The sequence below is a fragment of the Dipteris shenzhenensis genome, chromosome 19 (assembly GCF_047967505.1).
Source record: "Dipteris shenzhenensis isolate YYH24624 ecotype China chromosome 19, Dip_SZ_1.0, whole genome shotgun sequence".
Classification (NCBI taxonomy): Eukaryota; Viridiplantae; Streptophyta; class Polypodiopsida; order Gleicheniales; family Dipteridaceae; genus Dipteris; species Dipteris shenzhenensis.
Window position 1 is genome coordinate 47,530,006 of NC_141614.1, and position 144,179 is coordinate 47,674,184.

At 42.7% G+C, this 144,179-nt stretch overlaps 2 protein-coding genes across 9 annotated transcripts; one reads left to right on the top strand and one right to left on the bottom strand.

Annotated features, from left to right (window-relative positions):
- Positions 1-26,269: 26,269 nt before the first annotated feature.
- Positions 26,270-28,823, top strand: LOC147890556 (2-methylene-furan-3-one reductase-like). Its single transcript, XM_087390749.1, has 4 exons — positions 26,270-26,687; positions 26,861-27,181; positions 27,408-27,567; positions 28,488-28,823. Exons 1-4 carry the CDS (start codon positions 26,499-26,501, stop codon positions 28,760-28,762), a joined length of 945 nt encoding a protein of 314 aa, XP_087246875.1. The 5' UTR covers positions 26,270-26,498; the 3' UTR covers positions 28,763-28,823.
- A 31,883-nt stretch (positions 28,824-60,706) lies between these two features.
- On the bottom strand, positions 60,707-108,298 carry LOC147890557 (uncharacterized). Of its 8 annotated transcripts, none has more exons than XM_087390403.1 (8): positions 108,217-108,298; positions 107,963-108,076; positions 107,784-107,873; positions 65,202-65,549; positions 62,838-65,040; positions 62,579-62,680; positions 62,355-62,434; positions 60,707-61,349 (listed from the first exon to the last, which is right to left on the bottom strand). In XM_087390403.1, coding segments are annotated over exons 3-5 (2,463 nt in total). In that variant the 5' UTR covers positions 107,786-107,873; positions 107,963-108,076; positions 108,217-108,298; the 3' UTR covers positions 60,707-61,349; positions 62,355-62,434; positions 62,579-62,680; positions 62,838-62,927. The 8 variants fall into 8 exon arrangements, with proteins under 8 accessions (XP_087246529.1, XP_087246530.1, XP_087246527.1 ...); XM_087390404.1 differs by having other exon boundaries at positions 62,355-62,437; XM_087390401.1 differs by having other exon boundaries at positions 60,707-60,960; positions 62,579-65,040.
- Between the last annotated feature and the right edge of the window lie 35,881 nt (positions 108,299-144,179).

Here is a 144,179-nt window from a genome sequence, read left to right on the forward strand (position 1 = left end):
TTGCAAAGGCATTTAGAGCATAATTCCAACTAAATTACAAGTGATCCATGCATGTTAATGTCTACTACCACAAATTTGTTGTCATGTCCCTCATGTTCAAGCTTTGAGTTGAAAAAACTACCTTCTTGCATAATCCACCTCTCCCACTGAGCATTTTGAGTAAATGATAGGGGTGGAACTAATGTTATTACCAATCTTAATTATTGGAGAGAGATAACATCTAATCTAGTCTTTTGAATCATTCTCTAGCATGCTATCCTCCTCTAATTGAAACCAAATCCTCTCACATCAAAGCATCCAAACATCCCCTGTGCTTGTCTCATTTGTGCTAGCCACTTCAAGAGGAGACTAGGTCAATGCAAAGTCTCAGAATTAGCCACCACTACAAAACCAATAGCAAAATCCCTATCGCCATCCATGTAGTTTTCCAAGTTGACTTAGTGGCTCCATAGCTACATTATGAGAAGGTTCATCATGGAAATATGTACAACCTTCAAATCTGGTGTTAATATTAGAAGAGGTGGTGGACCATTTCATGTGTTGAATTTCATAAAAATGCACATGATATGACATGAGAACTCTAGACCTCATTGCTTACATACTAGAGAACCATAGTCAAAATGTAGAGCTCTAATTTCCAAAGCCTCCCCCATGAGAAGGAAACAAAGGAAAACTTAAAAAACCATGATCATCGAAGTGTTAGGATAGATACATTACATCCCTAATAGAATAATTTCTATGCAAAAATAAACCAACATGGACTAGTCATTGGTGAGTAGGAGTATCCTACTCTAAAATTAAAGGGTTACAAGCATACATACACAACTAGATTGCATATTTGATTCAATAAAATGCCTTGAATAATTGCCCTAAATTATTTTTTCTCTTACGAACAGACATCTAGAAGGACTCAGAATACAAAATCGACTAAGTGACATTTGTAGCCCTGTCGTGGCTACGGTGCCACGGTAGTCAAAAGTGACCTAGTCCCGACTAGAGCATGATGTTAAAAATGGTGCTGAAGGGTGGAGACACAATTAGGAAGGCTTCCTAGGTGCAAGAAACCAAGTTGGAATTTTGTGCCACCGTAGACCTTCATGCCACCATGGATAGTTGTGCCCCCATCATCTGTGCCCCCGTAGTAGTGTGTAGCCATGTCATGGCCACATAGAGTATTCCAGACAGAGAATTCCATAGCCCATTTTCACACCACCAAACCAAGGGATACTCACATCCAAAGAGTCTAAAAAGCCAAGGAAATACAAGGAAAGAGAATCAAAAATTCTAAAGACCATTCATTAAGGTACATGTACATTAGGTCAAGAAGAACCCTAGGAGTTGATTTGAACCAAAAGGCAATCTGTCCCACACAAATTATGAGTCATCACACTTTAGTGTGCCTAGTTTTAGACAGAACAATTATGACAGTTCAAGATCTCACTACAATTCAGCCTCGGTCCAAGGGCCCAAACGATCTGAGGAGACTAGCTTCAAGGACACCTTAAGTTAACCAGATAATATGGATCGTCAAGATAAGGCTAGAGTGAACATTGTTCCTAACTCTACAATGGTAGAGGAGCAAACTCACTCTCCCTTGTCATCAACAGCGGCCAGGCTATGCCAAGGATTCACTAACATGATAGGAACATTTGGTTTCCAAGAATTAGAATATGTAGGGAGACCAATCGAACAAGACGGCCTCCCACCAATAGCCACCCAACCTCCTACTTTGGGACCCATGAGTAGGGAACCCATCACAATGGAAGAAAGGGGTGAGTACACCCTAGGAGGTTTGAACCTTAGAAGGCGCTCAGTGAGATTTGAAGAGTATCAAGTCTCCAACACCTACTGCTGCATCAGTTGGATGGCAGTCAGCATGTTGAACTGAGGATGCAGTTGTTGTTGTTGATTTTGAGGGTGGGGTTGAGGTTGAGGTTGGGGAGGTGGTAGGTGGATGGGAGAGTGGGAGGGGGAAGCAATGGGAGATGGTTGTGCACTAGGTTCTTGTGTGGACTAGGCATCTCCTTGGTCTTGAGGAATAGAGTCAGATTGAGTTCGGGAGGAGCTAGGTTGGGGTTGTTGAGGTTGTGGCTCTGGGCTGTGGTGGGGTATTGCCTCCATTTCAGAGTTTATCAACTCCTGGATGCTCGGACTTGTTTCCCTGGTGAACCTAGGGTTGCTTGGTCTATGGAACCGTCTCTTTCGCCTCTGTGTCCGTGTTCTCCTCCATTGTTCTTCTGTTGCTTGCTGTACTTGTTCTCATTGTTGACTGGCGATTTCTTCTCTTCTTCTTTGCTATTGCTGCCGCTTCTCTTCTGCTTCCTCTAGCTTCTTTCTTTGTGCTTCTTCCCTTCTGCCTTTGGTTGCCTCCATATCTTGCGCTTCTTGTTGGGCTTGTAGGGCTTGCTCCTCATTGGTTAGTCCTTGATGGAGGGTGGCCGGTATGGGTCGGTCTCTTTGGAGGGGATTTTGGCTAGAGCTAGTTGGTTGTTGCCTTTGGATGGCTGTTGCTCTTGCCACCAGTTCAAAATCTGCATCCACTAGCACTTCTCATCACGCCAATCGATAAGCTACAATCATGATAATATATGGATTACATACCTTGCTTCCATTTTTGGTTTACCCCACTTTTCCTAGCATTGGCATGTCATAATACTAACTTCTGCCCCTCCATATAAGATGGCAGTTATAGCTTGCCCTTGGTAGGAGACTGGAATTACTGTGTTAGTATCATCGTTCTCTAAGTACTAATCCAATTTATTAATTGGAGCTGATAGTGCCTCTTGTGATCCTTGTATGGATGCTTCTCTTGGTTCATTAGGTATTCTGGCCATGGAATCAAGATGACCATTCATCCAGTCACACAGGTCATACCATAGGGTTGTGTTGCTTCGTAAAAGTGTGGCAATTGGCATTTCTACCTTCATGGATAGGAATGCAACTAACCAACTAACGTCCCTTGGCCCATCTGGTCTTGTGACTGCATCCGAATATCTCTCTCGGAGATTGAATATTCCCCTTGGTCCTTCCTCTTCCAATCGTTGCATTCCTAGGTCCTCAGCACACATTCTTTCTATCAAGAATGAGCACTTGTTAGACATTCCCTCCTTTTCTCATATAAACGAAGGTATCTTTAGTGGAGTTTTCGACGGAGGATATGCCACGTGTGGCAAAAATGCAGTTTCTCTGATAAATTGAGGTCAGTCTGGTCTTTTGCATGTTTCTTGTATTCGGCGATCAGGGCCTTGGCCAGTTTTAGTCTTTCTATTTCCACTGTTGGGTTTGGATATTCATCCAATCCCTTGGGCATGCTTGGTTGTGGGTTTCTAGCTATCTGGTCTCCTGATCCTTTTCCTTGTTTGGAAGTGGATTCCTTGCTCACCATGCTATGGGTTGTCTTTGTTTCTACCCAGGTGGTAGTATCCTCTTCAAAGCCACTTTGCACAATCACTTGGTCCTGTCCCTTGCCAACCTTCATTGTGTGTTTTTGTGATGTCTCTGGCTTAGGTGGCGGTCTATTGGTTGTGCTAGCCTATTTTATCTTCTCCTTCTCATGTTTCTTCAATTCCCATCTCATAGCTCTAGCTTGCAGTCGAGTTATTGCATTTAAGGGAATATGAGCTATTCTTCCTCTTTCTACCCCTAAGAGGTTGAGACTTGTTATCTTTGGATAAATCGCCGGTGTGGTCGGTCTTCTCATAGAGCAATCCTTGTACAAGTGATCTATTCCACATCCACTACATAGAGGTCTGTTCTTTGCTAGGAGAGTTTGTGGTTGTGCTGCCATTGTGGATGGTGTAGTATTAACTCTATAAGGACAATCCTTATAGAAGTCATTTCCTTGGCCCCATAGCAATGTATCGGCTGTCTTGGTTGGCTTCGGTAGGGACACTCATTTGCCTTGTGTGGACCGCTACATTTGTAACATTGTATTGGTGGTCTTGTGCTTGTGGTATTCATATCTCGTGCCCTTGGGTTTACTGGTACCGTTTGGTACACTGGAATGTGCTGCTCTCTGTGTAGCACGTAATGGCCGATGACATTGATCATTTCCATTTCTTCTTCTATTTTTGCTTGGGAGTTGTTGGGTTTTTCTATCGACAATTCTTGCTCCACCCATTCTAGTACTCTTGCTTCCGCCACTACTTGATTCATGGGAGTGATTCATGGTGGTGGCAGTTGCAGACCTAGTACTAGGGGAGGTAGTGGTATGTGTTGAGGGCGATATGGGTTTTGGATGGTGTGTATGGGGTTTGGTTGTTGAACTATATGTCTTGTAGGAGGTGGTAAGGATAATGGATTTCTTCGTTCGTATAATTGCGGTTGCGACGCTATCCTGGGGTATCAACATTGATGTGTCTCATGGTTTCTTCATCGATTGCAATGTGTGCACCATGATGCTAGTTGTGTAGCATGTAGCCTAGGACATTCGTTCGAGGGATGATTACCATTGCATACCTTGCACCATACCATATCCCTTTGTGGATATAAGTGTGGATTACCTTGTGTTGGTTGTTGGTTGGATGCGTTCATTTTTTGTAATAATTTTTTGGCCACTCATCTATATCCATGTCTTTGGGATTCCGAGCCATTCCCTTAGACTCCTTTCTTGTTGAGGTCCTAGAGTCCTGCGATCCTGAGAGAGATGGCGTTGGTGATGATGCTCTATCAGACTCAGTTTCCATCATGTTGTCTCCTAGTTTAATTGCTATCTTGCTGCATAATTCAAAGGAAGTCGGATCCATAGTGAATAATAGATCATGCAGCTTTTTGTTCCTTAGTCCAAGCAAGAATCTTGGAAGGAGTTGCTCATCACTGAGCCTCTCATGAGTTTCACATCGGGTATTCAAGTGTTTGATCTTCGCAATATAATCCCGAAGCAGCAATTTTTCTTATTTAACCTGCTAGAGTTGGTTAATTGGACTCCATCTTGGCCCACTTGGTGAGAGTCCCACAATCAAGGATTTCTTGAGGTGAGTCCAATTTACCTTCTCCTTTGGCTCCATGTGCTGCTTTTCCTTCAAGGCTTAACCCAAAGGCATTCACCTTGTCAAAGTCGCCGACTTCTTCATATGTGTCACATATCTATTCAAATCGCTCAATATGTGAGACTGGGTTTCTTTCACCAAGAAACTTGGTGAGCAATTTGGATATGGTGATTAAACAGTTCCTTGACGAGTTTTGGTCTTGCCCGACATTTGGATTGTGGGGTGGATTGCCCGCCTCCTTCCTGGTGCTTGTACTAGGGTTCTCATGGCATCATCTGAAAGTATCATTTGGTTGATTGGAGGTGGTGTAGGTTAAGGCATGTAATATCCCCCCTTCCATATGGTGGTATGTGTGTCCGGTTTTGGAATTCTGGATGAATATTTTATCTTGCAGCCCTTCATAGGCAAGCACAGACAATGATGGACGTTCAAAGAGGGTTCTTCGATTTACAAGAAGGATTCACATCAACCACCAAAAAGGTGTACCACCGCATGGAGCAGCTCATCCAACAACAGGCAGCCCATGTGCAAGAACATCTCCAAATCATACAACAACAATAGGGCATGATTCAACAGCTGACCTAGAGAGTGGAAGTAGCAGAAGGCCAACTAAGGCAAGAACAAAGGGACAAGGAAGAGCTCCAAGCCCAAATGGCTAATTTACAAATTAACTAGCTGGTAGTGGAAGTGACCAATCAATTGGCTCAGCAGCAATTGGATGAGTTGCAAAGCAGCCATCAAACAAAGCGAGCCCAAAAGGACGAGTTATACGCCTCAGCCTTGGAGATCAAAAACCAAGAATGTCAAAGCTTGCGACTAGCAGCACAACAGAATACTCAAAGAAACAAGGTCGTCAAAAAGCTCAAGAAAAAGATTAAGGCTTTAATTAAAGAGCACAAGCACCAACAAGCCAACCTAATGGTAGATTACGAAAGCATGCGAACTGACATTGCCAAAGCAAGGGATGAGCTGAAAGAGAAAAACGAAGCCTTGGAAGTCCTTACCCATGCATTCACAAGCAAAGCAGCCCTGGTAGCAGAAATGCAAAACAAGAGGCTAGAAATGGACACCACATTACTCAAGGCCAACCATTGAGCTGAGTCACAAGCTACCTTCAACAAGGAGCTCTTGATGGCAGATGTAGCCTAGAAAAAGCAAATAGCAGACCTCCAACAACAGCTCAAAGACAAGGGCAAATGCAAGCAAGTAGAAACACCAATCCCAGAGTCATATCAACAAGAGCAGGCAAGAATAGAAGGGCAGTTGGAGAAGATGGAGGATGCGGGATCGAAGTTGCTATTAGCCCTAGTCCCAATTTGATCACCACTCACCACCTATCAACAAGCACTGCACTTAAAGGCCCTCGCACTAGACATTCCACTAGATGACACACCTTCACCACACCACTTCATCACACTCATCCACAAACTCTCATTTCATGTCCATTCGGTGTTGGCAATGCTCTTTTTTCAAGGGGAACTCACTCTAGAAAACCCCTCTAATATATACCAGTTGAGCCTTCACCCCATTTTGCTTAATCTCAAGTCATGGTGTATCATGCTACTTGAAAGCCATGACTTAAAGAAAGATAATATTATAGAGCTTAGCGTACCTGTCAACCTAACCAGATATCCCATAAATCACAATGAAATCATCACTGGGATATGATTGTTAGAAGATATGGCTCGGCCTCTAGTCTGACAAACATATAAATTTCTTACAAACTAAGGAGCCTTCCTATATCCCCCAAAGGGCATCATCATTCTTTTTGATAGAATAATCAATCTTTTCCAAAGGCATCTAGATGCCACTGATAACATCATGCATTTTTATGACAATTTTGTCGCCTATCCCCTCAATTTTGCCGATGAACCCACCTCCTTCCACCCTCCTCTGACTCACCAAGATATAGAACTCCCAGATGTTAACACCGAAATGGACATGGGACCAAGACCCTCACAGCCACCTCCAAAACCATCCACTTCCACCACTCCATCACCACACACACAAGCGACAACACCACCCCACAACATCGCCCCACCACAACCCTGCAATCATCACCCCCACCACTCACCCTCACTGCACAAGCCACCCACAGTGCACCTCTCAAACCATCTTCACAATGGCCACCACCACCCACATCACTTCCATCGGGGCTAGGGTTAGGGCTGATGGCAACATATTCGGATGATGATCGCTTCCCAATAGAACTTCCTTATAATGATTCACATATGGAGATCAATCTGCCGCTGCTATTCTTCTTCACACAAAAACCATCTGCCATGCAAGACCCTCATTGACACATTAAGCACAATCAGGAGATCAAACTCTGGGAAGGACAAAGGGTGCCAGCCAAAGAAGCTGACACACCAATGAGCACATTGCTCATGGTGCTTGGGCAAAATTCTCGCTTCCATGAATTTCAAAGGTAGCATCCAAGACACACGAGAGAAGTAGGGCCACTAACATATGACATGCAACCAACTCTCAAGAGCTTCAGCATCCAACCAGAGTGGAGAATCAAGTAGCTCAGGAAAAGATCTTTTTGGCTACAGTACATACATGCACCCCCCTCCATAAGGGTAGATCCTCAATATATGCCCTATAGGAGAAGGTACTCATGGCAGGTGTTCCACCAATTGTGACAATAGGATTCGACATATTTATACAATTTTCCACAACTTCCCCATTGGGAAGTAGCTACTACCCTCGGATTTTGCACCAAAATTGAAGAGTGGATGCAGCGCTACCAAGACGTACTAGATCCAGCCTTTATTGCCACGATTGATTATCTACAACTTATTCTTTTATTATTAAAAGAATGCCCTAGGTCGCATGAGGAGGATTGGTAGAAGGTGCAATCTGAGCTCGTTTTTGACCTTAATAAAGGACCAAATCTCAAGGAATTAATACGGCTATATTACAAGGTCAGGAATCTGCATGAGTACCACATCGCAATTTTTGAAGGCATGCACAATACCAATTTTTGGAAGCCCTATTATACCTTTTGCAGCAAGGAACATCAACTTTTGTCTCGCTTCAACCTAATCGACTGGGTGTAGTGAGAACATCTTTTGCAAGGAAGCTAAAGGATTCCAACGACGGAATCTACCTCAAGAAGGGGGCTATGTTAACAAATGTTAACAATACTCTTTGTTTGTTAACAAAGGTTAACATTACTCCGACATATGTTGTATATTAGAAGAGCCAATAAGTTGTTTCCAACACTAGGAATAGAATAGGGATCAACCACAAAGGCAATTCCCTCTGAACTATGTAATGAAAAGGACTTTAGTCTCTAAAAAGAGGGCTAAGTGTACTTAGGGTTAGGGCTGAACCCTAAAAAGCCTATGTATAAAGGCCAACTTTTGGCCATTTGGAGGGGACTCACTTGTGGAATGAAAAGAGCAACAAGCTTCCCTTACATTGTCTCCCATTCTTGTTTGTGTTGTCATTGTTGTTGTTCTCCTTCCCTTCTTGCATTCACGATTATGTATTCACCCTTCACCATGCTCATGCATCAATTCTCCTCTCTCTCTTCTTCTTCTCCTCTTGTTTAGATGCATGAATGAGTGAGACCGAGAGCAAGATTGACACTCTTGCCAGTTGGAAGGCTTAGTAGCTTTCAAATGAAGGTTCATGTGAAGGATGAGCTCTTCACAAGCTCATGCCAAGTTCTCCATGACACGTTAAGAAGGAAACCTTAATAGTAGTTAACACATAAGGGTGCCATCAAAAGTGGAGGAAGTGGATCCAAATTGCCTTTATTGTCTCTTAAAACACTTCCAAGTCTTCCCTTTATTGAGGGGCTTTTTGTTCATGTTGTTTTGGCATTATATTTGTGACAGCTCTTACTTCTTGGAATATGAAGATGTTGATCATGTTGTTAGTCTCCTTTCAAACCTATTTATAAGTCTCCTTTCATGTGTGTTCCTTGGGAATCCCTTTTCACAAAGTCTACTTTGAGTTGGAAATAGTTAATGCAAGAGAGTGCACAGTGCCTCTTAATGGCATGATAGAAAGTGTCTTATCACAACAAACATTTATGGAATCAAACTACTGGTTGAGTTCAAGGGAGGGATAGCGATAGTTTTAGTTTGGGGTGATGTATAGCTATCCACTAGATATAATTTTTGGGTTAAAAACTCCCAAAGTGCCAAGGCCCACTGATATTCAACTTAAGCATTATACCATTTTTGTTACCTTTAGCAACCAAGAGGCACAAATCTTACATATCCTCAACAAAGAATCCATGAGGATTAAATCCACTTTGAAAATCCCATTCCACCATTTGTCCAACTAAACCTATTTATTTATGATGTAAGAAACATGAAGTACATCTACAAGGTATTTCATTCTATCATCCTACATGGGCAATGGCATTTTTCAAACATATGCAAGAGGATGTGCACTATTATGATGTTTTTCAACATAAACTAATATAGCCAAATTTGTAGCATCTCTAAACCACTCACCATGAATAGTCATGTGGTTAGATACACCTTAGTCAACATATCAAACATATCTACAATTGTTTTCATATCATGCCATGGAGCTACCATTGTAAAGAGTTTCTCACTTTTGTCATCATTATACTTGCTTGATGACCCATAGTTTCCTTGTAACTTACCCTTCCCCCTCTTACTCTCATTTTACTTTTGTATGTCGTAACTCCATTTGCCATTTGCTACACTAATGGTAGCCATTGTTGCTAAATATTTGCTGGTTCCTCTACCATGAACCACATCCTCTTTGACTCCCCTGGCCTCTAGAGTTAATTGATCCTTATACATAGGACCAAATTTTATATTGGTACTCAAGATTTCAATTTCCTATATGACCTCCAAAATATCCTATACTTCTACATCTATTTGACTATAAGATAGTTTTTTGAAACCTTTGAGTGGATGAGCCACTCCCATTTCTCATCTCTTCACTAAAGAGTAATGGAATTCATTTTTAAGATTTTACTAAATATTAATTTCATGGACTTGAATGGAGTCCAAAATGAGTTTAGCATTGACTATATTCCTTTCCAAGGCCACAAAAACCAAGTCCTCATCATCAATTCACACTCCAATTGAGCCAAGAGACTATGCAAGGTCTTTATTATTCATGGAATATTCACTTATTTTTATCATCTTTCTCTAGATGTTAAGGAATTCTTGCTTGAGTTGATATTCCATTCTTTGTTATTCGTGATGTACATATTCACCAATGTATCCCACACCTCCTAGGTCATTTGTGCATCATGTATGTACATAATCATCACACCACTAACGTGAATTTCCAAGATCCTTTTCCAATAAGAAAATTATTATTCTAGACAATGTTGAACAACTTAGGCTTCTAGAAAAAAAAACATCACCTTTAGCATGGATATGAATAGGTGTAAACTATGGGCTAGTTGTAGTGGAGGTTGTGATTGTCTATGCTAAGTACTAAGCTAGAAACCACACAAGAAAAGCCTATAGAACTCGATGCAAGAAAAACATATAGTCATTGTCTCTATGGCAAGTACTCAAAAACTAAATAATATTTTTTTTAACAGGCACCACCAACAAAAGTGGAAGAAACTTGTGGAGGAGCAATTGATAAAGTTGAATACATTGTTTAGAAAGAAATAAGGTGGACATGTTCATACACATTACTATAAGAAATTAAGAATGTTTTTCTCACAAAGAAGTGAAAAATAAAAGGTTTAAGAAGCTCTATGGATGAATTTTGGGGAGATGTATACAAGGAATTTGAGAGGCAGTTGTAGGAATTTGTAGTCTATGGAAACAAAGTAGTGCTACGTTGAAGAGGGAAGATTTGGAGGAGATGAAATTGGTAACCATTTGCAAGATTGTGCAAGAAAGTACACAAAACAATAAGTGGGTGACGAACATCAAAGGCAAGTGATATGAAGAACAACATGATTATCAAAACAGCACCATGGTATAAGTAAATAGATAACAATGAAATAGAGAAGCATACTAATGGCAAGCTTTGGTGCTAGTTAAAAGCTATGGAGAATTAAAATAAAACAACATGACAAGGAGAGAAGGCAACATGAGCAAGTGAATTCATTCTTGCATTAGTTGAAGCCTTCGTTTATAGGCAAAGATACCATCCACAAAGGTACACATGTCATCATCTCAATCCTTCAATATTATCAATCATCACTTAATCTTGTTAGACTCATCCAATCACATGTTTCCATCTTGGTCCTGGTTTGGACACCAAATGGGGGCCATGTGTGGCCTGATGGCTAGACGGCTTCAGATAGAGTTGGCACACTGCCAACTAGGCTACATGAAAGTGTGGGAAGGCATCCCATGACTGACCGCACTTAGGGTAGATGGAGCATTTCTCAGGGCAGCCCACTCTCATGTTGCAGGGCCCGTTTGGAGCCCCAGATGATCCCGAATGGCTATGGGCCGAACGCCGTCGGTTAGTTGCTCTATTCTATGCCACGGTTCTATCGTGTGGTTGGTGGCCTGGTTTGAGCGAACTGGGTCGGTCCCAATTGAGCCTAATCAACTACGACTGGTGGCTATATAAGAGCAAGCCCATGAAGCCCATTATTATCACTGGCTACAGCAACCCTGATTCCTTAGCATCCAGCCTCCATCCTCTACTGTTTCCAGCATGCCATCAAAGCTTCTCTCATAAGAGCACACGGTTGGGAGGTAGCGCCATCTATTGTATCAGTTTTACAGTAATCAAAATCTTTGATTCTCCACACTATCCACTTTTCTGTCTTGCATACGAGATCCTGTTATTTGTTGAGCATAGACGTTTATTGTTTTCTTACAGGGTGGTGGTGGTGAAGATGGAAGGAGGGAGGGGGTGGTGGTGGTGAAGATGGAGGGGGGGAGGGGGTGGTGGAGATGGAGGGGGGAGGGGGGAGGGGGAGGGAAATGGTAGGGGGAGGGGGGGAGGGGGTGGTGGAGATGGAGGGGGAAAAGGGGGAGGGGGTGGTGGGGATGGAGGGGGGACGGGGGAGGGGGAGGAAAAGAGAGAGAGAGAGAAAGGGGGAGGGAAAGAGGGAGGGGATGGTGGTGGTGAAGATGGAAGGGGGGAGGAGGTGGTGGTGTGAGGGAAAGAGGGTGGGGGTGGTGAAGATGGAGGGGGGGAGGGGGTGGTGGAGATGGAGGGGGGAGGGGGTGGTGATGGTGGAGATAGAGGGGGGAGGGGGTGGTGATGGTGGAGATGGAGGGGGAGGGAAAGAGGGAGAGAGAGAAAGGGGGAGGGAAAGAGGGAGGGGGTGGTGGAGATGGAGGGGGGAGGGGGGAGGGGGGGAGGGGGTGGTGGAAATGGAGGAGGGAGGGGGAGAAGAAGGTGGAGATGGAGGGGGGAAGGGGAAGGGGGGGGGGGGGGGGATGGTGGTGAAGATGGAGGGGGGAAGGGGGGAGGGGGTGGAGGAGGGGATGGTGGAGATGGAGGGGGGGGGGAGGGGGTGGAGGAGGGGATGGTGGTGGAGATGGAGGGGGGAGGGGGAGGGGTTGGTGGAGATGGAGGGTGGCATTAACTATGAGGAAACCTTCAAACCAATTGTAAGGATGGAAATTGTGATAGTTTTAATTGCTATGGTTACTACAAAAGGATGGTCTTTGCATAATCAAACAAATGTAAAGAATTCCTTCTTGCATGGTGATTTGTAGGAAGAGATTTATATGATGCACCCAAATGGTTATTAGGATGATGCACCCCCAATTTTTTATGCAGGTTAAGGAAAGCCTTGGATGGCTTGAAGCAGGCACCTAGGGCATGGTCAGACAAGATAGGCTAGTATCTTGTCACTCTTGGCTTTCAAATTTCCAATGCAAAATTTTTACTTTAATATGTGAAAAGAACAGATAGTGGGATTGTGATGGTAGTCATCTATGTGAATGACCTAATTGTTACCAAGTGACAATGACACATATATTAATGAATTGAAGCTACGTTTGAAGTAGATATTTGAAATGAAGGATTCAAGAGAGTTGCATTACTCCTAAGGCATTGAGGTGATTAGATCACTAAGTGGCATATGGCTATTGCAAAGGTGGTATGGATTTAACATGCTATCCAAATATGGGACGACAAGTTGTAATCCCATTTTTCTCTTCCATTGGAGCAAAATTTGCAACTTTGTTAACCCCTAGGCCACTGGCAGTAGCAAAAGTGAAGAGGATGACCTTCCAGCATCAACAACGTGTATAAAAATGTATCATAATCATTCATTGTAATATATTTAAGAAGCAATGTAAATATTTAAAAAGGGAAACTCAACCTTATATCATGTTCCTTAGCCAAGAGAAAGAGACAACAACTCTCAGAACTCAATTTGGACCTATTTTAGGACATTTGAGTAGGATTAGGGTGTGTTGAAACCCTAAAACTATTGTTGTATATAAGGCTGGTCAATTGACCAAGTCTTCACTTTGTCAATTGTAAGCAAGGAATATAGGTGAGCTTTCCCTCCATCCTTTGTGTTTATGTGTTTTCTCTCTTGCACCTTAGTGCATGCCTCTTGTCATGGTGTTTTGTTGCATTCTCTTTCTCTTGCATCCCCTTTCACCCACCATGAACATGAGTGATGGGATGGAGGCTTGAATGCGTGACACATTTAAGTTGGATCATGACTAGAAGCTAAAAGAATAGCTTTAGGCGAGGGAGTGAAGCTCCTTCAGTTAACATCCATCCCACGACATCGTTGAGGATCCATGGAAACCTTAACATCTTTTGGCAACACTGCTGAGGATGGATGAAGAACTTTTCTTATTCTTCTCTCTCTCTTTCCTTTATTATTACCCACTTCATCGCTTGCAAAGGCTTGAGTGTAGTTGTTGAGCTGGTAGGAGGTCAGATTTGTTATTTTCTTAGTTCCATCCACAAGGAGGTTGCTCTCTTGAGGCTGAGGTAGGAGAAGAAGGTGTAGGGAAGTGGTAAAAGGAAGGTTTGGACATGGTTTTTGCATTCTGGTTTTTATTGCATGTAGAAAGAATAAAAAAATTTTAAAAACCTAAAACTCCTTGTGTTTTTTTAGTTTTTTCTTTGATAGCTAGTTAGCTTAGTTTCCCCCCTTGCGTGTGAGCACATCACCTTCAAAATCACAGTAAAAAGAATCACCCAAATAGCAAACACAGTTGCGCACCTCACAAATTGTTATGTTCAATCTGGAGATTCTAACAACTTTATGCATAAAGTTGTTAGAATTATGCATAAACTTGTCAAGTTTACATGTAAAGTTGTCAAAATTACATGTTAACTTGTTGAGATTACACGTAAAGTTGTGGTCCAAGCTCAAAATTCAAGGCCATAAGTTCCAAAAATCCATACACTCACCCTATTAGAAAAAGTATCAGATCTCACGAACTTTCAGAATTATGCTTCAACTTGTTGGAGTTACACGAAAAGTGCATGTAAGGTTGGAAGTAGAATTACAAAAAAGGTTACCAGAATTATACAAAAAGTTGTTGAAATTTGCATGCAAATAAAATTATTGAGATCTAATGGAGGGGGAGAGTATTTCTCAGATGAGTTGATTATTTAAAAGAGTAGGGAATTCAAAGAAAGTACTCATGCAGATCTCCCCCCTAAAAGAAAGAATAGGCACATTGTGTAAGTCACAAGGGCTATGCTAAATGAACAAAAGATGCCTGATTAATTTTGAGCTAAAGCAGTAGCAATTGCTATGTATATTATGAACAAAACCCCTATCATAATTGTCCATGGCATGACACTTGAGGAAAAGTATATAAGCAGAAAACCAGATATTTCACACTTGAAAGTGTTTAGTAGTATAGATAATGTTCATATTCATGATGAGAGGAGAAGAAAGTTGGATCCAAAGGGGAAAAAAATGCATCTTCATTAGGTATTCTCTATAGTAGAAATTATCATTTTTATAACCCTTCAACTTGGAAAATGCTAGTGAGCAGAGATGTAGTTTTTGATAAAGTGAGTTGTTGGTATGGACCAACACAAGTGAAAGAAGATGCAGATGCAGAAAATGGTAATCTTGTTGTAAATATAGAGCAGCAATCACAAAGTTCAAGTGAAAATGGTGAGTCTACAGTGGATCCAATGCATGGATAGGGAGACTCCAATCTAGTGGATCTTCTCATGCCATTCTAGATATGGTACATAGGTATCATGTAAAGAGAAGGAGAACATGATTGGCTGCAAGTGTGTTTATAAGGTGAATCACAATGCCAATGGGTCTGTGAGCAGGTCTAAGGCAAGTTTAGTTGCCAAAGATTATGCACATACATATGGCATTGACTATGATGAAAACTTTAGTCTAGTTGCGAAGATGGAAGCTACGAGAGCACTAATTTCTATGGATGCTATAAAAGGATGGTCTTTGCATCAAATGGATATAAAGAATGCCTTCTTGCATGGTGATTTGCAAGAAGAGGTTTATATGATGCATCCAGAAGGTTACTAAGATGATGCATATCCCCATTTTGTTTGCAGGTTGCACAAAGACTTGTATGGATTAAAGTAGGCACCCATGGCATGGTTAGATATCATAGGCCGATATCTTGTCATGATTGGATTTTAGATTTCCAATGCAGACTTTTCACTTTATGTGAAAAGAATAGACATAGGAATTGTGTTGGTAGTCATCTATGCGGATGAATTAATTGTTACAGGTGGCCGTGATACAGACATTGATGAAGTGAAGCTACTTTTGAAGCAAAAATTTAAAATGAAGGATTTAGAAGAACTGCGTTACTTTTTGGGCATTGAGGTGATTGGATCACCATGTGGCATATGGCTATTATAGAGACAATATGGACTAGATGTGATGTCCAAATATGGGGGATGACATGATGCCAACCCATCTCTATTCCATTAGAGCATAATGTGAAGCTCAGTGTAGAAGGAGAGCTTCTTAAAGATGTCATTGTGTATAGATGCATTGTTGGTAGTCTGACCTATATGACTATCACCAGAACAAATTTGAGCTATGTTGTGGGATGAGAGTCAGTTTATGCAGGAGGCCAAGAAGCCACATTTGGATGCGGCTAGGTGCATGTTGAGACATATGAAGTCCCCTTTCTAGTATGAACTTTTTTATGAGGTTGGGTGCTCAATGCAGGTATATGGGTGCAGAGATGCTGATTGGGTTGGTAGTATCTCTGATAGGAGATCTACTAGCGGGTTTATGTTTTCCCTTGGGAGTGCTGCCATCAGTTGGAGTAGCAAGAAGCAGTTGACAATTGCCTTATTTAGCACAAAGGCTGAGTACAGGGGTGTAGCTATGGCTATAAGTGAGGTAGCTTGGCTACAAAAGCTACTTGCAGATTTTGGCTAGTCAATACATGGTGCAGTTGGCATTTATTATGATGACATTGGCAACATTATGCTTGCTAATAACCCAGTCTATTGTGCTAGAATGAAGCACATTGAGGTGCATTATCACTTTATGAGAGAGAAGGCTCTAGCTAGAGAATTTGATCTTGTTTATGTCAGCACCACCGAGGAGTAGGTGGCTGACATCTTCATGAAGGCCTTTGGTACAGAGAAGCAATGTAGATTCAGGAGCTTGCTTGGTATACTTGAGATGGACTTGAGCTTGAGAGGGAGTGTTGAGATATCAAGCTCTACCCCTAATGTCACCACCTTTTGTTAGATGTACTTGTTGCATAGTTAGATAGCCATGTATGTTTGGATTGGGTTCAAATATGCATCATGTATCCTAGGGTTACACATGTAGTGTATACCCATCTCTCATTGTACTATTGTTCTTTGCTAAGTGCAGATAGGCTTCAACCTCCAACCATGTGTCCTCTATTTTTTGTGAGTTTTAAAGTAAGTTTCAATCCAATCTCATCCCTCTCTCCCTACTTCTTTACAAGAGGTAGAGAAAGAGGCCATTTTGGTGGTCATTTAAGAAATTGGAATCAACAAAAATAATAAGAAAACCAGTCCTATGGGGGAGGACATGGTAACTCTAGAGGTAGGGGGAGCCAAAGAGGACATGGCCCTCATGGCAAAGGAACTAGCAAGTAGATAGCAACACATAGGACTATTATTGTGGGAAGCCTAGACAATAAGAGAAAATTCGCTATAAAAAGTAGAGTGACATAAAGTATAGGAAGCTATAGTAACAAACCAACTATGCATCATTCAACAAGTAGGGTGATGACATAAATGAGCACTTTTTGTGATGTAGCATATGGTTAACTCTATGGTAGGAGATGATGAAGATTGTAGTAATGTATGGTTTATTAATTCACGTGCTTCTCACGACATGAACAATCATAGTGAGTGGTTTAGTGATGTGAACATTTTGAAAAAGCCAGGTTATGTTGACACATGTGATGATACTATGCATCTAATTCCACATGTTGGTAAAGTGCCAGTGGCTATGCAAGATGGCAGAATGAAGTACTTGTGAAATGTACTTCATATTCCAAATATCACCAAGAATTTGGTTTCTATTTGTCAAATGGTTTAGGGTTTTTAGGTTGGATTTAACCATCATGGATGCTTTGTTGAGGATCTAAAACATTAGTGCCACTTGGTTGTAAAAGGCAATAGAAATAGCAAAATGTTTGTGTTGTATGCTGATATCCTAGAAGTTGAAGCTACTATGTTTGTGCATGTAAGAGGTGTCATTACATATATTGAAACATGGCACAAGCACATTGAGCATATGAATATACGAAGGTTCAAATCTATGCAAACATAGAGAATTGTTGTAGGTTTGCCTAAATTCAAAGTGGATGGAATTCAAAAGGTATTTGGAGCATGACAAATTGACAAGTAGACAATGCATGCATTTCCACAGAATGCTAAAGTAAGCAACATAGCTTTGGAAGTAATTCACTTAGATGTGTAGACAACGAAAGCTGCTTCTATTGATGGATGCTACTATTATGTGAGCTTTATTGATGATCACACTAGGATGGTGTGGGTCTTTTTAATAAAGCAAAAAAGTGAAGTGTTTAGCCACTTCAAAGCCTTTAATGCTATGGATGAGAAGGAAAAGGGAATGCACATAAAAATGCTGAGATCTAATGGAGGGGGAGTGTATTTCTGAGGAATTCCTTGATTATCTAAAAGAGAAAGGAATTCAAAGAAAGTACTCATGCAGATCTACCCCTCAGCAAAATGGAGTCATAGAAATAAAGAAAAGGCATATTGTAGAAGTTGCAAGGGCTATGCCAAATGAGACAAAGATGCCTCCTTATTTTTTACTAAAGCAATAGTAGCTATTGTGTATATTATGAACAAAACTCCCACTACAATTGTCCATGGTGATATATTTTGCATTTGAAAGTATTTGGTTGCATAGCTTATATTCATATTCAAGATGAGAGGAGAACTAAGCTCAATCCAAAGGTAAAAAAATGCATCTTCATTAGTTATTGACTCTGCAGTAAAAATTGTATTGCTATTATAACCCTTCCACTTGCAGGGCGTAAGTGAGCAAATATGTTGTCCTTTATGAAATGATTTGTTGGTGTGGATCAACAAAATCAATAGAAGATGTAGATCTAGGAAATGGAAATGCTACTACAATTGTAGAGCAACAATCAAAAAGTTTGAGTGGACTTGGTGAGTCCTTTAATAATGGATCCAATGCATGGATAGGGAGACTATGATTTAATAGATTGTCTCATGGCAACTTAGATAGTGATACGGAGGTTTAATGTAAAGGAAAGGAGAAGGTGGACCATGATCATGTATTTGATGTTTCATGTCATCACTCTCATGTTGATGGAGAATCTAGTGGCTCAAAAATGAGTCTTGATGAGGAACTTGGGATTCCTTTTGTTGTTAGTCTAGGTGCAAGGAAAAGCAAGAATCTTGTAAAGATACCTGGAGCTGATACAAGTATACGTAGGTCCATACGTGCAAAGAATTCAGTTGATAGGCTGAGATATGATGGGTTTTTAGCCCATTGCTATGCATATATGGTCAAGGTTCTAGAAGAACTAGAGCAAACTTGTTTTAAGGATGCACTTGGGAAGAAAAATAAATTGGGAGGTAGCCATGAATGCAAACCTACACTTGGGATTTGATTTTTTTGCCTCAAGATAAGAAGGTGTTTGGATGCGTTTATAGTGTGAAGCACAATGTTGATTGGTGTGTGAATTGGTATAAGGTAAGATTAATTGCCAAAAGATATGCATGGCCATATGGCATTGATTATGAGGAAACCTCTAGTCCAGTTGCAAGGATGGAAACCTTGAGAGTAGTAATTGCTATGGCTACTATAAAAGGATGATATTTACATCAAATGGATGTGAAGAATGCTGTCTTGCATGGTGATTTTCAGGAAGAGGTTTATATGGTGTAGTCAGAAGGTTATGTAGATGATGTGTGCACCCCAATTTTGTTTGCAAGTTGCACAAATCCTTGTATGGATTAAAATAGGTGCTTAGGACATGGTTAGATAAGATAGGCCAGTATCTTGTCACTATTGGATTTCAAATTTCCAATGCATACTTTTCACTTCTTGTGAAAAAGAATAGATAGGGGATTGTGCCGATAGTCATTTATGCTCCATTTATGGTGATGAACTGATTGGTGCATGTAATAGTGACATAGATATTAATGAAGTGAAGCTACTTTTGAAGCAAAAATATGAAATGAACGATTTGGGAGAGTTGTGTTACTTCTTAGGCATTAAGGTTATTAGATCTTCTAGCGGGATATGGTTGTTATAGAGGCAATATGGCTTGGACATGTTGTTCAAATATGGGTGACAGGTTGTAAACCCATTTCTATCCATTGGAGCAGAATGTGAAGCTTAGTGGAGAGAAAGGGGAGCTTCTTGAGGATATCACTGTGTTGGACGCATAGTTGGCAATTTGATTTAAATGACTATCACTAGACTACATATGAGCCATTCTATGGGGTTGGGGAGTCAATTTATGAAGGAACTAAGGAAGTCGCATTTGGATGAGGCTAGGCTCATATTGAGATGTGTGTGTTGGAGATAAAGGCACAATGTACTATCCCTTGTATAAGTGGTACTACCATGTCATAGTGCCACATCATCACCTTATCTTCTTCTTTATATAAAAGGCAATAAAGGAAATCATTCTAGACTTTTGCTTCGCACAAAAACTTGTGCTCTCTCTTTGCTCTCTCATCTTTATCCCTTTTCTTCTTGCTTCCACTCGTCGCTCCCATCAATTGGTATTAGAGCCTCCCAACCCACTTACTCCTTCTTGCCCCCTGGCCTCCCCTTTATGACCTTTCCATCGCGAGAAGTCACTTGTTGTTACTGCCCATGTAGTCTAGCCACTCTCCCTTGCTACCCTAGCTATTCCATAGAGTTTCATCACAAGAATCTCTTCTATTCTCTTGCTCCCAATTGGAGACATCTTTTGGGTGAGTGTACTTGCTATTTTTAGTGTTTTTCGATTGATTTTGGGGCTTCAACAAGTGTAAAATAGCAAGAAAGGTCAAGGACACTTTCAAGGGATAGTATCCTGTATTGCTACACCTCTTGCTGCTGGGAAATCTCATTGGAGTAGGATTTCATCGATCTGGAGTTGATTTGTCTTGGTCGATAGATTTTAGCCACATAGGAGGAAAATTTCACTTATCTTTTTGGGGCTTTGTCTCCTATTTCTTGCTACAAATTAGGTTGCCTAACCTTGAAGGGGAAGCTTACCAAGTTTGGTCAGATTCAACTATTGGATTGTTGAGTTATCATCACTTTTAGGGCTTAGCCTTTCAAAAATTGACACGTGGTAGTGGATAAGGCAAATAAAATTTGAGGCTTTTGTAATTTTATGTATTGGAAGGCTTAATCTTGCACATTGGGACACATTGGAAGAAGAAATCTCTGAAAATTTGAAATATTCCAAGAATATTTCTCAAGGATGATGCCAAAGGTTATGCATTTGTGAAGTAGTGCTTCAAGTACTTGAATGCATTGACATTGTTGTAAAAGTGGTGCTGATTTGCTTTATGCTTGGATTGTGCACGTTTATGGTAGTCAAAATTTGACTTTTGACCTAAAAAATTGGGACTTTTGGTGCACAAGTTCTCAACAACTTTTGTTATACTAGAACAATGTCTTGGATGCTTTTGTGTTGAGAAAAGCAGTAATATTATCTGTTGCAGTTACTATGACCTTTGTTACTATCATTTTGGGACAATTTTTTTGAGTTTTAGATGCCTCTACCTCTGTCACAAGTTGGGATAGAATTTTGAGTGAATTACACTCAGTTTTGGAGGCACATTTCACTCCGTTTTGGAGTCTTATTGGTGCAAGAAATTAATTACAGTTTTGGTATTGTTTATGCATTCAAAGTTGGAATATATAAATTAGCTATAAGTTCTCTCAGGTAGAGGATAGATTTTTCAAGCTCTTTTAACGTCCTTTTGCTAATTTTTATTTTGTTGATTCATGGCTTTAAGTGGCAATGAAGGTAGTTCACTCCTGAACATCAACAAGTTGGAAGGAGCACACAACTTTGCCATTTGGCAAAAGCAATGCTATAATGTACTTCTTCAAAAGCACCAAGCCCATCCTATCAAGGAAAAGGAGGTGAAGTCCACAAATATATCAGATGATGATTGGGAATGTGTTGAAGAATTGGCACATTCTACAATCATGCTTTCTATTTCAGATGTGCTTCTATTTAATGTTGAAAATGAGAACACTACATGGGATATGTGGAGAAGGCTAGGAGATTCGTATGCTCAACAAAGTGCAGCAAGCAAGGTTTATTGGCTCAAGAAGCTTATGGATCGTAGGATAGAGGGGGGCACAACTATGAGTGTGCACCTCAATGAGTTCAACTCTATCATCAAGTAGTTGGCAAATCAGAAATTCAACATTGATGATGAGTTTAAAGCAACATTCTTGCTTTGTACTCTTCCTAAGAGTTGGGATATTTTCAAAACAACTTTGAGCAATTCAAATCCTATTCTTATTTATGCAGATGTTGAGAGTTCGCTTCTCATGGAGGAGATGAATAGGAAGAATAATGCTTCAAGTAACTCTTTCATTACCCTCAACACAAGAGGAAGACCTTAGAATAGAGGCAATGATAGCCAAAGGAACAGATCCCATAGTGAGTCATGTCCTAAGAAGGACATTGAATGTTTTCATTGTGGCAAAAAGGGGCACATGAAGAAAGATTGATTTAAGCTTAAAAAGGAGCAAAAAAGTGGTAGCAATAACAACAATTAGCATGCCAAATATGATAAAGGCTAGCAACATGCAGAGAGCAATAACAGTGGTGTGAAGGTTGAAGAGGTAAATGTAGTTACTCATGAGAGTGAGGATGACATTTTATTTGTTTAATCACTTGCTGCACATGCTTTGGTCATAGATGAAGATAGTGACATGATGACTTGGATCATTGATTCAGTTGCTTCCTTTCATGTGACACCACACAGGGAGTGGTTTTGCTCATATAATGTGGTTCACAGGCTATTGTGCCTCTTGGAAACAATTATGCATGCTCTATTGCAAGGATTGGGAGATGTGAAACTTGTATTTTTTTATGGCACACATTTTATGCTTCATTATGTTAGGCATGTACCAAAGCTGAAAAAGAGCTTGGTTAGTACTGGTCAAATGGATGGTCAAGGCTACTACACTGTGTTTGTTGATAGTAGGTGGATGATAACCAAGTGAGCTAGAGTCATTGCAAAGGGGGTACAAGTGTGATACTTTGTATGCTTTGCATCTTTCTGATGTAAAGAATCATGTGGTTGATGTAACTGAGGTGCCAAAAGTTTCATTATGGCATGGCTGGTTAGGACACATGAGTGTTAAAGTAATGCAAGTACTATCTCAATTTGATTATTTTACTAGCTTTTGAAAATTTTAGAAGTTAAGCATTGTGGGCATCGCATTTTTGGTACGCTTTCACAATCACCACATAAAGTGACATTGCAACAAAGATTGAAACCCTTAGATTTGGTACATAGTGATGTATGTCAAATGCCTCAGTTATCTATGGGTGGTCATCGATACTTTGTTACATTTATAGATGATTCCATAAGGAAATTGTGGGTCTATTTCATCAAGAGGAAGGATGAAGTTTTGGTGCATCTCAAAAGTTTGTTGCCTTGGTCGAAAATTATACAGGCAAGAAGTTGAAATGCTTACGCTCTGATAATGGAGGAGAATATGTCTCTAAAATATTTTAGGAATTTTGTGACAAGAAAGGGATAAAGAGGGAACTCACAAGCCCTCATAATCCTCCACAAAATGGAGTTGTAGAGCGAACAAATCGGACTATTCAAGATAGAGTCCATAGTATGGTATCTCATGCTACCTTACCTCATAGTTTTTGGGTAGAGGCTATTCAAACAACCATTCATATCATCATCAAGTCACCAAATATGCAGTTGGATGATGAAGTATCTAAGAAGTTGTGGTAGGGCAAGCCACCCTCACATAAACACTTGAGAGTGTTTGATTGTGATGCGTATGTGCATGTACGAAAAGATCAGTGCAACAAACTCCAACCAAAGTCAAATAGATGCATCTTTATTCGATATGGTATCAGTGGTGAAATGGGGTATAGATTGTGGAATCCCATTGGAAGGAAGATTATACACAACAATGATGTGATTTTTTATGAGGAAATCATGCACAAGCAGCCCACACAAAAATAAAAAAATAAAAGGGCTATCTTTGAAGAAATCATTGTGAATAGATAGCAAAATATGCCCAATAATATGTAGCAAGGTGCTGCTGCAAATGTCCCTAATGCAGAGAGAAAGTGGACACATTGATTCTATAATAAGGATGGAAGAGGAAGAGTTTTGCTACAATTGTACCTCCCTCTCATGTGCTTCAAAAATAAATAAGTTAACTCTAGTTTTTGAAAGTGAAATATGCTTTACTTAAAATATCCATTTAAATTTGTAAGCATATACTTCATTTATTCATGCAAATATGTAAGAATATTCTTTTCTTTAAATGTTCAAGAATATGCTTCATTTATTCATTTAAATATGTAAGGTACAATTATTTATTCATGATACCATAGACAATAAAGACAACATTTTTTTCATGAAAAAAAGAAGATCCATTGTTCGTGAGTGATACATACTAAATATGTGTTCTATATCCGTGACATCATATATAATAAAAGAGAGCACAAGTTCTTTCAAGAAATGAATAAATACACTACATTCTAAGAGTTTGCCTCTATATCCTCACATACTTTAGGCCTCTTCCATGGAGTTATATGCCCTTCAATAGTATTAGCATGAGTCATATATTCTTCCTCTACGTATTTATGCATTTGTGATACCACCAAAATAAAAGGGAGCACATCTTTTAAATAGTAAAAAAGGTAAGAGAGATATTTATTGCAATTGTATTTATGCATTTGTGATACCACCAAAATAAAAGAGAGCACATTACTTACATAGGAAAAAAGTAACAGAGAGATTTGTTGCAATTGTATCTCATCCCATCCACATCACACGTTTCAAAAACAAGTACAAAATTCTACATTATGAAATTGAAACATAAGCTTTGCTTGCAATATTCATTTACATATTCAAGAACATACTTTATTTATATTTTGAAGAGAGTACTTCATGATCATGAAATATTCAATTTGTGAAGTTATGTATTTATGATACCATGGAGAGTAAAAGAGAGTACACATTGTTTCAATAAATAAAAGAATACACTACATTCTAAGAGTCAATATCTATGTCCTCACTACTTTAAGCCTTTTCTATGGAGATAATACGTCCTTCAATAGTATCCACATGAGGTATAGATTCTTCCTCATTCACTTAGACATTTGTTGATGGTACACAAAAGTCCTCCACCAATGAGAAATCCATGGCATTACTTTCATTTCTATCATCACACCTTCCTCTTGCATGATGATGCATGATGATGCAGTACAACATTCCAATTAGGTGTTGTGGGGTCTTAAACATAGAACACCTATTGAACATGCTCAGGCATAACAAATCCCTGATCCTTTATGTGATTTTGTCCAAATGTTTTTGTCACATCTATTGAACAAAATTTGTTGCTATCAATCCTCATGCAATCTTACAAATCCATCCAAAATGGTGAAGATTTGCTAAAATCGGATTACTTACTCTTGCACTGCTTGGACTCCAAGTTGTAAAGCATGCTATGATATCACTATCTTGAGTTGATTTCCTTGAATCTGCATCTCTAGTGCAAAAATGATAGCCATTCACCCATATTCCTATATATGTTCTTGCATAATTCTTTGGCCCTATTGCCAAATAAATCAAGGTAGTATCCAATATCTCACCATTTTCATGATGCTCATTTACCTATCATTTGTCAATAACATATTGATCATTAGTCTTCACAACAAATAAAAAGACATGGAATATCATGTCTTGAAATTATAATGGAAGCATAAAGTACAAAACTTCTCCAATAGCCATGTTGGAAAATCACTTGCATAGTTCAAGTTAATGGCTTCCTTAGTCTTCCTTTTCTTGGATAAACTCAAGTCCTCCTCAAATCTCCTATTAAAACATATAACCATTTGTAACTTCCACAAGTTATAGAAAAATGCGATAAATCAATCACTTTGAGCTGTGCTATCTCTAGCACAAATGTGTCCCATACTTCTTGAGTCGAAATGTCTTTAGAAAAGGAATAGTTCTAAATATTCATATATAAAATATTTATGTCGAATAGCTCATTGACCTCCTACGTTCCTCGACAATTGTTGAATTGTCCAAGATCTACAAGTGAGCTTGATGATGCATCATTGCATCAAGATGGAATATTGTCCCCTTTCCTTCAAGAACAACACTATTCATTCGTGGATCTTCCTCCACATCCCACACTCTACCAGAATTGCCCTCAAAAGCCTAGATGCACTCTGTATAAAATCCAAGTGCTTCTTCAATTGCATATCCCTATGTCATCATGCAGCCCTTTGGCTTTGCTAAATTCTTCATATATTTATTTAAATTGTTCATATTCCTCTCAAATGGATACATCCATCTCAGATTGACATGCTCACAAATCCTAATCTCATCTACTAGATGAACATCAAGATGGGTCATAATATCAAAGAATGAAGGTGGAAAGGATCTTTCTAAGGTACAAAGTGCTACAACTATTTCAAGCTCCAAGAAACCTAGTTTTGATGGGTCAATTGTTTGTTCACATATCATTATAAAAAAATTACAAATTTATATGATTTTGATCCTTCCTGGTTGATATGCGTGTATATATATATATTATGTTCCGAAGGACAGCATCATTTGACAATGTGTAAGAAAACCAAAGGATGCTGGTTTTCTTTCTTAAGTGGTGCAGTGTCAAATTTTGACGAGGATGGAGTATGGATTTCATACGCTTCGTCAAAACTTCTGATGCTCGAGATTTTGACTTCAAAAGTTGGAAAAGCTTATAGAGTTTTAGAGAGAGAATGAGCTGCTTAAGAAAGTCAAAATCAGAGCGGCAATTCCGAAGAACTCCAGTGCCAAGCGTGACTTCTCGGCTAGTTTTATTTAAGGGTAACTCGATTACCTTTGTCTTGTGCCTTATCAGCTCCACTTTTCTGCATACCAAAGGCTATGGCTGCCCTCCAAAAGGCTTGGTTCTACAACGCGTATGGAGCAGTGGATGTGCTCCAATTCGGAGACCTTCCGGTGCCTGAAATTGCTACAGATGAAGTCCTTGTGAAGGTTTTAGCTGCAGCTCTCAATCCCATCGACTACATACGGAGACACGGTTTATTGAAACATGCAGATCCCGGATTTCCTGTAATCGCTTTTGCCCTTGATTGTCCAGCTACAAGTTTTCCTTATACTATGGATCGTGAGTCTTTCTGGTTGAAGCAACTTCGTGGGCAGATTGTTCATGGGTTTTCCTTGAATTTGTGGATTTTGCAAGGGGATGGTTTAGGTGCTGATCATTGAAGCAATTTTGTGGGCAGATTGTTCCTGGGTTTGACGTTGCAGGAATCGTAGTGAAAGTAGGAAGCGATGTGAAGCAATTCAAGGAAGGGGACGAGGTATACGGGATCTTGATAGAGGATATTAGCCAAGCACCCCAGATAGGCTCCTTGACGCAGTATACAGCAGCGGCAGAAAAGCTACTGGCCTTGAAACCCACCAATTTAACGTTTGCAGAGGCGGCCAGTTTACCTCTAGCACTCATCACTGCACGAGAAGGATTCAAAAGGGCTAATTTTGAGGCTGGCCAAACAGTTCTTGTGATTGGAGGTGCAGGGGGAGTAGGCACTTTGGCAATCCAGGTAATGAGAGATGTGTTTTGCTTGTATTCTAACACTACGTTTGTATACAGAAAACTACAAGATCAACGATTAGTTTGTATACAGAAAACTACAACCCACCTCTCAAAAGCGTTAGATGATAATTAGGTGCAGCGACCACAAGAAGTTTAAGACAAGATTACTACATCATAAGCTCATGATGTTTTCCTCATGTGGCAATTTGCTAATGTGTGTGCTTTGAATACAGTTGGCCAAAGAGTTGCATGGTGCATCAATTGTTGCCACCACTACAAGCACAGGAAAGGTGCCCTTTGTGAAGAGCTTAGGTGCAGATGTTGTTATCGACTATACCAAACAGAACTTCTTAGAGCTTCCGGAGCGATACGATTTTGTATTTGATACAGTTGGTAAGCCAAAAGCTTTCCCACCAATTTCATTGTATGCTACACTACTTAGCCACAAAAATTTCACCTCCCATTGCTACACTATTGCTTTGCGGACCTTAAATTTGATGATTTTGAGTTCCTTTACCATAGTATAGTTTGTAGAGTACAAGCATGAATGTGGGTAATGCATCTGCAGATGTGATTGGTGAAAAATTGGTGCCACATCTTTCATTTATTTTTTATCCTTTCCAACATTCACTCTCTACTTTATTCCTATTTATTAGCCTATGTTTTGGTTCACTCTCATTAGTTAACCTATGTTTTCCCATTATTTTAAGCCTAGATTATCCTTTCCAGCATTCACTCTCTCTATTTTATTCCTATTAATTTGCCTATGTTTTGGTTCACTCTCATTATTTAACCTATGTTTTCCCATAGGTTAAGCACACATCAATACTTTTTACCTAGGTTGATTTATTTTAATCCTAGATTATCCACATTATGTACTTGATATACTAATGTACCCACTCTCAAAAGGAAGGATTCGAACCCATTGAATCCAAAATCTCTACGCATTGAAACTTCACTTTTACCATTAGGCTATTTGACCTAATTGTGATGGAATATGTGAGTAAAAATATATATATTCATTTTGCAGCCTATTGTTACCCCACGTGTTCCACTATTTAATCCCCACCCCCTCTTAAACCCTTACACTAATTTGCTCTTAGTTTTCCGGCCTTTTCTTGTAATCCCCTTTGTTTAGGGATTTTTGAACGACATGCATCATCTATTTGCTCACCTGTCCAGTAGAATTGATTGGTGCTTCATTTAAAGTATCATTATTTGCATTGTTGCCATGTCTCGTGTTTTGATCTATCTTGACAATTTGTTGAATACAAAGCTAAATGTCAAGGTGGGATATCAATGCTTGATTGTAGGGGGAGGGGAAGTTGAGAAAGCTCTAAGAGTTGTGAAAGATGGTGGGAAGGTGCTTACCATCGCAGATAATGCACCCCCTCATCCAGCTACATTTTACAGCGCGACATCAAGTGGTTCTTTCCTTCCCGAGTTGGCTTCTCTCATCGAAAGCAAAAAATTGAAGCCTATCATCGATCCCAAAGGAGCCTTTAAATTTTCTGAAGTGAAGGAAGCATTCAAATATTTGGAGACTAGAAGAGCTGTGGGGAAGGTGGTTATAACACCCATTGAGTAAAATGCTACATGAAACTGTTGGAAGTACTTTAGTGAGAATGGAATCTATATGAACTTCACTACATAAAAACTAGTGAGATTGTTTAAAATAAAGTAATACACTTTGCATACTACTAGCCTAATCATGTAGACTTGAAACATTTATAATGGTAATAATTCTAGTGTATATAGAGAGAATGGTGTTAATATTGTTTGGGGTATAGTTTGTGTTTTATCATGATATACATAGTTGTACTTTACGTATGGAATGGTGTTAATTTTGTTCAGTGTTAATAATGTTTGGGGCATAATTTTATTTGATTTGAAAGAGTCATCTTGTTGTTTAGCTTACATTGATGCAGTGCCAATGCCACCTATTTTTCAGCTACATTGGCAGAAGCAGATGTGATAATGAATTTTTATGCTTCTAAATTTGGATGTTACATTGATTGCACATTTAGATACATAAAGTCATTTCTCATTGTGTATTTTCACTAGGGCGCAAACCATTTGTTAGCTTGTAGAATACTTTCTTAGGCACTAGAATCAAATAATGGATTGATTCACTTTTTGTAAAACTTGCAAGATTTACACTTTTTTTGACAAAATAGAATTCTTTATGTCTACAAGAAAAGATGAAGAAAAGACACAATTCTAGGAAACTTAGCTTAGAGCGACTAGTATTACCATAGCTTCTTAAAATGAGACATTTATGCAACCATAGGCCCTAAGGATCGTAAAGTCAATGAGGTCTCTTCCATTTGTGGTTTACCCTACTTTTCCCAGCATTGGTGTGTCATAATACTAACTCCCGCCCCTCCATCTAAGATGGCGGTTACAGCTTGCCCTTGGTAGGAGATTGGAATTACTGTGTTAGTATCATCGCTCTCAAAGTACCGTTCCAATTTATTAATTGGAACTGATGGTGCCTCTTGTGATCCTTGCATGGATGGTTCTCTTGGTTCTATTGGTTCATTAGGTATTCTGGCCATCAAATCAAGATGACCATTCATCTAGTCACACAGGTCATACCATAGGGTTGTGTTGTTTTGTAAAAGTGTGGCGATTGGCATTTCTACCTTCATGGATAGGAATGCAACTAACCCACTAACGTCCCTTGGCCCGTGTGGTCTTGTGACTGCATCTGAATATCTCTCTGAGAGATTGAATATTCCCCTTGGTCCTTCCTCTTCCAATCATTGCATTCCTGGGTCCTCAATGAACATTCTTTCTATCAGGAATGAGCTCTTGCTAAACATTCCCTCCTCTTCCCATATAATTGAAGGTACCTTTAGTGGAGATTTCGGCGGAGGATATGCCAGGTGTGGCAGAAATGCAGTTTCTCTGATAAATTGAGGTCGGGTCTGGTCTTTTGTATGTTTCTCGTATTCAGCGATCAAGGCCTTGGCCTGTTTTAGTCTTTCTATTTCCACTGCTGGGTTTGGATATTCATCCAATCCCTTGGGTGTGCTTGGTTGTGGGTTTCTAGCTATCTGGTCTCCTAATCCTTTTCCTCGTTTGGAAGTGGATTCCTTGCTCACCATGCTCAAGGTTGTCTCTATCTCTACCTAGGTGGCAGTACCCTCTTCGGAGCCACTTTGCACAATCACTTGGTCCTTTCCCTTGCCAACCTTCATTGTGTGTTTTCGTGACGTCTCTGGCTTGGGTGGCAGTCTATTGGCTGTGCTAGCCTATTTTATCTTCTCCTTCTCATGTTTCTTCAATTCCCATCTCATAGCTCTGGCTTGTAGTCGGGTTATTGCGTTTAAGGGTATATGAGCTATTCTTCCTCTTTCTATCCCTAAGAGGTTGAGACTTCTTGTCTTTGGATCTACCACCAGTGTGGTCGTTCTTCTCATAGAGCAATCCTTGTACAAGTGATCTATTCCACATCCACTACATAGAGGTTTGTTCTATGCTAGGAGAGTTTGTGGTTGTGTTGCCATTGTGGATGGTGTAGTATTAACTCTGTAAGGACAATCCTTATAGAAGTGATTTCCTTGGCATCCATAGCACTGTATTGGCTGTCCTGGTTGGCTTCAGTAGGGACACTCATGTGCCTTGTGTGGACTGCTACATTCATAACATTGTATTGGCGGTCTTGTGCTTGTGGTATTCATATCTCGTGCCTTTGGGTTTACTGGTACCATTTGGTACACTGGAATGTGCTGCTCTCCGTGTAGCATGTAATGGCTGATGACATTGATCATTTCCATTTCTTCTTCTAATTTCGCTTGAATGTTGTTGGGTTTCTCTATTGGCAATTCTTGCTCCACCCATTCTAGTGTTCCTGCTTCCGCCGCTACTTGATTCATGGGAGTAATTCGTGGTGGTGGCGGTTGCAGACCTAGTACTGGGGGAGGTAGTGGTATGTGTTGAGGGCAATATGGGTTTTGGATGGTGTGTATGGGGTTTGGGTTTGTTGAACTATATGTCTTGTAGGAGGTGGTAAGGCTAATGGATTTCTTGGTTGGTATGATTGCGATTGCGGCACTATCCTGGGGTATCAACATTGATGTGTCTCATGGTTTTCCCATTGATTGCAATGTGTGCACCATGATGCTAGTTGTCTAGCATGTAGCCTAGGACATTCATTCAAGGGATGATTACCATTGCATACCCCGCACCATACCATATCCCTTTGTGGATATAAGTGTGGATTACCTTGTGTTGGCTGTTGGCTAGATGGGTTCATTTTGATCTTGGCAATATAATCCTAAAGCAATAGTTTTTCTTGCTTAATGTGGTAGAGTTGGTTAATTGGACTCCATCTTGGCCCACTTGGTGAGAATCCCACAATCAAGGATTTCTTGAGGCGAGTCCAATTGGCTCCAATGCTCGGTACCATTGTCTTGCTTTTTCTTCAAGGCTTAATCCAAAGGCGTTCACCTCGTCGAAGTCGCCGACTTCTTCGTATGTGTCACAGATCTGTTCAAATCGCTCAATATGTGAGATTGGGTCTCCTTCACCAAGAAACTTGGTGAGTAATTTGGATATGGCGATTGAACAGTTCCTTGATGAGTTTTGGTCTCGCTCGACATTTGGATTGTGGGGTGGATTGCCCGCCCCCCTTCCTAGTGTTTGTACTAGGGTTCTCATGGCATCGTCTAAAAGTATCGTTTGGTTGATTGGAGGTGGTGCAGGTTGAGGCATGTAATATCCCCCCATTCCATACGGTGGTATGTGTGTCGAGTTTTGGAATTCTGGATGAATTCTATAGGTTGCTCCGATGTGCGTTGATCCTCCTTGCAGAATTATCGTGGGGTGTGTGTATGGAGGTTGTGGAGGCAAGAATTCCTCTAGTGCTCTCCTTGTGTTGATGTTCAGATGTGTTCTAGGTGCATAGGTCAGTGGTATATGGGATTGTGCCGACGTCCACATCATTTGTGGTGGCATCCTGAACTGTTCTGGTATTTGTCTTGAGATTCTAGGCTCATTTATTGGTGACTGCGGGGTGATGGTCTGTCAAGCTATGATGTTCGTTATTTCGTGGCTTGGATATGGTCATTAGATTGGACCCTTCTAGATGATGATGCTGAAGGCATCGATGTGCCTGATGTGGCTAATTCGGCCAATCTGTCTCTTGAGTTTTGAGGTATATTGGAAAACCTTGAAGACGGTTCTGGTTCTTGAATGATACCAGGTATGTTCCTTGGGAACCCTTGTGTTGGTCCAGCTTGATACCCTTCAAATCTCACCAAGGGCCTTCTAAGGTTCGAACCTCCTAGGGTGTACTCACCCCTTTCTTCCATTGTGATGGGTTTCCTACTCATGGGTCCCAAAGTAGGAGGTTGGGTGGCTATTGCTGGGAGGTCGTCTTGTTCGATTGGTCTCCCTGCATATTCTAATTCTTGGAAACCAAATCTTCCTATCATGTTAGTGAATCCTTGGTATAGCCTGGCCGCTGCTGATGATGTGGGAGAGTGAGTTTGCTCCTCTACCGTTGTAGAGTTAGGAACAATGTTCACTCTAGCCTTATCTTGGTGATCCATATTATCTGGTTGACTTAAGGTGTCCTCGAAGCTAGTCTCCTCAGATCGTTCGGGCCCTTGGACCGAGGCTGAACTGTAGTGAGACCTTGAATTGTCATAATTGTTCTATCTAAAATTGGGCACACTAAAATGTGACGACTCGTAATTCGTGTGGGACAGATTGCCTTCTGGTTCAAAATCAACTCCTAGGGTTCTTCCTGACCTAAGGTACATGTACCTTAATGAATGGTCTTTGGAAGTTTTGATTCTCTTTCCTTGTATTTCCTTGGATTTTTAGACTCTTTGGATCTAAGTATCCCTTGGTTTGGTGGTGTAAAAATGGGCTCTGGAATACTCTATGTGGCCACGACGTGGCTGCACACTACTACGGGGGCATGGACGACGGGGGCACAACTGTCCATGGTGGCACAAAATTCCAACTCGGTTTCGTGCACCTAGGAAGCCTTCCTAATTGTGTCTCCGCTCTCAGGAACCGTTTTTGACATCATGCCCTAGTCGAGACTGGGTTACTTTTGACTACCGTGGCACCATAGCCACGACAGGGCTACAAATGTCACTTAGCCGATTTTGTGTTTTGAGTCCTTCTAGATGTCTGTTCTAGTCTTGGTAGTCCCTCTAAAGACTTGGTGTCTTGTCTTTTAGCAGAAAAGTTCAAAGAAATGAAGATGGGGTTACACACCCTTGGTCTTGTATCCTCCTAGTTTTGATGTTCAAAATGAGGGATTCTATTGTTCTGAGACCATTGAACTTGTTTCTACCTTTGGGGGACGATTTTTGTTGTGTTTGGACACTCCAATACTGTGTGGCCACGCCGTGGCTACACCACTACGGTGGCACAACTGTGTCCGGGGGCACCGTAGCCACGGTGGAGCTACACCTCTACCTTAGTCAATTTTCAATAGGCTTCTTTGTTGGAGGTTTGTAGGTGTTCTGCTGCCTGACTTGTGCTTTTCTGGAGTGTTTAAGTTGTTGAGAGTCAAGCTTAGATATCTCATGGATATCCGGATATGGTTATCATTGTTGTGATTGGTTAGTCCGTCCGCAGTTAGATCATGGTTCATACCATGGTTAGTTCTTATCTCATTAGTTAGGGTTTATGTAGGGCTTGAGTTCATTTTTGGTTAGAACAAGAGAGTGAAGTTACGTTTATGTACTTCTTCTTCTTCATGATGGAATAGACTGTGTTGGAGGCTGCTTGCTCTCCTGGTGTTCTTTATCATTCCTGGTTCGCTTCCGTTCTTTTGATATGGTATCAAAGCAAGGTCCAATGCTTATGGATGAGTTATTGTAGTAGAGTGATGTGTTGAGAACCCTGGTCGTTTCTGAGGATAAGAGAAACGTGCTATCTGTATTGAAGAATTCCTAGCCTGTCCTCTCTTCTACAGGCAGTTTTGGTCACGACGTCGAAATTCTGCAAACAAATACTCTACTCAATTTCGCCTCTCTGAGTAATTTTAGGTCCTTTGGACCTGGGTTTGCTGTTTTTTGCCCAAATTCGATCGTTTACATCCCCAAATCGTCGTTTTAAAAGTTCCTGTGAAGAAATTTGGTATATTGAAGCTGTGGAACTTGCATCTGTTCAAGTCCATTGAAGACTATTTGTTAAAGCTTGGAGGCTGAGGGAAGAAGAACTCTTGAAGACTCTCAAGAGATTGGTTCACACTCATAGTTGGAAAAGAAATACAGGTGCTTTGTTTATCTACACTACACTTGTTTTTTCTTATTCTTGTTACTGCAAGGATTGGCATATCCCACCGCTATAGGGGTGGTAGACTTGTGCTTGGGGATTGGTCTTCTTGCAGGTATATACACCTACAGAGACAGTGGTTGAGAGTGGTTGATGCAAATTTGGTAGATGCATTCCGAGGCCTGATATTGTCTGTGATTTATGCATGACATTGCAGTGATTATGGGATACATGTTTTTGGTTCAGATGCATCTGATGTTGCCCTGATATAGTGGTTGGTTTGAGGATTTTCATGCCCACAAGGTTGTTGCATTTTGATGCATGTACAGCTTTATATTGGTTGTTGTTTGCTCATGCTTGAGCTGCCAGTGATTGGCCTTTTGCAGTGACATTGTTGGATATTGTTGGTAGACATATTTGATTGTAGTGGCTTTGCAAAGCCTTGATTATTATTGCATACTCCTGCGATTGGAGGCTGAATTTTTGCCAGCATGGCAAACTCTAGTAGCTCAGATAATGTCACTCAGATTGTTGGTGAAAAGCTAGATAATAACAACTATGCTATATGGAAGTTCCGCATGGAGAATCTTTTGATTGGAAAGGACTATTGGGATCTTGTTACAGGTGATGAGCCAGAGCCAAGAATGCCTGAAAGAAATGCTACTATAGATCAGCAAAAAGCTCATAAGACATGGCTTGAGAGGGCACGGAAGGTGCTCCATTGGCTATCTATATGTATTTCAGATGCTATGGTTATGCAGATAATGAATTGCAAATCCCCCAAGGATCCATGGGCTGTTTTGACTTGCTATTATGGTACTACCACTAGTGCTCGAAAGATTCAGTTGAAGCAGAAGTTCAACAATATGTCAAGAAGGGGGAGGTCCACCATTCAGGAATATGTGACCGAGATTAAAACTATAGCAGATCAACTTGCATCCATTGAAGCTACAGTTTCAGATGATGATTTGGTTGCAATGACATTGAATGGCTTAGGGCTTGAGTATAAGGCTTTTGATACATCCATATCTGTGAGGCAGGACATGCCGGGTTTTAATGAGCTTGTTGCATTACTGATTCATGAGGAAGTCAAACTTGGCTTAAACTCTAGCACTAGTAGCTCACAGAGTAGAGATGCTATGTTCTACTCTAATCAGAGAGGCCATGGTGGATGTGGTAGAGGCTCATTTCATGGTAGAGGTGATGCCAGAGAGGTCTCTCAATCTCCCACTTATTCATCTCAGAGAGGAGGTAATACCTTTAGAGGTAGGGGTAGAGGCACTTCTCATGGTAGAGGTACTTGGCAACAACCACAGCAGACTATGCCTAATTCTAATAACAATAAGACATGTCATTATTGTGGCAAGGTTGGCCACATTGCCAAAGATTGTTACAAGAAGCAAGCTAATCAGAGAGCGAAGGTAAATCAACAAGGACATTATGCTTCTTCCAATCATGCACATGGTTCAACTCCAGATCAGTTGTTTGCTATGACACATGTGCAAGGTGATAAGGCCATTGATGTTAGTCTTGAGGATGTGTGGTATATTGACTCAGGAGCATCTAACCACATGACACCACATGGTGAGTGGTTTGATGAGATGACTCCTGGAATACATGGTTATGTTTGTACTGGGGATGACACCCAACATGATACTACACATACAGGAGTAGTGCCTTTAGTCATGCATGATGGGCAAACAAAGAAGCTGAAAGAGGTATTGCATGTACCTTCCATTACAAAGAATTTGCGATCAGTTGGACAAATGGCTGAGCAGAATCTCCAAGTAAGGTTTAATAAGCATGGATGCTTCATTGAGGAGTTTGGTAATGGCTGCAAATTGATTGCCAAGGGTAAGAGACATGGTCGAATGTTTACCCTTGATGCCGGTATTCCTGAAGTTAAGGCTGCAATGTTCACCCATGGGTCGGGTGTTATCCAGGATATTGAAATGTGGCATAAACGGATCAGCCACATCAACATACAAAAGCTGAAAATGATGCAATATAAGAATCTTGTTTCTGGATTGCCTAAGTTCAGATACACAGCTTTAGAGCATGTATGCTCGGCTTGTCAGTTTGGCAAGCAAACACGATTACATTTACTAGGCATGTGCGGGAGAGTTCTAGACTGCTACAGTTGATACATTCTGATGTATGGGGTCCAGCGCAGACTACATCTATGGGTGGCTCATTTTATTATGTTACTTTTATTGATGATTTCAGCCGGTATACATGGCTGTATTTTTTGAAGCACAAGGATGAAGTCTTGCTTGTGTTCAAGAATTTCAAGAGGCTTATTAAGAAAGAGTTTGCTGCATACATTACATGTCTAAGATCAGATAATGGGGGTGAATATGTCTCTAATGCATTTGATGATTTTCTTGCTTATCATGGGATACGGAGAGAATTGACATGCCCTCATACTCCACAGCAGAATGGAGTAGCAGAAAGGAAAAATAGAGTACATGTTGAGGCTGCAAGAGCCATGTTGAATGAAAAGCTTTTACCTGATGCTTATTGGGTTGAGGCAGTGAGTACTGCTGTCTATGTGGTTGAATAGAACTCCCACTGCTGGCATTCATATGATCACTCCCTATGAGAAGTTATATAAGCAGAGGCCTGATCTTAGTCATTTGAAAGTGTTTGGCAGTATTGCTTATGTGCATATACCTGATGAGAAGAGAAGGAAATTGGATCCCAAGGCTGAAAAATGTGTCTTTATTGGTTATGCACAAGATAGAAAAGGCTACAAATGCTATAATCCCTCAACCAAAAAGACTTGGGTTAGCAGGGATGTTGTCTTTGATGAGTTGGGATCCTGGTATGCCAAAACACAAGTCATTGTTTCTAATGATGGATCTACAGATCATTCGTATGACACAAATAGTCCACAAAGTACTTCTATGGCAAGGCCTACATCTAGTGGTGCTTCCATTGTCAGGCAGGTTGAGATCTTCCACTGACACCTCTATGTCAGTGAGGGGGAGAGATAAAGGAAAGACAAAAGTGAATGAGATTGTTTCTGTGCCTGAGTTTGAGGTTGATATGCCTCCTAGCCCATCTAATTCTAGTTATGATTCTTCTAGCAATGATAGTTTGGATAGTGAATTGGGTATTCCATCCATTTCTACACTTGGTGTGAAGAGTGTCACAGCCAAATGGTTATGTCCATCCTAAATTTCTGCAATATGTTTGCAAATTGAAGAAAGCCTTGTATGGGCTGAAACAAGCTCCACGAGCTTGGAATGAGAGGATTAGTCAATCATGCTTGCACTACTTGTGCCAGGGAAGTACAAGGCCAAAAATATATATGTGTACATGGCACCTTTGGTAGGAGTTATAGATCTTATGGAGAGGAGTGCGGGTCTTTGATATTTCCAGAGCTCCTAGACATACCAATGATATTTTGGTCAAGGGTATCTTGATGTGGACCATGCATGACTACCTAGGATATGGAGAGTGTGCAGGTACATGGTTGTGTCTTTACATGTATAATATAGGATTATGGTTTTATGACCCTCTTTCGCATGCATGTCTTATACTAACACATTCATGCACGCGTGCAGGACTTGTTACAAGTGGGTACCATGCTTGTCCTAGTTGTGGACCGGGTTTGAAATCACTTGCACAATACTCCGAACATATGAGGAAAAATGTTTATAAAGGTCATGCTCGATACCTTCCGCTGGACCATCTCGCACATGGAGGTCAACTTGATCCACCACCACCATATTTGAAGGCAAGTGACTGGATTCAGGCTTGGAGGGTGAATGGAGAGGAACCTCCTCATGGTATGAAGAGGCTATCTATCTTTCACGAGCTTCATTATTGGGGTCAGTTACAAATCAATCATCTCTTTGATCCCATGCATATCTTCAAGAATGTGGGGGCTACTATTTGGGCACACTTGGTTGGTTCCAAAGACTCGAGAGGAGTGCGAGAAGACTTGCATGCTATGAATAGGATGTCTTGTTTGTGGCCCCAAGTGCATGCTTCGGGAAAAGTTGTCCTCCTAAAGGTAACATGGATCCTCTCCACAAGAGAGGAGGCAGCGGTCAAGGCAGACATTGCCTCTTTTCAAACACCCACAAGGTACATGCATTGCTTAAAAGGAGAATTTTCAAAGGACAATAAGCTTAGTGGGCTCAAGTCCCATGATTGGCACAAGGTCTTACAGGTATTCTAAGCTGTAGGATTAGTGTACCAATAAGCGTGATGCGTTAGTGTAATTATGATTATGTTATATTATTGACATGACTTCTTTGTATTGTGAGGTATGCTTACTATCAAATTGCATTGATTACATTTTCTTCAATTTAATCTGAATAATCTGTAGACTGATTATGTGAATATATCTTACATGGGCATGTGAAATAGGTGGATATCTCAAAAAGATATCTCCATATCGAGCATCGAGAAGGCTAGGGTGGAATCCATCGAAGTCGTATGCTTGCTTGAGAAGCACTTTCCCTTGAGCATTATGACAACTCAAGTGCACTTGCTTGTGCACATAGTTGATGAGGTGGCCATTGCAGGTACCGTTCATAGTCGATGGATGTTTTTTCTCGAGTGGTTTATGAAAACTTTGAAGGGATTTTTAAGACAAAGAGCAAGACCAAAAGCAAGCATGGCAGAGGGATGGCTTGTGCAAGAGTCATTAGTATATATCACAAAGTTTCTTGTATCCACAGAGCCCGATATGCTGGAAGCTTGGCATAACAAGGATGATGATCGCATCGTTGGCGAGGTTTCCCAAGGAAAAGGGATTGAAAGAAAGATGAGCACAGAGCAAATGGAGAAATTCAATAAGTTTTGTATCCTCAATAGCAAGGAGATGCAGAAGTGGATTGAGAGATATGAAGTGGCCAAAGCAAAAAGAATAAATGCAAGGACGAGATTCAAAGTAATGTACAGGTGATTGCAACCATATCCATGGGATCTCACCCTTCTCCCCACTCACATATCACTTGATTAGCTACAACTGGCTCTACATAAAGCTGAATGCAATGGAGAGACAATAAACGAGCGCGAGTAATTGTTATCATCTGGCTGTATGATGCATGTAAGTTTCTTACCTCTTTACGTAATTAAGTAATTATTTGTGGCAATATATGCTATAAAATAGATGCATCTTCATTATTTTAATGATGCTCTTTTGCAGTACAAAAAGTATAGTGCATTATGGTCATATGGACGACATTTTTGCATGGAACGCATCGATCAAAGAGAGTCACATATGATTGTGGAGTCATGGCCAACTTCTTACAAGATAGCCGAGCAAGTGCTTCAGATACCAATCTTCTCTCCTCACTGTTGGATTATTGTGGAACCATATGCGAAATCTATGAAATTGATTTCAGACGATTTAGTATTTTCATTTTTTATGTAAAATGGTTTAGAACTATTTACAATGGTCCCCATGCGTTAGTGAGAAAAGACAGTAGCGGTTTCTTTGCAATAGACTCCACCAAACTTTGGACCGATGAAAGTGATACTTTTCTTCTTCCCGAGCATTGTGAGTAGGCGCATACTAATGATTTAATTAATCGAAGCTTTTGTTTTTAAAGATCCATTGATACATGTACTTAAGCATAATTTCATATATGTAATTGATGGCATTTGGCACCCATCTTCAATATAGGTGGTTTTTCATCCGGATCATTCTGATCCAAGATGGTGGTACGTTATCCAAGTTGCACCACGAAGTAAGCAAATTTTTGAAGATAGAGATGTGGATATGGAGGTGCCACTACCAATGCCGGATCCAATTGATCCAGATAAATCTAGCGAAGAAGATGAAGATCACAATATGAGCCAAGAGGAAGATGCACATAATGACATCATACAGGAGGAAGATGGAGATCACGATATTGAGGAAGAAGATGATGATCATCAAGAATCACCACACTTTATTGAAGAAGATGATCAAGTACTCTTAGGTGAATGTACGATGCTAGAGAATGATGATGATATAGGAGATCAACTCGGTATAGAGTTAGAGATAGACTTGTTTAGCACGTTCTTGGCTCAGGATGAATCCATTGACATAAATGCTCTTCATTGACTTTTTTCATCTCAAACTTGGACATGAATATATGAGCTTCAAAAGCTTGATGTACATGCTCTTGTGCTTTTATTCTCTCAAAGGATCAAACATGTATCAAAAGGAAAATAAATTTATCTTTGGGAAAAACTATGTTTTAAGGTCGGTATGATAAAAAATACTCTCTGTAAAACATCGCTATAGGAAACTGTCTCAATGTCGCTATATAGTGACACTGTCACAAGTCTAATAAGTGTCGCTATATAGCGACCATTTACACGTCGAATAAAGGTCACGATCTAGTGACGCTCTTTAAATGTCACTATATAGCAACATTTGCCTAAAGTCGCTATATAGCGACCCTTAACAAATCCCACTTTTGTTACCGACAATTAACGCCCCGTGCGTGCTAATCATCGGTCCTTAAGCATCGGAATAGGACCTGTGTGTAGTAGTGACATAGTGAATTATTAAAAGAACAATCACAAGAATGAGGGTGTATGAGGAAATTTAAAAAAATACCTGTCAAAGTAGTTTGAGCAACTGTCTTTGATAGGTTAACAATGTACTGATTTGAGCTTTGGTAGTGGTCCTTGTGAGGTTTCTAGCTTCTTTGGCAATTAGCCCGAGTTCCCACTCTCCTCACAAAAAAAACAATGCCCCTCTTTTTGAAACCAAATCTATCGAAGGAAGTGCTCTTTGCTGCCTTTAGTTGGTTTTTGATTTCTTTTAGAAAGAGCATCTGAATATTTTACTTCTCTCGTACTAGAAGTGGAATTAAAGAACTTTCTTTTGTTTTTTTCCTACATCTCAAGTGTAGCTAACTTCTTGGTGGAGGCCATGGTATCATTAGATATGCGAACAAAGTGGTTGGCTTCCTTCAGAGTAGAGATTTTATTATTCTTCACCTACAACCTGAATGAATTGGGTAATCCACCCGCGAAGAAACCCAAGAGGGTAACATGATCCATCTTTGTAGCCCGAGTTTGTAGGTCCGTGAATATCTATTGGTATGTCTCGAAAGTCATATTTTACTTTGTCATATCTTGAGCCCTAAACTTGGCCACGATATCATAATCATCTTTCTACTTAAGAAATTCAGCTCTAAAATATTTCTTGAACACTGCCCAAGTGGATGGCTAAGGCCTCAATTCTTCAACCAAAAGAGCCTTTCTTGCTAGGTATCCAACTACCAACTAGATTCTTTTGTCCTGAGAATAGGGATGAAAGTTGAAGTATACTTGCCATTTATGAACCCGTCAATCATTCCATCATTCTTATCATTTCAACTTCAACTTTGCTACTTTTCCTAGTAAGTCTACCCCTTCCCATAGCTTTCTCTACTAGAGTGGTCGAAGCTATTAGTATTGAATATCATATGGCAATGTGGAAAATATAACTATGCATAAATTTCAGCTTCATGACTTTTCTTGCTGCATTTCTGACTATTAAACATTCAAGTAAATAAATCCTATTTCAATGCATGAAGAGAGCATAATGTATTTCTTCCTTCAATGTTTTATGTTTTTGTTTTAAGTACATCATACATAAGTCCAAGATCATTGGACCAACACACAGTAACCAGAGATAATTTGGACACAGCTGGCAATAGCATTGTCGCAACTAATCCGATGGGATTTGCATCCTAGTCTAAACTGATAAAGTCAGATGAAACATCTCAGCAAAGTCCCCAATATTGTACACCTCAAATCTATCCAGGGGTTGATTTTATCTCCCCAAATTTTACTAGCCAAATAGCAATTAAATAGAGTGATGCTAATCCTCCTATTACATAGCTATTACATTAGGAAACACATCCAGGTTCGATGATGTTGCATCTCAGCACAAGGACACAAATGTGTATATCCCAGGTCAACAGGTGCGTTCTAGATGTTTGTTGAGTATCAAGCTCCTTAGGATTTATTTGGAATATTGAGGCTCATATTTTTTATTCTTCTTATCGTATCTTAGCAGATGGAAGGATCTGCCATGTGGCTCTAGTCGATTGTCTAGAGAGATGCCAGGTCTAGGAGTGCAAGGTAGCTCTTATTACACTAGTTACTTTAGTAACCTCAAGTGTTGGGCTCTATTGGTGCTATGGGGACTCAAGTTGGATCCTATTAGAAAGCACAAAGAGCTCAATAGACATGGGACAAGCTATCATGTGCATGGATCATATCTGACATGTGCTTAGGCACACAAGACTAGCTTTAATAGCCTAGAGAGGCTAGGGACTACTAGGTAGACAATTCTCAGGCTAGGTTGCAAGGGCAATGGATGAGTTAGGGTTTCTACTATTTTTAGTAGCACCGAGATTGATCCTATATAAGGAGCCCAAGTGTTCAATTTTCAGTCACGCAAGTCAAAGCCGGCAGTCTATACTCTTAAATGGTCAAGAATGCTAACTAGTTGATCCTCTCGTATCTTCAATTTTAACAAAGCAGCAACAGAAAGTATTTTTGTTCCTCCACATTGTGAAGACGTCCTAGACGATGGTTTTTCCTAAGTTTCTAGCACAAAAAAACTGCATTGTGTCATTGGCTATGAATTCCAATCAATGAGCAACATGCAACAGTTGCTGAAATCGCTAACCTGCTATGAATGTGAAAATTGTAAAAGACGTTCCTTCGATGAAGAGAAACACTATTCCGTCAATGCAGATGCTGACTCGATGACCTCTACAAGACCACGATTCCTTGTTAACCGAACATGATCCTACGGTGGAGTATGCATTAATCTATGCCATCATGGAGCCAATGCCGGATCCACTTACCGTTGCTAAGCATCTACCAACCTATCGAAAGAAACGCTAAATTACAAGAAGGAAATTAAAAGACTTAATCAACGAATATCATCAAGACAACACCAAAGCACCGTGCCGTGTTTAGTTACGCACGATTGTGTTTCGCATAAGGGAAAACCCTCCCAGAAATGATCTAATAAGCTGAACTGAATGCACATTCACCTTACCTCGAAATCTATGAGGGAGGAAGTTCTCTAAAACGTTGTAAAGTTAGTTAAAGGCTTGTCAAATGGTGAGGTTGAAGTCATCGGAATACGTGCTGAGCTTCTCTTCAGGGCAATCGCCACATTTGTGGCAAGGGATTCATTGGTGAATTAGAAGGAGAAATGGGTTGTCGGAATAGATAGCCACTCTTTCTCCTTCTTTCTCTCTCTTTCTATTTGAAGGCAAGCCCACCCCCCCTCTCTCTCTCCCCCTCTTCTCCTTCATCACATTGAAGTCATCTCTCTCTCTCTCTCTCTCTCTCTCTCTCTCTCTCTCTCTCTCTCTCTCTCTCTCTCTCTCTCTCTCTCTCTCTTTTCCAAGCTATGCATTTGAGGCAAGCCTTTTGAATGCTTTATGAGCATTCATCTTGTTTTGGAAGGGAAAGGATGAGAAAAGAGACAAAAAGGATGGCAGCTATATATGACCAAAACTGTAAAGCAATGCACCTTCACGAATTGCAACGAGAGCGAGCATAAGCATAGGACCTAGCTCATAGTCTGTAGAGACTCAAGAGAGCCAAGGAGAGCGAGACCTAGAGCTTTGCTTTTGGGAAGGTCGAACAAATCATACGAATAACAATGTGAAAGAGAGAATCAGATTGGTGAATCAGAAGGAGAAATGGGTTATCGAAATAGATAGCCACTCTTCGACGAGGAAGAGTTGGGATGATCCTTCCCTGGTGGTCCAGTAGGGACCAGCACTCCTTTGGAAGAAACATCAGGCCATTCAGGTGGATACTAGTCTCGAGTCTTCACACTTGAGCTTTAGCCTCTGCACCCTAAAGTTCGTAGAGTAACAACCCTATCAACACCTCAGAAGATACACGCCTAAGAGGCAATGCTCTCTAACTTGAGAAATGGCCTACAAAAAGTGAAAGGGGTGCACAGTTCAGATCAACTAGCTACAAAGAGGGCGACAAAGGGGTATCCCCTGAAACAAAAGAGAAAGTCTTGGGTGCACAATGCTAAAGATGTTGTCAATCAAAAGGACCAATGTGGCTCCTGTGTGCGTGTATGTATTTCATCCCAAAAAAGTGTATGCGTGCGTGTGTGCATGCATGTGCGTGTGTGTGTGTGTGTCCGTTCTGCTTGTTTATACTTGTCCATTCTGTCACTCCGTACTTTGTCATACTTTTTTATGTTCTCTCCATACTCCCTTGGGCTTCTGCTATCTTCTGTTCCTTCTCTCCCTCTACTACAATGGTGGATTGTCCTTATGAGAAGACCTTTCACAAAGAAAGATCGCTTTAGAGCAAAAAGCAAAAGCAAGTAATGGGTCAGGATGACCCTCTACATGCCTCTGCAGAGACTTAGCTGGTATATGAAGTAATGCATGAGGGCTTTGAGGATACAAGGAAAAGTTGGAATGATCCGGTTCCTAGATGATATTTTCAACCCCATGAAGGATTATGCCAAACATGCCATCATTACATCTTGTTGGTTGGCTATGGTCACACTTTCCCTTTGTGTTTCGTGGCTGCTGAGGAGATGGGGCTGTCTATTCAATGGGTCATTGCTAATAAGGTTGGCCGATTGGTTGCTGTCTATTCAATGGGTTATTGCTAATAAGGCTGCCAGGTTGGCTCGGTTGGAGAGGTTGGTCTATTGGTCTTCAAGGGAGGTGGTTTGACTTGGATTTTGTTTTTCCATCCAACTTTAGCTTTGAAACCTAATCATTGATCTACATGGCAATTAGCTTGGCCTAGTTAACTTCCCCCCTATTGCTTTATGTGCCTTTTGTACTGACATTTAAGGCACACAAGTGTCCCAGGTCTTCACTTGAATTTGTTTTGATAGGAATCACAAGAAGTTTACTTCCCCCCTATCCTTGGCCTTACTTGTTCGGTACCCCTAGCCTTGCAATCAGGCCCTATTGTTGAAGAGCAGGCCACAATTGACTATAGAGGGGTTGGTGGAATAGCTGTCTTGAGAGCTTGAAGAAATAGTACACTTTAGCCTTATTCATTGTTCCTTCCTTTTTCCTTGCCTTTTGCAGGGAAGGTTTTCGTCTACTCATTGTAGAAGTTGATTGCTTCCAATGCTACCTCTTGATCAAACACTACATTCCATAGGAGCTCCAAAAATTTATTGAGGCTCTTGAGGTAGAGCTATTTGATTGCTACAAGTGGCCATTGATAAAATGGAGGTGCGTTCATCTCTAGCCCTTTTCACTTCTCTAGCCCTCATGCTTTGGTTGGCTTGAGACCCCATTCATGTTGGCAATGGGAAGCTATGATTTTGGAGGTTGTGGAGGCAAGAGAGAGAGGGTTGCAAAGAGATTGAATGAGAAAAGCGAGCCCAAATTTTATGGAAGGCTTATGACTTGAGGCTTTTAGGGGTTTCTAACATGTCTACACATCAATCATTAGCTCACCACCCTCTTCATGCCTCTCATTTCCATTCCCCTCTCCCTCATCGTGGAATCATGGTTATTTAATCTTGTACTTTATTGGGAGCCCGTGGAGCAATTCAACAATAGTCTCCATCATGATTCCACTTAATTGCCCTAGTAGCCTAATTTGACATCATATAGTCCTTCAAGATTGGGGAATTTAGAGTTTTCCACCATGTCAACACATCAATCATCAGCTCATCGCCCTCTTCATGCCCCTCCTTTCCATCAATAGATTCTCCTCATCATGGAATCATGGTTATTAATATTGTACATTCTTATGGAGCAATTTGGTAGTACTCTCCATCATGGTTCCACTTTAATTACACTAGTAGCCTAATTTGATGTGTGATAGTCCTTTGGGATTAGTGTCCATCAGGTGACTCTTTGAGGCTATCTCTGTAAATTCTATTATAATGAACTACAACTGTGGACAAAAAATTTTGATCTTCATTTCATTGATTTGTTTCAGCAATTTGTTTCCCTTTAGGTCTTCCACGGTGATGGTCCTATTCTCAAAGCACTTCTTGATTCCATATGGCCCTACCCACACCTTTTCTTCATTTGTCTCGAGCATCCCCTTTTTGAATGGTCTTTTCTTGATGTGGTAGTCATGCAAAACCTTGAACTTGAAAATATGTGCTCCTTCTCTAATTTGGAGCATTGATATCCCTCAAATTTTGTACCTATCTCAATCACAATTGCTTCAATTGCCTTTTGTTTAGAGGCCTTGTTATAGGGCTTTTTTGCTTTGTGAACAACCTTTTGGTAGTTGTTGCATTTCATGTGATACATGTTGTTGATCTTCTTCCTAGCTCCAAGTATCAGTTCACATTGAAGCATCAAGGGTCTTGATTTTGTTTATCCTATTTGAATATGGTAATAATCATGCACCACATTTCTATCTTTTGTGTGTGATGAAGCTCTTCATAAAGCTAAACTTATTGTCATAATCATCTTCACATAAATCTTTAATTTTTGCATGCAATCTCTAAAAAACTTTATCTTGATTCACCCATTTGAGGAACTAATACTTAAGGTATAATAACAGCCAGCAAAAGACGTGCAGTATGCATTGAGTCGTTGATTTTTTCAAGAATAGCCTACAAATCAAGGTCATGAGATCAGATAGAGGAGTGAATACATGTCTTCAGCATTCATGAACTTTTGCAAAAGTCACGGCATATGAAGACAATTCACATGTGCAAATACTCCTCAGCAGAATGCAAGAGCTGAAAGGAAGAATGGGACTTTAGCAGATAGTGCTAGAGCAATGCTTAGTGAAAAGCATCTTCCAAATCAGTATTGGGCAGAAGCAATAGCTACAGCAAACTACTTACTTAATCGGCTTCCTACAGAACCGATACAAGGTATGACTCCTTATGAAGCATTCACTGGACACAAGCCACACATTGGGCATCTCCGCATATTTGGTTGCATAGCATATGCTCACATACATGATGATCATTGTAGGAAATTGGATGCGAAGTCACGCAAATGCATCATGGTTGGCTACAGTGAAGAAAGCAAAGCATACAAATTGTATGATCCCATCAATCACAAGGTTATTATCTCTAGAGATGTAATCTTTGATGAGGAATCAGAATGGAAAACCTCACCTACACAGGAGATAGAAGCATGGACTTTACAATCATCTACAAAACAGGTTGATGAAGAAGAGCAAGAATTGCCAACAACACTCCAAGCAGAGCCACAATAGCTCAGACGGTCTACTAGGGAAAGCAGACCTCCAGCCACATTGACATATGCTTAGAAAGGCAAAATAATTCAGGTGGAAACCACCAACTATCCTCTTATGACTACCATCATGGCTGCAGAAGAGCTAGTATACTTTGAAGGCGCAGTAGACAAGCCAGAATGGCAAACTGCTATGAATGAAAAAATGGATGCTTTGTATAAAAATAATACTTGGGAATTATGCGACCTTCCACTAGGAAAGAAGGCCATAGCAAACAAATGGGTATACAAAGTGAAGTACAATCCAAATGGAAGTATTCACAGATATAAAGCCAGATTAGTTGCAAAAGGATTTGCACAATAATATGGTCAAGACTATGATGAGACTTATGCTCCAGTAGCAAAGATGGATTCCATATGGTTCTTGATATCACTAGCGACACTCAGTAAATGGAATGTGTACCAGCTCGATGTCAAGAATGCATTTCTCAATGGTTATCTAGATGAGGAAGTCTACATGCAACAACCAGCAAGTTATGTTGAACTAGGAAAGGAGAATAAGGTTTGCCATCTCAAGAAAAGTCTCTACGGCTTAAAGCAAGCACCCAAAAGTTGTTGTAGCAGAATTGACAAGTATTTTGCTGATCTGGGATACATGAAATCCAATGCAGATCATACTCTCTACTACAAAGTTCAAGGGGACAACATTACTATTGCACTTTTGTACATAGATGATCTGATTGTGATAGGAAGGAAGGATAGCTTCATCAGAAAACTAAAACAAGACTTATCTGTAGAGTTTGACATGAAAGATCTTGGACTTATGCACTATTGTCTTGGAATTGAGTTTTGGAGAGATTCAGATAGCACACGTTTTGACGTCACGTGTACGAAGGGTCCTATTTTTTAGTTTTCCTTTCAAAGCGGTACCCAAGATGATGATGCAATTTGCTGGATCATGACCTTGACTACTTTGATAAATATGTTTGTAATGTGTGTAGCGAATCGTCAGTATTGGATTATTAATTCCCACTGTGCTATTTTTTGGTAGCTAAGTTTTTCTTTTGATATAGTTGCTCTTTCATTGCCAAAGAATAGTTTAAGAAAGTTTAATTCTTCATAGTCTTTATCTTTAAAAATCCCAAGTGGATAGCATCCTTGTGAAGGTGCTATTGTTATAACATTGGTTACAGCATCAAAAATTTCACTAGAGTCTGTGAAACTATGTACAAGTGTATCTGTATAAGTATCGACAACTTCTTTAGCAAAGCTTTCAATAGTATTGTTGTCTTGTTGGAGGTTGTATTCTTGAGTTATTTGGTCCATCTCATTGTGTAGGCAAAATTGTGACATCCATATATTGGAAACTTTGACTTTGTACCTTCTATATAGTGGTGTCTGTGCAAGTATATATAAAGTTTTTATTACATTATATGGTTGAATATATCCACTCGTATAAATTGATTTGTATTCTAGTTTGTGCTTTATTGCTATACCTATTGTCATCTTATCATCTAGTGTCCATGGAAGTACGGTTTGTATGGCATTGGTATTTGCAGGTACATTGATAATACTTCCTTTTATAAGTATTGTCCATAGTTAAAAATTGATGTATTTGAGCAACTTTATTTCGAGGCGCAACTAGTCATTCTTCTAGCTTGGTTAACATTGAAATTTCTAGCACTTTTATTTGCATTTGAATAAAATGTGGTGATGTGAATTTTGGTATATATTTTTATTTTTTATTTGCTTATAGCATTCATTGCATACTCTTGCATTTTGTTTTTGGCTACATGTTAATTCCATTTCTATTTCTATTTCTATTTCTTTCAAACAACACACTTTTAAATTAAATTGGAAAGAGAGGAACCATTATTTACAACAAAAGCAAGCATGTATAGGAATTTTTGCAATTTTCTTTAGATAGATTGTAACAACATGTTCATCAACATCATAACAAGCATCAAGAGAAGGCTCAATTTTCTCGAGAGACTATTGGGGCATGTTGTTTTATTCCAAAGTTTGGGTTTTTGCTTTTCTAAGTATGTAGTGTAAGTGTTGAACTACAGCATAGGATGATGTATTTAAGTGTGGGTGTTTATTTAAAAACAATGAGCATACTTGTAACTTAGATAATTGTGGATTTTGTTGCATTAAAGAGATTAGTTCATTGTCAAGGTCATTAGTCCATGGTACACGTATCTATTTGAGCTGTGTTTGTTTTTCTCTATTCTTGGAAGCAGTAGATAGCTTGTTTTTTTTCTCTAAAATTGCAAGACAATGGTGCATGTGTAGTTGTTTTCAGAGGATTTGTACTCCAAAAATGACGAGCCGTTGAGTTTGACCAAACAACAATATTTATATCAAGTGCTTGTGCAATTCAACATAATATTATAGAGTCGCCCCATAGTCCTCCTTCAGTAGCATTTATAGCCATGCCGGACAAATATTGGTCAATAGTGTCAATGTTGTGTACTATTCTCAAGTAATCATGTGTCAAGTGTAATTGCACGTTTGTAATGCAAGAGGTGTTTTTTGAATGAGCTCTTCCTGTAATCTTGAAGTAGCTTTATTTCGTATTTCCTGGCTTGTGTACTTGAATTTGGACACGTAAGATATGCTATCAAAAAGACAATCTCATATGTTATACTTGTAATATTTGGTACTATAATTAATTTCCTTTCATATAGTATCCTATCTTATTTTAAAATATTTGTATCTATATTCTGGAATGATGTTATATTGTCATAGTTTCGTGGAGCTTTGCTTTCAAATTGTGCTTTTTTTCTCTTTTCAGGGTCTAAACTATCTATTGCTCTCCTTTTTTTTCTTGATTATTGGTTCATAGTATCCATTATTGTATTGTATGTCATAGTAAGACAAATGCATTTTCTCCAAGTCATTTCCTATATTGGTTTCACGAAACGATTGGCCTATTTTATGTGACCAAAGTATTATGTTTTTTAAACCCACACAGCTATCCAATGTAATATAAGAAAATCACCTTTCAAACCACCATCTGCATTGCTTTTACGCATAATAATACAGTATTCTTCTATGGTATTGATGTTATGGAACTTAAAGATAAGTCCTTGTTCAAAATAAGATTGTGTGATTTGTAATGTGGTTGCATGCAAAGATTGGTTCGCATGTCATAGCTTTTCTATGGCTTTGAAACGTACTTCTTGAGAAGTAATGTGTCCTCCTAGCAAATAAGAAATACTATTAAAAAGAGAATCTCCGTGTATGTAATCACGGCCTTGCATTCTTTGTAGAATGTGTTTGGTTAATTCTATGTCTAGTTGTGTTGTGCCTTGATGTTTAATTGTTGTTTGTATAGGATGTTGCGGGATTGTTTGTAATGGTTCAAAATGCCCTACATGTCCTAGTTGGTCATCATATAAAATATGGAAAGAAGGTGTATGGGATTTGTCAACATATGTGATGTATGGTATTATGTGAGTTGAAGACCAAAGTGTAATTGAACAGTTAAAGCATCTTGCTAACCAATAAATGCAGAAATGGTCACCCCATAGCCCATTTGCTGAAACTAGTAATTGCATACAATGGAAGTATTCTTGTCTTGTATATATTCCATGTAAAGTTGGGAGTATCTCTAGCGCCAAAAAAATGCGGTTGCAATTTTCTACATCATGGTTTTTGTTTTTAAGGGCACTTTAAAAACTATCAATTATGATCTCATGTGTATTTATAGAAGAGTACTTAAACTCCATAAGGAAGCTTAAACTGTCAAACAAACAATCATCAGGAACATATTTGAAGTGGGAAGATTGTTTTTGGAAGCCATGCACATTTTAAGGTTGTCTATTATATCCTTGTATGTGTACCTTCACTTAGAACCTATAAACAATGCAAAAACAACGAAAAGTACAAAGCCATTAAAATACCTTACATGCATGTTTTTTGCTTCTAGATATAAAATAACAAGTGAATGTATCCAGCTTTGTAAAAATTACATGGCATGGATAATGAGCAAAGAGTACTTAAAACCAAGTCACAATTATCTTAAACGTAAGATGTTACATTAAGTGTAATTAAGCAATATGTTCAAATAGGAAAAAACACTTGGTGCATTAAAGGAATAAAGGTTTCTCATATATAGTTTAAATGGAAAAGTTACTCAATATTTCCAAACTGATTGTTCTTCTTGAAGTTGGCTTGAATCACTCTTTGCTTTTAATTCTTTGCCTTCTATGTCATCCCTAGTATCTATCTTCTATTTTTTACTTTGCATGCCATTCTAACCAACAACTAAGTTTGAGCTGGTCAACTTGAATTGTCCATGTATTCTTTTTGCATTAACTTTCTTGTGAAACTTCTTTCATTGTAGTAGGATTAAATTTCGTGTTCTATCCCTAAAAAATATGAGAGCCATTCATTTCCAATGGCAACATTGATTTTGTTTGCACTTGTAGTGATGGTGCCTGTCATCATCAATGGTATTACTTTTGCTTCGACATACTTTTGGCATTTTGAGCAACATAAAACATCATTCTCAAAGCTCTGGCTAATTTGTACTTTTGTGCCATATTCTGAACAAACATTGTAGAAAGGCTTGCTCGTAGGGTTAAACTTAAATTCTCCTTCAACCTAGATAAAATCAAGAAGGATTTTAATAAAGTTTGTCTTTTATATTTACATATAACTATGTATGTAACATGGAGAAAAACATACTTCGTTGTAAGAAGACTTTTGTTTTTTCCATTATCTTGCTACCTCCATCAAATCTTCTCGTAGTGTAGCATCATTTACTGGAACAAGAATACTGGGATGTTCGAAACTAGATGGTCCTTTTTGTACTATATGTACTTACATAAACATTTTTAAGAATGCACATAGGGAACTCCTTTGATTGCAACGCACCAACCATCCCAATTTTTCTCAACTTCTATCTCAAAGAAGAAGGTAATCTAGTATTTAAATAGATAAAATAAGAGTTAGTATAACGTTGATACTAGTTATAGAGGTAATTTATAGATATTTAAAATGAGCAAGTTTAGTTACCAATTCATTATCTGCATTGTCCTTACCATTTGCAACTTGTAAATAATACATGGAGATTTTTTCAGTATCAATCCTACCACCATGTTCCAAGATCACCACAGCAATGGTGCCTTCAGTTTCTTTGCTGAAGGCTCTTGTTAATTCATTTATAGTATTGGTTGGAAAGAAGTTGATCTCAAATTCTTTAGGCTGTATGTTGTATATTTTTGAATGGTATGTAATTTGGAGGGTTACCTCTGCATCCCCTTTGTCATATGTTGTTCTCTTATTCGAGATAATAAATTTGTTGATCCTTATAATGATTCTTTTGTATATGTTGTTCAAATTTTTCGATTAGCTCTTTGTCGAGTTGCAGAGTGACTGTTATGAGTCCCTCTTCATCTCCTAAATCTATACGTACATTTAAGTATGAACTATTTTTATTGAAGTCAAACGTGCCATAGTGATTCAGCACCAATCCTTCAAAAGCAACTTCTTGCATTTGTTCTACAAGGTCTACAACTTTGACCACTTTGAACGCACTGTTATAAAGTTGATCATTTGCCATCCTATAAAAATAATTAGATGTAAATTAATAAAAACTAATATTACATTGTTTTAAATAACTTATTTAAATGAACTAGTCTAACAAAAAGTAGGTAGCATAGGTATTATTTAAATGTATATCTTCATGGTAAAATAGTTTGCAAATCAATTTCCTTGTGCTAAGAAAATTCTATTAACCTTAGAAGATATCTTAAGCTTTGTTCTATACCATTATCTTTGTAGAGGACAACGCTGAGCATATACTTAGCAAAAGTGAGATAATAAGGATTAATATTCAAGTATGTGAAACATGTTAGAAATAGTATGAACATTCTATTACTTTGATTAGTATGTACTTTTTACTAGTTCTCAGACCACGATTATGAAGGGCTAACAGTAGTGAGATCATTACTATCTGAGACTATTATAAATCTTCACTCCATGTATTATATAAGCTTCTTTATTGGTGCGAGTTTATTTTATTATCTCAATTTCAAACCTTGTGAAGATTCTAAGTGATATTAATATATAAATATATATGAAAATATTAATGAGAGAATTTATATTTTAAATAAACTAGTCTAACAAAAAGTAGGTAGCATAGGTATTAGTTAAATGTATATCTACATGATAATATAGTTTGCAAATTGATTTCCATGTGCTAGGAAAATTCTATTAACCTTAGAAGCTGCAAAAAACATACTTTTTAGATATCTTTAAGCTTTGTTATATACCATTATCTTTGCGAAGGAACAACGCTGAGCATATACTTAGTAGTAGCTTTTCTGATTGCAATTTGATCACTACTAATTACAAACTATTTAAATAGCTTAGTAATGGTACAGTATTATGCTCCGGTCTTCGAAATTTGTTGCAAATAAAGCATTTCTTGTCGTGCAATCATCTAATGTTTTATTGTGGATTCACGATTAAACTTTGCAAGTGTGGAAGGATAGTACAACAGTCTAAGACTTTCAAGTACATTTAAGCTTTGTTAAGCATCTTTATCTTTGCAAAAGACAACGTTGAGTCTATGTTGAGATATCAAGCTCCACTCGTGATACGCTAGGGTGACCGTTGTGCATTTATGTCACCGACTTGTTAGCTGCAGATGCGGTTGGTGCACCGCCCATGAATAATAGCTTATGACAGCTATCTTTATGTACTCTAGTTAGTGGCTCAGTTGGTATGCCATCTAGGTTAGCTGAGTTTGGTTTGAGACCCACATATAGGGTTCACCTATTCCTTTTGTACTCAGAGAGAGTTCTTTTGGCTTTTACGACTAAGAAAAGGAAAACTATTTTCAGCCTCCACCTTTGTGTGTATTCCCCCATTGTGTACATGAGAAAGCTTCAAGTGAGACTCCTTACTTCTCTCCCACTCTCTTCACATGGTATCGGAGCTTGGTTCGTGGTAACAAGCTCAAGAAAGCAAACCAAGTTTGCGGTGTCTTGGTAAGAGGATCAGTGTTGCTTTCCTTTTTCGAGTTTGGGAGCAAATCTCTAACAGGGAGCACAGCCGGAAAGTGCAAGAGTGCACTGTCTCAGATTGGGACGCCCTTCGCGGTGTGGCGAGAGGGTAGTATATGCTGCGGGAAAGCGCAAAACCCTTAGTGACTTTTTTTTTTTTAATTCGAGGCCATTTCGGGGCCTGTTTTGATGGCGAAAGTTTTCCGCAGGCACTCAAAAAAGTGCCCTATTTTTGCTATGCGACCATTGTTCCACAGGTTAGTGAAAAGTTGCCACAAATTCTGCATCATATGCCTATGTGCAGAGATATTGGCAGTGACAGAATCATTCTTATTGCCTGTTGATGCAAAATCGTCACTAGGAAGTGACAGTGTGGGCAGAAGTTGTGTTTTTTGCAGTGACATAATATTTTTGCAGTGTTCTGTAATGGCGTCTGATGCTCTTTCACAGATAGTCACGGAAAAGCTTGACAGATGTTTACGTTGGATGCGGACATGCCTGAATTGAGTGCAGAAATGTTTGCACATGGGACCGGTGTAGTTGCAGATATTGATATCTGGCATGAACACATTGGTCATGTTAATGTACGACGACTTAAATTAATGCAGGTCCAAAATATTATTGCAGGATTGCCTAAGTTTAAGGTTGCAGAAATGCATAAGGTATGTGAAGCCTATCAATTTGAGAAATAGGCAAGGAAACCATTTCCTAGACATGTTCAAGAGAGCAAGAGGCCATTGGAATTAATCCACTCTGATGTGTGGACTACTAAAGTTACATCTATTGGAGGCTGTCATTATTTTCTCACTTTTATTGATGACTACAGTAGAAAAGTTTGGGTGTATTTTATGGAAAAGAAAAGTGAAGTGTTTGGGCATTTCAAAGCTTTTAAAGCTATGGTTGAGAAATAAACAGGCCTGCAAATAAACTACCTAAGGTCAGATGGAGGGGGAGAGTACCTCTCAAATGAGTTTGCAAGGTTCCTGCAGGAGCATGGCATAAAGCAGCAATATTCATGTAGTCATATCCCACAGCAAAATGGACTTGCAGAAAGGAAAAACAGGCATATTGGAGAGGTATATCATGCCATGCTCAACCAAAAAGACCTGCCATATTATTATTGGGCTAAAGCAGTTCCTACAGCAGTCTACGAACAGGACTCCCACTACAGCAATACATGGCATGACGCCAGAGGAGAGGTATACTAGTAGGAAACCAGATATTTCTCATTTGAAAGTTTTTTGTTGCATTGCCTACGTTCATGTGCCAGATGAGTTGAGATCGAAGTTGGATCCAAAAGCTGAGAAGTGCATCTTTATTGGTTATTCTCTGCAACAAAAAGACAAAAAGGGTATAGATGCTATAATCCTTCTACTCGTAAGTTTACAGTGATCAGAGATGTTATTTTTGATGAGATGAGCAGCTGGTATAAACCAGTAAATGTGATTGATGATGCAGATGCACAAAATGGTAATGCTGCAAAGAATTCACAGTAGCAATCACAAAATATTAGTGGACCTGTATTGTCCTCTAGCAATGATTCACATACTTCACCATGGACAGATAGATTGAGATCAAGAGAATCTCCTCAAAGCAATGCAAATAGTGGTATGCAAGTATCACGAAAGGGAAAAGAGAAAGTAGATCAGCCCATGGTTGATATGAATGCAAGTCACTCTTATGTGGATGGTGAATCCAATGGCTCAAAACAGAGCCTTGATGATGAGTTGGGTATTCCTTCTGTTGTTACACCTGGAGTAAGGAAGACAAGGGATGTTTTGAGAGCACCTGATAGTGAGCCTATTTTGTGTAGGTCTACCAGAGTTAAGTATCCTGTGGATAGGCTGAAATATGATGGATTTACAACCTCTCTTTATGCCTATATGGTCAAAGTGATACATGAACTAGAACCCAATTCTTTTGAGCAAGCCATGGGAAAAGAAAAATGGGAGAAAGCAATGGATGAAGAAATGGATGCCTTGGAAGCAAATGCTAAATGAGAATTGGTGTCTTTGCTTAAAGACAAGAATGCAAGATACAATGCAGATGATTCTGTGAGCAGATACAATTGGTTTATAAGGTGAAGCACAATGCAGATGATTATGTGAGCAGATACAAAGCAAGATTAGTTGTCAAAGGGTATGCACAGACATATGGCATTGATTATGAAGAAACATTCAATCCGATTGCAAGCATGGCAACTGTAAGAGTAGTCATTGTTATGGCTACATCAAAGGGATTGTCTTTACATCAGATGGATGTAAAGAATGCCTTCTTGCATGGTGATTTGCAAGAAGAGGTCTATATGGAGCAGCCACCAGGTTATGTGCATGTTGTTCATCTTGAGTTTGTTTGCAAGTTGAAGGCCGCCTTGAATGGCTTGAAGGAAGCACCCAGAGCATGGTCTGACAAGATAGGACAGTATCTTATCACTGTTGGCTTTCAGATTTCCAAGGCAGATTTCTCACTTTATGTGAGAAAACATAGAAAGGCATTATGCTGCTTGTCATTTATGTTGATGATTTAATCATCACAGGTGATAGTGATGAAGATATCCTTCATGTGAAAATGCTATTGAAGCAGAAGTTTGAGATGAACGATTTGGGAGAGCTGTGTTATTTCTTGGGCGTAGAGGTGATTAGATCCATAATTGGGATATGGCTCTTACAGAGGCAGTATGGATTGGGCAGTATGGATTGGACATGCTGTCCAAATATGGGATGACAGGCTGTAAGCCTATTGCAGAATGTGAAGTTGAGCGTAGATGCATGTGAGCTTTTGGAAGACCCTACTATGTACAGACGCATAGTAGGAAGTTTGATTTATATGACTATTACCAGGCCAAATTTGAGTGCTATGCTGTTGGGTTGGTAAGTCAGTTCATGCAGGCTCCAAGGAAACTGCATTTGGGTGCGGCTAGACGGATAGTGAGGTATGTGAAGTCCACATTGCAGTATGGACTATTTTATGAGACTGGGGTTCAGATACAGTTGCATGGATACACTGATGTTGATTGGGCTGGTAGTATTTCTGATAGACGATCTACCAGTGGATATGTGTTTTCTTTTGGGAGTGCTGCAGTCACTTGAAGCAGCAAGAAACAGCCTACAGTTGCCTTTGTCGAGCACAGAGGCTGAATACATGGGTGCAGCAATGGCTGCATGTGAGGCAGCTTGGTTGCATAAGCTACTTTATGATATGCATCAGTCTATAATTTACATATATAATGTCCAAATGGCCACTTATTCTATGACTTTCAAATATCCTTTCTTTTCCTTTCACCATTCGTTAGATCATGAAATTTTGAGCAAATATCCTCTTTACAGCTCCTCGGGATGAGCTAAGAAAAATATATAACGTCTTTTTAATAGACCCTCTAAGTGTATTTTGCTAGAAGAATATGGCTTGAAGAGCTTGCCCCAACACTATTCCGTCGGCGGAATACCCTTGGAGAGCCTACAAAGAATGCATCATAACTTTTGCTCCTTAGCTCAGATTGAGGAGCTGTAAAAAGGAAAAATATTCAAAATTTCATGATCTATGCAATGATAGGACTAAAATTATAATTAGTGTAGGTGTAGAAGAGATAAATTGAAAATTACAAGATGTATATGAGAGTTACAACTTTTTTCATATTATGGTAGGAAGGAGTTCAGTAGAGACTACATTTCTTTAAAAGTACCTAGGTTTGAAGAATTGGGAATAGGCTAGAAGACAACAAAGCTTTCTCCTAGCAAATTCTTATCTATTAATCTTAGCATAGCCCTGTCAAGATTAATAGGGGGATCGATCATCTAATATGGCAAGAAGAATAAACAATAGTGATAGGGTGGAGACAACATTAAAGTACAAGCTCTCTCCCAACAAGATTTCCATCTCTACTAATCTTAGCATAGCCCCATCTATCTTTTATTATCAGTTGACATCTTTCCTTTATCAATTTTTGAGCACCCTATTCTACCATATGCAGCTTGATCCTTTTATGAGAGAGAGAAGAACAATACCTTCAATTTTCTCATTAATATTGGACATCAAATTTCTAACTAGAATCCTTCTATCAATTTGATGTGAATCTCTCTTGTTATGCTAACCACCTAAGGGTCTAATAGGAAAGGGATATGCACATGCCTTCTTAACAAATTCCTATTTAACATGTAAGTACTCGCATATTCACGTGTTCTTTTAGTGTACTATATCATCAAAATTACCCCTCGAAGGAAAATTCAAATGAATGTATTTGTGTGGGCGGACATAGTGGACACTCCATATTCTGAGTGCACAATCGGTTACACCATACCAAAGAATATATATTCTCTTTTTAATAGTGAAACCACCTTCATGTTGCTACCACATTTAATTGGATTCTTCTTGTTCTCTCTTCTTGATGAATGGGCAAAGAAAGCTACATAAATGTAAACTCTATCGAATTTCAACCTGTAGTGAAATTTTCAATGTTGTGTTAACCACTTAGCAACTCAAATAGTGCAATCTCAACAACCGTAACCTAGAAATAATTCCAAAAATTAGAGGTCCAAGAATGGTCAAGTTTGGCATTTTTATCGTCTTTATGGGTAACAAGTAGTCAAGGAGAGGAAGATCTAGGTTAGACAAAGGATTTGTACTAGAATTAAGAGGTGGCATTGCAAAATGGTTAGGTGCATTACATCTTACTTCTCGGCTCAAGGTTGAATGAGTCACTAAAACTTTTGGCTCCATTACTAGGAGGCTTTGGATCTTCTGAATCATTCTTTATTAAAGGCATTGCAAATGGTTAGATTCATTACATCTTACTTCTTAGGTGAAGTTTGTATGAGTGCACTAAAACCTTTCGGCCCATTACTAAGAGGCTTTGGATCTTCGGAATCATCCTTTATAAAAGGCTCCATTGGTACACTGAAGTCATGGAGTCTAAAATTGTATCAAGAGCTTGAGTGAATACCATATCTAACCCTTGAGGGTGGTTTTTTTTGTTAACTTTACTTATGATCATATGTCGCCTCTTCTTGTTCGTACATTACTTTCAATATACCAAGTTCTTTTGCACAATGGTTTTAAGGATAATTATAAATTTGCCGATGAGGATACCAAAGGGGATTTATGGGTAGTTCATCAAGTCTTCATGAGAAAAATAGTTAGTTACAAGCATTTTACCTTGAACTATCCTTGAAGGCAAGACAACACAAGGTGTTCCTTATGGAGAAAAGGGTCGAAAATGCCTTGACAATTTTATATCTTTTTTCAAACTTGAATACCTTGCTCTTCTTTAAGTTCTTCAAAACAATTTGCTTACAGATTTCATTTGCTTCTCACAACAAATGCCATGCTCTGTCAAACCCAAGCTATCATTTTGTGACCATAGGGAAGGCATCTCACATGTCTTGTGACCTAGCATTATTTGAGCACTCCTCTAGCAAGCTAGTGCTAACAAAGTCACTAACTTCCTAGTTCTGTAGGTATGGCTTCAACACATGTCCACTCCAAATTTGGGCTAGAATCAACAAGGTGATCGAGAAGGTGAACATATGGAGCCACCTACAAGCATGAAAGATATGATAGGTGCAAAGTTAAAGCCCATTACGTCAATGGATGCTACATGGAAATTCATTCCATTACAAGCCTAACTAACTAGAAGAGTGGGAGGAAAAGAATTGTGAAGCATTGTCGGTAATAATTGGGACAACCTCAAACAAAGTCAGCATCAACACAGTTATCAGCTGAGAAGTGAGTAACATCCACTACAGCATGTGGTCAAAGGCGATAAGGCTATTCAAATCATCCCGAATCCCTTCATCAATTAAACATAACCAACTCAACAACACATTAGGGGCAGCAAGAGAGGAATTGGAGGAAGGGTAACATAACACACTTAACATCACATGCATCTGACTTCTTGCAATCTTTCTACAGAAAGGCAGTAAGAAAAGGAAGTTTGGGTGGCTGGGCGTGTGGGTGGGTGGGGTGGGGCGGCCGGGGGGGGGGGGGGGGGTGGCAGTTCCATGTTTGAAAACAAAAAATGAACATTATAGTCCTATCCCGTAAGTCAAATCCTCCACAGCTTTTAAAAAGCATATTGCTAATTATCTCAGTTACAGTTTCAATTATTATCCTCGCTTTGCAGTCATGCTAGGGCTGTAAAATACTGTTTTCTTCGATGCAACAATATTCAGTAATGCCATTACCGCAATCCTCTGCTCCACGATACTCAGCTGTTTCAGTAATCTTGCAAGCACATGCGTAATGCTGTACATGGTATAAAATCTTCAAAATATACAAGAGAAAATTTTAAAATGATAGATGGGAAAAGGATTCCGTCTCCTTTTACTCTGGCTACATCATGGCTTAAGCCTTCCAATCACAATTGGCTCCAAAACATCCTCAGCCTGCATGTACAACCTGCCCACAGTAAATCGCAGCTTCTTATACTAATTGAAATAATTGTAAGGCCACTTGCATGTTCCTAATGGAGGACCAAAAAAAAAAGCAAGTAGCTCCTTCGTATGCTACTTTATTTAAGAAAGTTTGGGTTAACATTGAAGGATTCAAGCATCTCGAGTCTACCGCAAAAATCTATCGTCCCTGATTCAACAAACTTCTATGTAGCATCATATCCACCAATCAAGGTATATACAATCTCTCGTTTGACATCAGTATTCCATATACAGTGTGATTTCCGAAAGTAGCATATTTTCTGGTAAACTTTCTGAATGGATTCTCTGACTTCAAGAAATAGAATGGATTCTCTGACTTCGCAGGACCTTTTTTAGATTTCCTACAGCAGCCCACAAAGTTTTTAAACCAATGCATCATAATGTTGATTATTACTTGTGGAACAAAGGTATTACACTAAAAACCCGCACACAATGTTGACCTGCTGCAACCATATGTTCCAAATATCGAGCTTGGACATTCCACATACATAGTTAGCTGATACAGCCATACAGAGCTTGCAGTGACACAATGAGAATTGAACCATCAAGTCCAATGACATGCTAACAAGTTGGACCACATTTGATCAGTCCATATGCCTTCCAGTTTTAAAATACTATTCGGAAGGCAGTAATGTATGATTTTAGAAATGGGAGTAAGGGTTTCAATGAACTTATCCAAAATAAACAATGCCTCAATATCATTTCATAGTCCAAACGCTCTAATGACAGAAGACTGGTTATTTACCTGACTGCACTGGACACTCCTATCTCTGCACAGTAAGCGCATTAAGGAGAGTGAAGCTGTTAACAACCCTAGCCATATTAGATTTCAGACAAACCAAAAACCACCGTATTTAACCCAACAAGAGCTTCAAAAATGTAGAAGCCTGAAGACAACTTCCAAATGTGATTCCACAAAAAGCTTGTCAAACAAAGCAACAAAAAGTGTACCAGGCCTAAAACATATTGGAGTTTGAGACTGCGTCAATGAGAATTTCACACCTGTAAACCATGATGCTGCCACTCTAAATAAACCTACTACTCTTTACAAAGTCACACAGTACAGAGATCAATAATAAATATGTTCACAAGAAATTCGAGCACAGAAGCACCTCCCTTGTGACCTTAAACCAACATAAGAATCATGTTAATGTGGACTATCACCACTAGTACCTTTAACTAAATTAGATATATGTGATTTTCCATAGTTATTTTTAGATGAGATAATGCATAGAACAACAAAGCAGCAGTACCCTTTTTTTAAAGTACAATATGTTAATTAGCATAGCACAGAAATATCAGAGACAAGAATCCCTGATTAGCCCAATTCCCATGTCATGCATTACCTGTCAATCGCATATGTAAAAAGCTCCTGCAAATTGCTATCCATAACATGAAGGGCTTCTGGTTGTACATGAAGATGTATCTGCTGCATGCATCGTTATCAAATGATGGCAACAATGAGATATGATAGCACTAAGTGCAAAAACTGATGATGTTTTCATTCAAAATTCTTCCTTGGGATATCCTCTCAAAAAAATGTAAATGAGCCTTCATTGAGGAAAAGAACCTTGTGAGTCATGCAAGACAACCGAGGGTCCTGAGACATGACCACGGCAACGGTAATAATACAGCAACCATAAGTATCCTTCCAGGTTAAATAGAGCAAGACCTGCAAGAATCAGCTTCAAACCAACCGGCAGGACAAAGACTTCTGTTTCAACACTTATTTCAGGATATCAGAATTCAAAAATCAGAGAAATCTGCAAACATCAACATCCTGAACAAACTGGAAGTAGATTAACTAGCTTAAAGATGCAAAAGTATACACTGAATTGATAAAATATCCATAAAATTGTAGTGGTGACAAGAACAATGATCCTGAGAACTCTGCCCTTGTGATATGTACTCCACTTAGCTCAACCACTAGAGGTGGCACTTGGATGCGGTGACTCTGACATGTCTTGCTTTGATTTCTTATGCCGTTTAGAGCTTTTCTTCCTTGCCACAATGTCTTCGCCTCCATCAGCCAGAGGACTCCCCTCTGCAGAATCCGAAGGAGATTGGGCTCTATGCTTGTGTTTCCGCTTTTTCTTCTTCTTGTGTCCGTGCTCACCCTCCTTCTTGTGCCTTCTTCTATGCCGTTTCCGGGATCTGTGCATATCTCCTTCATCTTTTGTTTCTTCACCTCCATCGCCTGCCTCTTGATCGACATCTTCATGTCTATGTCTCTTCTTGTGCTTTTTATGATGGCGATCCCTCCGCTTTTCACGCTTGGCCACATCATCTCCATGCTTCTTGCCATCTTTGGACCGTGATCTATCCCTGACCTTTTCCTCCTCCCTGTCCAAGTCTCCCACCATCTCCCTAGCACCATTCTCACCTTCTTCAATGTCCCTAAGATCAAATGTCCTTGTTTCATCAGGGACAACCATGTGCCTCTCATCCTCATTCCTCCCTGGTAGCAATTCTGTCTCAGTAGCATAAGCTTCAGAGTCAGCTCTTCCTGAATCCAGCCTCTCTATCCCTTCTTCAAAGTCCTCACTTGCAGGTCTGGGTCCTTCAAAAATTGCTTCATTGCCTTCTCCCCCATCTTCTTTGCCTTCTGTATATTCTTTTTCAATTACATTGTCGACATCATCATTGTTTGATACACGCATTTCCTCAGGGAAGGTGTCATCTCCTTTAGAATTCAGGATCCAGGACCTGTTTCCTTTAGTTGGAATCGCTTCCTGTTCTGACATTTCCCCTCTCTCTTCCTCTGGACTAGCACTTCCTCGTATCCTATCATAGTTTGAAGTAAAATCACCAAGGGCACTGCAACTGAAATTCAGTCTTTGTACATCACTAAAAGAACTCCCTTTGTCCACTTTCTTCTCCATTTCTGTGCTCCCATGAACAGAGTTTCCTTTTCGTTTTGAAGCAGTTTTCAAGTCATCCCGCCAATCATCCAACACTTCATCATATTCACTTTCTTCATCATCAACCATGGCATTTGAATTGTTGGCAGGCTTTCTTACAGTTAGAGCTTCACCCGGGAAATCCTCTCCCTGGTTGGACACATTGGAGTGGTAAAGCTTCCCACCATCTAGTTCTTTAAGCTTTACCTCCTCCATTAGAGCCTCCATAGGAAGATTACTCTGCTTTTCATTCGAATCATCAGACAGCTCAAACGTCTTCAATCCACAATCTTTATCAGAAGACCTCCCCCCCGCATCCATATGATATGCCTTGTCATTTTCCAAAGAAACAGAGAGAGACCTAGCAGAAGTACTTGATGAATGACTCCTTGCAGGACTTACTTTATTAGATGCCTTCCTACGGCTACTAGCAGCTCTTTCCTCATCCAGACTTTGATCTGTGTGTGAAGGACTACCACTTATTTTTCTCTCAGCTGTATTTTCTTCTTGCGAGGGGCTCTCTGCGTTACTTACTTTGTCACTCCCACCTAACAGCTTGCTAGGACTCCTGCTTCCATCTTTTCGAGAAGGACTTACACTAATACTTCCACTGCTAATTGATGCACTTCTCGTTGGTTCCCTGGATATAGATCTTTTGGTTGTTCGATGCGACTTCCTTTCCTCTCTCTTCTGCTTTGGAGAAGTACTTTTCTCTCTGCGATGCCTAGGAGATCGAGTCCGAGACCTCCTCCTCCTCCTTGGTGAACGAGAGGAAGTACGGGACCTCCTCCTGGCTCTGCTCCTGCTCCTCCTAGGTGATCTCGATTTTGTCCGAGATCTCCTCCTTCCTCTGCTTCGACTCCGCCTAGAGCTGCGATAATGATAATCTCTGTCCCTTCCACGTCTGTACATACTCCAAGAATACTCACTACGACCCCCTCTGTAGTAGCCCCTGTAACCACGGCTTCTATAGCCATAGTAATCCCTTATCCGAGAAGGTGAGTAATGTTCGCGCCTATAGCGTATCGGAGACCGTGAACCTGAGCGCCCGCGCCGATATCTAATTGGTGAGTGGGAACGTGACTTTGATCTTGAGCGAGAAGGGGATCCTGATACTGATTTCGATACCGACCTGCCATCACAAGGCACAGAAAAAATCATCAAACAACTTACATGAATAAAAGGAAACCAGCCAGGAGCAGTTTCTGTGTCAACTCCAACACAACCTTAGGAGACATGGGACAACTACAGGGCTTTATCCCATTTCGTGGTCCTGAAAGGAAGAAATTGCACCTGCTTTTGCTTCCCTCTAACGGTTTCTCATCTTCAGCATCACTTCCTTTTATTTTCTTGCTTATCTCTGCTGCACGAGCAGCTGCCATTTCTGTGGCTGATTTCAGTGTTGCTGCCCTCGTTGCTGCTTGTTGTGCAGCCATGACCTGCTGCATTAACAATGCCTGCTGGAACTGATATTGTTGCAGTGCCACAGCTTGCTGCATCATGACTGTCAAGGGGGGAGTCTGAATTGAAGTAGCATTTTGGGATCCGGCCTGCCCCGCAGAAGATTGTGCAGTAGATGGAGTTGTATTTGTGACAGAGACCGCAGATAAAGGATTACCTGGCTCCATCTTGCTGTGAAGCCTGTTTTACAAGAAACGTGTACTAAGATCAGTCTTTTTATATCCCGCTGCAAAATTTACAGCTCAAAAAGATTCAATAAGCTACGCACAGTCTACATGCCAAATACTAGCATGCTTTAAAGAGCAAAGAGGACTCATAGAAAAGTAAAAAAGACCCACATCAGAATGAAAGGAAGCTAAGGATAAGCTGTACTGCCTGCTGAGAGCTCTGCTTTAGCCTTAAAAAGATGCAACAGTTAAGTTAGGAGGACAGTGGCAGGGGGGAGAAAAGAAAGCTGCCCTGTCACATGATGAATGTGTGACAAAACTGTAATAAATCCAAGCAAGAGTTAACGCATTGCTGAAATTTCTATCTATTACGCTCTTGAAACAGTCCTGGATCTGTTCCGTTCCTCATCACTCTGAAGCATTACAGCATAGAGGATTACTACCAGTCCACATGGACTCACATTGTGAAATGTCGCATGCATGTATTCCTACACTCTTTCAAGTATTTCAGTCTAGCAATGCTCCTCTTAAATTGTGCTACGTATGTGCTGGATCGAGAAACTCCTCCTTGTTACAAAAGGCTGCTATCTTTCACACACATGCCCCAGGTAACTGAACTACACAGCGAAAGAGTTTCTGAATTTAAATGGATGAAGACAGCACATGAATCCAGCATTTCCCTATAAGAAGAGAGCATTTGCTGCATTGCCATGGAGAACACCAACAGAGCCCAACGGAGAACCAAAATCATGAAGTTGGAATCCAGGCCTCCAAAACAGGCGATTTCCTCTCCTGGCTGCTCCAACCTCGTAGGCTGTTTTTGGACAAGTGAATATTTGCCAAATATGGGTGGGAGGCCCTATTTTATAGGCCTTTTCAGAGGTGGCCGACCAAATGAATACGTAAATCAGACTGTTGAGCATCATCTCCAGAATCAGATGGCATAGGTGCCCTAGGGTGGATGGCCACATCCATAGGCCAGCTACAAGCAGCAGCCAGTAGCAGCAAGGACAGCATGACCATCGGCAGCAGGTACACGTCAGCTGAGGTCAAATTGTCAGTCTACAGTCAGCCCTACAGCCCTGGAAGTCCACCATCAGGAAAAGGGGCAACAGCCCCTACAAGTGCCATCAATGATAATATGATGTAATATTACCCTAGGGGGTTAGGAAAATAGGAATAAGACAGTGGCCGTTAGTCATAAGGCTTTAGTGGACTAATCGTAGGCTTAAGTGGCCTAAATGTTGGTTAGCACCGACAGGTAGGACACTTAGCACTAATCCCAAGTCTTACATGAGATTAGTGCCCTACATGGACTAACACCCAAATTAGTAAATGACCACTGGGCGTAGAGGTGGCCACGGTGCATCCAAGGGATCCAAAATGGACACTCCTGTTTTGTGACAGTCTGGATATTGAAGAAGGTAACAAGGTCTCTCTGAAACAGGGGCTAACTGTCACCACAATGTAAATATCCTAAGTCAAAGTACAGTTGACCATTTATTTGATCATAATTAAAGAGTTTTATATGTGTTAATTATGGTCAAAGAGTTTTCTTTTAATGGTCAAAGAATTGACTACGGTCAAAGATATTTGACTCTGGTCAAGTAAAACTGACCTCAGTCTGGTTTATTACCAAGAGGGTTAACTACGGTTAACCAGAGAACTACAGAGCTGACTACAGTCAGAGAGTGTTGACTTCGGTCAACGAGACTTGGCATGCGCCAAGAGGGTTAACCACGGTTAACCAAGATGTGCCAACGTCGGTCGGAGAGTTGTGCCAACTTCGGTTGGAGAGACTTGGCTATGATTAAGGCACATCAACCCTTGGTCAAAGCTCCTTAATTATGATCAAGAGCGTTGACTTCGGTCAACTAGAGAATAAATAAATATTTTTATATTTGTTATGTGTGCACATGTATTCAGTGGGGACGCCCACCGTGACTAGAATTAGTCCACAGTGTGTTATTTGCATGCAAAGCGCTAACAACTAATGGGTGCCGTGGTGGTGCGCTTTAATTAATTGTTGTAGGTACTAGGAAGAGTTATTTTTCCTAAGCGCTATGGGAGCCTAACAAGCATCTAGGAGGCGGTTCGCGTGACCAAGTGCTTCAAAGACTCCAGAGTTGCCCTTAGTGGCATGTAATAGGACTTGGTCTAGATTTTAGACAAGTGGCATGTTGCCAATTTGAAATGAGCTTCAAGCTCTTGTAATGATTCATTCACGTTTTGGATTTGATGTATCAGGCAACTCTACGCCGAACTCTTGTAACAGATTCTCTCTTCAAGAAATAAAATACCTTCGGGGGGGTCCAACCCGACATCTTGTCTTGGGCCCTAGTTGTGTGTAGAGAGAGAGAGAGAGAGAGGAAGCTCTTATGAGAGTGTTTCTACAGTTAATTACGAGCGTGAGGTTCAAAGAGAGAGCTAGTATTTCATTGGTATCAGAGCTTGGGATTCGCCATCTTCTCAGGTGGGGACAGTCCAAGAAAGGCTTGAGGATGTGTGGTTGGGTGATCAGAAGATCATTGCACCTGTTGGCTACCTGCCAGTTTCGCCAACAGTGGGCTACAGGACGGTGGCCAGACGAAGTGTGAATGTTCATGGGGCCGTACAGCTAGCAAGTTAAGCCAGTAGTCAGGAGCAGGGGTCTACACCGTTCCTTGGAGAGAACTTTGAGAAGACGATTGCTCGGTGCCCTGGGTAGAGGGCTAGCAGGGAGGCCTAACAGGCATCACAGACGACTTCACGCCATCATGAATCTTCCGTCGAGCGTCTCCGTCGATATCTCCGTCCAACGATGGACCTACGCCATGGTTAACAGAGCCGGCGATGCTCTCAACGGAAATCTTTGCCAAGGTTTGGGCAAGTTGCAGAGCTGACGTGGCGCTGACGTGGCAGGCCTGACAGACAGCTAACGTGGCTGCCAGCAGGTCTAGTTGACATGGCATCCACACGTGCGGTGGGGACGTGGCAGTGCATGCAAGTGGCTGACATGGCCTTGACCTGGCCACCTGACACGTGGCAGTGATGTGTCATGCTGATGTGACAGACAATTGCAGGCCTGAGTGGATGCTAACATGGCACAAGCATGTGCAGAGAGCAGACACGTGGCAGCCAGCCTGGCAGGCCAGTGGTTAAGTTAACCCTGGTACAGTTAATCCTGGTTGGTTGACCCGTGGTTAGTGAAACTGTGGTTAAGTTAACTACAGCTAGTTAACTCTGGTTAGTTGAACCAGTATCCAGTTAGTTCCAACCTCGGTCCAATTAATCTGGCCTAACCAAACCAATCTGGTTGGTGTAACTAGACACTGACCAGTCCAATTACTCTAGTTGCAAACTAACCAAACTAGAGCCAGTTAGTCTGGTTAGAGTAACCAATCAATTACTTCATCTGGTTACTGTTCCCCAAAAAAAAAAGGACAATTGCAGAGACTATTTCTGCTAGCAGATTTAACCTACCTGTCAGATTTTTACTGTCAGAAAAGCAGCAGAAAAGCAGAGAAATCAGAGATTTGCAGAAAAACTCATAGCAGGAAGAGATCGAGGCATCATCATCGATCTCCTAGTCCATCACCGTCTACCTCGAGTTCGACTTCTGTATCTTCTTCTTTATCAAATAAACCATCAAGGAAAAGAAGGAAACACAAGAAGTCCAGGAAGAGTAAGTCTTCCAGAGAGACCAAGGAATTCAAAGAGGTAAATCTGTCAAGTTTATGACCTACAATGGACAGTATGGTCATACAGACAAAGCATTGCAGTTCATCAGGCAATTTGATGCTGCATTCGGTGTTGGAGATAAGTGCACACTAAGTGTACTATTTCCTAGTCTACATTTGTCTAAGTCTAAGTCTAGTCTTTATGTCTTGAGTGTGTGCCATGTGGCACTTCTACAATTATCCCATAAGCACTCTTGCTTTATGTCTTGTACTTTGGCCCATATATTCATGGGTCACATCATTGCAATCTGTCTGTCTGGCTTGTGTCTTGTCTACACTCTTCTCAAGGTATTTCTTGTCTTTCAATCTTGTTATTTCATTTCCAGTTTCTAGTTCTAGTTCTTGCTTCCATATTCCAACATGGTATCAGAGCTAGGTTGATCCCTCCTCTCCCCTCAGTCTGCCTGTTCTCAGATCTCTCCCCCACTGCAGATCTGCCCCTCTTCTCAGATTTCTTTCTCTTCTAATTTCTCCCTCTTTCTGCCCCGCCATTGCGCGCCAGATCTGCGCACCAGATCTGTGTGTTTCCACTCCAGATCTGCGCACCATCTCTGCCAGATCTGAGCGCCAGATCTGCACAGTTCAGCCACAGATCTGAGCGCCATTTCTGCCAGATCTGAGCGCCAGATCTGCGCAGTCCTGCTGTCACTCCTGCACCCGCTCCTGCTGTCGCTCCTGCATCAACGTATCTGCTATCCGTACAGATCAGCGCCGACCGTACGTCGTCCATACTCCGTACTCCGTACGTCATCCGTACGTCGTCCGTACTCCGCTGTCCGTACAGTCCGTACGACTGTACGGAATCCGTACCTGCACAGGCCGACTTCTCCAGCTGCTGTTCGAAATCTGCTCCATCTTCACGGAGATCTGTGCCATCTGTTCGACCTCCTGGACTGCGCCCTTTTTTGCACCTCTACCTCTGCCTGGGATTAAGGTACTGTGCTTTGCCTCTTTCAAGTTTGCTGAGCAGTCTCTCTTTTTTGCTGGTTCCTCCTGCTTCGATGGGCTGTCATATGCTATGGCCTTGACAAAGTGGTGAGAGAACCAGCTTCTTGGATCTCTCCTCTCATTTATTTCTACAATATTGTAGGGGAATAGACACTGCCCTTGCATCCTAGCAAGAGGTAAGACCTTCCCACATGGCATCTTCCTCTCATTCTCTCATATCTATCGACAAATTCAATGGGTCCAACTTTCATACTTGGCAAATCAAAATCAAGTGCCATCTTATGAAAGAAGGTCTTTGGGACATTGTTCACCGTGCTGCTCCCGAAGGTCCCTCTGAGCAAGTTGTCACTGCCAAGAACGACAAAGCCTATGCTATCATATTGCTCGGCCTTGGAGATGATTACATTCATCACATCTCCGACATACAGTCTGCTCCTCAAGCATGGATCACTTTGGATACCCTTTTTGGAGCCCGATCTAAAAACTCTAAGATTGCACTTATGATCTCATTCTTTGATCTACATATGCAGGAAGGAGCTACTATAGCCTCTCATGTCAATTATCTTCGCAGTCTTACGGTTCAGCTTGCGTCAGTCAAGTCTCCCATCTCCGAAGATATTGCTATTGCTGTGCTTCTCAAAAGCTTACCTGACACCTATGCTACTCTTGTCACTACCTTCAAGTATCATAATAATCCTTCTCTTGAGGGTATCATCAATGCTCTCCAAGAGGAAGAAAGAACTCAACAACGAAAGGTAACTGACACTGCATTTTTAGCAAAGAAAGGAAGTTCTAAGGTAAGAAAGCCTTGCACCCATGTGGCAAAACTAATCATATGGAGAAGGACTGTTTCAAGGCTCATCCATGCACCATTTGTGGCCGTGATAATCACCGAGAGAGGGACTGCTACTCCAAAACCTCTACATCAGCCCCTGCATCTACCTCAGCCCATGTTGCTGCAACATCTCCATCAGCTGATCCTGCTGTTCCTTCCTCACATGATGAGAAGTAGGCTTTCTGATTACTTCTATGTCTTGTCTACCACCTTGACCACCGATGATGTAGGTCAAGGGGTTCTAGTGTCTTGGTCTTTCTATTTGTCTACAGTCAATCTTCTGTCTATCTAGTCTTGTCTGTCTGTCTATTTGTCTATCAATCTGACTGTGTTTTAGATCCATCTTGTCCCTACCCTTGTGGACCCATATCAGGATATCACTTGAGGAGGGGTGTCTCAAAATCTTTTGTCTGTCATGTTTTCTATCTTGTCTCTCAGTCTATCAGTTTTTATGTCTGTCTTCTAGTCTTGTCTTTCTGTCTTACTCCTAGTGTCCACTTAAGGAGGGTGTTGGAGATAAGTGCACACTAAGTGTACTATTTCCTAGTCTACATTTGTCTAAGTCTAAGTCTAGCCTTTATGTCTTGAGTGTGTGCCATGTGGCACTTCTACAATTATCCCATAAGCACTCTTGCTTTATGTCTTGTACTTTGGCCCATATATTCATGGGTCACATCATTGCAATCTATCTGTCTAGTTGTCTACACTCTTCTCAAGGTATTTCTTGTCTTTCAATCTTGCTATTTCATTTCCAGTTTCTAGTTCTAGTTCTTGCTTCCATATTCCAACATTCGGTACAGAAAAGTTTTCAGAATCCTCCAAGTTAAGAATGGTCAGTTTGCACTTGACAGCGACAGCTAGTGCATGGTGGAGTGCACAGACCACAGATGGGTCAGCCCCAAAGAAGTGGAAGGACCTCAAGAAAGCCTTCTACCAGTAGTTTATGCCTAAACAGTTTAGAGACCATGTTCTTCAAGATTGGGACAGTTTGCATATGGATGCAGGAGATACAGTGGATGTGTACAACCAAAAGATTTGGGATGCTTATTTGCAGGTTGCACCTTTCAAAAAGATCTCCAAAGGAACCCAAATGAGAAAGTACAGAGCAGGTCTCAGTCCAAGAATTCAGGCAGTAGTAAATGCTTTGGGGGCAAAGAACATTCAAGATCTTATGCATTCAGCTTCAGTAGCTAGTCTTGTGCCGTTACAAGATCCATCCACGGTACTATCCTTGCATGCACGACGTGCCAAAAGAAAGAAAACTGATTTTTCAAAATCAGAAAAGAAAGAGTATCCCAAGGTTGGAAAGAAAGGGTTTCAGCCTCAGAAGCCGAGGGGTACTCAGTTTTCAAAGACTTATAAAGGAAAATCTCCATTCACCCCTGAACAGATAGCTGAATTCCGTAGAGATGGAAAATGCTTCAAGTGCGGCAAAGAGGGGCATGTGGCTGCCCAGTGCCCAGAAAAGCCTTCAACTTCGAAGGGAAAAGAGGCAAAGGAGCCACGGGGACCGCAAAAGCTTGTAAAAGAAAAAGAGAATGATATGCATGCTGAAATGTGTTGGGGTTAAGGCCCTGTGCCACCTCATATACACTTTTTTATTACAGGTTACAGTGTGAACACGGTTCACTCTGAACCGGTTTCACCCTAATGCCTATCCTAATATACTCTTGAGGGTTGTGGTGTGCCCTTGCTTCTGGATTCACACCCACCACTCTTGTGGTTAGTCTCACTCTCCTCCACGCGTTTTCGCTTCAACTGTTGGGGTAAAGGCTCTATGGCCACCCAAGTACAGTTAAGTACACTTAGTACTTTATTTGTTAAGTACACTAAGTACACCGTACTTAGTGTTGTAACCTTATCCTTTCATATAAAAGCTTCATTGTGTGCTAGGGGAGGTACACACATACCTTTTATCCCCACACTTCTTGTTGCTTGTTCTGCTTGTGTGTGTGTGTGCTCTCTCACATTCTCCCTTCCACAACTAGTATCAGAGCGTGGGCTAGCACATTCTCCTTCCTGCTCGTCTTCTCAGTTGTAGCTCGTTCTTCGTCTTTGGCATTGCCCAAACGTGGGTCTTAGCGAGTGTTGAGCAGCAGCAGCAGTTCGAGGAGCAGCAGCAGCAGTTCCAGGAGCAGCAGCGCATTTTTGAAGAGCAGCAGCAGTAGCTTGTTTGCAAGCAGCGCTAGCAGCAGCCAAAGCTGCTGCATTCGACGCCAGCAACGCCAGGCGCCGCCAGCGTCGCCCAGCACAGGCGACGCCAGCCAACGCCGCCACTCAGGCGACGCCAGCAACTCGCCTCACAGGCGAGCATCTGCTAGGTCGTCCATCCAGGCGACCACAGGTCGCCCAGCAGCAGGCGAAGCCAATCAGGCCGCCAGCGTCGCTGACAGGCGACGCCAGCAGCAGCGGCTTCTTCGCCTTCTCCAGCACTCGCCATCTTTTGCTCGCAGAAGCGGCGACACGCAGCCTCTAAGCTCCGACAGCGACAGCCCTCTTTTCTTCACTTTTTCTGGTACACTTTGTCCTTCTTTTCGCACCCGTGTACTTGCAGATACAGGTGCAGTCCATTTCGAGCTCATTGTGAGCACAGTTGGTCAGATGCAAGTGCAGTACGCGTTTATGCCTACTGTGTGAGGAAATCCTCAACATTTGTTTGCAGAATCAAGGGGCTTTTGTAGCCAGTGCCAAGAATTGGCCTGTACACGCATGCATTGTATTTATACTCCCGATTGGAGTTTGATTCTTGCAGATTTCGTATGCATTTGTGACCTACGGGGAGTGGAAAATGCATTGAGTACCACATTGAAGATTTGAGCACTGAATGTGCTAGTCTAATTGTGGCTTTTGCAAGGTGGATGCTTATCAGTGCTGGGGGAAGCAACAAAATGCATAATAGTTGTCAGTGAAACAGTTATGCACTCTAAATTCTGAGTTTTTTGCCTCCAGTCAAGGGGCTTTTGCCCAATTTCTGTTCTAAACTGTTGTATACAGTTTTAGAAGTGTCTGGCTTGAAATTGACATTTTTTGAACAGTCAAACAGTCAAATACTGACTCTGTACTTTCTGGTACAGTCGGGGACTGTCCTGTGTCAACAGCTTTGAATGAATTCAGTCACGGTACAGAGGTACAGAGTACAAAGTACACTGCTGTTTTTCACTGTGTATGCAGGGCAGATGCTTCTGTAAATTCAGAATCTTGCTGTTTGTACAATGGTGCATTAAATGATGCAAACAGAGTTGCTGTTCAGAAACTGCAGCAAGCAGTAAACAGTGATAAATCTCTATTTAAGTGGGAGATACAGTGCAAGCGCAGTTCCTGTTTGTTCTGCTGCAGGAATTGGATCTTTGAGCACAGTTCAAGTGCAAGTGTGTACTTGGTTTGCAGGAAGTCAGGCACCTAAGTGTGGGTTATATTTCTTGCTGATTATAATGGCTTCATCCTCAGAATCTTCTCTTCTCAATATTAAAAAGTTACAGGGTGCTGCTAACTACCCAATGTGGAAAAAGATGGTCCTGAATGTTCTAATTCTCAGGCAGTTTCATGCCCCTATTATACACAAAGGTGTGAAGCCCACTGGCACATCTGATGATGCTTGGGCACTAGCTGATCTGTCAGCAAAGTCCATAATTGAATTGTCACTCCATGAGAGTGTTGTTTGGAATGTGGATGGTAAGAAAACAGCCTCGGGTGTGTGGAAAAAGCTACAGGACACATATGAGCAGCAGAGTGTAGCTACAAAGATATATTGGCTGCACAAGTTCTTCAATCTGAAGATGAAAGAAGGGACCTCCATGGATGCACATCTCAATGAGTTTAATTCAATTGTCACTCAACTTGCAAATCAAAAATATGTGGTGGATGAGGAAACCAAGGGTATGGCACTCTTGATTTCTCTTCCTGAAAGTTGGGATACATTCACCACAGCTGTAACAAATGCAAACACTTTCATAAGTTTTTCAGATATCACAGGGCTGATTTTGCAAGAAGAGCAGAAGCTGAAAGCTCAAGATGCAGTAAAGCCTAACAATGCCTTAAATGCAAGGGGGAGAAGTCAGCAAAGAGGCAAATCTCAGGAAAGGGGAAAAGGGAGGAGCAAGTCCCGCTCCAACAAAGATGTTGAGTGCTACTACTGTGGTAAAAAGGGACATACTAAAAGCAGTGCTTTAAACTGAAAAATGATAAGAGAGACAAAGCCAAAAATACTGATGCGTCAGATGCAAAAGCAATTGTACCAATAAGCAATGGCAAGAGCAGTGTGAAGATTGAAGAGCTTCATTCTACACACGGTTATGACAGTGAGGGAGAGGTTCTATTTCTCTCTACTTTGGATGCTCATTCTCTCCATGCAGGAAATCTTGCAGACATGCACTCTTGGATCATTGACTCAGGTGCCTCATTCCATGTTACACCTTACAAAGAATTGTTTGTAAGATATGCGGCAGGAAGTAATGGAGTCGTTTTTCTAGGGGATAATCATGCATGCAGTATTGTTGGTATTGGAGATGTCAAGCTTGTATTTGCTGATGGTACTCAGCTTATGCTTCACAATGTTAGGCATGTACCCGAAGTCAAGAAAAATCTGATTTCTACTGGCATGTTGGATGATGAAGGTTTCGTGACCAGCTTTGGTCATGGTTTCTGGAAGGTTACCAAAGGTGCCCTGGTTGTTGCCAGAGGCTCTAAGGTTGACACAATGTATACTCTTCATGCTAAAGTATGTAATCATGCTGATATTCATGCCACCGAGCTGCCGAATATTTCTATGTGGCATAGCCGGATGGGACATATGAGCATAAGTGGAATGGAGCAATTGGCTCGTCTTGGCTACTTACCGTCTCTTAAATGATTTAAAGTTTTGTGAGCACTGCATATATGGTAGACAGTTACAGTGTCCTCATAAAAGGAGATTAGGACATAAAGATGCTCAACTTGAGCTTGTGCATACAGATGTGTGTGAGATGCCTAGTCCTTCACTTGGAGGTGCACGGTACTTTGTCACATTTATAGATGATTCCACAAGGAAGGTGTGGTTGTATCCTCTTCGATTGAAGAGTGATGTCTTTCCAGTGTTTCAGAAATGGCTTGCTATGGTTGAGAACCAAACAGGCAGAAAACTAAAGGCTTTGCGGTCAGATAATGGTGGGGAGTATATGTCTAATGCATTCAATGCATTTTGTGATGCTAGAGGTATTAAAAGAGAACTCACTGCCCCCTACAATCCAGCGCAAAATGGCACTGCAGAGCGTATGAATAGAACCATACAGGAAAAGTCTCGCTCTATGATGTCACATGCTGTTGGCACACAATCCTGTCTTTCATGCAAAGACAAAGCACATTGATGTGAAGTATCACTTCATCAGGGAAGTGATAGATGATAAGCTGATTCAGCTTGTCAAGATTCACACAGATGATAATCCAGCAGATCTGTTGACAAAAGGCTTGCCTGCAGAGCGGTTTGCACATTGCCGACAGTTGATGGGTATAGGTTGAGCCTCATTTATTTTTTACTTGAGGGCATATTGCCTTTAAGTGGGAGGTTGTTGGGGTAAAGGCTCTATGGCCACCCAAGTACAGTTAAGTACACTTAGTACTTTATTTGTTAAGTACACTAAGTACACCGTACTTAGTGTTGTAACCTTATCCTTTCATATAAAAGCTTCATTGTGTGCTAGGGGAGGTACACACATACCTTTTATCCCCACGCTTCTTGTTGCTTGTTCTGCTTGTGTGTGTGTGTGCTCTCTCACATTCTCCCTTCCACATCAACTGGTATCAGAGCGAATTCGGAGAGTGTGGTCTTTGTTGAGAGAGTGTCTACAGTCTTTGCCTACCTCAGAACGTAGAGCTTCAGCATGCGTTGCTTTGGAGCATAGCCTTTGCTGCCAGGCTCGTAATAGCAGCTGCAGAAGCGAAGTCTGTATAGTATTCCATCGTGCTTGGAAGAGCATTTGCAAGCTTAGACTGTGGAGAAAGTCAGAGAGTCTCTTGTCCTATAGCTCGAAGCAAGCTTTGCGCACTCTCATGAAGCGAGCGGATTCTGAAGAAAGTCAGAGAGAGTCTTTCGTCTTCGCCTATAGCTCGTGAAGCAGGCTTTGCGCACCCCCATGAAGCAAGCTTTGCGCACGCTTTGCCTCAATTGCTCCTACCCTCTTGCTCCTTGCAAGTTACCACACTGCCGCTTCCTATGATGCCCTGCAACGGCTCAGACCTCGACCTGCCCGCATTTACGTTCTACCTTACCTTTGACAGCGTTGCCGTTTATAGTCGCTACTACACGAGTGAATAGATCCTTGCTCTTCCTAGAGCAGGATCGGATTCGCTGCTGGATTGGGCTCTCGTGTCTAAAGAGAACGTCTACAGCATTGCTCCTCTCGCTTCAACTATGGAACAAACTATCTCATGGCTGGCCCATTCGACGGAGGTTCGATGAACCCCGCGCTTTCTTTTGGCCCGGCATTGGTCAGCTGGAATTGGGAGCACCACTGGATATTCTGGGCAGAAACTTGAGGATTGGGTGCACATCGTGGTGCATTCTCCGAATATGGAGAAATTGCATGCAAGAAATTTGGGGCTTTTGACGCTAGAGTGCTTGTACGCACTTGTGGGTGCCTATTTGACGAAATTTCTCTTCAATAGACGCCAAAACAAAGGGCTTTTGCTCAAATTGGTGTTATTGGCCGTTGTAAACAGTTTTGGAAGGGGATTTACATGTCTATGTGTCAAATGCAGTGACAAAAGACGAGATTTTGCAATCAGGTCCTTTTTTTTTTTGGGGTAAATGCCTCTTATTGTGGACAGCACATTTGTACACTCTTGGAGAGTGTGAAAACTCAGTTCAGTTCTGAGTTTATCTTTGTGACAGTTTTGTACAAGTGCAGGCCAATTTTGGAAGAGATTTGGGGATTTTTTTTTTTGGAGTTTTTTTTTTACTGTTTTTTTTACAGTTTTGGAGAGTGGACAACATTGCATTAAGTCACAGCACGTGACTTTGAGGCTCTCTGTGCCTTAGGTGTATTTATTTGCTTCTACTTCAGCTTATCATTATGTCTTCAAGCAACGAAGGCAACTATTGGAACATCGAGAAGTTGGAGGGGAATGCAAATTTCTCTTATTGGAAGAACCAAATATATAATGTGTTGGTCCAGAAAGATCAAAATATGCCTATCAAGTATAAAGGGATCAAGCCCGATGAAGTTAGTGACCTTCAGTGGGAAACCATGAATGACCATCTCAAAGAAGATCTACTTCAATGTAGAGAATGAAGCCACCGCTTACAGCATATGGAAAAACTTGAGTCCCTTTTCGAGAGTCAGAGTGCAGCTAGTAAAGTGTTTTGGTCGAATAGGCTTATGAAACTAAGCATGAAAGAGGGGACAGCCCTCTCACTTCACCTCAATGAGTTTCACTCTATATTCAGCCAACTCACAAATCAGAAAATGAATTTTGATGATGAGGTGAAGGCCATTTTTCTCTTGAGTACCCTCCCTGACAGTTGGGATACTTTTGCTACAGCCATAAGCAATTCAGCCCCTGCTTTCACACGATTGTCATGCCAAGATGTGGAAAGTGCTCTTCTGCAGGAAGAGGTGAGGCGTAAGAATAGTAGTGAAAATAAGAATGCAAGTGCATTGGCTGTGGGCAGAGGTAGGCAGCAAAATAGAGGGGAAAACCAAAATAAAGGGAAATCTCGCAGTCAGTCCCGTCCTCGGTGAATGCCACTACTACCATAAGAAGGGGCATATTAAAAGGGACTGTTTTCAGCTGAAAAACAAAGGCAAGGATAAGGAAAGAAAAGAAGAGGACAAAGATGCGAAAAGAGATGCCAAAGACACCAAGGGCAAGGCTAAACTTGAGGAGCTCAATGCAATGATTAGCAGTGATGAAGATAATGACGATGTCATACTTGTTGCCTCCTCTGGTGATAGTTCTTTTCTTGTGGCCAATGATGGCTCATATGCACAGGATTGGCTATTAGACTCAGGTGCATCCTATCATGTTACTCCTCATGAGCAGTGGTTTGCTTCGTATGATGCAGGGAAGAAAGGATGCGTGAAACTTGGGAATGATTATGCCTGTGACGTTGATGGTATTGGGGATGTGCATCTAAAATTCCCAAATGGTTCTGAATTTGTATTGCACAATGTGAGACATGTGCCACAGCTCAGGAAGAGCTTGATATCCACTGGGCAGCTTGATGATGCAGGGTATCTCACCCAATTTGGTCATTCTATGTGGAAGGTGCTTAAGGGAAATATGGTTGTGGCCAAGGGCTGCAAATCAAGCACCTTGTATCCATTGTATGTTGAGGGTGTTGATGCTAATGTAATCCATGTGACCGAGCAGCCACACACTTCATTGTGGCATAGCCGGTTGGGCCATATAAGCCAGAAAGGAATGAAAGTATTGTCTTCTTTGGGTTACTTGCCGAGACTTAGTTTTTCTGATTTTTCAGCATGTGATCATTGTATTTATGGCAAACATAAGCAATCAGCCCATAAAAAGGCTGGAAATGTTAAGCAAGAAGTCCTAACTTTGGTACATACAGATGTATGTGAAATGCAATCTTTCTTTAAGCGGTGCCAAGTGTTTTGTCACCTTTATTGATGATGCATCAAGGAAGATATGGGTCTATCCCATTAAGCATAAGAGTGATGTGTTCAAAGTCTTCAAGACTTGGTTGGCACTTGTTGAGAATCAGACAGGAAAGAAGCTCAAATGCCTCAGGTCTGATAATGGAGGGGAATACCTCTCAAGGGAATTTACTACATTTTGTGATGAGAAGGGGATAAAGAGGGAGTTGCCCGCTCCCTACAATCCTCCACAAAATGTCGTGGCTGAAAGGGCAAATAGGACCATTCAAGAGAGGACTCTTAGCATGCTCTCACAAGCAGGATTGACCCATGGTTTTTGGGCAGAAGCTGTTAAGACAGCAGTACATCTCATCGATAGGTCACCCAACCGGGCCTTGGATTTGAAGGTACCTGAGGAGGTGTGGTCCGGAAAGCCACCCTCTTACAAACATCTCAGGGTGTTTGGCTGCCAGGCCTTTATGCATATCAGAAGGGAAATACGCAGCAAATTAGACCCAAAGTCACGCAAGTGTATCTTTCTTGGGTATGGTGACAATGGAGAGATGGGTTACAGGTTGTGGGACCCTGAATCTCACAAGATTGTGAGGAGCAATGATGTGATTTTTCGAGAAGATAGGATGCACAAAACAGCCTATCAATACCATTGGAGTGAGAAGAGTCATTTTTGAGGAGGAAGGACCTTCAGCACAACCACAAAATGCCAATCAAAATGCTGTCCAAAATGGTCAAAATCAGCAGCCACCTCCGGCTTTTAATGCTCCATATTATCCTCCACAGGAAGAACCACAAATGCAGCCTGAGATTCAGCAAGATGTGCTTCCAGAGCAGGCTGTACAGCCCCAAAATATGCAGGAACAGCAAGTAAATCAGCCACCTAATCAAGATGGTTGGGTTAGGCGGAGCACCAGGGTGTCCCGAATGCCTGACAGGTTTGTTCCAAGGGTGAATGCACTTGATGATTACATCATGGTGACAGATTGTGGTGAGCCCTCGTGCTTTAAAGAAGCCATGAAGAGGGAGGACGCAAAGAATTGGCAGAAAGCCATGGTTTCAGAAATGCAATCTCTTGAGAAGAATCAGACATGGAATCTAGTGCAGCTGCCTGCAGGCCAGAAAGTCCTACCATGCAAATGGGTTTATAGGTTGAAGATCACTCCAGGGGATGCTAAGCCCAAGTACAAAGCAAGATTAGTTGCTAAGGGGTTCAAGCAGGAAAAGGGGGTTGACTTTGATGAAATCTTTTCTCTTGTAGTCAAGATGACTACATTGAGGACTGTTTTAGCTTTGGTTGCTTGTCAGGACATGGATCTTGTCCAAATGGACGTGAAGACGGCCGGCCTTCATGGAGATCTTCACGAGGATATTTATATGCAGCAACCAGAGGGATATCAAGTCAAGGGAAAAGAAGGGCTTGTATGCAAATTGCAAAAGAGTCTCTATGGGCTCAAGCAGGCACCCAGAGAGTGGTATCACAAGTTTGATGCTTTCATGAAAGCACAAGGATTCAGACGGTCTGATCATGATCATTGTCTCTACACTAAGAAGACAAGAGATGGTAGTCTTCTTATACTCATTCTTTATGTGGATGATATGCTTATTGCTGGGAAGTCATCTATTGATATGAATGCCTTGAAGGCAAAACTGCACAAAACCTTCAACATGAAGGATCTTGGTGATGCAAATCACATTTTTGGTATGCGGATTGTGAGGAACAGGTCAAAGGGTTTACTCTATCTTTCTCAAAAAGAGTACATTGGCAAAGTTCTGGAGAGGTTCAATATGGATAAGGGGAAGGCTTTGAGCACACCATTGCCTCCATATTTGAAACTCAGCCAAAAGGACAGCCCTCAGTCAAATGATGAAAGGGCTAATATGGCCAAGGTTCCTTATGCTTCTGCATGTGGCAGTCTGATGTATGCCATGGTTGCTACTAGACCAGATATTGCTTTTGCAGTGGGAGTGGTCAGTAGATATATGGCTAACCCCGGTAAGAGGCATTGGGAGGCAATTAAGGGTATATTGAGATACCTTAAGGGGTCTCAAGATGTGTGCATATGTTTTGGCAAGCAAGATGCACAAGTGCATGGATACACAGATTCAGATTATGCAGGGCATGCAGACAATTGTAAGTCCACCACGGGCTACGTGTTTACTTTCACAGGTGGTGCTATTTCATGGATATCTAGGTTACAGAGATGCACAGCATTGTCTACCACGGAGGCAGAGTATATTGCAGCCACTGAGGCTTGCAAGGAGGCCATATGGCTTTCACCTCTGGTGGGAGACTTGGGTTTTTCAGGGGATATTCCTTCTTTGCATTGTGATAGCCAGAGTGCTATTACGTTGGCAAAGAATCCGGTCTTTCATCAGAAGACCAAGCACATTGATGTTAAGTACCACTTTATTCGTGAGGTATTGCATGACAAGTTGTTAGAACTTGTCAAAATCCATACTGATGATAACCCTGCGGATCTTTTCACTAAGACCTTGCCAGCAGAGTGGTTTGCACATTGCAGGACACTGATGGGTGTTGGATAGGCCCTATATCACGTTCTGGCCTTGTACATTCTATATGTACTTGCTGTAATTTCTTTTTTGTTTTGAGGCACATTGCCTTCAGGTGGGAGGTTGTTGGGGTTAAGGCCCTGTGCCACCTCATATACACTTTTTTATTACAGGTTACAGTGTGAACACGGTTCACTCTGAACCGGTTCCACCCTAATGCCTATCCTAATATACTCTTGAGGGTTGTGGTGTGCCCTCACTTCTGGATTCACACCCACCACTCTTGTGGTTAGTGTCACTCTCCTCCACGCGTTTTCGCTTCAAAATGAATGATGCAGACAAAGATAAGTTTCAGTTTCTTGTAAACTTTAAAGATTGCTTTTCCGATGCTTTGCCAGGGGAGTTACCCCCAGAGAGACCTGAAGATCATCAGATAGAGTTAATGCCTGGTAGTGAGCCACCAAACAGACCACCTTATAGAGCCAGTGCGACTCAGAGAGAGGAGATTACGGCTCAGATACAGGACTTGCTGTCCAAAGGGTTGATTCAGCCCAGTCCTTCTCCTTTTTGTTCCTCTGTACTGCTAGTACAGAAGAAAGATGGCTCATTCCGTATGTGCGTCGATTACCGCGCACTGAACAAAATGACCATCAACAATAGATTCCCTATTCCGCGCATTGATGATGTGCTGGATCAGTTAAATGGAGCTTCAGTTTTCAGCAGGATAGACTTAAAGAGTGGCTATCATCAAGTCAGGATACAACCACAAGATGTGCATAAGACAGCTTTTCGCACTACATTCGGGTTGTATGAATACTTAGTGATGCCTTTTGGGTTGACAAATGCTCCAGCCACATTCAATAGAATGATGGATCGCATCTTCCGTGTGGGATCGTCTCTAGCACTCCCTCTCCACAATAGCGACATCTGCCATCCACCCGCATTCGTTACAACCAAGGACCGATGGGCAAGCCCCCATGAAACACCATCTAGAAGAAGTTTGAAATCTTATGTGGCCTCAGGAGCGAGGCCAAAAGCGGGAAATAACCTCATGGGGGACATCTTGCTCCACCCAATATCACTCCCTCGATGGGGTCCAGGCCGCTGCCTCCAACTCGCCATCCAATACGGATCGTATAGAGAAAGAAGGGCACCTCCTCCACCCACTCTAAGTGCCCTATATGAGATGGCCAAAACCACTTTTCTTGAGTCCCACTAAATATCTCAAAGGGGCCGATCCTCCCAAAGCCACATGCGCCACACTACTCCCTCTCGCCTTAACAAGACGAAGTCTGGGTCGACGTGTCATTCCCGTACCCAAGCGGCCCACTGTCCTAATCCACTTCCATTCAAACCATCTAAGGTAGCCTCATCCCTGCGGTTCCTCTCTGTCTCAACCTGTAAGCATCCACCTGACCCCACTCTATCGAATATGCGACGAGAGGACCCAAGGGACACCTTACAAAATGGAACCCTAAGAGGGACACTTGTCTGCAAGAACTGACCGGACCAACAATGAGGGGTCCATGGATTGTGCACCCCTCCCACCATGAAACAAAGATCGTTGCATCAATCTCTGCCATCCAAGTGCTTGCCCCTCTCGGGTGAGCAAGTGCCTGTGCCCTGGCCTTCGCATCTGGAAGATGTTGCCTCCAAACCCCACAAGGACCTCGCTAGGCCATTGTCCCGCTATGCCCTTGGAATGTGAGTCCACTACCCAAGAATACGTCCCTCCCCAACCATAATCTCTGGGTGCCATGGGCGACTACCTCTCATACTCTCCCTACAAGAGGGACTGGTCCGAATGAGTCCCCCAGACACACGCTACCAAACCTCGGGCTCCTCATCAAGAAAGAGCCCTTCCTTGTGAGGAGAGCCTCATAGAAGATCTCCTTGCGAGATTGCTGCAACTATCCACCTGTGCAAAGTTGTGGTCTTGAGGAGTCCCCATTGGAGGAGGATCTTCCAGGGCTATGCGCCTGGGGTGAGACCTCGTACCACTAGCTTGCCTAAGAGGACTCTTCTCTGCATCTCTGGGTCAATGACACCGAAGCCGCGGCAAGATCATTGTCAGCCAAGGAACTCTGGCTCTAGTGTTTCGCGTGCCATTCAAGCCTACCTAAAGAACCTTATGTACCAAGCGTCGAAGCTGCCCTATGCACCCCATGTGAAAGCACCAATAGGAAGCTATGTACCAAGCCGTGGCAAGAAGGACTTGGTTGGCTAGAATTCCCTACCTACTAATGAGAAAGCACCAATGTGAAAGCACCCCATGTGAAAGCACCAATAGGAAGCTATGTACCAAGCATCGAAGCTGCCCCATGCACCCCATGTGAAAGCACCAATAGGAAGCTATGTACCAAGCATCGAAGCTGCCCCATGCACCCCATGTGAAAGCACCAATAGGAAGCTATGTACCAAGCTGTGGCAAGGACTTGGTTGGCTAGCATTCCCTACCTACTAATGAGAGTTTGGCCGAGCTCCTATACAGAAGCTTGCACCGAAGGCTCTCTAGAACCAAGGCAATCTAATACTCTGCGGAGATATTAATACCCACCTAGCAACCAAGGTACCTCGTTGTCTGCCCCCACGGAATCCACCAAAAGAGGAAAGGCAGCTCCCCAATCTCGGACCCTCCTAGACCTCCTCTTAGCCCGTAAAGAAGCAAATAGATTTGGTCCAATTGCTCCTCGCCCCAAAAGGTCCACAATAAAAAGCCAAGGCACCCTTGGCCGTCTGAAGGCTCGTTGCTGAAACGTCCACATACAGGGCCATGACATCTGCAAACTCTGATTCCAACAGTTCCTCCTCCTGCCAAATTGGAAGTCACATCCTAGTAAGGCCTGTGACCTGAGAACATAGAAGTTAAACCCAACGCCTCGGCTACAAGAGAAAGAGAAAGACAGTTGAGAAAGACAGCTGTCATACCCACACACACAGACCCTGTTTCCCCCGATGGTCACTTGGTTGGAGCTCCCTGCATAAAGAGCTGAGACCCCTCTGATTCCCTCTGTGAAACCCAATCTCTGCATAGTGCCCTCCAAGGACGACTCCACCCCCTAAGCCTTATCAAATCCAAGAAAAGGGTCTCCTTGGCCTAATCCACGGCCTCCCAAAAGGGTCTCCTTATCAAATCCAAGAAAAGGGTCTCCTTGGCCTAATCCACGGCCTCCCAAAAGGTGAAGATGTTGTCCAGGATGCTACGTTCTTGAACAAAACCAGTCTACGTGTCATGAATGATAATTGGAAGGTAGGCCTTGACCGCAAGCTCAAGACCTTGGCTAAGATCTTGTATGCGGTATCCAGTACGGAGATCGGTCTCCACTAGCAAATGTCTGACTTGTCCCCCCGCTTCAAGATCCGGCTCAAGGATTGAGGAAGTAAACCTGAGTCGCGAATCTTCTCGCACGCCAATCGAAAAAGGTGGAGGATGTGCTCTAAGAGCAACCGAAAGAAGGCTGAAGTCAAACCAACCTCTGCAAGGTACTTCTGTGGAAGGAGGGCCTCCCAGAGCTCCTCATCCGTGAACATAGCCTCTTAGCCGACTCCACAAGCTCAACTAGACCACTCATGGGACCTGTGCCCATACTGCCTCGAGGGCTACAAGGGTTGCAGACGACTCCTTCTCTGATTGGAACTGTCGATAGAAGTCTATGGTCAACTCAAGAATCCCCTCCGGGCCCGTATGCATCTTACCCCTATGCATCACGCAATCGCTAGAGCTGCATCCCAGTTGAGCTCCTGTCTCCTTGGTGAATCCATCTGGCCCTCGAGAAGTGATATGAGAGTACTCAAACACGTCTGACCCCCGTGCGGTGAAAGATCAAGCCTCGCAATCTCATAGCGGTCTCTGAGCCATTGGAAGTGAGGATCTTACTCTCTGAGTCACTCTATGGAAGCCAGGTCCCGTCTCAATGCCCCCTCATGCCCTTGCAGTGCATGTCTCCGTCTAGGGGCTATAGCTCCTCGTTGCTCCTAAGGATCCAAGATACCCATCCAGCCCTGGGCTCATCCTTTGGCTACTACCTGTTGCACCTCCTCCTCTTGAAGTAGAGCATCTTGAATACCAATCTCTTTCTCAGGTTATCCAAGGCGGGGCTGCTAAATCAACCAACAGAGGGTATGCACAGCTGACGATTGATGGAATAGCCTAGGAGCTCACACTGTGTGTATGGTGTGTGGAATCACAAACATCTTAACTTCATGTGCTTCACATAGATGTATTGTGCGGACTAGCAAATAGCCAGTGAACCATGCCAGATATAGAATTCACCAACAGAATATATTTCCATCCAAAACTCTGGACACAATCCAAAAAGAGTCCCACCAAAATGTGGTCCTCTCATCTCACAAAAAGGATCTTCTACTATCTGCTAGTACCTCTAGATCTCTGAGCCCGCGTGCTCCACCTCGAGCATATGTAGACTCTCCGTCCAAAGACCTTTGCTGCCCTAGAAGACAGCCTAGGTTCCAGCCCTAGATGAGCTCAGTCTGCAGCACCTCTGGGTGTTGTCTGCCTCCTGGATGCAGGCCCGAGGGTGCGTCTTCTGTTGCTCCCAAAACTGCTGGCTTGCTGGATATCAAATACCTCCCCAAGGGACTCCTTTTATAGGCTCCAAGGGCCTCCCAAAACTGACCGACTGGCAGCCCCTTCTGGCCAACTCAATCTGCCCCACTTCTATGCCCTATGTGGGATGACTCCACTGCCGTACTAGTCGACCCAATGGGCTCAAGGCCAATCCCTTGCAGCCGTACTTGCTGCTGTGCCTGGCCACCTGGGTGCCGACTCTCCAGCCCTAATCCAAAACCACAAAACAGGCCCAAAACCTGCTCCAAATATGCGCTTCTCCAGCCTGCACATCCTGCCATGTGTTCGCCTCTGTCTCGGATGCAGGCCATGCTCCAGCCTCCTTACAAGTCCGTGCACCGGGCTGATGTCATCGCCAGTTCAGCACGGGTCCCCGCTGCTGCCCTCTACTCCGCCTTATGCTCTTGCAGATCCTGCCTAGCAGCCATGTACCCTTGTCCTTTCTTCTCTCTTTTCTGGGCATATGCCCTAGGTCTCCCTCCCCCACACTCTCCTCATTTGGGGGCTTACAGAGATGAGGAGGTGACCTTTCCAACACCCCCTCTCACCGACACATCTCAGCCGAATGCCAACACGTCGATGACGTTGCCCCAGTAGCTCCCATGATGGAACCCTATGGAACAATTCAGTGTCAATAAGAAGGACAAATCTAACGACAGAGCAAACTCTTCAGATGAAGAAAACAAAACGAAGAGGAAGAAAGAAAAGAAATGTTTCTATTGTGATGACTTAGGGCATTTTGCAAAGGACTGTAGAAGAAGAGGGCTGTTCAAAAGAAGAAGGGGCCAGCTCAGAGTCGGAGGAGTCGAGAGCCAATGTCATGGTGGTCACAGAGGAACTTTTCTTGGTGGCATCTCCCTGTGTTGCTGAGGTGAAGTATGCAGACCCTGGTGTTACAGTAAGGTTGTCTGACATTGAGAGATGGTCAGAGGAGGAGTCAACAACTTTTGTGAAGGTGATGAACAGTGATGAGTGCCTAGAACCATCTGGATGCTTGGCTCAAAGTCAGATGGATGCTGTGACTCAAAGGGCTACAACACACAACCACACATGGAGACTTACACTCCAGGTAGTCTGGATTCATGCTTGGAATATAACTTCTCGAGTATGCTATTTGGTTGCAGACCTTGTCAGATGAAGGACAGGTTGAAACAAACCCTGAGAGCATGGTGCTTGGAGGACTTTCGGCTATTCACCCATCATGAGGGGGACAATTGGAGAATACTGGTACCAAGAGTGCTCAAGTTTACATGCAGGTACGTGATTGAAGGTGGTGGTGCGATCACGTGATACCAAAGATGGACATGTCTACTAGGAAGGTATGCTAATGCGGGACCAGACCTGGCAAAGCAAGAGCCACTGGATGAACAGCCAAGAAGAGACGTCGAAATCCCCCAAATGAGGAGTGCATTGGGGGTGGACCATAGAGCAAAACAAAAGGATATGGAGCTGCCACATGGGTGGCAAACAGGCTGCCATGTGGGCAGCACAGAGGTACCTCGCAATTGGAAGCCACAATGGAGGGTAGGCTTTGCTATGTGGCGGTCCACAATTGAAGAGGGTAGAACTGCGCAAGGAATGTGATACTGATAAAGCAGCCAATCAAACCTAGTAGCACAGGTTAACTTCGTGAATCATGGTTGGCTAGAAGTGCCTCGTATAACCTCCGGCAAGAAACCAGGTGATGGCATCAGCAATGATGTCACCAAACGTATAGGCAAGTATAGAAGGCTGTAAGGAGTTTGCCACAGCTCTAAAGCCTGGAGGAGACCTAAACAAGTGTGAAATGTGTCACGGGGGCGTGAAATTCTAAGTACTTTAATGTACTACAAGACTGTGACAACTTTGGTTTTAAAAGTCCAAGCGTGGGCTTAATAATGTGTAATTAAACACGGCATGGTGCCTAGCACATAAGCATAATTAATCCCTAGGCCCAAAGGCATTCCAAGGAATTAAAAGAGTGGTTGTTGGAAAATGATGACGTGGCATTTTTAATTGGCTCCCTAGAGGGCTATGTATCTTCAATGGCCCCCTAGAGTTCCAGGTGGCTCTAGTGCCTTCTACATGCTCCTTTGCCATTCCTGGACCTTCTTGGGTCTTCTAAACTTCACATGTGTGGTTTTCTCTCTCATCTTCTCCCTTTGTTGAGATTTTGGACTGGTTTTTCAGCCTCCTTCAGCTGAATTCCGTTTTTCCTCATAGTGTTGGGATATCTCAAGGTGTATGCCTCAGGCACACCTTATGTTTCTATGTGTGAGTGCTAGAGGCACAGTTAGGTGCCCACAAGCACAGTTAGGTGGTGGAAAAGCCACATAGGATGATTGAGTGAATCTAGGAGCAGATTGAGGAGATGATTGTGGAGCTTTGAGGTCATCAGTGATGTCAGTGACCTTGTATGAGGTGCCTACTTAAGGACCTCTTTCTTCTTCATTCTATATGCAAGTATTCTGATTTTGTGTCAACTCTACTCTTTCCTTTCAGTATTCCAACATGGTATCAGAGCCCTTTGATCCCCCTTGAGCCCATTTCTGCCACATCATCATCTTCTTCTTCATCTTCTTCTTCTCCATTTTCCTCTTTCTTCCCAAAATCTTTGAGAGCTTGGTTCTCCATCTACAAACAGCCATTGCCCAAACCCTCTGAGCTGGAAACTCCTCTAGTATGGGCGAACTTCCACCTGCAAGCAATTGAAGAAAAAACGTCTGTGGTGGCTGCCATTCTCCAAACAGCGAATTTCTTCTGTTGCTCAATACTCCCTGCATACTCCGCCATTGCCTGAGCCCTCTTAGGAGTAGATGGGCGACCTCAAGACGAAGATTTTGAGCCATTTTTCAAGTCATTTGGTTCAGTAACGAGGGAGAAATCGTCAAAACTCAGTTTCAGCCTGTAGCAACTCTCCCGGGCAAAAGTGCGCACCATTTCGTCCAACCTCTGTGCTGGACCTTCTCTGGTATATGAGCTTTCTTTTGCTTCAGAAAGCCCTCTTTTCCTTGCTTTGAAGAGTGAGCTACAAGCCCTCCAAGTTCAGCTTTTCATTTTTGACAGTTTTGGACAAGTTTTGAAGATGATGCTACATAAAATGCTACTCTAGCATTTCTGGTCTTTTGAAGTTTTCAATAACTTCATTACAAGTGTTTCTTCAGTTTTGTTTTGACTTGCTAGACCTGGTTGTGATTGGAAAGTGTTTATTTCATCCACTTCTATGAAGCATGTAAGTGAAAGCATCATTGTTTGAAATTTGGTCACAAGACTTTGCTACATTAAATGCTTATATTTTGAAGCATTTCAGTTGTTATTCTAAGCCCTGTAAGAGAGAAGACACTACCCAATACCTGGGTTAGAGCCTCTCATGGCTTGCTTATGCAAAATATGTGAAAAGCCAAAACATAAAGCAATGTCTTGTTATGCTACAAAGGATGAAAATGCCAACCTGACTTCCTTGTTGAAGATTGCCAAAACAATGGTTGCCAAAAAGGAAGCAACTACAGAGATCTACCCTCTCATGGCACTTTTATTTGACTCCAAGTACAAGAAAAAGATGAAGGTCAGATACCTAAGATATGCTTCTCTACACAACTATGGAGATGACAAGATAATTGTTCTCTTGAAGGATATGACTTTCAAATCCACTTGTTCTATCATAGTACCATCTTATAAGGCACTAGACACTGCCCATGTGGTAAGACCTTGCCTTGACATGGATATTTTGCCTCCACAAGATGAGGCATCCCATGAAGATTATGCATTTTAAACTCATCTCTATGTATGCTCCAGATCACTCTTTTTATGTCAAGGTACTCAGCCTGGATAGTCCTCCAAAATGAATGAAAATAAACTATTGTGTGTTGTGTGTTTTGTAAACACCTCTGGTCACCTTATGATGTAGGCCATGTGTATGGTTTGTTCCATGGTACCTCCTACAGACATTGTGTGCATGTACATGTAGGAGAGATAACCATTGGAAGGTCTGTTTGTATCCCTTTCTGTTTACCTTACACCCAAGGAAACCCTTGCTAGCATGAGAACCTAGCCATAGATTTATCCTTGACCACCATGAGATGGCATGAGAAACTATGAGACTAGATGTATCCTTGACATAGCCTGAGGCATTTCCTTGAGGGGGGGTTTGTTGGGATATCTCAAGGTGTATGCCTCAGGCACACCTTATGTTTCTATGTGTGAGTGCTAGAGGCACAGTTAGGTGCCCACAAGCACAGTTAGGTGGTGGAAAAGCCACATAGGATGATTGAGTGAATCTAGGAGCAGACTGAGGAGATGATTGTGGAGCTTTGAGGTCATCAGTGATGTCAGTGACCTTGTATGAGGTGCCTACTTAAGGACCTCTTTCTTCTTCATTCTATATGCAAGTATTCTGATTTTGTGTCAACTCTACTCTTTCCTTTCAGTATTCCAACACATAGCTCCTCACCCGTTTGGATTCCTTGACTTCCGTTTGGCCCAATGGCTTCCCCTCTGCCTCCCCTTCACAATGATATGCTTTTCCCTCCATGCGTTTGGTATAACGGGCAGAGCTGAGCACTTCTTTTGCTGGTCAAATTTGCAAAAGTGGCTTTTTCTGGACCTTTTTGCTTCTACAGCCTCTTGGGCCTCTCCTCTTGCAAAGCTACAGCTTTCTGTTGAATTTCGAGTGGTCCCACGCATTGGTTGACTGGTTTTTCTCAGTTTTCGAGGACTTTCTGGTGATGAAACTTCTCCAAATGCATTCCTCTCTGAAGCACACTTCTTTTGAGCCCTAGAACTCCCACTTCTTCATGACATAAGTGCTTCTTTTCGCATTTTTCAGTGGAATTCTTGCTGGTCGGCTCTTGTAAATGCTCTTTCTTCATGCCTTTGCACTCCTCTTTGGCTCAGAATGCAATTGGGCATTGGCTACTATGTCCTCTTGGCGATTGAGGACTTGGTTTAAGTTTTCAGGGCTTGGTGAGTTGTGATTTTGCTGCTGCAATTTCTTTTTGCCATAAGCTATTGGTTGGCCTCGTGTGCCGCCTCTTTCTTGGTTCATAGGTGCCCAAGCAATGCTACATGAATCATTCTTTGGTTGGGTACTTTGCTGATTTTATTTTGGATCTTTGAAAAGCTTTGTGAATGCCATCTGGAAACCACTCAAAGAGAGTGCACCTAGGGTGCAGTGTGATAGCATCTGGACAGCCAATGGAATTGCACTCGGAAAAGAGAATGCCTTTGGATTGAGCCTATGGGTTAAGTGCACTTATGTGATGGTGTTCTATGCTTGAAAGCCTTGCGAAGGCTCAAGTATGTCTTCCTTTTGTTTTTCTTAAAAGTTTTTGTTTACCTCTTTTTTCTTCTCTTTCATATTCTCTTTTATTTTCTCTTTTATTTTCTGTGTAGATTTTTTATCTTTAGAACAACAAAAAATCTAAATTTGTATGATTGGACTTATTCTAGTCTTACAAAGGTATATATATAGGCTCAAGGTTTGGAGTCCACCAATCCAAGTGTTTGGCCAGTCTGGGCCTGCTCAAGGTCTTGATATTTTAAGGAGTCCATCCCAAGGGATCCCTCTAAATGAGCCGACTCATATATATATATATATATATATATAATATAGAGAGAGAGAGAGAGAGAAAAGAAAGAAAGAAAGAAAGTTTATCAAAGTCTTCGGGAGTCCGATGGGTCTATGAGACTGTGAAAAACCTGATACAATGAGCTGTGGTAGTGGAGCTACTAAATGAGCATCCATACCAATGCAAAATGCAAAAAAAATGCAAAATGACAGTACTAATTCCTAAGTACAACATAGTCATATCTTGACTATATATATCAATCTCAGCATCATCGTTGACATCATCATAACCATCATCATCATCAGCAGCAGGACATTAGGATGGATGAGGCTGTGGAACTGGAGGCATGAGGTCAGCAATAGAGCGCTATCGCCTCCCCAAGGGTGTAGTCCTGGTATGTCTCCTGGTCGTAGCTCTGCGTCTGACCAAGGCCACTGTGACCTAGCTGATTTTCCCCCCTTTTGTATTGAACCGGGCTCCGACCCTAAACAAGGAGGGGATGTTCCCAAGTATGATATGTGAGTCAACCCTCTGTCTGAGCCGTCGGGTCACAGGCTCCGGGTCACGGTCATGTCAAGGCCTCGCCTCGTGGGGGTCTATGTGATCTAGCTGCAAGAATTCCGTGATAGAGCTCTGAGAGGTATCAGTCAAGGAAGAAGTCTGCTCTTGTCTCCGTGCTCAGAGTATCCTATCGCGGTGTCTGCGCACCTCATGAATGAAACCAGCCAAACATCGTTGGTCTGGGTAGGAGAGGAAACGGGCCAATACCCCATAACTATCTCTGAAGAGGCAGTGGAAACGCCCTTGGATCTCATAGTAAACAGGACACCTGAAGATGAAATGCTCCTCTGTCTCAACCTCTTGCATGTCACATAGTGTGCAAATGTGCCTTTCCCTAGATAACCCCTCTGCTCTGCCGCTCTCAATACGAAGTCTGTGTGAAGAGACCCGGAACTGCTCAAGAGAGATCCTCAACGAGTGGGATAGGCAAACCTGCGTGTATCCTGGTGGATCAATGAAACCCTCCGCTGTGATATGTAAGAAGTGATCTCTGTAGAAGCCCAGCTTCATTGGAAGATCACTCGGGCCCAACCAAGTCTGGAATGTGTGTAGCTGTAGTAGATCCTCACGGATAACTTGATTGACCTCGTGTGATAGGAGGGGAGAGAAAGGAGCATCCATGCTGTACTGGAAAGGAGGCGACTAGTCTGCTGCAAGTGCCATAGAAGAGGACAGTGCTAGCCATGGTATCTTGCTACGCCCGGATGTGTAATCTCCATACTCCCTGACTCGGTACAGATATGTAATGACCTGAAATGCAGCATCTAGCTATAATGGGAGTGACCCAAACTCTGGCTGAATGATCTGGTGAGGGACGGATGGCTTACCATGGATCATCCGTTATAACATGAGAACTTGTAGCCGATCCACCTTAGCCCACTCTGTATCCGATAAGTCTGGCCCCAAACATGGACTGCCATACAAGGAGTCAAAAAGCAACCCTTTGGTCCGTGGATCCTCAAAGTGAGAGCGAGAGCACTATCTCTCTAGCCTAGCCAATGAAGCATATCCTGCGCTTAGGCGTGCACACATCGCGGGTCTGATGATGAAGATTGGTCCGTAAAGACGACCCCAAGATAAGTGTATGATGAAACTAGCTCAACAGGGGACCCATCAGATGTGAAATGCTCATCGCGCATGATGGCTCAAGATGTATTGAAGATCATAACCTTGGTTTTACCCAAGTTGACCTTCAAATCATGAGACTCGCAAAAGGACTGTAGTGTGTCAAGGTGTCTCTAGAGCCCCTCTGCTGAGGAGGACAAGAGAGCCACGTCGTCTGCGTAGAGAGAGAGAGAGAGAGAGAGAGAGAGAGATGTGTCCTCGAGAAGCCTCACGGGCCTATGGACACAGTACAACAAATGGAAAGAAACTTAACAAGCCGCTGAGGGCTGAAGCGAAGGGCGCACTAAGGCCCTTGCTGAATGACTATATATCTCAAAAAATCTCAAAAATGAGAGGCTGAGACTCGGTAGCCAAAACTTGGCACTGTGGTAGCTCTCCGGTGGGCTGCACAGAGAGAGAGAGAGAGAGAGAGAGAGAAAGAGATCCAGGTGTGTCCTTATCTTTAGGCCACTTGTACATTGTGTACTAACCCTTTTTGAAGAATTCGATGCTTGGATCTAACCCCATCATTAATGCCGGCTTATGCTTATGACCTTGACGTGATAAAAGAGATGTTATCTTTGATGAAGGAGAGTACATCGTCCTTTCCTATCAGTAAATAGAGAGAGACTGAACCACTTATTGCTGATGAAGCTCAGATATTCGTGAGGTTGAACTTGAGTCAAAACTTGAGTCAAGGATCACACTGAGTTGGTTTTATGAACCATCATTGAAATGAAGAGTGAGGGAGCTGAGGAAAAGTATAAATCTGGTTGCAAAGGGTTATGTCCAGAACAAAGGCATTGACTATGGTGCAACCTTTGCATCCGTAACCAAACATAACACTATCAGATTGATAGTAAACCTTGCCACTCATCATGGTTGGCCTCTTTGTTAGATTGATGTTAAAACCACTTTTCTAAACAGTGATTTGAAAGAGAAGGTCTATATGGACCAGCCGTGTGGGTTTGAGGTTAAAGGCAAGGAGAAAAAGCTCTGCAAACTGTGAAAAGCTTTGAAACAAGCACTCATCAAAAATCGATGAACATTTCTATGAAAAGGGCTTAAATAAGAGTTCATCAGATTATGATCTGTACACAAGGCATGCAGAGAAAGGCAATATAGTTTTCATCGTCCCGGTAACAATGAGGAACTAATGAAACAAGCCAATCTGGACCTGAACCAAAGCCTCTGATATGAAAGGCCTTGACTTTATGCATTACTGTTTGGGAATTGAGGTATGTAGAGAATAAGAGTATGCAAGGGAATTATGCGTATGGAAGAGAGGGATGTAGAAATGCTATATTGGAGAGAGAAAATACTGCAGGAGTAGACTCCAAGAGAATGCAAGTGATGTACTGGAAAAACTTTGCTCTTTACTGCCGAGGAAACCACATCAGGAAGATCACAACCAAGGCTGAACTGCGCCCTGGAATCTCTACTCCATATCAAAGGCAGGGACCATGCCTCTGAAAGACTGAGTACAAAGGGCCAATGGTTTGCTGACCCAAACAATGTTGGGTCGTTGGCTGGCCTTACTGGCCCCAACCAGCTGGCAATAACTAGCCTTAACGTCCCACCAATAACCAGGCCCTGTTTCCAGCCATTAATCCAGTCTACATACCCTGGTTAAAATGCCTAGCACAGCCTCCCCAACTACCTGCATAATTTACGAGGAGAACCTACACATATCCTTGGGTGGGCACACCCACTAATCAGCCCTCACTCCCTAGAGTAGAGACAGGAGATGACCAAAATTCTAACCACCCCTCTCAGCTTCTAGATGTTGAACCAAACTCAAAGAGCTAAAATGTGGACGGAGCATCTGAAGAGGCTTCATATCCTTTGTTGAATAAGCCTTCTGGCCAAGTAACCTCCCCAGCCACACCATCTCACATGCAGCTCCTCTCCTCAAGCAGCCTGGGTTCTCAGTCTCAGTTGATGATAAGGCTACAATTGGCTGCTTCTCGCCACTAATAAAGCCTGAAATGCATGACAATTCACAACCGACGAGGCTCAAGCCTCAAGCTGCATCTTCATCCTCGTCCTCATCATCATCTACATCAATGCCCGCACCCTCCTCCTCCTCCTCCTCCTCCTCATCACTGTCATCCTCATCTGCCTCGCCACGGGACTCCAAAAGACTGAAGCTGCAGCAACATCCATCCTTCTTGTATATACCTTTGTAAGACTAGAATAAGTCCAATCATACAAATTTAGAATTTTTTGTTGTTCTAAAGAATAAGATTAGCTGTTGGGGCTTCTGCACCCGCATAAGATAAAACGATGTAGTTGAACAGCTGATCACCACTTGGACGAAAATTTAAAGAATTTGCATGTCCGCTAAGGTGATAGAAAAATATACCTTTGTAAGACTAGAATAAGTCCAATCATACAAATTTAGAATTTTTTGTTGTTCTAAAGAATAAGATTAGCTGTTGGGGCTTCTCCATCCTTCTTGTAAGTGTAACAATAGGGGCTGCAATCTCTTCTCCCTCTGCATCCGCTTGCAAAGCGAGCAGCCTCTCATCATCCTTTTCCTTGTTGATAATTTCCAAGGTCACTTCTATTTTCTCTAATCCCCTTTCCTTGATTTTGGAGATGAGATGCAAATTAGTATGGATGTATACTAATTTCTTGGTATTATTTGGAAGAAGCCTATTCGTTTCTATGGATAAGAGAGAACGTGCTCCAATTCCTCTCATAAGGAGAAGCACATGTGCCTTGCGAGAGTACTCAAAGAGCTAGCTGCTGCAAATTTGGTGTGTGAGCCCCAAATGTCTCCCACCATTTCACCCCTTGGTGCATTCTATTTTCCTGCTTCGCAATTGCACGAGCAAATGTGCCTGACATGGACTTGTAAACATCCAACTCATCACATAAGGTGCCATGGCTGTCAACATCATACTTCGTGTACCGCCCTATGACATCCATCCACCCATCATGCACCTCCTTGTCACCATCTGGATTTTTCTCTCCCAAATAGGAAGCTTCCGCATGCAATGGAGAGTGCATCATATCCCACCTATCAACACACAAGGCTTTAACATCAGCCAGCTTTGAGGAGTCAATCCCATCAATAGTTGCGATCTTCTCGACCATCCCATCAGTGAGCTCATATACAAGTCCCATGGTAGCCCCTTCCCTAGCCAGGTGAAGGATCTTCAAAATAGGTGCCCAAAGCCTCACAATAAGTCTTGCATCGTGCCAAAATGAAGCACCCAATATAATAGTAGACACCTGTTGTGCTTTCATAGTGCGTGACACCTTCTTCTTGCAACACTCATCATTGACAACCATGTGGCACAATCCATTGTATACCCTCTCATCCAACAAGTTTGCTAACATGATAATTTGTGCTGGTTTCACGAATTTCTTCTTGCTGAATTTTCTATACATTGCTAACATGATGTGTTTCCGGGTAACAAATGTCACAATCATGTTAGCATGTGCCAACACTAGCCTTCTCCTTTAGTTCTTAGCCTTCATCATGACTAGTCTGCCCTTCATCTGCAGCATGCCGATAGAAACTCAGTACGAAGACTTTGTATAAATGGACGCTCAAGTATGTATGGGGGTGTGGATTTGTATGTGTGAGTTCATATTTTTATACTATGGTCTACACCCACTATTGGGCGCCGACAATGTTGGTGGGGATGTCATAGTAGCTAGTCACAGCTATGCATGATGGAGTTTATGGTTTTCAACCTTCTGAGTGATTATCATGAGATTGAAATTGCACTATGTTGTTTTTTTAGAGGGTAGTTTGGGAATGTTCCTGGATTCATCTAGGTATATACCAACACTAGCTTCATCCATGCAAGCTTTCCAATGTCCTCAAACGAGAGGTCAAGGCATGAGATTGGTCGGCATGACCATGAACTCGTAATGAGCTCGCTCATCTTTGGGATGTCAGCGTCGAATATGCGGACTTGATGATAACCGCTCTTAAGGTCTATCTTGGAAAAATACTTGGCACCATTCAAGTGCTCTAAGATATACTCTTTGCGGGGCATGGAAAATTTATTGCTGATTGTTATCGTGCTGGACAAATAGAATTAGAGCCGCAAAAGGTGATGAGGATGGCAAGACAAGCCTAGTGCGTAATAGCTGAGTGAGCTGTTGCTATAACTCCGCCTCCATAGACTTAGATAATCTATAGGGAAACTTTCTGAGAGGTGTCGAGTGTGAAGACTAATTCAATATGATGGTCCTCGAGTCTGTGAGGCCTAAGCTGTGGTGGGAGATCGTCTCGGAGCATAATATCTTGGAACTCCTGGATTGGATAGGCAATGGCTTGTCCCAAAGGAGGAGCTTGCTGCATTGAATTTAGCTGTCAACGGACAAATACCAATGTGCATAATGTGCCTTTGCGAATAGCATGAGCTGCTTGGATGTGGGAGATCAGAGGGATGCCAATAATGCTTCTGTCCCCGTGGATTATGTCTGGCTTAGGTAGTCTTTGACAATTGTGAAGGAATCCTGTCACCAATTCGGAACAAGTCAGAAAGGGTGAACAAATGGCCGGAGGAGTATTTGAGGCATTTTTGTCATGACACATAGAAGTCTTGGGATAAGTGGTTGGCACTTGCCGAATTTTGTTACAACAGTACCAAGCACATCTCTATTGGCGTTCGAGGCGATATATGGATGCACAGTGGGTATGCCATCTTTAGTTGCAGACATGGCTGTGAAAAATCAACACGCAAGAAATGACTTGGAGAGTATGGATGCCCTTCTGCAATTGGCATAAAAAGAATATGCAGGATGCCTAAGCCAAGCAAAAGAAGTATGCGGATGAACACAGGAGGTATGTGTCTTTTGAAGAAGGGGATTATGTGCACTTACGCCTCCATAAGAACCATTATGCCTTGTTGAAGGGTAACACCAACACGAAGCTTGCTCACAGGTATTACGGTCCCTACAGAATTATCCGCAAAGTTGGTGAGGTGGCGTATGAGTTGGAGTTACCCAGGACCTCCAAGATTCATAATGTTTTCCATGTATCCTTGCTGAAGCCACATGTCGTATAGCATGTCCAAGTCCTTCCTGAGCTACCACCTATGGATGAGGAGGGCCACTTACTCTATGTTCCGGAGCGCATCATGGGTTTCAGGGATCACGTACTCCGAAACAAAGTCTACACCGAGTATCTTATCAAGTGGCAGGGACTCCCTGAGGATGAGAACTCATGGCAGCCAAAGACCATTGTCCAAGACAACCCCTATCTCCTACCGGGCTAATTATTATTTGATGTTTGCTGCACCTATTTAACAGCCCACATATGAAATTTTGAGGGCAAAATTGTATGGGAAGGGATGGCTGTAATGAAGGGGAAAAAGAGGCCAAGTTAGAGGCCCTTTAGGTGGAAAATGTGGAGGGACTATATAAGTCTCCATCCACCCCCCTGACATCTAATCTTATCTACTCTCCTTCCTCCTTCCTACCTACGCTCACTCACTTTCTCTCTCTTCCCTAGTCCCTCTCAATCTCTTCCTCTTTTTCCTACCTCATTCTCTCTCTCCTACCCCTTCTCCTCCCCTCTTCCCTTATCTCTCTCTACTAGTCTATTCCCCTTTTCCAAATCTGTCCCTACCCCCTTCTCTACAGAGAGAGAAGCTAGGGAGTGAAGAAGCGATACTCAAATGAAGACATAATGAAGGCTTTCATTCATTCATTAAGTATATCAAGACAAGTGAGGTACAAGCCTTATATAGGCTCCACACTCACACACTAGCACCAAGTGCATATGGGATAAGAGTCCCATACTCCTAGTAACACATCACATCGCCACACTCTTTGGCTATGATATCTCCAACATCCCCCTTCAGAGCAAAGAGTGTGAGACCCAACACGCAAAGAGTAGACCAATCCCCCCTCCACCACAATACTGCAAAGAGCAAGTCCAACTATCCAACACCTTCCGTGTGATAGTACTCTAAACTAGGTGGTCAATACGATCAAACCAAAGTAAAAGACAATACATTCATTTTTGGGTGACAACCCAGGTCCAGTAGATGTAGTATAAATATTCTTGAGCTTGTCCAGGTTCTCCTTAGCTGAAGCAGTGAGGTCAAGTTGATGAAGCAATGTGTCGCTAGTGCTTTGTCATGTTGTTCATCCCTAGCTGAAGGTAGAGTTGACGAGTCTTCACCACAAGGCTCTATAGTGTTAAACTGAGGTAGCAAAGACAACAAGCTGAAATAGACGACCAGCCAATAAAGGAGCTTGTCTAGGGCTTGTCAAGGAGAAATGCTTGAATAAATGTGTGGTGGATGCCCTTGGGTGTTCCAAAATGCAAACCTTAATGGAAAAGCAGCAAAAATACTCCTCAAAATAGAGAACTGAGTGAACCTAAATCAAAGAGCAGCAAGTAGATGCCCCTAAACGCTGAAATGAGCCAAGGAAAGAGCACTTGTGGGCGTGATGACTGCTCTAGGTGCTGTAGCAGGTCCGAAATCATCAAGAAGATAGTTGTAAAAGGCGCCAAATGCAATAATATATCTCAAAATGTGTGCAGCGCTTCGGTAGACCAGCTCTAAGATTTTTGTGTGTCCTCCTCTACATTGTTTCATTTTATTCTATTCACAAGAGGCAACATATTGTGTATTAACACTCATATTGATAACAAAAGTGCATTGCTCACTTTAACTTTGAATTGATTTGATGCAAAGGTGATGATGTGGTATAATGGTTAAGTTGGTGATGTAGCTCAAGGGTGCTAATGGAGTTTCTTGCCTTGTAGCTTTGCGCGTTGTTTTGAATTCATCAACCTTGCTCTTTATTGAAAACAAAGTCTTGCAGCTCTCTTTATTGATGGCCATAACATCTTGAAAGACAAGAAAATCCTCAAGGGATAGAGATGCTGTAGTAGAGGTACAGGTGGACCAAAATGCACCAGCAGGTCACCAGGCCAAAAGTCCGCTATTCTAAAGGAGCTAGAGGCTAGGAGCAGCCCCAAAAATAGCTCTGTTGAAGGCGGTTCTGCAGCAGAAATCCCAAAAACACTTCGAAAATGCAAGAGCAGCTCCAATACTGGTCCTCCAGAAGTGACAAAAAACTGCAATGACTGCTCACGAAATTCTGCTTTAACAGCCTGCAAACCCTAAAAACCAGAATGGAACAGCTCCGAATCAGCTCGTATGCAGGCGTTTCCTGGAAAACGTGCCAACCAGCTGAGATACTCCACAGGTGTAGGCGCTTGTGTTTGTTAGGTACCAACCAGCAAGCAGGAACACCGACCAAAAGGAGAGACTGCACCGACTTCAGCTCCTAGATGCTGCTCCAAGAGACCCGAACAGAGGCAGGTATGAAAGGCAGGCTATGGAGAGGCTAAGCGGGCAGAAAGGAGCACAAACAGGCTGCAAAGAGAAGTGAAATGAGAGCAGCTGGCTATGGAAATAGTGCACTGGCAGAAACGGAGGCAAGGTGAGGCAGAATTGAGGCGGATGCAGAAACCCTAATCGGGTATGAGCAACTGAAAGGAGGCGGCAGCTAGAAACCAATTACGGTTAGGGAGATGATGACGTGGCAGGGCAGCTATGGCAGGGTGAACCTGCTCTGATACCATGTTAGAAACATGGTGTGAGTGAGAGAGAGAGATAAGTTCCATAGTAACACGTGGCACTAACACATGACACACATGAACTAGGAATAGAACTCCTAGTACTATTCTCAACACATCACATCACCGACACTCTTTCGCTATGATATCTCCAACAGCGGTGCTGCGTGAGTGTGAGAGATGAAGGGAAGATGGATATGGAGCTTGAGGGATCTATATGAAAGTTGAGAGAGATGGAGCTAAAGAGAGCTGTGAAAGAACCGTGAAAAGAGCTGAAGAAAGCTGCTGAAACAGGAACCCGAAACCTCTACTCTGAGCCGGCTATGGTGCTGCGTGGACACCTTCCTGGATCACCCTTAGGGACTACTGAACTGAGGGCTGTCTTGCAGGGGATTTTTGGACGGGCTGAGGGTGGCTCTGGGCTGGAGATAGAAGGTTGATTGGAGGGGAGCTGAATGAGCAATGAGGGCTGCAGCCCCCCCTTTAAATAGGGGGCTGTGGGGTGAGCCAACCAGCCCCAAATGGGCCGACCAGCCAGTTGGCTGGTTGGCTGGCTGGTTGGGCTCATTTCCCCACCCTTTGCTGCCTAGGGAGGGGCACAGGGCAGCCTATGAAGACAGCCTTTCCCCAGCCCGCTTTCCCTTGATGGGGGGGGGCTCACTTGGTCTAGCCCTTTAGGGGCCCTTCTGAGCTCCTAACCTAGGCTGAGACCTAGACCTGGCTAAAATCCTAAGATGGAAACACTATCCTACTGTTCTCGAGTGGGTACTAGTGAACAGGGACTCAACTTCTGATTTGACCTAAGGCTGAGAAACTGACCTACGTAGCTCGTGCTTAGCTGTCCTAGGACAAGGGCTCACAATGATACAACAAAATATCCTATCATAGGAGCTAACTACACTTTGTCGATGAAGCCAATTTTCACCCTGCACCCAAGTGTAGGGGTGCAGGTGACCTTGCACCCATGCAGGGGTGCATGTGACACCAACTTCACTCTTGCTATACCTTCGTAATGGCTGAGTCTGCCCTTCACCTCCGGAGTGCCGACAAAAACTTAGTACGAAGACTTTGTACAAGGGCTCACAATGATACGACAAAATAACCTATCATAGGAGCTAACTACACTTTGTCGATGAAGCCAGTTTTCACCCTGCACCCAAGTGTAGGGGTGCAGCCATGCAGGGGTGCATGTGACACCAACTTCACTCTTGCTATACCTTCGTAATGGCTGAGTCTGCCCTTCACCTCCGGAGTGCCGACAGAAACTTAGTACGAAGACTTTGTACAAATGGATGCTCAAGGATGTCTGGGTGTGTGGATTTGTATGTGTGAGAGCATATGTTTATACTATGGTCTACACCCACTTTTGGGCGTTGATGACGTTCATGGGGATGTTCATAGTAGCTAGTCCCTACGTGATGGAGTTTATGATTTTCAACGTTACGATTGACTATCATGAGATTGAAACTACACATTGTTGTGCTATTAGAGGATGAGTTTGGGCATGTTCCTGGTTTCATCTAGATATATTAGCTCGTTGCTTTTGTCCTTGATAGCCTCGGAATCCTCTCTTGCAAACCTCATGCATTGACAACACATGGAAACCAAGAGTCCCAACATAAAGAACTTGGGAGGTATGCTTTTCCCCTCTGCCATTGGGAACAATCTCCAAACTAAATAATCATCTCTCTTGTCATGACACCCTCATCTTAACTAGGATAGTGGACTTGCCACGTTTGAAGATGTCACTCGATTGCCACCGAAGGTCTTGGAACGTTTTGTGGAAAGGAGTCATGTGCTTGGACACACCATTGTCCACAATCCACTCCTGATAACACCAACGGTCAGACCAGCCGCCTTTTTGCTCGAAGAAGACGGAGCTCAGGTGTTCATGATCTTCAAGTGTACAAAAGCTGGGGTTGTCGTGGTTGCAGCTGAGGAACGTGTACCCTCCTTATGGCTCTGCTTAGGGCACTCTTTGAGTAATGGGCCCTTCTCGCCACAATGGTTTTAGGTTTGATTCGGCTTCAAGGTCTCATGATCCGGGTTGGACTTCCTCTTCGAGGACTTCCCCTTACCCTTGTTGTTCTTCTTCTTCTGTTCATTCGATTGGGGGGGGGGGGGGCTGTTAGATACAAATCCCTATAGAGGCTATCCCACAGCGGAAGACTTATGAAGTGTCCGAGAAATTACACGCAGAAATGTTTGACGACAGAATCAAATACTTCTTTGCTTATGTGTACTTCAGAACCATGAGTGTGTTGTGCAGGCCAGTAAATAGACTGTGAATCACAAGAGAAATATAGAATCCACAAAAGGTATATTTCTGTCCAAAGTCGACACAATACCTAAGAGAGATGTAGACTCCCACCAAACCGTGTTCCTCTGGTCTTACCAAAAGCTCTCCCACTCTCTCCTTGGCACCTCTAGACGTGTGCTTCTCTTTGAGATTGTGTAGACTCTCCGTACGTGATCTCTCCACCTTACTGCCCGGGTAGTCAGCCTAGGTCGGCAGCCCTTTCAAGCTTAGTCTGCAGCCCTCCTGCACTCGCTTCTCCTCCTGGATGTAGGCCCAAAAGAGGCTGATCTGCTGCTCCTATCTGCCTGTTGATTGCCTCCCCAGAGGAATCAAAATGAGGCCCAAGTGCCTGCCTTTTATAGAGCTGAAAGCCCACCAACCTGGCCCAAAAATCCGACCCAAACAAACCTACCAGCTGACCCAGGTTGGTCTATAAATTGACCTGTAGGGCACTCCTTTTGAGGCCCTTTGCTGGCCCGCATGGCCACGTGGCATATAGCCACTGGCCCAAGCTATTCCAGCCCATGATAGAGGCCCATATCTGCCCCAAAACTGTAGGCTGGACACATGAAACCGGCCTCTAATCACTCAGAGGGCAGTGGAACTAAACCTTTAATCACTTCAACACTTATTTACAGCTCACAAAGCATATATCACAACCATTAACCATTGCATGATCACCATTTGGCATTTACCCATTTGTTCACAAACAAAACCACAGAAAAAGGGATGGAGGCTAGAATGCCTCTGCTCAACAAACATAGACAAGTGCACCCAATTGGCCCCAAACACCATGGCGCCTCTTTCAGTATTTCTTTATATTTCACAGTGAAATGATTACAAGTTGCATCTGGGAGACCTTCCCTGCAGCTGAGCACATAGCTCCAATTCACTAGCAAGCAAAGCAACACTTATGTCGTCATCAGTGCCCAAGCATAAGCAGCTATACTAGGTTTCTAAAGACCCGCGGAGTCTCTTGGGCAAACCCAGTGCTTACTAAAATACATCAAAAAAACAAAAGAGAAAGAAAACAAGAAATAAAGAAGAAAGGAAGCAGGTGACTAAGCAAAAATAAACAAGCAAGTCAAGAAACAAAATCTTCCAAAAAACTGGAATATTGAGCCTATGCCTAGACTGGCCAAACACTTGGATTGGTGGACTCCAATGCATGGGACACAGGGGTGAACACAGCGTGGTGCTTGGCTAACCTCAGGCTCAAAGGGTGACCCTTTATACTAGATCAAAGGCTGGGAGGTGAGCTTGTCAACTCCCTTATACGGTCTTTCAATCTGTTGCAAGTCTTGGCATCAAAGTAAAATTCTGGATTACACCCAAGCTCAGGCCTAGCTAACCCTCGCCGTGGGTGCTCGTTTCAGTTGATGCCAAAGCAACTGTGTTTCTATTAAAAAAGAGCACAAATCCTTGTTTGCATCAGGACTTGTATCTATGAGATTTTAAGCTCATATGGTGGAGGCTTGTCCCTGGTAACTGTTTGTAGGAATGTAGGAATCCTTCCTTGCTTCAAGTCGTGAATTCGACAAAATTCCAGGTCGTGGATTCGACGGAATTACACAATATATCTAAAATTGCAATTTCAGTTTCACGAAGGGAGCTTACTGGCAAAGGAAAATTCGTGAGCTTGTCAACTCACTTATATGGTCTTTCTAATCTGTTGCAAGTCTTGGCGTCAAAGTAAAATTCTGGATTTCACCCAAGCTCAGGCCTAGCTAACCCTCACCGTGGGTGCTCATTTCAGCTGATGTCAAAGCAACTGTGTTTCTATTAAAAAAAAGCGCAAATCCTTGTTTGCATCAGGACTTGTATCTATGAGATTTTGAGCTCATATGGTGGAGGCTTGTCCCTGGTAAATGTTTGTAGGAATCCTTCCTTGCTTCAAGTCGTGGATTCGAAAAAATTCCAGGTCATGGATTTGACGGAATTACACAATATATCTAAAATTGCAATTTGAGTTTCACGAAGGGAGCTAACTGGCAAAGGAAAATTCGTGAATTAGTTCATAGGTCATTTAACTGGTTATGATCGAGTCAGCTGGAGGCTGTCATAGAGGTTCAAGCAATATGAATTGAGCTTCAGTCAATTGCAGAGCTTGTGTGCCTGTTTGTGCTGATTTGTCAACCTGAACAGAATTCATTGGCTGGGCTGAAAGGCTGTTTGTGAGCTTGAACTGACTGAAGGAGGTGCGAATTTCAAGATTAGTGACAGGACCAAAAAGGTACATGTGTGTAGATCAAGAAAGATGTGGCGATTCAGAAGAGCAGTTTCTGGTCTGTAATAGCCCCCAAAGAGCTTCTCGAAAGAAGTTGTGGGTGAGAAGTTTGCATTCCTTGGAAATGGCATGCAGTGCATGCAAGCGCATGCTATGCATATTTGCATGCTGAGATTCATTGGATGCAGTCCTGACTCGTTGCCCACAGGTGCATGCAAGCCTTTTCTCTTGATTTGCAAGCATATATTAACTCTGGTTTGAGGGTCATGCATAAAGAAAACTGCATGAATGCCTTGTTGTTTGGCACATGCAGGGGCTAATGAAAAAATACTAAAGTAATTCTTTTCTAGGCATGCGCCACCTATTTTTGTGCATGGTTGCATGTTCATTCTTCCTTTTCTAAACAAAGGGACCTGATGAGTTTGTAAATTTCTTCATTCTCCTGTGCACCACAATATGGCCTTTCTCCGGCACATAGATGTGCCTTTTTGTGTGCACCTGGATAGTGCACAAGCCGACTTCAGCAGCTGCTCTAACACTTCTTTGCATTGACTGTGAGAACCTCTCCTGCTGCATACAGGCATTCCTATGCTCTCCAACAGATGGCTGGTCTGCTCCCTAGCGTCAAAGGCTATCTCTGAGTCTGCTGAAGATTTTCGTGCATATTCTCCTGTGCACGACAATATGGCCTTTATACAGCAAGTAGATGTGCCTCTTTGTGTGCACCTGGATAGTGCATAAGCTCCTGCAAAACTGATTGCTGAATGTGATAGCACAAGCATTAGTGGGAGAACAGAGAAGCAAACCTTTATCGTCACTCAATTAAGCACAATAAACATTATCTTAGGTACACCATGGACCAAGCAATAGTTCATTTGGCAGGACCCCACCATTGCAGACCACAATACAAACTGGAAGGCCCTATGTGCTTGGTCTATCAATGACCCAGCACCAGCCACACTAACCTCATCAGCCGAGGACACTTGTGACTTTTTGCTGGTCCAAAAAGGACCTTGTGCTACTGTGGGAACTTGTGCTCAATGTAGGAAAAATGGGGGGGCATATTTTGCTGCTAGCCCCTCATGTCCCCTCGTTGACTAAGAGATGTCTGAGCAGTCTGCCAGGCTGACCTTGCAGACTGACCAATTACCATGGACTCCTGGCTCTGCCACACTGCCCCAAGGCAATAACTGTGCTACTGCTACAGGTGGAAACCTGCGCAGTCCCTGCACCTCCTGTGCCTGTTGTACGGCTGCATGGCAGCTCCTGCTGCAGAAGCAAACTAGTTTATCATATATCACTTGGCGCTACCTGCGTCATCTTATATACGAATACATCAACTCCCCCTAGACAACTGGTGGAAAAGGTAAGTTTTCCATTACGTCAGTCTGCTTACTGAAAAGGTAACCTGCTTCGACAGGTCATAACCTTGGTAGACTACATCCATGATCTGCCGGTTCTACTTACCCTGGCGTTCGCTACTACTAGTTTGGAGTAAAACAATTGCCCTACCGAAACCAAGCCTCCATCACCAGACCAGTGCTCTAAGCAATTGGGATCCAATTATCTCCTCCATGTCCAAGCAGGCTATTTCGAGGGACAAAGAGAACAGCCAAGCTTGAAATGCTTGGCCCAGCAGTAGAAAATGACTGAAAACGTCGTTATTGAGAGAGAACCATAGTGAAATGAAAGGAGAAGGAAATCTCGCACGCCTACAGTTTAGAAAATCCTGAGACAGAGAATGGCGGGAACCATACATTCATCATCAGCAGAGCGACCTCAATGGAGTAAGACAGCCAAAATTGGGCAGAATAGCGCGACAAGAGTCTCCGGACAAGGTTTCGCTCCTGGAATGGCAGCCAAAACCTTAACCGCGACTGCGACTCTCAGACGAAGCTACAGAATCGAAACACAAGAAAGCGCCGGTGCGACTAACCTGACCAAGAGTCGTGGAAGGCATAAAAAGCCGAAATCCGAGAGGAATTTGATGCAGGCGGTCGATGGAGTGACAAAGAGTCAGCTTCGGGAACGCCAAGAGGAGGGAGGATCACTGTGCAGGACATGCAGTCAGGAGGGTGAGAGGAAGGCAAAGAAGCAAAGCAAGAAGGAGAGCATCCAAAGCTAAAATGGGGAGGGATGAAGAACAGATCAAGAAGGGAAACCCTAAAAGGAAAGGGGGAAGGAGCTCACCTTTTGAGAATGAGAAAAACAGAAAGAAGGCCAACACGAGCAGAAAAGAAACAGGTGATTGGGGGCACATGATGAGGATGACCATACTAAGTCATGCCTCCCATGCCAAGAACCCAACTTCCTTCACCTTGGGTCAACTAGGTTGCCATCCAGCACATAACTAGGATTTTATCAAATTTTTAAAAGGAAAAAAAAAGAATGAATAAATATGTGGACATGAGACACGACATAGGGTCCGTTAGGACCAAATCCTCCCTGCAAATGTCAAGGGTGGTGATTTATTATTGAAGACGCCATATTATTTGTGCATTTTGGGAGTTGAAGCCCAACAAATTCATGAATAAGGCGACACTCACAAGAGCTCATACCTGATCCTCATTGCAATTTATACAATGTTCCAAACGCCCAAAAACCCCTACCTGTCAGTTCTTGCACAATTCGGTGGAGTATTTTCAGAGTTATAGATCTCTGTGTATTCGATTTCATCTCTCTGTTATGCATTTTTCATTCTAAGGTTTTGAAACCTTAGATTTATGCCACATGGCAGTGGATAAGTGTTGACTCCCATTTCTCACTCATTGGTTGAGATTTTGAAGTTCTGGTAGAAGAGAGATATTTGTAGATTTTCTTGCTGAGTCTGATTATGCAATGGCACCCATGTTTTGAGGCATCTTAGGTTCTATTTTCAGTAGCGGTCTTTTCCGTGGGACCATGATTTCTTGAGCATACCTTATGCAGATCACTCTGGTTGCAGTTTGAGCCATGTGCACTCATTCATGGTGTGCATTGGGTTGCAGTGGATGATTTATAGGCCATTTGGATGCATTGCGATCCTTATTGGATGCGCTAATAGGCCCAGATTGCCTTGTGGGATGCTATTTTTATGGACGCTTTGCACATGGATGCTATTTTATGCTGAGGGACAGCTTTGACACATTGTAGGTGATGCACTGATAGTATTATGCTCTCTTGGATGAGATATTATTGATGCATGTGCCCATGGACGGTGTTTATGCTTGAGCCATTTGGCACCTATTGGCATTTTGGATTACCATTGCAGTTGGCATTTTCTTTTGGGCCAGATTTGCTCATATGGATGCATAGTACATGCACATGAGTCAGCTGCATCTTTTGACGCTTTGAGCTTTGAGTTTTGGTGATATTCCAGTCTATTGTGGCATACACATTTGGGTGCACCTGGTATTTGGTGTGATTCTTTCTTACAGGCACTAGCATTTGGGATTTTGCTTTATTTGCATCATGGCATCCTTTTCCATGTCTGAAAAGGAGTTTTTCAACATTATAAAGTTTGATGGGACAAACTTTTCTTTGTGGAAAGAACAGATTAGGAATGTGCTTATTCAAAAGAAACAGATTAAACCCTTGGCAAGGATTGAAGCTAAGCCTACAAATATGTCTGAGGATGATTGGATTGAGTTGAATGCATTAGCAAAGTCTACTATTAGACTTCATCTTGCAGAGTCAATTTATTTCATAGTAGTAAATGAGCAGACTACGGAAGATTTGTGGAAGAAAATGTGTGCCACTTATGAGAAGGAAACTGCCTCTAATAAAGTTTACCTCATGAAGAGGTTGTTTGAGTTGCAGATGAAGGAAGGGGTCTCCATTTCTTCTCACTTGAATGAATTCAATATTATTTTCAGCCAGCTTCAGGCTCAAAAGATGAATTTTGATGCGAGGACTAAGGCAATATTTCTCTTATGTTCATTGCCATCCTCGTGGGATACCTTCTGTACAGCTGTCAGTAACTCTGCACCTAGTGGAGTACTGAAATTTGATGATGTTGTGGGTAGCTTGTTGGTCGAGGAGATTAGACGGAAGTCTATGGACAGCAACAAGCAGGATGCAACATTAAATGTGCAAAGGGGCAGATCACAGTTCAGGGGGAAGTCTCAAGAAAGAGGGAAGTCTCGTAGCAAATCCAGGGCATGAAACATTGAGTGTTACCACTGTGGCAAGAAGGGCCATATGAAAAAGGATTGCTACAAGCTGAAAAGAGAGCAAAAGGATAAGAAAAAGAATGCAAATTGGGGTGCAAATCAGAAGGAAGAGAGTCCAAGGGAGGACAAAGAAAAGTGAAGATCAAGGAGATCAATGCAGTCACATGATAGTGACAATGACGTTCTCTTCATGTCTAATTTATCTGCAGAGTTGCTTACCACTTCAGATGATGCATATTCCTAGGATTGGATTTTGGATTCTGGTGCTTCATTCCATGTTACTCCCCATAGGGAATGGTTCTCCACTTATGACAGTGGAAAGACAGGTTGTGTGCATCTTGGAAATGACTATGCATGTGACATAGTGGGAGTAGGTGACATAAAGTTTTCTTTTGCAAATGGGTCTGCATTTATTTTGAAACATGTTAGACATGTGCCTAAGTTGACCAAGAGTCTTATTTCAGTGGGTCTGCTAGATGATGCTGGTTTTCACACCACTTTTGGCTTTCAGAGTTGGAAAATTCAGAAGGGCTCTATGCTTTTGGCCAGGGGTGCCAAGTGTGGGACTTTGTATCCCTTACATGTATCAGGGGTATTTGATCATGTTGTTGCAATAATTGAGTAGCCAAGCACTTCTTTGTGGCATTGCAGGTTGGGGCACATGAGCCAGAATGGAATGAAACTCTTATGCCATTTGGGTTATGTACCGCATTTGAATTTCTCTGATTTTGAATTTTGTGAGCACTGTCTCTATGGGAAGCAGACTAAATCAGCCCATAAAAGAAGGGAAAGAAAGAGTTTGAAAAGCTTGATTTGGTGCATTCAGACGTATGTGGTCCCATGCCTACACGGTCATTAGGCAGGGCTGAATATTATGTGACATTCATTGATGACGCAACTAGGAAAGTGTGGGCTTATGCTATAGCTCGAAAGAGTGATGTGTTCCAAGTATTTCAGAAATGGCTGGCCTTGGTTGAGAATCAGTCAGGTAGAACGCTTAAATGCCTATGGACTGACAATGGTGGAGAGTATCTCTCTCATGACTTTCAACATTTTTGTGATACGTGGGATTAAGAGGGAGCTCACATCCCCTCGTACTCCAAAGCAAAACCCAGTTGCAGAAAAGATGAACCGTACCATTAAAGAAAGGTTGCAATGCATGCTTTCCAATGCAAGTCTTTCTGGTGGTTTTTGGGCTGAGGCAATGAAGACTGTAGTGCATGTGATCAATAGATCACCTAGTAAGAGTTTGGATGGTGGTATTCCTGAAGAGGCATGGAGTGGCAAGAAGCCCTCTTACTCTCATTTGCATATATTTGGGTGTGAGGCATATGCACATGTGGCCAAAGAGCTTCGAAAGAAGCTAGATCCTAAGTCTAGGAAATGCATCTTTCTGGGTTATGGTGAAAGTGGAGAGATGGGCTATCGTCTCTGGGATCCAGAAGCAAAGAAGATCATACGCAACCATGATGTAGTCTTCAATGAGAAGAAGATGCATAAGGCACCCATGAGGGATGTTGAAATGAGGAGAATCACTTTCCAGGATGTGAATCCACCTACATATGTTGATAGACAGCAAGCTATCCATGCACCAAATGTGCAAGAAATGGTACCACCAAGTACTCCCACAAGTATACAATCAAGGGTAGATGATGGATCATCTATTGGTGGAAATGATGAGCCAAATGTGGCTGATATGTAGGTGGGACAACAAAGCTAAAATGCCCTGGAGGGGTATTCCAGTGATCATAGGAGAGTGGTGTCCTATTCCATTCTACATGTGAGTTTCATGATCTCAGTGTCATTATGTAGTTGCCAGCATGAGATTGGCATCACTGCCATTCTCCGCTAGTGGTAATCTAGACAAACTGAACCTATAGATTGACATTCCACTAATTTTATGGGTTGCAGTAGGATAATGGCAAAAGTGCCAATGCACATGTGAGTTTAGGATTCCTTGTGCAGGTTTTCAGGTCATGGTATGAGATTGGCACCACTGCCATTCTCCATTGGTGGCATTCTCCACAGAGATTAACACAATTCCATATGATCTCTGCATATCGGAGACAGTGATCACTACATAGAAGAATGAACATGTGAGTTTAGGCTTCTCAATGCCATTTCTTAGGGCCTAATAAGAGATTGGCACCATTGCTATTCTCCAATTGTACAAATTTTACCCTACTATTCTAGGAGGGGTATTCCAGTGATCATAGTAGAGTGGTGTCCGATTCCAATCCACATGTGAGTCTGATGATCTCAGTGTCATTATGTAGGTGCCACCATGAGTTTAGCATCACTGCCATTGTCCACTAGTGGTGGTCTAGAAAAATTAAACCTATAGATTGACATTCCAAGGCCTAATAAGAGATTGACACAATTCCATATGATCTCTACACAGCGGAGACAGTGATCACTACATAGAAGAATGCACATGTGAGTTTAGCATCACTGCCATTGTCCACTAGTGGTAGTCTAGAAAAATTAAACCTATAGATTGACATTCCAAGGCCTAATAAGAGATTGACACAATTCCATATGATCTCTACACAGCGGAGACAGTGATCACTACATAGAAGAATGCACATGTGAGTTTAGGCTTCTCAATGCCATTTCTTAGGGCCAGCATGAGTTTGGCATCACTGCCATTCTTTGCTAGTGGTAATCTAGACAAACTAAACCTATAGATTGACATTCCACTAATTTTATTGGCTGGAGTAGGATAATGGCAAAAGTGCCAATGCACATGTGAGTTTAGGATTCCTTGTGCATGTTTTCAAGTCATGGTATGAGATTGGCACCACTACCATTCTCCACTGGTGGCATTCTCTACAGAGATTGACACAATTCTATATGATCTCTACACAGCGGAGACAGTGATCACCACATAGAAGAATGCACATTACCACTAGCGGAGAATGGCAGTAGGATAATGGCAAAAGTGTCAATGCACATGTGAGTTTAGGATTACTTGTGCATGTTTTCAGGTCATCACTACATAGAAGAATGCACATGTGAGTTTAGGCTTCCCAATGCCATTTCTTAGGGCCTAATAAGAGATTGGCACCACTGCCATTCTCCACTTGTACAAATGTTTACCCTACTATTCTAAGTTTAGGCTTCACAGTGCCATTTTCTAGGGCCTAATAAGAGATTGGCACCAGTGCCATTCTCCGCTTGTACAAATGTTTACCCTAATATTCTGGGAGGGGTATTCCAAGGATCATAGGATAATGGTGCCCGATTCCAATCCACATGTGAGTTTGAGGATCTCAGTGTCATTATGTAGTTGCCTGCATGAGATTGGCATCACTTCAATTCTCCACTAGTGGCAGTCTAGATAAACTAAACTTGTAGATTGACATTCCACAAATTTTATTGGCTGTAGTAGTATAATTGCAAAAGTGCCAATGCACATGTGAGTTTAGGATTCCTTGTGCCATTTTTAAGGTCTTGGTATGCTGCCATTCTCCACTGGTGGCATTCTCCACAGAGATTGACACAATTCCATATGAAATCTACACAGCAGAGACAGTGATCACTACATAGAAGAATGCACATGTGACTTTGATGGTCTCAGTGTCATTATGTATTTGCCAGCATGAGATTGGCATCACTGCCATTCTCCACTAGTGGTAATCTAGACAAACTAAACCTATAGATTGACATTCCACTATATTTATTTGCTGTAGTAGGATAATGGCAAAAGTTTCAATGCACATGTGAGTTTGATGATCTCATTGTCATTATGTAGTTGCCAGCATGAGATTGGCATCACTGCCATTCTCCACTAGTGGTAGTGCCAATGCACATGTGAGTTTAGGATTCCTTGTGCATTTTTTCAGGTCATGGTATGAGATTGGCACCACTGCCATTCTCCACTGATGGCATTCTCCACAGAGATTGACACAAATCCATATGATCTCTACATAGCGGAGATAGTGATCACTACATAGAAGAATGCACATGTGAGTTTAGGCTTCTCAATGCCATTTATTAGGGCCTATGTTGACTCTGTGCCAACATGAGCTTATCAAGAAAGAGAAGGTGTTACAACTTTGTGATACAACTTTGTGTTACAACTTTGTGTTACAACTTCTAGACACAACTTTGTGTTACGACTTTGTGTAACAACTTTGTGTTACAAGTTTGTGTTACAACTTCTGCATGAAGAGAGAGAATGTGTTACGACTTTGTGACACAACTTTGTGTTACAACTTTGTGTAACAACTTTGTGTTACAACTTCTACATGTAGAGAGAGAATGTGTTACAACTTTGTGATACAACTTTGTGTAACAACTTTGTGATACGACTTTGTGTTACATGCAAAGAGAGAAGCTCTCCAACTTGTATAAATACCCCATAATGGAATGAAGCCCACACTCTTTGGGGCATTGTGTTGAGTCTACTTTGGTATTCCAAGCATTTGTCTCAAGTGTCCATGCTTCCTTGCACTGCACGTCTAAAAGCATGTCCTAACCTTGCAACCCTTCTCCCCTCTCCTCCAACCCTGCAACCCACCCTCTCCCTCTCCTCCTCCCTCCTCCTCCTTCCTCCTTCTCCTCCTCCTCCCTCCTCCTCCTCCTCCTCCTCCTCCCTCCTCGTTCTCCTCCTCTCTCCTCCCCCTCCCTCCTCCTCTTCCCTCCTCCTTCCTCCTCTCTCTTCTTTCACCCATGCTCTTACACCTTCTTCCTCTCCCACTCCTATGCTTTCCTAAACCCTTAAACTCCATGATCTACGAGGGAGACGAGTTCTCCACCATGTACTCTACTCTGAACCTTGGATCCTTCTTTTAACCCTGGACTCCTTCTAAACCTTGGAACCTCCTTCTAAACCCTGGAACTCTTTTTGAACCCTAGAACTCTTTCTGAACCCTGGAACCTCCTTTTGAACCCTGTAACTCCTCCTAAACCCTAGAACTCTTTCTAAACCCTGGAACCTCCTTCTGAACCCTTAAACTCTTCCTAAACCCTACAACCCCCAATGAAGGCGAAAGCCTTCATTACCTCAACAAAGATGGTTTACGTGCCTTTTACACATGCCTGCACTTTGTTTGCTTACCACACTTAAGCCTACGTCTTTTACCAGAACATGACTCGAGGTCCTAAGCTACACATATACTACAACTGATAATCCCAATATATCTGTAGGTGACAAAAAGCCTCGGAACCCTGCAACATAGAATACCTAGCTCTTCCTACGAAAGCAGTAGGAAAGAGCCAACATTTGGCGCCGCTGCCGGGGAAACTAGCATCTCAAGTAGTGAGTAAACATACGTAGGAATGTGTAAAACAAGACACTACTTTGAACTTTCACGAACATAACACTCAAGGGCAAGGAGAGTAAAATTTTTTCTAATTCTAGCCAAAAATATCAACCCCAAACATCCACTTTGCGTGACTACCTTAAGAAATTTTTTTAATTTCTTAAAGAGAAGCCACATGATATACAATCTGGATAGGTAGTGGACACGGATGCGTAGAGCTTTCAATTTTGATCATTTTACCTTTTTACAGAAAAGCAAACCGAGCTCTCCATAAAGAGTTATGGCTCGGGAAGAGTTTAGGGTTAAACCCTAAACCTAAACCCTAAACCTAAAATCCAATCCTATAAAAACCTACTCCACCCCCCTCATTCTTCATCTTTCACTTGTTGCCTCCATTCTCTTCTTCATTCCGAGCCCCACGTAAGACACTCCTCCCTCTCCATCGACCACCCCCTTACTCCTATCCTCGCAATGTAAGTGACATCGAGCCCTTCTCGCAGCGATGACCTAGCCTTCCACCCACCGTCCATTGTTCTGCAAATATCCCGTTACATCGAGAAAGACTTGGAGAGCATTCAGGTGACCACTTCTCCTTGCTTTTCGATTTCCGTCCTTCAAGTTTTTTGCTCTTTTTTACACCCCCCCCTCCCCCTCCATCTCCATGACCACCTCCCCCCTCCCCCTTCATCTCCACCTCCCCCTTCCCCCTCCCCCTCCATCTCCACCTCCCCCCTCCCCCTCCATCTCCACCACCACCTCCCCCCTCCCCCTCCATCTCCACCTCCCCCCTCCCCCTCCATCTCCACCACCACCTCCCCCCTCCCCCTCCTTCTCCACCTCCCCCTCTCCCCCTTCCCCTCCACCACCACCTTCTCCCCTCCCCCTCCCCCTTCATCTCCACCTCCCCCCTCCCCCTCCTTCTCCACCTCCCCCTCTCCCCCTTTCCCTCCACCACCACCTCCCCTCCTCCCCCTCCCCCTTCATCTCCACCTCCCCCTCTCCCCCTCCCCCTCCCCCCTCCCACACACACCACCTCCACCACCTCCCTTTCACTTTCTCTCTCCTTCCTCTCTCCTCTCTCCCCCTTTTCCCCTCTCTCTCTCTTCTCTCTCTCCACCTCCCCCCCTCACTCTCTCCCCCTTGTTCTCTCTCCCACCCCCTCTCTCTCTCACGCTCTCCTCTCTCCCCCTCGTTCTCTTCCCCCCCCCTCTCTCTATCTCACTCTCTCCTCTCTCCCCTTAAGCTTGCCCCTCCACCCCCCACCCCGCCCCCCCCTTACGCTCTCTCCCCCCTTATGCTCTCTCCCCCCTTACGCTCACCCCTCCACCCCCCACCCCGCCCCCCCTCTCCTCTCTCTCCCCCTTACCCCCTCCCCCTTACCCCCCCCTCTCTGTAAACCCCCACCTCCCACGCCCCCCCACCCCCCGCCCCGCGGCGGCGCACGCAGCGCCGCCCGCCCCCTCTCTCTAACCCCCCACCCCCTGCCCCACCCCACCCCCCCTCCCGCGGCGGCGCTCCGCAGCGCCGCCGCCCGCTCACCACCCCGCGGTGGCGCACACAGCGCCGCCGCCGCCCCCGCGCACCTCCTAACCCCCCCGCCCCCAGTGCAACCCCCCGCCCCCCTGCGCCACCCCTCGCCGTGGCCCCCTGCACCACCCCCCGCCCTCCCCCGCCGCCCCCCGCTCACAACCCCCGCCCTCCCTCGCCGCCCCCACGCACCTCCTAACCCCCTCGTCCCCCCGCGCCACTCCTCGCCGCGCCCCCCCGCGCCACCCCCCGCCCTCGCCCTCGCCCCCCGTCCCGCGCCATTCCCCGCCTCGCCCCCGCTCACAGCCCCCGCCCCCCCGCTACCCCCCGCCCCCGCGGCGGCGCACAGCGTCGCCCCCTGCCCTCGCCCCCCGCCATTCCCCGCCCCACCCCCGTGGCGGTGCACACAGCGCCGCCCCCCGCCCCCCTCTCAACTCCCCCGCCCCCCGCTCACAGCCCCACCCACGCCACCCCCCGCCCCGCTCTCCGTCCCTCACCCCCCCGCTCTCCACCCCCGCCCTGCGCCCCGGCAACGCACACAGCGCCGCCCCCCTTCCTTCCCCCCCGCGCGAACCCCCCCCGGGCGCCGCCGTCGGGAAGGCCCAAAAAAAAAAAAAAAACTAACCTAAAACTAACCTCAGGTTAGTTACTAACTACGGTTAGGTTAGTCGATTTACGCTAGGCTAGTTAGTCTTAACTACAGTTAGGTTAGGTTAGTTAGGTTAGGATAACTTGGTTAGTTAGTTAACCTCGGTTAGATTAGTTCACGTAGGTTAGGTTAGTAGTAATTGAAGTTAGGTTAGTTTAGTTAACCCTCAGTTAGTTAGACTAGGTTCGGTTAGGATTACTCTCAGTTAGGTTAGACTAACTCTTCGTTTAGTAGCTAACTACAGTTAGTTAAACCTCCCAGTTACAATAACTGGAAGGATCTAGGTTAGTTTCCTTAACTAGAGTCACTTGGTTTCAACCCCTCAGTTGGACCTAAAGTCCATTCACACCACAATTAGGACCCCCCAACGCAAAAATTACCCCTACTTTAACCCCGCGAAACGCATCCGTTTGGGACCCAAACTGAACCCCGTTTGAACCCAAATTTCACACACGGAAACACCACGCTACGGGGTATTTTTCCAGCCCATTGCACACCATTTCGGCATCCCTAGCACACGTTCATTCGTGCCCCCGTGTGGGCCTCATTTTGCATTAATTCACTCGTATTTTCATGCCGTGACCTCCGATTAACGATCCATCTGCACCGGCACATTTCCCTACACACGTAGGACAATCTTAGGCACATTATTAACATGATGGTCCCTACACAAACTAACACCACTCTAACTCTCCTAACAACAACACCTCCACACCCGCCCTTGGGGTAGCGACTCCCTTGGCAAATCACGCACCATCTGCATGCAGTTACGTTCCGGCCAACGACTTCGACTCCAACGCTCGCCCCATCCGCAACTAACTCCATTGCAACAACCGACCCTGCCAATCCTCTACCCCGAATCCCCCCCCTGAGATTCAACAACTTTCTTTAACTCCTCCACGCCCCAACATGGCTGGACGCCGTCATGAGCATGATGGGGATATCGAGCTCGATGCCAAGGCTGACAACTTCTTCAATCGATGAAATCACAACAATCAAGGTCGACGCCCCTTGGGAAAACTGGAACTTCCCAAATATAATGGTAGGGGAGACCCAGCTCGCTTCCTCCAGCATTTTGATGCCGCATGTGGTGATCAATCCCATGAAACCAAGGTGGCTTGGTTTCCAATGGCCTTAACTGATGAAGCATCAGAATGGTACCTTGACCTTCTCGTGGAAGAACGTGCCACATGGGACCTACTTCAAACCGAATTCAAACGTCGCTTTCAAACGGAGAGGCTACAAGACGATCCCGCTCTCCAACTCAACAAGATCGAACAAGGCCGGAGGGAAGATGTACGCACATACCTGGGAAAGATGAAGAGATTGATCGCCAAATGTGACCCACACCCAGATGCAAAGTACCTCACGGCATGGTTCATAGCAGGTCTACGAAAGAAAATCCGCAAGGATATGAAAAAGATAAGTAGCTATGAAACATTCAGTGCTACTCATGCGACAGCCATTGACATCGAAGATGGCATGACAGATTCAGACACTAGTAGTGATGATGCCAGATCAAATACACGAGATAAATGCTCGAAAAAAGGTAAATCAAAGGACACTGCCGAAACATCCAATGAAGATCGCCTAGAGGCCATGACCTTGAAGCTGAAAGAAGATATGATGCAGGCCATGGATCAAAAACTCCACTTGTCTCAGCCGCCAACTCAAACATATCCACGGCGAGAAAATGTCTGGTGCCCACACTGCTTGGCAAATCATACAGCAAATGAATGCCCAGTCCTAAGAGCAAGGATCACTGCACAAGCAAATCCACCACCACGGTTGTGGTGCCATATCTGCGTCGTCGGCGGCCATGATGAGACCAATTGCATCTTCAACATGCGCAACAATCCGCCTCGACCACCACAATACCAAGCGGCACCCATGCCAGTATACAGGCAACCGGCACTTGCACAAGCGCCACCAACTCCGAGGCTAAATCTTGTTCCCGTTCGGACACAAGTCCCACAACTACTCAGGAATCCGAATCCATGAGACTGTATCCAAGAGCACCAAATCGAGCCCCTCAGGCAGTTCCCATACATCAATTACAAGCCGAGGAAGTAGACTCGCTATTTGAGTATGAAGCAGAGTACCCAGTGTACTATGTAGAAGGTGCAGAGGGTCTCATACCAGTCTATGCAAATCAAGTGCGACCCAACACATATCGAGCACCAATCAAGTGTTACGGATGTGGAGAAAATCATAGGATCACAGAGTGCCCTCATCGTGGTAGCCCAGCCACTTTCCAACCACTTTGCAGAGATTGTGGCATAGGACATGCCTATATGGATTGTCCCATGAAAAATAAGTTCCCAGAACAAACAGAGGTTAAGCCTGACATCCCCATCGGCATCATTGGGGTGGACCATCAAAGTCTGGGTCCGGCAAGTCTAAGGTCACAACCTATCAATGTAATTACACGCCAACAGAAAGAGGCCACGAAGGACCCTATCATTCCAATCCAACCGAAGCGACTTCTGAGAAAGAAAGCACAAGTGCCTCCACCTCTGCCAAGCAATGAGCAGCAGAGTTCATCCACATCAACTCCCGAGCCTCAAATAAAAGAAGCTCCATTCCCGAATGCAGAGGTGGAGAAGGCTCGTTTTCAGGTACTTCAGCAATGGGTTCAAAATGAACAAGCTCAATTTGAGGCTCAGAAACAAGCTCAAGACCCACTCCATGAATTGGCCCCACAAAGTATTGATACTGTACTCGAGCCTTTGTTCCAACAACAGAATCCACAACAGAATGTACCGCCACGACGTCAACTTGAAGGAGCTGCACTCTCTAGCATCCTGAGTTGCCGTGTGTCAATTCCCATTGGAATCCTCTTACGGAATTGTCCCAATCTCTGGGAGAGTTTCAAAGGATGGATTGAACTCGCAAATCCCCCTCCACCTATGAACGACATTGAAGATATCCCTGTGCGGATGGGTGAGAGAGATGACATATGCAACATCACTGTGCCTTTGATCCACAAGGCATATAATGAAGTCCAAACCATAGTGGATGGTGGAGCAGGTGTCAATGTCCTATCAAAGGAGCTCTATGAAGAATGGGGTCTCCCACCAATGCAAAAGGCTAATTTCAACATACGCCTTGCCGATGATTCATGGGCTAAACCCTTGGGAATAGTGAATGGCGTGTCCACAAGATCGTAGGAGTCCACTTTTCCCTTCAATTCACAATCTTGGATCTCCCCAAAAAATCCTATCAAATCTTACTGGGACGTCCTTGGATACGGGAAGCATCAGTCCTCCATGACTGGGGAACGGATAGATTGACAATCTAGAATCGAGACACTGCAGTCAGGGTGAATGTGGGGACAGGAGCTATTAAACCAATTGTTCCCAGAGCATTGGATGACATATCTTCCACGACAATCTCGAGCAAATCAGATCCCTTGCAACAGCATGCCATAGCAGGTGACTCACAAAGCAATGTCAATAACTGGATACAAACATTGGCAACCATCAACAATTGCCATTCATTAGACCCCATCTTCTCACAGATAGATGTTAATGCACTACAGGTCGATCCTCCACCGACACATGAAGAACCAAATCTAGAGATGCCATTCTTTATGGCTGACCTCGAATGGGATAATGAACCTGAAGAAGGTACCCATACCAATGATGACTCAGATTTTCCTTGGGACCTTGAAACAGAGGCTGCGAATGCTAAAATTGAAGATCAAATCTTTGATAATGACCTAGCCATTCTCCATGCCCTAATGGCAATTGAGCTCCCAAAAGTTGAACCTCCACAGTTGCATAATAGCAGAAGATCCTGCAAGAAAGCTACAGGAGGAAATCGCAGAAAAGCCAAGGCTGAGCACTTCAATGAGTTCGAACGAGTCCAAACAAGGATTGTCGAATTGTATCTTGCAAAGGCAGTCCCCTCAAAATCAAAACGACCACCTCTTGAATGGTCCCCTGAGGGACTGGAAGGAGTATGTGCAGCACATGAACCCTTACTTGGAAACACCTTAGCAGTGGAAAAGTTACCCCACAGTTCCCAACATAAGAAGTTTCGGAAATATAAGCCACATGTGCGGATGAAGCCCGATCAAGAGACTTCAGAAAAAGAAAGAAAAGAAGAGCCTAACGAATTACTAAATGCAACTATGCCACCCAGTACACATGACACCTGCCGGCTAGTTCAACCCCATCAGAGGTCGATCTTCGAGAAGTGTCGGAATACTTTAAGAATTATACAAGTCGCAGTGCACCAATAGCAATGCCAAGACCAATCAAAGAATCTGAAGTTCAAGAAACCGATAGCATTGGAGAAACTCCAATCTATGAGGGACCGGCAAAAACACGCACAATAAACCTCGCCCTTGAAGGGGAGGAAGAAAAGTTGGTTTTCATTGGGAAACAGCTCCGTCAAGAAGATGAAAGCAAACTCAAAGACCTCCTAATGGAATACCATGACTCCCTAGCATGGTCATACAAAGAGATGAAAGGAATTTCACCAGAAGTGGCAGTTCACACGATCCCTATAAGGGAAGGTGCTTGCCCTAAGGTATGTGGAACTTATCGCACAAATCCTAAATATGGCACCATGGTTTATGACGAGCTGGAAAAACTCCTAGATGCCGGATTCATCTACGAGATAGAGCACACTGATTGGGTTTCACCCATTGTCATTGTGCCTAAACGCAACAAGAAGCTCAGAATATGCGTAAACTTAAAAAATGTGAATGCCGCCACAATTAGGGATCACTACCCCTACCCTTAACAGAAACAGTGTTGGAAAAGGTGGCAGGATCCGAAATATATAGCTTCTTGGATGGCTTCAGTGGCTATAACCAAGTGCAAATTGCTCCTCAGGACTAATCAAAAACAGCATTTGCTATAGAATGGGGTATTTTTGCATACAGAGTCATGCCATTCGGCCTTTGTAATGCCCCAGCCACATTCCAGTGAGTCATGTTCACAGCTTTCAAGTCATTTTTGAATAAGTTTTTACAGGTTTCTTGGATGATTTGTGCATCCATTCAACCAAACAAGACCACTTCAACTGTCTGGAAGAAGTACTAATCAAATGCAGGGAGTATGGCATCTCCCTAAATCCAACAAAATGCCAGTTCATGGTCACCCACGGAGTTGTTTTGGGACACATCGTCTCTCAACATGGGATTGCAACTGACATGGACAAAATCAAAATCATCATGGAATTGCCTCCTCCTACAAATTCCAAAGGTGTACAGGTCTTTATGGGACATGCCGGCTATTATAGAAGATTTATATTGCGGTATGCCATGATAGCTAGACCACTTTACAAATTATTAGTGGAGTTCTTATGGACCGAAGAGTGCGACCAAGCCTTTGAGCTTTTAAAGTGGCGCCTAATCACAGCACCCATCCTTTTATCTCCCAATTGGGATATTGATTTTCATGTTCATACTGATGGATCCAAGTATGCAATTGGGAGTGTGCTTTGTGAACCTGGTGAACATAAGAAAGACTACCCCGTCTACTTTGCCAGTCGACAACTCAATGATGTAGAGATCAACTATACAACCACAGAAAGAGAAGCCCTAGCAATGGTGTATAGTGTAAAGAAATTTCGGCACTATCTACTCGCAAATGATTTTGTCTTCTACACTGACCATCAAGCGTTGCTTTATCTTGTGAACCGTCCGTGTACCACAGGAAGAATAACCAGATGTCTCCTCTTGCTGCAAGAATTCAACTTCAAAATCGTGGTCCGCAAAGGTGCCCAACACTACATTGCCGATCACATGTCTCGAGTCAAGACAGGAGAAGAAGCCACTAGAGTAGAAGACGACTTACCAGATGCCACACTATTTCAAATAGATGCTGTTCCAGAATGGTGTGGAGATATCATTGGGTACTTGATGGTAGGAAGACCACAAACTGACATGAAAGCAGTAGATGCCAGAAAATTGATTCTAAAAGCTGCACCATATCAACTCATTGTAGAACAACTATACAAGATGGGCAAGGACCAGATATTAAGAAGATGTGTAATGCCTCATGAGATCCTGCCAATCCTGAGTGAAGTCCATGAAGGCATTGCAGGAGGACACTTCCAAGGGGAAGCCACAGCAAGAAAAGTTCTCCTCGCAGGCTACTGGTGGCCAACATTGTGGGCAGATGCCTATGAATATGTAAAAGGTTGTGATGTATGCCAATGAACTATTAAACCACAACACAAAGACTTCAATCCCCTAACAACAGTTGTTGCACAACAACCATTTGAAAAATGGGGGATTGATTATGTGGGTCCCATACATCCAGCAGCAAAAGGAACACAGGCATGCTACATCATTGTGGCCACTGATTACTTTACAAAATGGGCTGAAGCTAAAGCAGTCAGAAAGGTAGATGCCAAAAGCACAACAAGATTCTTGTACGAACATGTGATCACCCGATTCAGATGCCCCATTGAAATTGTGTCGGATAGAGGCACACATTTTGTCAATGAGGTAATCCAAAAACTCTTGTCTGGCTTCATGGTCATCCATAGAAAAAGCACACCCTACTACCCCCAAGGGAATGGACTAGCAGAATCCACAAACAAAATCATATGCAATATCCTCACCAACGTAGTAGAACCACAGCGTTTTGATTGGGCAGAGAAACTGAATGCAGCCTTATGGGCATACAAAACCACATTCAAGGTCAGTACAGGGAACACACCTTTTCAATTGGTGTACGGCCTTGAAGCTGTGGTCCCACTCGAATTCGTAATACCAAGTCTACGCATCACAGTACAGGAACGCATGGGTGATCATGAGTCCTTGAAAGAAAGGCTCTGTCAGTTGGAAAAGCATACAGAGACAAGACTAGTCGCTTATCATGCCATGACAATAGAATAATGTCGAAGAAAGGCATGGTTTGACAGGAATCTGAAAGCTAAACACATCAAGGAAGGCGACTTAGTCCTGTTATACAATGCCAAAGTACACAAGGGAAAACTGAAGTATCTAGGTCAAGGACCCTACCGAGTACGAAAGATGAATCCCATCAGAGCTGTGCTACTTGAAACACTAGATGGAGTCCAATTTAACACAACAATAAACGGGAGCCGACTGAAGTGCTACTACATCAACATGCGAGCCATCCTCGACAAAAACGAAGATTTGGGAAACCAAGTCTTCCTTAGTTAGGATTAGATTGTATCACAAGCACTCACTTGCATATGTACGTCTTCGCACATATAGGTAGCATCAATCGATTTTACCTAGAGCTCAGAAGTGATGATGAGTTCTAGCTGCCCTATGAAAATCCCAGCAAAAAAAGCATATAGTTAGTCCCTACTTAGCTACTAGGTCACGTGCACTCACACGCTTTCACTTAGACACATAGATGATTGCATGAATAATTGTACCACACACTTTCATTCCACACTCTCAAAGGATGTATAACCAAAAAAAAAAAAAAAAAGATCTCTCTCCCACACACACACAGAAAGGTCATACATGCATGCCAATCAATTTAATGATCAATGGTACACTACATATACATGGATGCAGGCTCAGAAAAGATGCCACCACTAAAGAGGATGTGCAGAAAGAGCCCACCGCCTCAACCACGGGACCCCCTCCAGAGTTCGCAGCCCTCTACATCCTCTCAACCATGGAGACCACAGGTGTTCGTGGTCCAAAGCGATAGCTCCGAAGAAGATTCAGTGCATGACCAAGCAGCACAAATGCCACCCCAGTCACAGCCGGCCTACACAACTGTTAACAAGGCCCAATCATTGGAACTTGTCTGGCCACCCACATCGACTTATGCTCTTTCCCAGGAAGCAACATCTTACTTAGAGCAACGGGGTCTAGGCAATTTGCATGGAAGCCTCAAATCCTTGGAGGACAGTCTTATCATGACGAGATCATGACCACTACATCAAGGACTTTCTCCACTCTTACTAATTCAGCAATGCAACGGATGGCAAGTACGATACAATCATTGTACAGTAGAGTCCATTGAACATTATCCTCGATAGTACGGTCATTCAAAGGGCTTTCTCACTGCCAAAACAAGGTGGCCAATACCCTAAACGGTCTGCTGATGCAAAGTTTATCAAAGTACGGTCTCTCCTCACCAAGGGTACCCTAATCCATAGAGATGGCATATTGCTTCGCACAATCCTTGACCCTCGCCTCAAGGAAGCAGCACAATTTCTATCCACAATCCTGGGAATAAAGAATGGCAAGGAACGCTCCCTTCCACTCTGCACATTTGTTTTGCTGAGTAGGAAGCTAAAACAAGACTGGGTCCAACACTTCGTCATTTTCTTTACCAAAAAACTCGATGGTTCTTCAGGCCAAAAATGTAAAATTCCGCACTTATTGGCTATAATCATCAAAAAAGAACTACAAGAAAGAGAAATGGCTCTGCTCCAGTCTCCAAAGCCAATTGAGGAGTTGGACATACCCTTCTCACCAGTATGGGAGCCGTCATCAACTGCTCCAGCTATCACATTGATAAGTACAGATGCCTTAACAGAAGTACCTATTCTGGAAAACAGGATTGCGGAATTGCCTTAGGAAATGCTACAGCTCGGTGCACAACTGCAACCACTAAGTCTCCACCAACAGCACCAACCTGAGCTTAAGACAAGGTTGGCACCCAAACTTGAGGAAAGATCAGCACCAGAGCTTGAGACCACATCAGCACTCGAACTGCCCATCGACGCCGTGCCAGTCGATGAGCCCCAAAGAGAGCTAGTGCTAGATCAACAGTATGACTATTGTACACAAGGACTGAAATGCCATCGGAACAACCTCTCCCAAGTACTATAGAATCATCGGGATGGCTACATGGGCACCACTTGTATCAGCAATATCGCCAGACCTCATCACCGTCTGTCATTCTCCAACATCAAGCTAGCCAAATGATCCAAATGTCAGAACTCTTCACTAGCTTGTCTAAGGAAGCATATGCAAGAGAATTGGAAAGGCAGACGGCATCAGAAATCGAAGACCAATTCCAGACAATCGCCATAGAGGTCAAGGCACTTCGGGCATAGATAGATGAGAAGGAGGTAGAAGAAGTGTGCATGAACCAGGCTCTCCAAGCTCAAGAGAAGGCCGTAAGGGATGTGACCTCCAACCTCCACCAAAGTCAAACACATCTGACTGTGGTAGTAGAAGCCATGGCAATCCTACAGACCTCCTATAACTCCCTGACATCTGCACATGTGCAACAAACAGAGGTAGTGGCACAAGCTCGACTCACTCTCATTCACAAAGAAGAAGAGCTCCAGGATTGCAAAGACAAGCTTGAAGACATGAAACAATCTTTGGCAGTACGTGCCTTTCGCATTGATGAGGTTACAAGGGAATGCCGACTCTTAAAAGACCAACTTGCTACTGTTCAAGACGCCAGTACTTCACAAGCCCAGGTCTTGGACCAATGGTCCAATACCACTGAAGACATTCCTCAATAGGCAAAGGTCACCTTGCAAATGAAAAAGCTTAAGGAGGCATGCACAACCATCTACCATCAGTACAAAGAAAAAATGAATGAGATGCACTCCCAAAAAGTAGCCATCTCCAAGCTTGAACTCCAATTGCTAGTGCACAACAATGAGACATTGGAAGACAACACCAATGCCACCCCACTACAATGCACAACCATGGTGTACGAAGAGCTTGTGGCTGCTCTATAAGTGGAAGATCACCTCAACGCACGCGTGCTTATCCAATGGAAGCAACTCCAAATCAGGATCATATGTGCTCATCCAACAATCAATTGGAAACGATCAATCGGGATTAAAACCCTGCGCATAATTTGCCAAGACTTGTTTGAAGATGAGAAGAATATCTTTTGCCTGTCTACACATGCCGGGTTTATAACACTCAGGACGGATGCTTTCATTGCATATGTCTGCCTCATGGGTAGTCCTCCCCTCAGGGTTATTGCAGGTTTGTTGCCATTGCTACAAAGGCCATCCCTATTATTTGCACGGCACGACATAACCGACATCCAACCCATGCAGTTGATCATCCCATCGCACCAGCAAAAACAAGTGTCGGAAGATGACAAGGCCTATCTGACATCCAACTTCCCATATCTAACCACTCTTTCTGCCAACATCATAACCTTACTTCCCCTTGCTGCTACCACCCTCTTAACCTTCCCTGAGCTCCATCCTAAAATCTATTCCCTCCATCGTCTCTTTGCTCATGCCTCTCACCATTTCCAACTTACCCAATAGTCACAAACTTACGAGCCCCTCACACCTAGCTTTTTCCCCTCCCTTGCTAATCCTACCCTTGAGGATTACCAAGCTGCTCAAACCATTTGCCCATTTCTTCCCCCCCTCCCCTCTGCTCCCCCTTCCGCCACTATCACTCAGCCATATTTCTCCCCCATGTCCCCTGATTCTCTCCCGGCCCCGTCATCACCTCCGACACTTCTGGTGCTTCCATCAGCAGAAAATGATGCAATATTTGATTTTGAATATCAGGATCCGGATAATCCAATTCATACACCCATGCCAAGTTCCAATGATGGGTATGATTTTGATGAGATACCACTTCCCAGTAACCCCATCAAGGAATTTTGGAGCAAATATCTTGATATGAAAACTCGCGGTGGATGGACCCTGGGTAACTTTCCTACCAACCTTCGTCAACATTAAATAAGTGAAGGTTGGATTAGCAAATTGGATCCACAACCTGATTGGCGCCGTCCCAAGCTCTTTGATAAAATCTTCTTAATGGAGTACTTACGGGCACCTCCATGTCTCAAAACCCATCCCAAGCTCTATGCAGTTCCATGGCGTAAAAAATGGGAAGCCAACATACACACTTTGGCTGACGAGTCATTAATTGACCAATGATCGAACCCTACTCTGGTGTAGAATGGAATATCCAAGGCACCATGATCCGAGCACTTCAGCAGCATGAACAAACAATGCACGGCAACATTGATCGCTTCCTTCGCCAAAGTGCCATATTCTGTAAAACATTAGAATTAATTCTGGAGGTCCCATGTTACCTTGATTCCCATTTGCCTCCACTCAACTTTAATCCCAATGAATGGATTGATGCTCATATTACAAGCCGACTATTACAAGCCGACTCTATCAAAGAGTGATCTTCTTGGAGGCACGCCACATATCTCTGTTCGAGAAAATGGTAGATACAGGCTACCTGGAAACTGTGCAAAAATTGTATGGTGCTAAGGCTCTAGAGCAGGATCGAGTGGCACAACACAAGTTCCACAGCCACTGGACTAAAAACATGGCAACCCAGGTACGTGATCGCAATAAGCCATAACCCGAGGACAGGTAATAAAATGGATCTGGAAGTATGTTGACTTTGTGCCAACATGAACTTATCAAGAAAGAGAAGGTGTTACAATTTTGTGATACAACTTTGTGTTACAACTTCTAGACACAGCTTTGTGTTACGACTTTGTGTAACAACTTTGTGTTACAAGTTTGTGTTACAACTTCTGCATGAAGAGAGAGAACGTGTTACGACTTTGTGACACAACTTTGTGTAACAACTTTGTGTTACAACTTTGTGTTACAACTTCTACATGTAGAGAGAGAATGTGTTACAACTTTGTGATACAACTTTGTGTAACAACTTTGTGATACGACTTTGTGTTACATGCAGAGAGAGAAGCTCTCCAACTTGTATAAATACCCCATAATGGAATGAAGCCCACACTCTTTGGGGCATTGTGTTGAGTCTACTTTGGTATTCCAAGCATTTGTCTCAAGTGTCCATGCTTCCTTGCACTGCACGTCCAAAAGCATGTCCTAACCTTGCAACCCTTCTCCCCTCTCCTCCAACCCTGCAACCCACCCTCTCCCTCTCCTCCTCCCTCCTCCTCCTTCCTCCTTCTCCTCCTCCTCCCTCCTCCTCCTCCTCCTCCTCCTCCCTCCTCCTCCTCCTCCTCTCTCCTCCCCCTCCCTCCTCCTCTTCCCTCCTCCTCCTTCCTCCTCTCTCTTCTTTCACCCATGCTCTTACACCTTCTTCCTCTCCCACTCCTATGCTTTCCTAAACCCTTAAACTCCATGATCTACAAGGGAGACGAGTTCTCCACCATGTACTCTACTCTGAACCTTGGATCCTCCTTCTAACTCTGGACTCCTTCTAAACCTTGGAACCTCCTTCTAAACCCTGGAACTCTTTTTGAACCCTGGAACTCTTTCTGAACCCTGGAACCTCCTTTTGAACCCTGGAACTCCTCCTAAACCCTGGAACTCTTTCTAAACCCTGGAACCTCCTTCTGAACCCTTAAACTCGTCCTAAACCCTACAACTCCCAATGAAGGCAAAAGCCTTCATTACCTCAACAAAGATGGTTTACGTGCCTTTTACACATGCTTGCACTTTGTTTGCTTACCACACTTAAGCCTACGTCTCTCACCGGAACACGACTTGAGGTCCTAAGCTACACATATACTACAACTGACAATCCCAATATATCTGTAGGTGACAAAAAGCCTTGTAACCCTACAACATAGAATACCCAGCTCTTCCTACGAAATCAGTAGGAAAGAGCCAACAGCCTAATAAGAGATTGGCATCACTGCCATTCTCCACTTGTACAAATGTTTACCCTACTATTTTAGGAGGGGTATTCCAGTGATCATAGGAGAGTGGTGTCCTATTGCATTCCACATGTGAGTTTGATGATCTCAGAGATTGACACAATTCCATATGATCTCTACACGGCGGAGATAGTGATCACTACATAGAAGAATGCACATGTGAGTTTAGGATTCCTTTATATGTTTTCAGGTCATGGTATGAGATTGGCACCACTGCCATTCTCCACTGGTTGCATTCTCCACAGAGATTGACACAATTCCATATGATCTCTGCACATGTGAGTTTAGGCTTCTCAATGCCATTTCTTAGGGCCTAATAAGAGATTGGCACCACTGCCATTCTCCACATGTACAAATGTTTACCCTACTATTCTAGGGGGTATTCCAGTGATCATAGGAGAGTGGTGTCCTATTCCATTCCACAGGTGAGTTTGATGATCTCAGTGTCATAGTGTAGTTGCAAGCATGAGATTGGCATCATTACCATTCTCCGCTAGTGGTAGTCTAGACAAACTAAACCTATAGATTGACATTTCACTAATTTTATTGGCTGTAGTAGGATAATGGCAAAAGTGCCAATGCACATGTGAGTTTAGGATTCCTTGTGCATGTTTTCAAGTCATGGTATGAGATTGGCACCACTGCCATTCTCCACTGGTGGCATTCTCCACAGAGATTGACACAATTCCATATGATCTCTACACAGCGGAGACAGTGATCACTACATAGAAGAATGCACATGTGAGTTTAGGCTTCTCAATGCCATTTCTTAGGGCCTAATAAGAGAGTGGCACCACTGCCATTCTCCACTTGTATAAATGTTTACCCTACTATTCTAGGAGGGGTATTCCAGTGATCATAGGAGAGTGGTGTCTAATTCCAATCCACATGTGAGTCTGATGATCTTAGTGACATTATGTAGGTGCCAGCATGAGTTTGGCATCACTGCCATTCTCCACTAGTGGTTGTCTAGACAAACTAAAGCTATAGATTGACATTCCAAGGCCTAATAAGAGATTGACACAATTCCATATGATCTCTACACAGCGGAGACAGTGATCACTACATAGAAGAATGCACATGTGAGTTTAGGCTTCTCAATGCCATTTCTTAGGGCCTAATAAGAGAGTGGCACCACTACCATTCTCCACTTGTACAAATGTTTACCCTACTATTCTAGGAGGGGTATTCCAGTGATCATAGGAGAGTGGTGTCCGATTCCAATCCACATGTGAGTCTGATGATCTCAGTGACATTATGTAGGTGCCACCATGAGTTTGGCATCAGTGCCATTCTCCACTAGTGAAAGTCTAGACAAACTAAACCTATAGATTGACATTCCAAGGCCTAATAAGGCATTGACACAATTCCATATGATCTCTACACAGTGGAGACAGTGATCACTACATAGAAGAATGCACATGTGAGTTTAGGATTCTCAATGCCATTTCTTAGGGCTAGCATGAGTTTGGCATCACTGCCATTCTTTGCTAGTGGTAATCTAGACAAACTAAACCTATAGGTTGACATTCCACTAATTTTATTGGCTGGAGTAGGATAATGGCAAAAGTGCCAATGCACATGTGAGTTTAGGATTCCTTGTGCATGTTTTCAGGTCATGGTATGAGATTGGCACCACTGCCATTCTCCACTGGTGGCATTCTCCACAGAGATTGACACAATTCCATATGATCTCTGCTTATGTGAGTTTAGGCTTCTCAATGCCATTTCTTAGGGCCTAATAAGAGATAATAAGAGATTGGCACCACTGCCATTCTCCACTTGTACAGATGTTTACCCTACTATTCTAGGAGGGGTATTCCAGTGATCATAGGAGAGTGGTGTCCTATTCCATTCCACATGTGAGTTTCATGATCTCAGTGTCATTATGTAGTTGCCAGCATGAGATCGGCATCACTGCCATTCTCTGCTAGTGGTAATCTAGACAAACTGAACCTATAAATTGACATTCCACTAATTTTATGGGCTGCAGTAGGATAATGGCAAAAGTGCCAATGCACATGTGAGATTAGGATTCCTTGTGCAGGTTTTCAGGTCATGGTATGAGATTGGCACCACTGCCATTCTCCACTGGTGGCATTCTCCATAGAGATTGACACAATTCCATATGATCTCTACACATCGGAGATAGTGATCACTACTTAGAAGAATGAACATGTGAGTTTAGGCTTCTCAATGCCATTTCTTAGGGCCTAATAAGAGATTGGCACCACTACTATTCTCCAATTGTACAAATGTTTACCCTACTATTCTAAGAGGGGTATTCCAATGATCATAGAAGAGTGGTGTCCGATTCCAATCCACATGTGAGTCTGATGATCTCAGTGTCATTATGTAGGTGCCACCATGAGTTTAGCATCACTGCCATTGTCCACTAATGGTAGTCTAGACAAATTAAACCTATAGATTTACATTCCAAGGCCTAATAAGAGATTGACACAATTCCATATGATCTCTACACAGCGGAGATAGTGATCACTACACAGAAGAATGCACATGTGAGTTTAGGCTTCTCAATGCCATTTCTTAGGGCCAGCATGAGTTTGGCATCACTGCCATTCTTTGCTAGTGGTAATCTAGACAAACTAAACCTATAGATTGACATTCCACTAATTTTATTGGTTGGAGTAGGATAATGGCAAAAGTGCCAATGCACATGTGAGTTTAGGATTCCTTGTGCATGTTTTCAGGTCATGGTATGAGATTGGCACCACTGCCATTCTCCACTGGTGGCATTCTCCACAGAGATTGACACAATTCTATATGATCTCTACACAGCGGAGACAGTGATCACCACATAGAAGAATGCACATTATCACTAGCAGAGAATGGCAGTAGGATAATGGCAAAAGTGCCAATGCACGTGTGAGTTTAGGATTACTTGTGCATGTTTTCAGGTCATCACTACATAGAAGAATGCACATGTGAGTTTAGGCTTCCCAATGCCATTTTTTAGGGCCTAATAAGAGATTGGCACCACTGCCATTCTCCACTTGTACAAATGTTTACCCTACTATTCTAAGTTTAGGCTTCACAGTGCCATTTTCTAGGGCCTAATAAGAGATTGGCACCAGTGCCATTCTCCGCTTGTACAAATGTTTACCCTAATATTCTGGGAGGGGTATTCCAAGGATCATAAGATAATGGTGCCCGATTCCAATCCACATGTGAGTTTGAGGATCTCAGTGTCATTATGTAGTTGCCTGCATGAGATTGACATCACTTCAATTCTCCACTGGTGGCAGTCTAGATAAACTAAACTTGTAGATTGACATTCCACAAATTTTATTAGCCGTAGTGGTATAATTGAAAAAGTGCCAATACACATGTGAGTTTAGGATTCCTTGTGCCATTTTTAAGGTCTTGGTATGCTGCCATTCTCCACTGGTGGCATTCTCCATAGAGATTGACATAATTCCATATTACAGCGGAGATAGTGATCACTACAAAAAAGAATGCACATGTGACTTTGATGGTCTCAGTGTCATTATGTATTTGCCAGCATAAGATTGGCATCACTGCCATTCTCCACTAGTGGTAATCTAGACAAACTAAACCTGTAGATTGACATTCCACTATATTTATTGGCTGTAGTAGGATAATGGCAAAAGTTTCAATGCACATGTGAGTTTGATGATCTCATTATCATTATGTAGTTGCCAGCATGAGATTGGCATCACTGCCATTCTCCACTAGTGGTAGTGCCAATGCACATGTGAGTTTAGGATTCCTTGTGCATGTTTTCAGGTCATGGTATGAGATTGGCACCATTGCCATTCTCCACTAATGGCATTCTCCACAGAGATTGACACAAATCCATATGATCTCTACATAGCGGAGACAGTGATCACTACATAGAAGAATGCACATGTGAGTTTAGTCTTCTCAATGCCATTTATTAGGGCCTAATAAGAGATTGGCACCACTGCCATTCTCCACTTGTACAAATGTTTACCCTACTATTCTAGGAGGGGTATTCCAGTGATCATAGGAGATTGGTGTCCTATTGCATTCCACATGTGAGTTTGATGATCTCAGAGATTGACACAATTCCATATGATCTCTACACGGCGGAGACAGTGATCACTACATAGAAGAATGCACATGTGAGTTTAGGATTCCTTTATATGTTTTCAGGTCATGGTATGAGATTGGCACCACTGCCATTCTCCACTGGTGGCATTCTCCACAGAGATTAACACAATTCCACATGATCTCTGCACATGTGAGTTTAGGCTTCTCAATGCCATTTCTTAGGGCCTAATAAGAGATTGGCACCACTGACATTCTCCACTTGTACAAATGTTTACCCTACTATTCTAGGGGATATTCCAGTGATCATAGGAGAGTGGTGTCCTATTCCATTCCACAGGTGAGTTTGATGATCTCAGTGTCATAGTGTAGTTGCAAGCATGAGATTGGCATCACTGCCATTCTCTGCTAGTGGTAGTCTAGACAAACTGAACCTATAGATTGACATTCCACTAATTTTATTGGCTGCAGTAGGATAATGGCAAAAGTGCCAATGCACATGTGAGTTTAGGATTCCTTGTGCATGTTCTCAGGTCATGGTATGAGATTGGCACCACTGCCATTCTCCACTGGTGGCATTCTCCATAGAGATTGACACAATTCCATATGATCTCTACACAGCGGAGACAGTGATCACTACATAGAAGAATGCACATGTGAGTTTAGGCTTCTCAATGCCATTTCTTAGGGCCTAATAAGAGAGTGGCACCACTGCCATTCTCCACTTGTACAAATGTTTACCCTACTATTCTAGGAGGGGTATTCCAGTGATCATAGGAGAGTGGTGTCCGATTCCAATCCACATGTGAGTCTGATGATCTCAGTGACATTATAGGTGCCACCATGAGTTTGGCATCACTGCCATTCTCCACTAGTGGTTGTCTAGACAAACTAAAGCTATAGATTGACATTCCAAGGCCTAATAAGAGATTGACACAATTCCATATGATCTCTACACAATAGCAGAGACAGTGATCACTACATAGAAGAATGCACATGTGAGTTTAGGCTTCTCAATGCCATTACTTAGGGCCTAATGAGAGTGGCACCACTGCCATTCTCCACTTGTACAAATGTTTACCCTACTATTCTAGGAGGGGTATTCCAGTGATCATAGGAGAGTGGTGTCCGATTCCAATCCACATGTGAGTCTGATGATCTCAGTGACATTATGTAGGTGCCACCATGAGTTTGGCATCAGTGCCATTCTCCACTAGTGGTAGTCTAGACAAACTAAACCTATAGATTAACATTCCAAGGCCTAATAAGGCATTGACACAATTCCATATGATCTCTACACAGCGGAGATAGTGATCACTACATAGAAGAATGCACATGTGAGTTTAGGATTCTCAATGCCATTTCTTAGGGCTAGCATGAGTTTGGCATCACTGCCATTCTCTGCTAGTGGTAATCTAGACAAACTAAACCTATAGGTTGACATTCCACTAATTTTATTGGCTAGAGTAGGATAATGGCAAAAGTGCCAATGCACATGTGAGTTTAGGATTCCTTGTGCATGTTTTCAGGTCATGGTATGAGATTGGCACCACTGCCATTCTCCACTGGTGGCATTCTCCACAGAGATTGACACAATTCCATATGATCTCTGCACATGTGAGTTTAGGCGTCTCAATGCCATTTCTTAGGGCCTAATAAGAGATTGGCACCACTGCCATTCTCCACTTGTACAGATGTTTACCCTACTATTCTAGGAGAGGTATTCCAGTGATCATAGGAGAGTGGTGTCCTATTCCATTCCACATGTGAGTTTCATGATCTCAGTGTCATTATGTAGTTGCCAGCATGAGATTGGCATCACTGCCATTCTCCGCTAGTGGTAATCTAGACAAACTGAACCTATAGATTGACATTCCACTAATTTTATGGGCTGTAGTAGGATAATGGCAAAAGTGCCAATGCACATGTGAGTTTAGGATTCCTTGTTCATGTTTTCAGGTCATGATATGAGATTGGCACCACTGCCATTCTCCACAGAGATTGACACAAATCCATATGAAATCTACAGAGCAGAGAATGTGATCATAGGAGAGTGGTGTCCGATTCCATTCCACATGTGAGTTTGATGATCTCAGTGTCATTATGTAGTTGCCAGCATGAGATTGGCATCACTGCCATTCTCCGCTAGTGGTAATCTAGACAAACTAAACCTATAGATTGACATTCCACTAATTCCAATGGGAGAATGGCATTGGTGTCCTACGTTTGTGAAGCCAAAATTTTGAATTAGGACATTCCATTGGGACATTCCATTGGGAGAATGGTACTAGTGCCATTCTCGATTTTCCTATTACAATGGGAGAATGGCACTAGTGCCTTCATAAAGGGAGAATGGCACCAGTGCCATTCTCCCATTGCAATGTCCTAATATAAAATTTCAATTTATATTATCTCAAGGGATATTGGCACTAGTGTCACTCTCAAGGACTTTGTTGAGAGTTCACGCTCAACATCATGTGATCATGTGTGCATAGCACCATCATGTGATCATATGTGCATAGCACTAACCTTATAGAGTGCTATAAAGGAAAGGGTTAGATCCCCTAACCCTAACCCTAAAAGGGTTTGTATATATTCTATTTTTTCAACTAATTCTAGTGTACAGTTAGTCATTTGTGGTGTGCTCTCTAGCTGTGCCCTCTCTCCTCATCTCCACTCTTCTCCTCTGCCCTCTTCATATTTTGTCATGGTATCAGAGCTCCCTTGCCTTCCGCTGAGGCATTGCGATCCTTGAGAGTGTGAGAGAGTGATTGAGAGTTCTCGAGTGTTCTCTTCCGTTGAGAGAACTTCTATTTTCTTTCAGAGAAATTTCTGTTCATGTGAGAATTCCATCCATGAGAGGTATTCTCTTTGAGCTTCTAATCCTTCTTCTGTGAGAGAGTGATCTTCTTCGAGAGACTTAGTGAGTTCTTTGAGAGATTTATATGAGAGAGAGAACTTAGATAATCATTTCTGTGAGGGAGAGATAGAGGTTTATTTGATTGAGAGAAATTTGTGAGTTCTCTATTTTTGTTTTAGTTCTTGGTTGTTCTTCTTCATGAGGAGTATTTTTGGATGTGGTTCTCTTCATCAAGCACTCAAAGGGCTCATATAAGCCTTATCCTCTACAACAGCTCCAAACGGCTCTAGAGACTCTATGCGACATCTTCGACCAGCCCTCAACAAATGACCTCCTGCTCACAAGATGCTCTTAGACAACAACCTCGAGTTGGTACCAAGCTACAACGACCGGCAACTAAAGAGCAGCAGTAGCAAGCCTAATGACTGCAACAGCAGACTCGACAAAAGGCGCCTCGACCTCCAAATGTAGTCTTTAACGAAGCTCCATACAGCCTACAACGACAGCCGCTCCTACGGCAACGCTCTCCAAGCTCCTACAGCAGCCCAACGCAATGACTCCATCCCTGGCTCAGTAGCTTCATCAACCATCTTCAAGCAACCACGGCTCCAGTGATCCAGCCTTCAAATAATCACGGCTCCTGAGGCGCAGCCCAAGCTCCTTCCACGCCCGCGACCTGCAACGGCTCATTAATCCTCTCCAGCAAGACCTCAACTCCAACGCACCGCTCTACAACCTCCAAAGCAATTACATCCCTACGTGCATGCTCAGCGAGGACTTCTCACCAGCCAGCTCCAACAGGGCCAACGGGCCGCCTCCATTGATGGCTTCTACATCCACGGGCTACTCCACCGACGTAAAGGCACTGACCTACATGCAACGTCGAGCCTAAGGCTCAACTACTAGCCTTATTGAAGCGTAGCCACAAAGTGCGCTTCCTCTTCGACAAGGTCGCCTCCGTCGACTCTCTTCTCTGAGAGAGAAACTGCCACGTGGTAGATAAGGCCACATGGCACTCTTCAAACCACACCCACCTTGGGTCAAGGTAACCTGGGTAGCGTCACTCTGGTTAGAAGTGGATAGGGTTGGTTACATTAACCAATGTCTAGTTAACCTAGGATAAGGTTGTCTCACCTATTGACACGTGGCACAATCAACGACTGCCACATCATCAACCCTCATCCTATCTGCCATGTCACTTGCCTGGTGGCAACCACATCACTCGACACATCATCAGTGACACATCATCAGCCACGTCACTTGCCACATCATCAGTGACACATCATCAACCACATCACCTGTGCCATGTCGTCAGCCATGTCACTTGTGCCACATCATCAGGGACACATCATCAGTGCCACATCAGCATTGCCATGTCACCTTGCTGACATCATCTGTGCCACCTCAGCAGTCCAGTCAGCACTGACCCTCTGCAGGCACAGTCCCTTGCCAGGCACACTGTGCACACACTGCATGTGCACACTCCTGCCACCTCAGCACAGAGCTTCACTGGCACACCTCTTGCTAAGCACAGTGCCACATCACTCATCACTGCATGTGACTCACAGTGACACATCATCATTGAGCACCATTTGCACTCCTTTTGCCCCTCCACCTAGATCAAGTCGTATCTCTTGATCTAGGAAGAATTTGAGGGTGCTCCAAAAAGGAAAGTCACTCGTTTTTTTGTGCTCTACACGCTCGTCACATCATGCGCACATTTCGGTGCAAGTTACACTCACATTTGATCCTCACTGACAAAACCACTTCCTTCACGCACATTTGCCTCTACATCGATGCATCTGACCCAGCACTTAAAAAGAACAAAAGAAAAGGAATTATTTGCTGCTCTTTCATCGATCGAAGGTTGGTTTAGATCTAGATCAGAGTAGACTAGATCGTCATAGAGGGGACCCTTTGAATTCCCCAAGTTGCCAATCTAAGCCATGCCTGAAATTCCCGACTAGTACCTACTCGGAGTCAGTCCATACGCTCACATCTGATTTCACATCATTACATTACCTGAAACCTTACGTTCATCAGTTCAGTGAGCAGACTTTAGAGTTCAGAGGCATTGCAGATTGGTTCAGTGGGCAGATAGCACTTGATTTCACACACACATGCCACCATTGTAAAGCCTATTTGGCTATCTCACGGCATCGTGCACATCATTTTTTAGCCTTGTAAAGCCTCTTGGCTATTCCCGGCATCATTTCCACAAGCCTTGTAACACAGATCAGATCTTATATACTGCAGTTCTATCTTCACTGACGGTACAGAGATTTCACTTGGCATCTTCAGTGTATTTGCTGTTGATTCATACAGAGTTTTCCAGGACACTTGCCACCAGTAGCTCTACTCCATCTGTTGTCACAGCACCAGCAACGGAATCTACAACGGGATCTACATCTACACAAATAGTTTTCGCACCAGTAGTAGATCCTGCCATTGCCCGAGCTCAAGCAGAATAATGGGATAAGAAAGACAAGTATGCCTATCACCTGATCAAGCAGAATGTGCAAGATGTCATGCTAGGACAGCTCAACATAGTTAAGACATCAAAAGAAGCATGGGATATGTTCGCAACTCTCTACGAGTCCAAGAACACATCCAGGATTCTCATCCTAAGAAACCAGATCAACCAGAGTTTCCGCAATAGCGCTAAGAGAGCAACTGCATGAAGGCTCAAGTGACTTAAGTACAACAGGAACGGTGAGCATGACCAAACACGTAAAGATGGAGGTGGCAAAACGTAGGAATTATTTCCGTTTTTGGGCGAATCCCTTCATATCTTTGGATGCACAGCAATTTCCATATGGACGGGGAAGACAAAACGCAAAGAGACATGAAAAGCGAGCCCAAAACGGGTGAGCTTGAGTAGATGAAGCAAAAGGCAAGGTGAGCTTGATGAAACGAAAGGCAGAAGAAAGGTAAGCTAAAGGGAGGAACCCAAAAAGCAAAGGGGCAAGGAAAGTGGAGACGCACTGGCAGGATTTACTTGTGAGAACTACGCTTGAGGAATCTACGTGCACGAGGAGATCCACAGCAGCACAGCATGCAAGGCAATCAACATAGGGCAACGAGCAAAATGAAAGAGAAGGTACTAGGGTTTTTTAAATTTTTACCTTCATTAGTTTAACCTTTTGCATTTTGTTAAAAAACAAATTTAACACGTTTAATATATCCTACCTATGCACTTTTTTTTTAATGTAACGAAGTTAGAGATGTGTCATTGAGCTTCAAGTATACACTTGGGCTCCATAAACCACACAAGGCTCTAGAAGCCTCTTGTAATAGGCCTTGACAAGAACTATAGTCTTTTCAAGAGCATAAGAATGTACTTCAATAACTACTTAGCTTGAAATAAGTTCTCATTGGAGTTTAGAATGCAAGCTTCAAGAGCAATACATAAAAATATAGTCAATGTTGTCTAGACATACTCATAGTGATGTAGAAGTCATCTTTGTGCAAATTCACAAACCTCTGCCTCTCTCTCTCTCATAGAAGGGAATTCCACACACAAATACTATCAAACATAAATTCCAAACAACAAGAAAATGAGTTCCTAGGGGGCTCCTACAATCAAGCTCTAGAGCTCTCAAATATAAATGGGAGCTATACTACTCAAAGAAATGGTGAAGATGGGCAATGTTGTAGAGGGAGGGCTTTGGAGCGTAACAAAACCAAGGGCTTACAAGAGAGAGACACTATAGGGGGGAGAAGAACACCATGGGCTGATATAAAGATAGGGGTGAGAGAGAGGGGACAAGATGACTAATTGTACACTACATTAGAAAATGAAGATGAGGGTAAATATACATCTTAGTGGATAATGACTATTCCTTATAATCCACATGTTGAGGATAAAAGTGAAATTTAACACTTTTTAAACAATTTATGGCTAGGTTGCAATGAAAGGTTAGCTGTGTCAAGAGGGCAAACCTATTTGAAGGGCACTTATCGAGATTGTCAATGGCTTGACCCATAAAATTTAAGCCGCTGCATTAGGACAATCTAGTTGGTTGTGCACAAAGCCTTTCTATAAGCCTTGCGATGTTATGACTCATGTGCTACTATATTTCTAAATACTTATTGAGGTGAACTTCCTCCTTTGACAAGACTAATATACACAACCTAACTAGTTTGTTGCTTGATACAACTCCCATAAAGATACATGTTATGAAAACTTTATAATTATTTCTACTAAATGAAATGCAAGCATGACCACTTGTGAAGTTCATTAGTTACTTTGGCATAGTAGAGAGAGAATGAGAAGTGCTTGAGAAGGTGAACATAGAAGTCATCCACGGAAGACAACAATGGCTTGAGGATGATTTCCTTAAAGAGTGCTTCTTAAGAAATTGATGGGCTAGGGGTTAAGGATGATAATTCTAAAACATTAAGCATCTAGATCAAGTAGATTAAGGACATAATTCAAGTGCACCTTTATTCAAAAGGAGTTACTCTCACAGGCGCACCATGGGCACCACCCACACATCATGGATGGGCAAGATTGCCCGCCCCATCCAACCCATGGCACAGATGCATTCAATGCACCATAGAGGGACTTAGGCAGCTCTAGTGTGAAAACAGCATAAGCATTCAAGCTGCCAAGTTGAGGGCACTTTAGCCTACAGAGGGGCACGTCTGAGCTGAGGTCAAAGCCACAGAGAGAGAGAGAGAGAGAGAGAGAGAGAGAGAGAGAGAGAGAGAGAGAGAGAGAGCGCAACGAAATGTACAGGAGAATATTGTATTGGGCAGTAAGTTTACCTCTTGAGTCAAGGCAGCAAGGACGGCGAGATATACGAAAAGCAAAATTTTACATTACTTGGACCTTGATCAACAAAAACATACTCTAACATAAAAATTTATAACTTAACCAACGTAGCATAACCAAACTAACGTGAATAAACTCACATAAGGAGCTAGGTTTCATAAAGTAATATCGATCAACTTTACCACATATATGAATAAATGGAAGTAAAATAGTGTATGGTTTCAAATGAATACCACGTTCACACACACACACACACACACACATTGCCATCCTCCAATCTCCCCAGTTTACAAAGCGTTATTTTTTTTAATTTGCTCCACTTCCATTCTCCCATTGCAAAGGGGGAATGGCACCAGTGCCATTCTCCCATTGTGATTTCCTGATTCAAATCTTGGCTGTGCAAAGGGGAAATGGCACTAGTGCCATTCTCCCAGATTCAAAGTTTTGGCTTCACAGAGTCAAAATGGCACATGTGAGTTTAATGATCTCAGTGTCATTATGTAGGTGCCAGCATGAGATTGGCATCACTGCCATTCTCCCCTAGTGGTAATCTAGACAAACTAAACCTATAGATTGACATTCCACTAATTTTATTGGCTACAGTAGGATAATGGCAAAAGTGCAAATGCACATGTGAGTTTAGGATTCCTTGTGCATGTTTTCAGTTCATGGTATGAGATTGGCACCACTGCCATTCTCCACAAAGATTGACACAAATCCATATGAACTCTACAGAGCAGAGACTATGATCATAGGAGAGTGGTGTCCAATTCCATTCCACATGTGAGTTTGATGATCTCAGTGTCATTATGTAGTTGCTAGCATGAGATTGGCATCACTGCCATTCTCCGCTAGTGGTAATCTAGACAAACTAAACCTATAGATTGACATTCCACTAATTCCAATGGGAGAATGGCATTGGTGCCCTTCTACCTTTGTGAAGCCAAAATTTTGAATTAGGACATTCCATTGGGAGAATGGCACTAGTGCCATTCTCCATTTTCCAATGGGAGAATGGCACTAGTGCCATTCTCCATTTTCCTATTACAAAGCCAAAAAATTAGGACATTCCATTCCAATGGGAGAATGGCACTAGTGCCATTCTCCATTTTCCTATTCCTAGTGCCATTCTCCATTTTCCTATTACAATGGGAGAATGGCACTAGTGCCTTCATAAAGGGAGAATGGCACCAGTGCCATTCTCCATTTTCCTATTACAATGGGAGAATGGCACTAGTGCCATTCTCCATTTTCCTATTCCCAGTGCCATTCTCCCATTGCAATGTCCTAATATAAAATTTTGGCTTTGCAAAGGGAGCATGGCACCATTGGCATTCTCTCAAGGCAAAGTCCCAAGTCAAAATTTTGTCTTCCAAAGGAAGAATGGCACTAGTCTGTTCTCCTCTTATGAAGACAAATGTTTTTCTCAAGTCAATGCATGGGGAGAATGGCACTGGTGCCATTCCCCTTTTCAAAGATGGGATATGCAATTCTCCATAGGTTAGCCAAATTCACATCTGGTGCCATTCTCCCCCCGCTACAAGGACAACTTTGTTGGTCTTATGAAATTCTTTGGTTGTAGTTTGTTCATAATCAATTTCCTATCATCGTAATGAGAGGGGATGGCTACTATCAGATGCATGAATCAGGTCATGATGATGGTGAAAATATTTCATGCTTTAGAAAAAGTTTTATCAAATTGCTAAAATTTTTAGGGAAATAATTCATGCTTTCATGAAAATTTTGTATAGACTCATTCATGCTTTATAGAGATTTGCATCAATGCCATTCTTCCCCTCTAGAAGGACATGTTTGATGGTCTTATGAAATTCTTTGTTGTAATTTGTTCATAATTAATTCTCCGTAATCATAATGACAGGGGATGGCTATCAGAAGCGGGGAGAAGGTCATGATGATGGTGGGGAATGAAGTGGTTGGAATTGGTGGAGTGTGTGCAATAGATCCGAAGGCCTACTGTAGTGGTGTGAAGATTGGGACAGAAAATGTATCGGTGATAGTGGAGAAGTCTATCAATAGTGAAATGCTCTTGCCATTTCCCACTATGGATGTAGTGCTTGTTGGTGAGGCAATTTGGAGCATTGTCAAGTGGCCTAAGGGCTCTCTAAAACATGTTGGTGATTCTTTAGATGATGCAGTAACTGAAGAAGCTACACCAAGTGAGCCTGAGCGACCTTATGTTGAGGCAATGCTAGTTTCTTCATTGGAAACTGACAATTTCATTCGTGAATCTTGGAAAGAGAAAAAGGTTGTGTTATGGGATGAGAGCAAAACAAAGACCGTGGGGGAAG

Coding starts and splice junctions, on each gene's coding strand:
- LOC147890556 (XM_087390749.1), top strand. CDS start 26,499: ATGGCTGCCCTCCAAAAGGCTTGGTTCTACAACGCGTATGGAGCAGTG. Junction 27,182..27,407: donor TAGGCACTTTGGCAATCCAG/GTAATGAGAGAT, acceptor CTTTGAATACAG/TTGGCCAAAGAGTTGCATGG. Junction 27,568..28,487: donor TTTTGTATTTGATACAGTTG/GTAAGCCAAAAG, acceptor GCTTGATTGTAG/GGGGAGGGGAAGTTGAGAAA.
- LOC147890557 (XM_087390403.1), bottom strand. Junction 65,041..65,201: donor TTAGAGGGAAGCAAAAGCAG/GTGCAATTTCTT, acceptor TTGTGATGGCAG/GTCGGTATCGAAATCAGTAT.